The 131279-nt window shown below is 35.9% G+C and overlaps 8 protein-coding genes, 1 long non-coding RNA gene and 1 other non-coding gene across 15 annotated transcripts in view; 7 read left to right on the top strand and 3 right to left on the bottom strand.

The window, feature by feature from the left end:
• Positions 1 to 13550: 13550 nt before the first annotated feature.
• LOC140021308 (protein LNK2-like) lies at positions 13551 to 27915 on the bottom strand. Its single transcript, XM_072072074.1, has 8 exons — positions 27570 to 27915; positions 27300 to 27432; positions 22313 to 22631; positions 22069 to 22175; positions 15988 to 16366; positions 15748 to 15899; positions 14077 to 14455; positions 13551 to 13981 (listed from the first exon to the last, which is right to left on the bottom strand). Exons 1-7 carry the CDS (start codon positions 27913 to 27915, stop codon positions 14101 to 14103), a joined length of 1791 nt encoding a protein of 596 aa, XP_071928175.1. The 3' UTR covers positions 13551 to 13981; positions 14077 to 14100.
• Positions 27916 to 32887: 4972 nt separating this feature from the next.
• On the bottom strand, positions 32888 to 34628 carry LOC140021643 (uncharacterized). The gene is made up of 4 exons (XM_072072934.1): positions 33849 to 34628; positions 33563 to 33766; positions 33254 to 33439; positions 32888 to 33175 (listed from the first exon to the last, which is right to left on the bottom strand). The coding sequence occupies exons 1-4, from the start codon at positions 34626 to 34628 to the stop codon at positions 33056 to 33058; spliced, it is 1290 nt and encodes a 429-aa protein (XP_071929035.1). The 3' UTR covers positions 32888 to 33055.
• Positions 34629 to 34715: 87 nt separating this feature from the next.
• LOC140021642 (uncharacterized) lies at positions 34716 to 37130 on the bottom strand. Its single transcript, XM_072072933.1, has 2 exons — positions 37035 to 37130; positions 34716 to 36480 (listed from the first exon to the last, which is right to left on the bottom strand). Exons 1-2 carry the CDS (start codon positions 37036 to 37038, stop codon positions 35177 to 35179), a joined length of 1308 nt encoding a protein of 435 aa, XP_071929034.1. The 5' UTR covers positions 37039 to 37130; the 3' UTR covers positions 34716 to 35176.
• Positions 37131 to 44640: 7510 nt separating this feature from the next.
• Positions 44641 to 49050, top strand: LOC140003836 (putative disease resistance protein At1g50180). Its single transcript, XM_027244150.2, has 2 exons — positions 44641 to 45611; positions 46997 to 49050. The coding sequence occupies exons 1-2, from the start codon at positions 44729 to 44731 to the stop codon at positions 47566 to 47568; spliced, it is 1455 nt and encodes a 484-aa protein (XP_027099951.2). The 5' UTR covers positions 44641 to 44728; the 3' UTR covers positions 47569 to 49050.
• Positions 47656 to 61712, top strand: LOC113719109 (probable disease resistance RPP8-like protein 2). The gene is made up of 3 exons (XM_072072888.1): positions 47656 to 48797; positions 58276 to 58416; positions 59120 to 61712. The coding sequence occupies exons 1-2, from the start codon at positions 47656 to 47658 to the stop codon at positions 58334 to 58336; spliced, it is 1203 nt and encodes a 400-aa protein (XP_071928989.1). The 3' UTR covers positions 58337 to 58416; positions 59120 to 61712.
• On the top strand, positions 55079 to 55185 carry LOC113719740 (small nucleolar RNA R71). The gene has a single exon (XR_003454999.1). It is a non-coding gene; the product is annotated as a small nucleolar RNA R71 (small nucleolar RNA).
• A 15545-nt stretch (positions 61713 to 77257) lies between the features above and the next one.
• On the top strand, positions 77258 to 89605 carry LOC113719108 (putative disease resistance protein At1g50180). 4 transcript variants are annotated; one of them, XR_003454752.2, is made up of 4 exons: positions 77258 to 78430; positions 80003 to 81809; positions 84773 to 84908; positions 89266 to 89605. XR_003454752.2 is itself a non-coding variant. In XM_027244149.2 (3 exons), exons 1-3 carry the CDS (start codon positions 77362 to 77364, stop codon positions 84825 to 84827), a joined length of 2931 nt encoding a protein of 976 aa, XP_027099950.1. In that variant the 5' UTR covers positions 77258 to 77361; the 3' UTR covers positions 84828 to 85632. The 4 variants fall into 4 exon arrangements, 1 of the variants encoding a protein (XP_027099950.1); XR_003454751.2 differs by lacking the exon at positions 89266 to 89605 and adding an exon at positions 85582 to 86010 and having other exon boundaries at positions 84773 to 84903; XR_003454750.2 differs by lacking the exon at positions 89266 to 89605 and adding an exon at positions 85582 to 86010.
• An 8018-nt stretch (positions 89606 to 97623) lies between these two features.
• On the top strand, positions 97624 to 98406 carry LOC140021307 (uncharacterized). The gene has a single exon (XM_072072073.1). It carries the CDS (start codon positions 97624 to 97626, stop codon positions 98404 to 98406), a length of 783 nt encoding a protein of 260 aa, XP_071928174.1.
• Positions 98407 to 113598: 15192 nt separating this feature from the next.
• Positions 113599 to 120145, top strand: LOC113717589 (uncharacterized). Its single transcript, XR_003454434.2, has 2 exons — positions 113599 to 115179; positions 119876 to 120145. It is a non-coding gene; the product is annotated as an uncharacterized lncRNA (long non-coding RNA).
• Positions 120146 to 125968: 5823 nt separating this feature from the next.
• The window catches only part of LOC113719626 (putative disease resistance protein At1g50180), a 5992-nt gene continuing 681 nt past the window's right edge, over positions 125969 to 131279 (top strand). The window contains exons 1-3 of one of the 3 annotated variants that reach the window (XM_072071876.1): positions 125969 to 127378; positions 127882 to 129703; positions 131132 to 131279. The exon at positions 131132 to 131279 is cut by the window's right edge and continues 44 nt beyond it. In XM_072071876.1, coding sequence (XP_071927977.1) covers positions 126334 to 127378; positions 127882 to 129703; positions 131132 to 131177 — 2913 coding nt within the window. In that variant the 5' untranslated portion in view covers positions 125969 to 126333 and the 3' untranslated portion in view covers positions 131178 to 131279. The remainder of the gene's footprint in view (positions 127379 to 127881; positions 129704 to 131131) is intronic. The other 2 variants (XM_072071875.1, XM_072071874.1) reach the window with 2 other exon arrangements.

Here is a 131279-nt window from a genome sequence, read left to right as displayed (position 1 = left end):
AGGCTTGGAAGCATTTTCTAGGTTTTAAGTTGAACTTCCTTGATTATTTGCACCTCATATCATACTTGGGAAATGAATTTCATCTCTTAGTCTTATGCCCTCAGTTCCCATGAAAATGAACTAGAAAATTGAACAGTTTAGCTAGAATATTTTTTGAGGAATTTCACTAGCTTCATATTTGAAGTTTTGAACTTTTAGCTCCAATATTTATTATGAAAATACAAAATAATTGGATAATTTAAACTAATATTTTTTCAATGAGAAAACTTTTCAACTCCAAAGAAATTTGATTCAAAAAGCAATTCAAAGAAGAAAAAGGAAGTCAAAAGCTGTCGGACACTCACAATGATAATACCGGACGTCCGATAGACATGACAGGTATCGGACGATCATATCGGACGAAGAACGTCATCATCGGATGTCTAAAAGAATTGAAATGAGTTTCAAACTCTCTGTCCGTTTTCGGGTGCAAACATCGGAAGTATCAGATGTCCGATACTCTCAACGGCTAGTTGACTCTTCAACTACCTACTATTCTTTGGAAGTTTTAATGAAACACTTTCTTGGTCTCTCATAAATAGTGCATGGTCAGAAACTTCAAAACAACTTTTGCACACTGAGAATACAAAAGATCAAGAGTAGTTTTAGTGAAAAAATACTCTCCAATGAACATTTGTACTCTTTGTGGTATAAGATTCTTTGTAAGCTTTTCATTTGTGAGAAATACTTCAATAGTATAGTTTTGTGAGGTTATCTTGTAAAACATCCTAATTTAACCGAGTGAACCTTAGGGTAAGGAGGAAGTGAGCCTTCCTTTGTACACAAGATTGATTGTATTTCATCAACTTGAAGAAACTTGTTCTGTGAATTGATTTTCGAGTTCAAGAGGAGCTTGGTAGTCAATTGATTTGTAATTCTTCTCTTCTTATTTATTTATCATCTTGTGATCCTTAAATTGCATATCTCTTCTACTTTTCTCAAGTGATATTGCTCCTTTATTGATTGATTTATTGTATGATCACTTAGAAAAGAGGGTAAATTTCGTATTAAGTAAAAAGTGCCTATAACCTGATTAGTTTTTTTAATCAACCTAATTCACCCCCCTCTTAGGTTGTCTTCGAACCTAATAATTGGTATCAAAATTTGGTCTTTTAAAAATTAAGATCAAGTGGTTTAGGAGCAAAAATGCCAACTAACAATGCCATATTTTTTGAAGGACAATTTGTAACTATACCTCCAATGTTTAATGGATCAAATTATGTAAGTTGAAAAGAGAGAATGATTATTTTCTTGCAATCGATTGACATTGAATTATGGTTTATTATTAATAAAAGTCCATATGATGCCTTAATAGAAGATGAAAATATTCATAGATCTAGACTGAAAACAAGAAATGGATTGACTGCAGAGAATAAAGCTCATCTCACCTTAAATACAAAAGTTATGAATGTGTTATATAGTACTTTAGATTCAAATAAATCTCTTTGGCTCAAAGACTGTAAGTCGGTTAAAGAGATTTGAGACAAATTAAGAGAAATTCATGAAGGTAGTGAGAATGTTCGAGAATACAAGAAGTCTATCTTGGTTACTAAATATGAGTCGTTTAAGATAGAATTTCATGAAAATATTGATAAAATGTATTGTAGATTTAATGATTTTATTAAGGATTTAGAGGTTCTAGAAAAGAAATACTTGAATGTTTTGTCTAAGATTGGAAAAGTAAAGTGACTGCTATTGAAGAGATGAAAGATTTGAATTTAATGCCTATTGAATCTCTTATAAACTCTCTAATATCTTATGAGTTGAACCTTAAAATGTATAAGTTGAAGAAGATGCAAAAGTAAAAAGAAGTATTGCTCTAAAAGCATCTCAAGATGAAGATGATTGGATTTCATTGGGTAGTGAAGATATGGATATTGATGACAATAACCTAACTCTCATCACAAAAAGTTTCAAGAGAATGCTCAACAAAAGAAGATTCAGAAAAGGAGGATCTAGCAATTCGAATTCCAATCAATTCAACAATGCAAGAAATAAAGGAAAGCAAGAGACCAACAAAAAATAAGGTGACAAATGCTATGAATGCGGCCAACTTGAACGCTACATGAGTGAGTGTCCAATGAAGAAGAAAAAAGAAAAAAAAAACTGAAAGAAAATCAAGTTTCAACAACTTCCAATTCACATGGAATGAGTGCAACTCTGATAGTGAAATTGAAGAGGAAAAAGAATCTGTTCAAATGACTTTTATGGCCATTAAAGATAATGAGGTAACAACTTGTAACCCTCAACTTGAAAGTAATGATGAAACTGATGATGATCTTGAATCTTTCATTAAAAAATTGCATGATAGTTTGAAAAAATCTTATGCTAGAAACAAGGAATTAAAACACAAAATTATTTTTCTTTTTCAAGACAATGCACGTCTTTTTCAAGAAAATAAAAAGCTGAAAACTGAAAATGATTACTTGAAAAAAGTGAGATTGATCTACAAAATGAGTTTGATAGAAAAATAAGACTTTGTGAAATATTCAAAGAGGAACAAAGTGATTTGAAAAGAAGAATGGGCAATCTAAATAAGTTTCTCCAACATAAAAAAGAAAACTGTTTTCAAGGAAATGGATCAAAACCTCATCTTAGCACTCATGAAAAGAAGTTAAATTCAAGTGCAAATGAATTTGCTATTCATAAGAGAAGAGAAGTAAGATCTATTAAATCTTTTCATATAAATAACAATTTGATTATGTGTAGTTTTTATTGTCAAAAACGTCATATAAAAAGTTATTACTATTTGAGGAAGAGACATAAAATGCATGTGGATAGTTAGACATGATGCTAACTCTCAAGGACAAAAAAAATTAAAGACTACCAAATATTATTTCTTGGACTCTTATTATAGAAGAAACTATACATGTCACATTTGATGAAACTAATGATGATATTTTCAAGAGTTGTGAATATGATGATGTTAGTATTCAAGAAGGATTTAAGAAACTCACGATCCAAGATGAAAAAAGTACGAAAATTAATGAGAAGAAATATAGAAGTATGATTGGTAGCTTACTTTATTTAACCGCAAGTAGACCCGATATTCTGTTTGCTGTTTGCTTGTGTGCTCATTTTCAATTTTGCCCTAAGAATCTCATTTAAATGTTGTTAAAAGAATTTTTAGATAACCTTGAATTATGGTCTTTGGTATCCTAAATGTCATGAATTTGTCTTATGTGATTTTTTGGATACTAATTTTGGTAGGCGTAAGATAGATAGAAAGAGTACTAGTGGTACATGTCATTTTCTTGGTAATTGCTTGGTATCATGGTTTAGTAAGAAACAAAATGCTATCTTTTTATCTACGGTGAAAGCGAAATATGTAACCGCTGATGCATGTTGTATTCAATTGTTATGGATGAAACATACCTTGAATGACTTTGGACTAGTGTATGACTATGTGCCGATACATTGTGATAACACAAGTGCCATAAATTTGACAAAAAATCTCATTCAACACTCTAGGACAAAGCATAGACATAAAGTATCATTTCATTCGTGATCTTGTTCAAAAGGGTAAAATTTGTGTAAAATATGTTTGTTCGAAAGATCAAATTGCTGATATTCTTACAAAAGTTTTACTTTTGGATCAGTTTATATTTTTAAGGACAAAATTGAGAGTTTTAGAAAAGACTATCTAAAATTTTTTTCAGTCAACCTTTATCGGACGTCCGATAGTTGATGAACGGGCGTCCAACAGTGTTCTAAGCCAACAGTATTCTAAGCTATTTTCCAGAAAAAATTTTGCATCGGACGATAGTGTCGGATGATTCTCTTCATTCGGCCATCCGACACTTAGTGTATGATGCATTTTCAGTTTTTCTTTTGTAATATTTTTTGATTTTTTTAATGTTCCGTACTGTGTTTCCTTTGACGTTTTTGAATGTTACCATTAATGGATTTTTGTTGATATGAATATTGGCATCATTGATGTTCGCTGATATTTTCTGATATTATTTTTCTGTTGATATTGGCTGGTGATGGTTGCCATTGATTGATTTTCATGTTAGCTGATGATGTTACTTTTAATAGCAATTACTTTCTGATTTTACGATGACAAAAAGGAGAGAAATTACTGAATGATTTTGAATTAGTTATGGATACTATGTGGAAAGGGGAGTTTTTGATGATATTATATTGATTATGATGGAAATTACCTTGCCCATGGCTTTGCTCATGTTGGTAGTGAATGATTTTGAATTGGTTATGAATGCTATGTATAAGGGAGAGTTTTTGCTCAAATTTTTTCTAAAATATCATTCATTATTTTGTTATCATAAAAAAGGAGGAGAATGATGATCTTGATCCCAATTTTTTGATATTTACAAAATAATTGGATAATTCAAACTAATATTTTTTCAATCAGAAAGGTTTTCAACTCTGAAGAAATTTGATTCAAAAGGCAATTGAAAGAAGAAAAAGGAAGTCAAAAGCAATCGAATGCTCACAATGACAACACCGGACGTTCGATAGACAAAGCAGGTACCGAACAATCATATCGGACGAAGAACATCATCACCAGATGTCTGAAAGAATTGAAATGAGTTTTCAAACTCTCTGTCCGCTTTCGAACGCATGCATCGAAAGTATCGGATCCAACAACTAGTTGACTCTTCAGCTACCTACTATCCTTTGGAAGTTTTAATGAAACACTTTCTTGGTCTCTCATAAATAGTGCATGGTCAGAAACTTCAAAACAACTTTTGTACACTGAGAATACAAAAGATCAAGAGTAGTTTTAGTGAGAAAATACTCTCCAAGGAACATTTGTACTCTTTGTGGTGTAAGGTTCTTTGTAAGCTTTTCATTTGTGAGAAATACTTCAATAGTGTAGTTTTGTGAGGGTTATCCTGCGAAATTGTAAAATTTCCTAACTTAACCGAGTGAACTTTGGGGCAAGAAGGCAATGAGCATTCCTTTGTACACAAGATTGATTGTATTTCATCAACTTGAAGAAACTTGTTCTGTGAATTGATTTTCGAGTTCAAGAGGAGCTTGGTAGTCAATTGGTTTATAATTCTTCTCTTCTTATTTATTTATCATCTTGTGATCATTAAATTGCATATCTCTTCTACTTCTCTCAAGTGATATTGCTCCTTTATTGATTGATTCATTGTGTAATCATTTAGAAAAGATGGTAAATTTCGTATTGAGTAAAAAGTGCCTATAACCTGATTAGTTTTTTTAATCAATCTAATTCACCCCCCTCTTAGATTGTCTTCGAGCCTAACAATATTTGAACATCAAAAGGGAATTTTTAATAAGGGAAAAGAAAGAAAAATAAAAGTGAAATACTTTTTATGCACATGTAATTTCCATTTTTTGTGATAAGAAATAATTTGTCAAAATAATGTATACGTATGTTTATATATATATATTTAATATATATACATGTGTGTGTATGTATATGTGTAAGTGTATGTATAATATTGTTGCTATTCAATAACCTACTTCAGATACTTACTCAAATGTCTGCCTACTCTCACTAGAGGATCAAAACTCAAATTAAAACCATTAACACCTCCATAAATATCCCACTAAATGTTCATATATTTTTATTTGTTTGTCATTCTTAATAATTCCTGTTAATGATAAGAAATCTATTGATATTTTCTTATGAAAAATAAGAAATTAAAACAAATTTTTAGTAAAAATAATTCATATAATTTCAATTATTACATCTACATTTATGTCATAATTTTTTCACACTACAATGCTTTTCAATAGAAACTTATTATAATGCTTTGTTTAAAAGATATAACTATCAAAATATTATGTATCTAAGGGCATGAATGTCTTTTCAGACCTTTTAAACACAAAAAAAAAAAAAAACTTAACATTATTTCACTATTTGTTTGTAGGGAGTAATTTATGGCTTTAGATTACAAGAAGTAATCCACTACTTACCCCAGATTACAAGAGGCAACTAGTAATTAAGCCTTTTTTCCCAAAATTCAGCCACTTTAAATTTTTTTTCCACCCAAAATTAGATAATGTAAATGATCTTAAAAAAAAACATGAGGAGTAAGGAGAGATCAATTGATGCGCAATATAGCCGAGTGGGAAAGGGAAGACATCAGCATCAAGAGGCATATTGACAGTCTTTCGATCGATCCTCACAAAACTACTACTCTTCTAGGGTTCCTCTATAACACAAATTTGTAGCATTCAGGGTCAAGCCCCGAACCAGTGTTTTTAAATTCAGATTGGCAAGTGAACCGGCCAAGTTATCGGTTCCCAATTTTTTCGATTCAACCAGCTCAATCGACCGGTTCACCGTTCTTTTTTTAATTATGTTTAAATTAAAATTTTTAATAATGTGAAATTGTATATTAAAATAAAAAAATATCCTGAGAAAGTACCCATCATAAACATAAAAAGTAAATAAATAAACAAGAAAAAAAAACAAAAAAGTGAAACATTGCAAATAATACATGGATGATAAATCTAATGTATCATGGTCATGTGATGTATCTAGATCCAACCATCACCATGGTTACAATTAATGAGCAGCAATTCCAAGAAAAAAAGATAGAGAGAGAAAGAGAGAGGACTTGCATGCTATCTTGTACAAAAGAATATGTTAGAAATTGGAAACATGCTTAGAATTCCACTCCTTTGTTCTTGGCCACAAACCTTTCTTTAACATCTTCTTCAATCTCTTGAGCCATAGAGTTAATTCTCAAGCCAAACAAGAAGAACAACATTTGTTCTCAAGCCAAACTAACCCCTTGATGTTATTGTTACATGAGAAATGACACAACTTATATGTCAAACAAAATCAGCAGTTGAATCCCAAGTCACCCAATTAGTCATGAAAGCCAGAAAACTAGAAAAGGAACCTGAACAACTGTACATATTAGATTGCGAAATTAGTAGATGCAAACAACAAGAACAACATTTGGTTTCTATAGATCCATGGAGATTGCGAACTAGATGAAAGAGATCGAGAAACTATGTTCCTATAGAGCCATAGAGTTTGCAAATTTTGAAAGTACAAAGAGGTATTAGTAGTGAGAGAGAAAGGAGAAAAAGTTCACATGAGAATTAGAGAAGGGGAAGAGGGAGAGAATTAAAAGTGTTTGACGGTTATAGCAAAGTGAAATTAGGGTTATGACTTTATCTTCTTTTTTAATTTTACTTTACTTGTTATTAGTCATATAAAATTTGTATGTTTCCTAACAACAAGAAGACTTGTTGGTATAGCGGTCGCAACTCTTGGCTCCTACACATAAGGTCCCAACATCGAACCTCATTATCACCATTAAGAAGTTTCATTTTCTCATAAGGCTAAAAAATCGTTGGGTCATGGTTTGAACAATTTTTCACTATTCATAGCGATTTTTCATTACCTTCCGGCTTTTGTACAAAATCGGACAGGTGACATGGCCGGTTTGCCTGCAAAACAAAATGGAAAGAGTAAAATATTATCCTTGGCATCCCTACCTTGCCCCCTGCACCAAGAACCTCAGCCATATCTCGACGACTATTTCTATAAATATACGATTATATGAATATATGTAAGTGTCTGAACAAAGTTTGGTCTATGACTGCTGGGTCATGATTTGAACGGTCTTTTACGATTCGAGTGGATTTACCAGTTCATAGTAGTTATCCATTACCCTCAACTTTTGTACTAAATCGAACCGGTGACATGGTTGGTTCAGGGTTCAATCGATCGAACCAACTAGTCCAATCCGGTTCTGAAAACATTGCCCAGAAATCCAAAACAAAATAGAAAGAGTAAAATCTCATCCTTGGCATCCCCATCTTTCCCCCCTGCACCAAGAACCTCAGCAATATCTCAGCTACTATTTCTATAGATATATGAGTATATGAATATATGTATGTGTCTAAATAGAGTTTGGTTTATGATAGCCAAGAGGGACATGGAAGACATTAGCATCAAGAAGCATATCGGCAGCCTTCTGATCGATCCTCACAAAACTGCTACTTTGCTAGTGATTCCTCTATAACAAAACTTTGCAGCATTTAGGGTCAAGCCCAGAATTGCAAAACAAAATAGAAAGAGTAAAATCTCATCCTTGGCATCCCTATCTTGCCCCCTTGTCCCCTTGCACCAAGAACCTTAGCAACATCTTGTCTAAGATATACAAGTCTACGAATATATATATGTGTCGAAACAAAGTTTGGTTTATCTAGTTGGCTCAAGTTAGACTGACTATTTAAGAAGAAGAATGATACCCAAGAATCATGGGGGTAGTACATTTAAGAGTTCATACTCTAGAATTACGTTTCCTATGGTCAACTTTATTTTCCTTTTGTTCTATTCTTAGAATCAAAAAAAGAATTGGGTATCAATTGTGTTGCAAAGTCAATTATACATTTAAAGAAAACGATGCTTAACAGGCTAACAAAGAATCAAGAAATCAATTGGAAATCGAAATAGGCCTAAAGTTGACTTGGGAGTTGCAAGCAAGCAAACATATACCTATAAAAGAAGGAAAGAAAGAAAGAAATTCATGCATAGACAAAAAAATGCATCATTTTTCTAACCAGATCGCCATAAGCGTAGACAAAGCTAGAGAAGGGTGTCTGATTACCTTTTGGAAATCTTGGGCATTTTTATACTAACTCAACTCCCTCAAATATGAACTGGCCAAACAAGCAAACTTTAAAAGTCAATATAGGATAATTTTGGAAATCTCCCTTGAGGTTTATGACAATTTCACTCAATTCCTCTCAAATTTTGAAAATTACGCTAACCTCCCTTGGTACAATAATATAACTATAATGACTTGCACCTAATATATGATTCACAATATAATGCAAGGACTGCCTGTTCTCTCTTTCTTAATCTCGCTCTGTTCTCATCTATCTTTGGACTCATCTCTCTCTCCCTCTTTCCTCTTTCATTGCGAAGCTCCCTCTCAATTCCCTCTAACAATGCCTACCACTACTACCAAGCATTTCACAACTGATCCCTCTAACTATTTGCGTGTGTATATTTTTAATTCTTCTTGTCTTCCCTTTAAAATTAATTTGATTTTCCTATGGAAGTAGAGGTTCTCTAAATTTAAGATATTAATATTTTTGGAATTTGGTGGTAGGTTAGATTATGTTGTTTTGATATGATCTCCAGCATTGGATTTGAAGTTTGGGGTATGATTCATAGCAAATGGAATTTTGGTTTTTGGCAAAATGAATTTCCTAAAAATCTAAGTAGTCATACAGATGACTTTATTCTTGTAAACCTAATTAATTCCTTCCAAACCCAGGAAACTCCCTTGAGGATTTCCTTGATGGCTACAATATGGATCATGTACGAGAATTTGTGTAGAATGAAACCTTGGCATCCTAAGCTAAAGATTATGCAAACATGGGCAGCTGATTATAAGTTTGACCATTCCATGGGACCCATCAAATTTTGCTGAAGGAGTGAATGATTTTTTCAATGTCGAATGCAGTTTAACATGTGGGTTATGAGAAGCAATTTTTATAACTATGTTGACGGAATTGCTTGGATTGATAGTATTGTTGGTTTGGTGCAAATAGAGAAGAAGGTGATTGATAAAGTACCTTCTCTTGTTTTGTTATTGTACAAAAGGGGTAGTTTAGGATTTTTCAGAAAAAAATCTAGCATGTTGGGGCCTATATTGTTACATGAACAATAAAAACAAGAAAGGTAGGTGTAATTTATAAAACTTGAGGAGAGCTCTTTGTAATTGTTAAAAATCTCAGAGGAGGTTTCAAAAATTATTCTAGTCAATATTTACAAAAGTTAGAAGACCCCACAGAGCTAAAACATCATGAAGAAATATTTGGGTTAATTGCAAAAAACCACCCTCAACTATACCCCATTTGAACTATACTCCTTAAACTACTAATTACAACACTTAACTACCCAAAACTTTTAGTTTCTAGTAGATATTTCAAATAAAGTTGGAAAAGTATTTGAGTTCTAGACTTGCCCTAAACAAAAAATCGAAATGCCAAAGCATACCCAATCTTCTATGTGCCTTCTTCCACCTTCACAGCAGCAATCTCTTCCCCAATCTTTTTGGTTTCCTCCACACCTTGCTTACTAGCTTTGATTGCTTGGACCTTGCCTTCTCCAGCTATTCCTTCTGCCAACCCGAGCTCCAATGAAATATGCAAGACCAAACTCCTTAATTTGTGGCCCCTGTTACTCTTTCTTTTTTAATTATGCTTTTATCCACCACCAACTCCTTAATCACAAACATATAGGGAAGTGGCAAGCTGTTGGTAGATGATGTCGACAACCTATTGGAATCAATATTAGTGAAAGCAATTAATTTGGTGAGCTACTTACTCCGGATAAACTAGTACTTTTTTTGTTCCATTGAAACTGTCACACTTTCAATAGCTTCCCCCATCCCCTATTTTGTTCCATTGAAACTTTCACACTTTCTATTTCAATAGCCTCCCCCATCCCCTTTCAATCTATTTTGGATTGCTCAGTCTAGAGAAAATGAATATGAGTGAAAAACTAACAATTTTTTTAAATTCATGTAAATATCTATTTGATTTCACCTGAGCAGTACGAATAGCATGTAATATATCTCTATTTGATTTCGCCTGAAATCAAATAGATATATACATGGGTTTAACAAAAATTATTCGCACACATGATTAATGAGGGATGAAAACATTCATTTTGTGAAATGTGAGGGATTATGAATCGGATTATGTAAAATTTGATTTGATAATTTTGCCCTTAAAAAATGATCATGTGCAAGACACGTGGTGGATTTCGACTAAAAACTAGTCAGAAACCTAGATAGAGACCAAATTTGACCAAAATGAATTTGTAAGGGACGTAAAATTACACTTTTAAAAGTGAGGGACGAAAAAAGTCATTTTACAAAATGTGAGGGACGTTTTGAATGATTTTTCCAAATATAATCAAAGCTAGTTTAAGCTTTATTTCTAAGGTCCAAGGTGCACTTGCTAATGCATATAATAATAGTCCAAATCCTTAATTTAGAGGAATCTTCAATATACTATTCCACATGAGGGAGAATATAAATTGTAATAATAGCAACAAAACTATTGTTAATTATTTCTTGGGAAAATTTCAAAAACCTCACCTGAAGTTTCTAACAATTTCACTGGCCTTCCCTAAAGTTTACAAAATTGCACAAACCTCCCCGAAGTTAAGGTTTTGATAACAAAATTAGTCCAATTAGAAAAAGTAACATTAAAAAAGTACTTTAAGGAGAGAGATGAAACTTTGATTTCATAAATACCCTTTATGCAAGTACATAAGTTGTATTAGTAAAAGAATAAAAATAATTAGAAATTAGAAATAATTAATACACACATTTTACCACTCAAAAATTCACATTTAATAAATTAGACAACATAAATAAGCAATAAAACTACACTAATAATCACAAGATTCATCAAAACAAACTAGTCATCTCTTTTAGCAATGATGTTTGCCATGATTATTGTGATTTTGAATAGAAAAATTTTCAAGTTTTGCTTTTTTTTTCCCCTCCTTTCTCCGTTAGGTGTATCAATTGATATTATTTCGTAAATATATGTCATCATTCATCATTAAAGAAATTTTCAATAATTATTTTTGCTAATTAGTTACTAATAGTTAATTAGTGCTTTAATTACTTAATCGTTAGATATTAATAAAGGAGAATGGAGGTAAAAGAAAAGCAAAATGCGAAAATTTTTGCTATTCAAAATCACAAGAATCATACCAAATATCACATATCAAAAGAGATGACTAGTCTGTTTTGTTGAATTTTGTAATCATTAGTATACTTTTGTTGTTTATTTGTACTATCTAATTTATTAAATGTGAACTTTTTGAGTGATGAAATTTATGAATTAATTATTTTTAATTTTTAATTATTTTTATTCTTTTATTAATACAACTTATATACATGCATAAAGGGTATTTATAGAATAAAAGTTTCATCTTTCTCATTAAAGTACTTTTTAATGTAACTTTGTCTAATTGGATTGATTTTGTTATCAAAACCTTAACTTTAGGGGAGGTTTGTATAATTTCATAAACTTCAAAAAAGGCTAGTGAAATTATTAGAAATCTTAAGGGAGGTTTCTGAAATTATTCCTTATCTAATTGTTCCTAATCAATGTTCAAATCAATCGATCTTCAATTCATATTCAGTTCAGGTATGTTCAGTGAGCCTTAATTAGAATTCAATCTAACCATCCTTAAAATTGAGAAACCAAAACATAGTTAATCATATAGTTTCATAATATCTAATTGACAAAGTACATATGAAAAAAAGATTTACTTAAAAGGGTTAAAAAAAATTAACACAATCAAACAGAAGAAAATAAACGAGAAATGAACTAAACCAAAAACCAAAAAAAAAAAAGAGAAAAAAAAGGAAAGGGATAAGAATTATTACCAAAATTAGTGCAATGTTAACTTGCTAAGCGATGCTTGACTTCAATAAGAGGAATGAAGAAAATTGAAGATAGAAAGTATTAACTTTAGACCATCACAAGTTCACAACAGAAGTCTGCAAATGCAATTTCAATAAAAAGGAAGATAATACAAACTAGAATGGGACAAAAAGAAGGCGGCATGACAGAGAAAGGTTTCTAGTCTATGTACGTTGCCTTTTGAGTTCCTTACTTTAGTGTGGGACAAGCCATCCATTTTGGCATCAATTGAATTTTTTACCCCAAAATCTATTCTTTGTGGGGCTTCAAACAAGAATACCATCTATATAACATTTTTTAAAAGTTAAGTTGGGTCATTTGACCCACTTGGAGTTGGAGCCACATAACTCGGCTCCTAGTACAAACCAAAGATAGTTGTTGAATGTGATAGTTTGCATTTAACCCTTTCAGAATCATAAGCTATATATTTATGTAATTAATAGATTATTCGCAAAACTTGAATCTCGTTAGCCCTGCTCATTACTTCTCACCGGTTATGAGATTTTTTTTTGGAGTCCACACTTATCATTGTACAGAAGCTTTAACTTTGCTAATTAAAGAGAAAAAAAAAATAAAAGCTCTCTAGAAATAAAATACTTGGGATTTGCAATTGGCTTTAGCATGATGTGTTGTCACAAGTTCTAAGCTCTTACAAAATTGCAATTAAATGGAATGTTAACACTACAAATGAATGGAAATGATATTTGTGCGCACATAATGATTTATAGTTGAGTTATCAAAAGATAAATCATGGAAACAAAGATCCTGTTTAGATACAGATTTTATTTGTAAAAAAAAAAAAAATTTACTTACATCACAAATACATTTTTCAACTGCCATTTTATATTTTCAATTACTTTTTTATCTCACATACACACATAATAACAAAATTACAGTATTTTTTTCAAATAATCTTCTGTGATATGTTGCATCCTAGATCGAGATGGCTTGGGACATGACAAATTCACTCAAGGTTTTGAAAGGGTTATAAGAATATTATCTGCAATAAATAATAAGAATATTTTATCACCAGTAATAGACTAACGAAAACACTTCAAACGGAAAATCGACCTTAAACATACTTCCGCTGTGCAAGTTTTTTTCACGTCTTGCTCAATTAAAGTCCAAGATCGATGAGGAGATGAATTATCTTACAGATACAATTATGAGCAGCAAGAATCTACCAAGCTGGATAAATGAAGATGTAACTGACACGTCTAGCAAACAGATCACGCAGGTATAAATAAGTTGACACAAACAAGTTAATCTAGTCAAATGAGCAAATATGCGAAGCGGCCATATTTGTAGAAGTTTGGTAGCTTCAATCTACTTTCAGATCTCGCAACAGGACGTGTGACGACATCGATATTCTAGTCAACCAGAATATGAACTTCAGACATATGATATACTCCCTTTTGAAGGGAATATCGATTTTATGAACTTCCAGTGAGCGACTTCTTCCATGGTCATGGCTTTAGCATTGGACCATCCAAAACCATGACAGAGAGGTACCAGTTGGCTGACAATGAAAGAGTGGCTCATTACTAGTTAATCCATAATATACTAATAAAATGCAAATTAATACTGTTTGGAAGAGATAAAGGAAGGAATTACCCTTCTAAAGATTTACTTCAGTTCTCACTGGGAGGGCTCGACTTTCATTATTCCAGTTTCTGCAGCTCTGGCGGTTAATGTATTTTCAGAAGTTTCCAAAGCTTTTTCCAACTGATTCTCTTTACGAAACAGGCAAGGAACCTCTGATTCCTCATGGGATAGTATTTGCTTGTTCTCTAATCTTCGAGGCAAATTGTTAATTTGCAAGCTTATTGAGCTAGATGCTTGCCTGTCATAGTGGAGGAGCTTAGCTGATAAGTTTGGTTCAGGTGTCTCGACAATCTTTCCTGTGAGCTCTAAAGGCCTATGGAACAGCAGATGAGCCACAGTGCGGTCGATTGGGTTGGTTTCTGTCTCTGCTTCAGATGCCTTCAGAAACCTGTGACAAAATAGAATTGGAGAATGAATGTTTAACAATGCTCAACTCCACCATGAAAATCTACATTTGCTTCAAGTACGTTCCTGAATAAACATCACGATTTCTTTCTCTAAGCAAGAATAAACATCTTATCCAAATGCACTGACACAGTAAACAACAGTACAATCAGGACGCTCATGGGTACATGTACTGCCAACTGATAATTTCAATGCAGGATATCATTGCGTACATAACAAAACTAGAGATTTCAATCTTAATGATAATCTATTCAATGCACTAACGCGGGTAAGGTAATAATCTGAAAAAATCTGCATTGGTTGTTCATTCAATTTTTCACTCATGTTCCAATTAATAACTGATACAAATATTGAGGCAAATAATAAGAGAAGCAAAGGACAAATGTTTATTTCTTTGTAAAACTCACACAACTTATAACATGAAATTACTCTATTTATAGAGTTTAAACCAACTCCACTAACTATCCCACTAACTCCACTAACTATCCCAATAACTCCACTCACTCTACTAGCACCTCCACTAACTCCACTAGGTACTCCACTAATTAGGTAGCATAAACAAATATGATTAATTAACAACGGTAAATATTTCTAACAATAACAGGATGAAGAAAATTGTCAGAGATAAATATAGTTGAAAAAAACAAAATATGCAATTAAGCATCAGAAAAATCAGAGCATACTCTGCTAGTTGAGTTCCATGCTATCAATGCACGAGAAAAGTGAGAAATGTGAAATTGTTCCCAACTATGAAAGAACTCTTTCAGTAATTTGGTATACATGCTATCAACCAAGCACTCAAGGTAACGATGTCAATGGTTCTCATGTGTGATACTGAGAACATCTAAGCTTCTCTCTCTCTCTCTCTCTCTCTCTCTCTCTCTCGTTTTAACTTGTCTATGTCAAATTACACGAATGCAACAAATAATGTAAAGTTACAAAGTGAAACCTTAGATTTGAGTGATACTAATACACAGTTTTGGTGTTTGAAAGGAGTTGGGAAATTTTGGAGACTTCATGATTTCTAATTGAGCTTAGAAATACAGCACTTAAAAGCATGTATGTAGTACATCGATTGTTATATAGTTATTTGGAAAGCCGCTTTGCAACTTATTTCCAAGTTATCCAGTATCCACTAAAGCAATATAATTGATGCCTGTGAGTTAATAACTAAAACTGTGTGGTTCAACAACTTTTAGGATGAAATTATGATATCATTTCAGCAATACATATCATTCATCAATATTTAGCATGAATGGCAGTAGATTCTCTAACCTGTTATGAGTGTTAATTTCTTCTTTGCTGAGAACTTCATCTCTGTTGCTCTTATTGCTATTGCTTGTATCACTGGCATTCTGCCTTTGACCAGCACTCTGAGCTAGTCGAAACAGACTATCCCTAATGCAAAGTCTTATCCTCATGTCCAACTGCAAGGAAATTAAGCATAGACCATGCGCATTATTTAGCAAGTAAATACATCCACCAGGAAAGAAACGAAACTGCAGTTGCTCTAACCTTTGCTACAATATCCTGAAGTTGATATAGTATTGAATCCTGGACTGAGCAATCATCACACGGCGCACATGCTGTATTGGAATCATCTTGTTCTATGGGTGAATTTGGCTCAAGAGACGCAACTGTTGAAAGGTTTTCCTCTACTTCAATATTTTCCCCTTCCATAGCTGAATATTCTGTAGATGACATTTGATTGCCAAACTGCTGCTGTTGTTTCTGAATTGCAATCATTGCTCTCATTTGCTGTTGCCACAATTTCTCAATCTTCTCCTGAGGAGTCATTGTCAAAGACTCAACAGAAGGTTCAATAGAAGGATTCAAGTGCCCAGGAACCTCATAGCTGGAAATGGCGGGCTGCTGGCTAACTTCTCCAGAATGAAATTATGACAAAACAGGCATAGCAGCATACTGCTTTGCCATAGTACCATGAATGAAAGAAGTCAAAAGTGGCCTAGAGTGATGCTTGTAATGTGAAGACTGATCCTTGAAATTGTGTCTGCTGACTGAACACCAAAGACGAGCTAGATTGACCCATATTTGGTGCATATGGGGCATCGAATTGAAGAAACTGGTTTCCAGTTTGACTCCATCCTTGTAAATTCTGCAAATGCCTGCCTTCACTTTTTTCTGCTGATTTTTTCCAGCCTTTCAACTTCTTTTGTTTATTCCCCTGCATACAAGAAAACAACTAAAGCAACACTGATGTTCTAAAGTAAAGAAACCATTAAAAGCACATGAATAATGTACCAAAAAGGCATGATACTGAAACAACAGAACAGTTATTATATCTTCAGATTAGTATGAGATGATTTTTGTTTGTTCAGGTTCCCCTAGTCTTATTTGATGAACCTATATGACTTTCAGAATACCATTTTTGGTCTCCATATGACCTATTCGTCCTGTTAGGTAGTGTTAAGAGAATATAAGTATTCTTGTAGATAATAAATTAGTAAGGATATTTTTGTAAATAGTTTGTTAGATTTGTACTTCTATAAATACTAGTTGGTCACTCATAATATGGTGACTAGATGTTTTCCTCCCAAAATACTTGTTGTCATGGTATCAGAGCAAAAGTCCTAGGGTTAGGGTTAAACATCTAGCGAAAATATTGTTCCGCCGCACTGTTCATCGCGGCATTGTTCACGCAGGTACTGTTCATGGGCATTACTGTTCACGTGCATCGTTCACGCGGCACTGTTCATCTCGACTTTTGACCCTTTCTTTGGTTTAAAGTACTATTCGCTATGGCTGAAAGTTTATCAAAAAGTATCAGAAGTAAAGGAGGTCGTGAAGGTCGAGGCACCCGTGAGTGCACTCATTGTGGTCTGAAGAATCACAATCGTAATATTTGTTGGGATTTAGTTGGAAAACCTCCTCGGTTTGCTAATGCGGTTATCACTGACCAAACTGAATCAAGTTCTTCAGCACAAGGGTCCCAGAAGACTATTACCATATCCGAAGAAGATTATGTTAAATTCCTACAGTACCAAGTTACAAATCACGCATCTCTTTCCTTTGCTTCTTTAGCACAAAAAGGTAATGACTCATGGATTATTGACTCCAAAACTACTGATCATATATCAGGTAGCTCTAAAAATTTTTCTAATTTTCAAGAGTCTACTTCATTTCCTCATGTTACTTTGACTGATGGATCTACCACTAAAGTTAAAGGATTAGGCACTGTAGAAATTAACCCAACTCTTCCGCTGTCTTTTGTTCTTTATGTACCCAGTTTGCCCTTTAATCTAATGTTTGTTAGTAAGCTCACAAAATCTCTACAGTGTTCAGTTACTTTTTTTCTTGATTCTGTTGTCATTCAGGATTTGAAAACAAAGAGGACGATTGGTGGAGGGCATGAGCATAATGATTTTTATTTTTTCAACTCCAATGGTCCGATTGCGTGTCCTGCTACTGTTTCTCCTCTTGAAATTCACTGTTATTTGGGTCATCCGTCTCTACAAAATTTGAAAAAGTTGGTTTCTACTTTGAGTCAGTTGTCTTCATTAGAATGTGAGTCCTGTCAGTTAGGAAAATATCATCATGTTTCTTTTGCTCCTAGAGTCAATAAACGGGTTTCTGAACCCTTTTTGTTAGTTCATTCTGATGTTTGGAGTCCTAGTCGAGTCACGTCAAAGTTAGGTTTTAAATATTTTGTAATCTTTATTGATGATTTTTTCAGAATTACATGGATTTATTTAATGAAAGATCGTTCAGAACTATATTCCATTTTTTGTGCATTTGTTACAAAAATAAAGAATCAATTCGGTGTGCTTGTACGTATATTTCGCAGTGATAATGCGAAGGAATATTTTTCACTCTATTTAATAACTTTATGACTAAGTCTGGTATTATTTATCAGTTCTCTTGTCCTCACACTCCACAACAGAATGGAGTTGCTAAAAGAAAAATTGAATATTTAATCGAGATTGCTCGAACACTTTTGTTGCACATGATTGTGCCCAAATAATTTTGGAGTGATGCAGTTCTAACTGCATGTTATTTAATTAATCGCGTGCCATCTAATATTCTTGGAAATCAATTACCTCACTCCATTCTTTTTCCTCATGAACCTGTGTTTAAATTACCTCATCGTATTTTTGGATGTGTGTGTTTTATTCATCAGTTTGCTCCTGGGGTGGATAAATTAGATTCTCGTGCTATTAAGTGTATTTTCTTAGAATACGTATGAGAGCAAAAGGAGTACAGATGTTACAATCCAAGTTTAAATCAATCTTTTATTTGTGCTGATGTTACTTTCTTTGAATCCACTTCATATTTTATGAAACACGGTATGCCTTGTAAGTTAGACCAGTGTCCCTCTTTTTCCTCTCCTGTTTTACCAGTCACTTCTCCTTTATTACCTGAGTTATCTAGTCCACCAGATTCACTAGGTCGATTATCTCGTCCTAATTTTCAAGTTTATTCTCGTCGTTCCATGGTTGAGAAAGTTCCTGATATGCCACGCACTTCACCAATTAACTCTCAATCTTCAAATCCAGTTATGCCACGCCCTCCTCAGAGTTAGATTTTCCTATTGCTTTACGCGAAGGTAAGAGGCATTGCACTTCTCATCCTATTTCTAATTTTGTTACTTATTCTCGTCTCTCTATGTCATATTCTTTTTTTGTTACTTCCTTTGATTCTATCTCCATTCCTAAGTCTATTACCCATGCTCTTGATCATCTTGGTTGGAGATTAGCTATGCAAGAAGAGATGTCTGCTTTGGAGAAAAATGGTACTTGGGATCTAATCCCTCTTGCTTCTGGTAAGCCGGTTGTTGATTGTAAATGGGTGTACACTATAAAAGTGCAGCCTAATGGTTCTATTGATAGATTGAAGGCTCATCTTGTAGTTAAGGGATTTACTCAGGTGTATGAAATTGACTACTTAGAAACATTTTCTCCTGTTGTAAAGATTACCTCTGTTCGTCTTCTTATCTCTTTGGCAACAACTTATAATTGGCCATTGCATCAGTTAGATGTGAAAAATGCATTTCTGCATGGAGATTTGAAAGAAAAGATATATATGGAACAACCTCCTGGATTTGTTGTTTAGGGGGAGAATCCACGGTTGGTTTGTCGTTTGAAAAAATCCTTATATGGATTGAAACAGTCTCCGAGAACTTGGTTTGATTGATTTAGTAGTGTTGTCATGGAGTTTGGTCTGACAAGATGTGGAGTAAATCACTCTATATTTTATCGGCACTCTAATGTTGGTAAAATTTTATTAGTTGTTTATGTGGATGATATTGTGATTATAGGTGATGATGTTGTGGGGATCCAGAAACTTAAATTCAATTTGTGGGCAAACTTTCAGACAAAGAATTTAGGTCATCTACAGTATTTTCTGGGTATTGAGGTAGTTCGGTCTAAATATGAAATTTATTTATGTCAAAGGAAATATGCACTCGATATGCTGAGTGAAGTTGGGATATTAGGTTGCCGACCTGTGGATACTCCAATGGACCATTATGTGAAATTAGTAGGAGATCAAGGTGCATTACTAGGTGATCCTAGACAATATCGAAAATTTGTGGGTAAATTAAATTATCTCACTGTAACGAGACCTGACATTTCATTTGCAGTGAGTGTTGTGAGTCAATTTCTTGATACCCCTCGTACTAGTCATTGGAATGCTATTATACGGATTTTCAGGTATCTTAAGAGTGCTCCTGAAAAAGGGTTGCTGTATTAAAGTCATGGACACACTGATGTTGAAGGATATAGTGATGCAGATTGGGCTGGTTCTGCCTCAGATCGAAGATCGACCACAGGATATTGTGAGTTCGTTGGTGGTAATTTAGTGTCATGGAAGAGTAAGAAACAAACAGTTGTCTCCAGATCAAGTGCAGAATCAGAATACCGCACTATGGCTCACACTGTATGTGAGTTGGTTTGGTTGAAAAGCATGTTATTTGAAATTGGGTTTGAACATAAACAGCCTATGAATTTAGTGTGTGATAATCAGGCGGCTGTTCATATTGCTTCTAATTCAGTGTTTCATGAAAGGACAAAACATATTGAAGTTGATTATCATTTCATTCGAGAAAAATTGCTTGACGGAATTATTAAAACATCTCATGTACCGTATGTAGATCAATTGGCTGATTTGTTTACCAAGAGTTTAGGGGGTTTTAGGGTGAAATATATTTGTAACAAGTTGGGTGCTTATGATATATATGCTCCAACTTGAGGGGGAGTGTTAAAAGAATATAAGTATTCCTGTAGATAATAAATTAGTAAGGGTATTTTTGTAAATAGTTTGTTAGGTTTGTACTCCTATAAATACTAGTTGGTCACTCATAATATGATGACTAGATGTTTTCCTCCCAAAATACCTGTTGTCAGGTAGATAACTCTATTTACTTTAAGGTAGTAATTTCAGTCATTTTGTTAAATCCAAGTAGTAATTTGACGTGATATATGAACACCTAAGAAAAAGAGAATCTACTTTAAAAGAAATTCATAATTGAAGAAAACTTCAAATTTAAAAAGGCAACTTATCATGTGACTAAAATAATTTGAAAAAGACTATTCTAGATAATGGAAATAAGTTCTAGATTATGGTTACGCAGTAGCCTTAAAGTTGACACCGGTTCCATGGAATTATAGATCTAACATGTCACAGGAAATAGACACCTAATAACATGTCTACTTATCTTCAGTGAAAAAATTTCAGTTTCACACAACAGAAAATTTGTGGTTTACTTTTCAAAGAAAGCCAGGCTATAGTTGTGGGGGAATATTGAATCTTTAAGTGATGATAACGAGAAAAAGGGTTTGGTTAAAAATTTGACAGCTGTGTTTTCAATTCTAATCACTGGAGTCAAGCAATCAATGATAAAATATTTTACTAGGTCCTTTCTGTAGAATATATGAAAATTGCTATCTCTGAAACAATAGACCCACTAGCCATTTTCGCCTCAACAAAACAATCAAAAAAAGGGGATGAAAATCTGTAGCAGTAAAACAATCTGACCTAAAACGAAAACCATCCCATGTAGCTAGCAAATACTGTTAATATGGCCATGTTACTCAAATTTAAGAGAGCATAAATGAAAAAGTTCAAAGAAACTGTTACGCTAATCATGTTTTCTTTTCTACTGAATATTTCTTGCACCAATAGGTAGACCAATGACATGAAGACTGATTGTACATTCCAATTGTGTTTCTTTCTGAAGCATTATCTATAAGAATCTCTGTTTTCTTTTTGGACATAATTCTAATCTATATCTATTTTAAGCAAATCCGAACGGCAACTCATTTCCAGAGATTTAAGAAATGAAATGATAAGCAATTCCATTTCCAGGTACACCACAGAAGTAATTCTTGGTTGACAGCATTTATGGTGCTGCTGTTAACAAGAATGCACAAAGCTTCACTAATGGGGAATAGAAGCCAGCTAAAGTTCAGATAATCATTTCATGTCGATGTTCCTTTTGTGTGCCAAAAAAAATGATCATTCAAAAAAAAAAATTTCATTAAAATGTGGAAAGGAAAGGAACAAAGGTGGAGTAAATAGAAAGAAAGGGGTACCTTCCTAAGGATGGGAACCTCATACAAAATAGGAATTAAATTTCACCAGTAGGAAAAATATACCTTCACCATACACTCGTTAGTGACCGCAAAATTTCCTGAATCAAGCTGTAAGTTATATACTGGCTTACTTCCACTCATCTCAAAAGCTGCCTGCATTCCAAGACAAATAAATCAATTTGTTCCCAATGGCCATGTAGCAGAAATTACAATGATGCAGAAGAGAGTGGACAGAAGTCAGAGTAATGAGAGAGAAGAAAATTCATCTACATCTGGCATAGCTGTAGTACCTTCTCCTTCATTGAGATATTACTGCTACTTCTGGTGTATCCTATATTTCCTGCACAAGACTTCACATCCTGCGGGACATTGGATGTCAACAAGTTTATTTTCTCTTGTCCTGGAGTAAAGCACTGATTTTGATCTGACAGGTACTCTCCTTGAACATCAAATTGCTCTGACGTGCTCCTCAGTGAGCCTAGCCCCAGACGTGGAGAGTCACCTGACATGGGAATTGACTTCTCAGGGCTGCTGGTGACATCTTTGGAAGATGACCATAGCTCATCTGCATTAACGAGGCTTCCACGTCCAAATATCGGATCTTCATTGCTGCAAAATGTCACTTGTGAGGATATCAGGTCAGATGATTACTGTCACACAAAACTAATTAAGCAGTGTTATAGTCAGGCCTAGGTAAATTCAACATTGCTGACCATATTAGTAGCACAAAAATGATAAAATGTCGGACTGTGCTGCAACAGGAAATTCATTGTGCTCCTGTGTCAAGTCTTGACTTGGATAGAGTTCAACACTAGTTTAAAACAGCCCCTTCTCCTCTCATTTTTGCTTAAAGTCGGCAGATCAGGAGGGGCAAAGAAGCTGCTACATTGTTGAAAGAAAACTATAACACCAATACTACTTTGTTCACTTTGATCTTTTAATGATGGAGGGACATATATGGCAAATTCTGGACCGGAAAACACAACTTTTGGTAAGAGCACTTGAGGAATACTACCCCAAGTCGTATATAAGCATATCAGGAGTATGATGTCCTTTTTTTCTGTGAATTGCTTCATAAAGTATCCTGTGATGTTTAAACTTTATGCTCTATATTGGTGCTTCTAAGTTGAATTTATTAAAGAACCTCAGCACCAAGATGCATTTGCAAGAAGCGGACAAGCCCAAGATCTTTGTAAGCTTACTCATCAAAAGCCTTGGGAAGCTCGATGTGGGACTACTTTTATTTTCCTATATTTAACATGTGACTCAGGATTCGTGAAAGCCAATCAATAATTTGCCAAGCAAAAAGCGATTGGAATTAAATGCAACTCTCAGAACAAGATATTAGACCCTTATTCACGTAGGAGTGAATGAAGTCCAAGAAGTCTCGTGAGGCAGGAGTTAAGTCTTGAGGTATGATGAGTAAACAAAGACATTGAGTTCCAGAAGTCCTGGGGAGTAAAAGACCTCATATCATGCACTGATGAATTAAGATCAAAGGCACAGAGGTAATAGCATTAACAACAATTGAAGAATAAGAATAATAAAGAATCACATGATGGGGTATGGGTGAGAAAGAGAGAGAGAGAGAGAGATTGTCTATATACCACTACAAAAAGCACCTTAGTCACAGTTCATATCTGACATCCCCAACATGCAAAAATTCTGATGTTGTTAATATTCCAATACTCACCCTCAAAATGTTCAATAGCCACAATTTCCACCCAAGTAGGATTTCTGACTTGGGAAGATTTAGAATAACTTTCTCATAAAACTAGAATTCAATTTTCTGTTTTCATGTTTCACTAATATGTTTAGCATAAACAATTCATCCACCCTATATAAATCTATCTTTCAGTGTGTAAGACAATCAGAAAAGGAATTTAACAAATACCTACAGAAAGATGTGTATTGAGGAGGTCAAGAACTGACAATAGATAGTTGCAAAGGAGGGGTTGCAACCTTCAAGGTGCAGCTATCTCCCATCATATTCTGGATTAGATATCCTTGTTTAAATCTAATTCCTATCCAGATTGTCTATATAGTGACTGGATCCTTGTCCAAACTGGTTGGACACAGAGTCCAAGACAATGAAGAGAAAAAATCTTAATATGATAACAGACTGGTAAATCAAGCCTAAAGCCTGTACTGGATTTTCTACTTGAGCAATTCGCGAATGCCCACTCATGCGGATTCACATCTAACCAAGGAGAAACTAATCAACAGATGACAAAAGGGGCTAATTACCAAGTTTCTAAGATGCAATAGCATAGAAAGTAGCCGCTTTTGATTCATTGGGTCTAAATCAGGAGAAGCACTTGATATTAATTCAAGAGAAGAACAAAGGGGGGAAAAAAGGGAAATGGACGTTCAAAGTGTGGAAATACAAGAGGCTAGAAAAGGTAAAAACAGGCAACCAAGCCAACAAACTTTAAAACCCAAAACACTAGCACAAATGTTTCAGATAAGTTATGAGTTACAAAATCGTCAAAATTTGGGAAAAACAAGTCTTTTCCAAAAGGAGTGAATCCTTCATAACCTATCTCATTAATCATGCATGATCCACAATAAGTACCCTTGTCTTAAGCCAGTCAATCAACACCCCCAACCTATTTAATCAAGACACTCAGTATGTTACATCATGCCTGAAAATAGCATGCCTACTAGTTCTATGAGAGCTACTGTACATAGGTTCCTGCTTTTGTCCTCATTTACCAAATAGAAATTTTTGGTTGTACATGACTCAGAATCACACTCAGACATCCCAAAACCATTATGTTAGATGAGGGAGTATTTATGGAGTAAGAGTCCACAATAATACCTGAAAAGGATTATTCTATCCTTAATATTGAGTTTCTCTGCACTACTACATTATAAGACAAACAAATGAAGGCCATTGCTGTGATAAATTGCTGCACCCTGGCACATTTGAATCCAGCATTCACCTTACACACCAGAAGTTGTAGATGGTACTTATGCTCACACTTATATATGCAAAACAATACGATTTTTACAGCTTTAGACAGAAAGGTGTCCCACACCATATACAAAAATCTGGCAAGAAGAAGATTTGTGCATATCAGGAGATGCTTAAATAGGAAAAGCTTCTTAAAATCTAAACAAGTGAGAGAGGAAGCCAATAAGTTATGGCATATGCGTCTGAACATGATGAAGCTGAGTTTCTTGACTTGCTCTCATCATCAAACACTGTGTAAAACCCTTCTTGTAAAGTGATCAAGCTAGTACTAATCTTCTCAAGACTTGTGTATTAATCCATTTGGTGAAATAATCAATCTAGTAGTAATCTACTCTTTTTAGGATGACACTAATATGAATGTGTCCTCCTAGCAAAACATTTGACAGATTTATGAGGAGTTTCCAGAAACAGCAGTGCCACACGATGTGAATATTCAAGCATTATAGTTTATACGGGGATTTCAGAGCATGAAGAGTATTCAAGTCCTTGTACATTAGTTGATTTAGTTATATCACGAGAGAGTGGTGTGGGTATATTAGATTGCTCTCTTCTTATGCCTAAAGTGATCGAGTCTAGTTTCTTTTAGATATTTACCTTGTTTATCACCAATAAAAGAAGAAATTGCCATGTTTGATGAAAGATACATGCAAAATACCCTGGGCAGATTCACCTTCCCAGTTGATGACACAAATATGAACTTGCAAGAAGACTTTGAGCTTGAATTGTCATGTGTTGCTACTACTTTGAATTGTATTTAAGAATTTTATGGCATTTATAAGTGTGCAAAATTAGAGTCAGTGCTCATAGATTGTAATCATCTTCACATCACATGTAAGAAATTCCCCAGAAAAATTCTGCAACTACTGCAGTTGGAATTTGCTCAAGTACTGTTTCTGTCTAAAAGGATGAAATTGCCATCTAAAACTTCAATCTAGATTGACCTAAATCCACTGTTATGGTGTTCATGGAAAATGTGACAGGAAGAGGGAGAGAGAGCATTATGGTGTAATTAATTTAGTACTGCTTACAAAAGAGAATAAGTAATCAAGCTAGTACAAGCTTGGCTGGTCATTGGAGTTAATCAGAGAATAAGTATTTACACATAAAGTTTAATGTTGTAAGCAGGGAAGTATGATTTCAAGCCCTAGTTCAGGGAACAATACACAAAAGATGGGATTTCATAATTTTTTGCTGACACATCAATTCATTAATTTTATCCTCCCAGAGTCATTCTTTTTTCTCTTCATGACCTTCTGTCTTGTGATCATTTACTTTAGAGTCTGAAGAAGATGCAACATAATTATAATAGTTTTCTATTTTAGTTTCAATTATTAAAAAAAAAGAAGAAGCTGTACCACTGCAATAGCTCAACCAAATTAGTTATCCTCAGACGCTCTTCAAACCCATGACTGGCCTTCTTATAATTGACTGTGAATTTAATCTCATCGAAAACATCATCAGAACAAAATGGGGAAAGGAAGTGAGAAAAATGGGTATTAGAACTTCACGTGGTCATTAATTTGTTGCAGCATACTTGTAGGGAAATCAACAGAACAGAAAACAAAAACCATTGTTTCTCATGGTACATTTGACTCAGTATAAAGAGGATGGCAAAACTCCAATAAATTTATTCGAGGTTTGCATTGGCTTCTTAAGGTTCCACCATAATTTTGCTATTTTGACTTCAGGGACGGCCCATGTTGATAGCCAAATTTGTCAGAATTGTACATGAAAATCACATCTTCTAGCTAATTCTGAAACTGCAAAGAGTTGGATGATCATGTCCTGAACAAAATTATTCCTCCATACTCTGCTTTAAAGTTTTCAGTTTCCATTTCTAGGTGTGAGGAGTTCCAGCCTCAAGATGCTCACCTATGGTTTTAGATGTACATGGGATGTAGTTCCACCTTTGGCAAGAAGAGAAGACTTGAAACCCAATCGCATGTACTTTGTCCACTTTTTATCGATAGAGTTCATCTTTATAATTTATTGAAAATGTTTATGCAAAGTGATTGACCGGCTTAACCTCAAGGGTTAGCTGGTCTAGAACAATAGATGACATGAATTTTGAATTTAACGTTACAGCAAAAGTGTAATGTATGAGTAAATCTTATATACACTAACAGTGTATGCACTATCACCGTTGGATTCATGACATGTGTATAAATATTGAATTTCAAATTCAAATTTTACATAGTTGTCGTTCATCCAACGCTGACAGTGTATACATTGTCAGTATAGGAAAGATTAATCCTTAATTGTATGAATATAACCAAGAATGAGAGAGAATTTTGCATTACCTAAAGATCCTCTCAAGGTCCTCAAAGCTCCCAACACTAGCCCAACCATAATAAAAAAAATCGCCTTGCTCACTATCATCAAGAGGGCTCTGGAAAATTTCAGAAGCATTATCGAGAGGAGCAGCCTTGTCTTCTGGGGAAATTTTGTCAGTCAAAAAGTGAAACTTTATAATAACAACATACAAAGGGAAATTATCTCCATGAATAGATTATGCACTGCATCTTAAATCATGTTTGCAAATATCTGTTACATTATTGGATGTTCAGTACCCATAGTATCTTCATTAGCTTTTGCAGCACCCGGTAACGAGAGATCAGGCCATGAGTCCACACCAAATTCCATTGCAGGAAGATCTTCATTTGTGTCATATTGGGAACTGGATTGTAGTGTTAGTCCATGTAGATCACTTTGTGTAGCAGGTTTCTTCTGTTCAGCAGTTTTTACATCTACAGCCTCCTGATTCTTTTCTTTCTTAATACAATCTCCATACGAACCTAGAGGTTTTTCTTCATTTGCATCTCGATATAGAACAACAACATGATCCTCACATTCCCCAGCCTCACCCCATATAATATTTGACAGCTGAAATGCAACAGAAAATATGTGGAATCTCATGACTTAAGAGCAGAATGCGTAGAATAATAGAAACAGCATATCTTCACTACATTGTAAACCATTAAAGTGCATATACTAATTCATGACAACAAAGATATGCATAATTGCTCAATGATATAGATATATAGATAGAAAGATAGAGATATAGATTGATAGGTAGACACACACAGAAAAACCCACATCCACACCCCTAGAATTTAGCCTAAATTGACCTAGGGGGGACTGGTTCAAAGATTCTTCTTTCCAATAGACAACTTATTAGAGAAACCTTAACACCTAAAAATTACTAACACATGACAATATTAATAATCAAACTTTTTTTGTTTTCAATCATTAAAGAGTTAATTAATCACCCAGGCCATTTATCTTCCATATAAAATTTGTATTCAGTCCAGTGACCTTAAATCTTAGGTTTCCTTGTAGTCATGCCTTGTTCAACTGTTTTCTATCCTGATATGCAGCAACTTTTGTTTCAGACAAATAACTTCATCAATGAAATTAACTTCTTGAGTAATATGATCATCCTCATGAATCCCCTACCCCAAAAGAAGTCCATTCCTGAAGAATTAGGGACCTTCTGCCAAGACAAACTACTTCTTGCATGCTATAGTATGATGAGCAGAAATTTGAGACACATATTACAGCTATAATGGGAAGAAACCTTCACTTGTTAAGTTTGACGTCTAAACTTCTTCCTCCCAGGTTCATCACATAATATGCATGTGTCTTCATTCTGCAACATCTCTTTGTTTGGCAAATTTAAGCATTACTGGATAAGGTATGATGTCTTGCTCATGTGCCAACATAAATCATTCCTTCAAGGATACTGTCCATGCTTCATATACAGAGAAATTTTAACGATCCAGCTATGCTTCTAAGCAATTTGCTCTTAATCATGTAGTGCATCACTCATCGCCAGACTCTTGGATGCATGAGGTCAACCAATGTGGTGGAGTAGGTATTCTAAGCATCTAGAGCTCTTATATGAGGTATATCCAAGGATGAACAACTGCAGCTTTACTGCTCTACAAATTTAGGTGATTCAGAATCTATAAGCGGTCTTACAAATGGAGTCTAGGCTTCAGGAAATCGGTTAGGTTATCCTTAGAAAGCATATCCAAACAGTTGCTCTAAAAATCAGAAACCTGCGTTCATCATGTAGCAGCACGACACAGTTTATGCCCATATTAGTCCATGCAATAGATTGAAAACAGGTCTTGCTTATGATCATAAATAGGCTAATTCTCGAGGCTACTAAATGTTGAACAGCCACAATCTGAGGCATCTACAATCTCCTTACGACCTTGGATCCCTCAACTTCCATGGGGAACCACGGCAAACCCATCTCAACTCCTAAGCAAATTGTTTGCCAGTAAGACCAGCTCATCCAAGATTGCGATAAACTCTAAAGTTGGAATGGAAACGGTAAGTGGGACATGGAGAGGCAAACGTTATATGGCAATATATGTGAAAAAACTTCCATACCTTATGTAAATTTTGAAGGCAGTGAAGTCTAATTTTGTTAATGCTATGTACGAAATACTAATACTTTGAAGGCAAAATTATTGAAACTTTAAATTCTTGGGATGCAGCCCACCCCCCACCCTCATGCTTCCTCTGCATGTATGACACAAAGAAAGTGCAAAGACAATAGCAATTTCCACTTAAGGCTTCCTTTCAACACATAGCAATTCAAACATATCCAAGATCTGACACCAAAGAACATTAGGTAACCAAGGAGTAAAAATGACGTTGATCAAGTTTTGCTCCCTGCTTTGGAGTCTCCCAACTAGACTAGGTGCTTTACAGGAACTCCTGATTCAGCGCATTTGAGAAACCAAAATGCCTTAAGACAAGGGTGCATGTATGAATCAAACAGTTATGACACGCATTCCCATCATAACTAACATATGCAGGAGCGAAAAGGACTACATAATTCATTACATTACAGATCCTCTTTAGCAAACCACTTTTTTACTATTCTGCTATTTTCCAGAAATTAAGGAAATAAATTTAGCAGAAATCTGTGGCTGTCTGCCACAATTGTGTCCTCATTATATGCACAAAGAAGAAACTTTGCATCAATTTGTAGATGAGATAAGAAGAAAATTTCAAGCAGTAGGAAGAAGACAAAGAAACCATGGGACAGAAAACATCATACAAATGAAGTCGTCCTTCCAAGGTCCTATAGACTGCACAACAATAAGTATTTTTTGAGCTCCATGAAGTTTACATTTATAAGACTACCTAAGCACAAGAAGGCTTTCAATAGCTATGGTCCTATGGACATAAAGAAATAGATTAAGATACAGGAAAGCCTATCCAGCTTTTAGTCCACCAGCCAAACAAAAAAGATGGAAATTTCAAACTCTTCTAATCTAATAGTAATAGTTCACGTGCTTTGCACGTGATTATAATATCTTAAAATATATTATTTTTTAGATACTAAAAATTTTTTATGAAATTTTGATCATCAACATCGTAATATAGTATTTTTATGTTATTTATTTTTTTAAACTAGTTACTTTTAAAAATTTTATTAAATGAAAAGAAACAGAAAACATTCCAATGTAGTTGACATATCCCTTAGGATTGAATTTGAAATCATGAACGAAACACTTTTTGATTTATAACTTGAATTCTAAAATATCAAATATTGATAATATCATGTTTTACCAAAAGTATTATATATTCATGACTCTATTGCATATTAGCCACAATCATCAAAATTTTTTATAAACGAAGAATATAATTAAGTTAGAAAAATAAGCATACATGTAATTTGAATTCTTTGTATTATGTTAATTCTATTTTTGTCAATAATGGAGTATAAATGATCCACCACGCAAAGTTTTTTTGACTTGTACATTCTAACAATTGAAATTTTATAGATAGAGATAGGTGGAGTTTTTCTATTTTCCTTTTCTTTTATTCATGTTTTTAGCACAATCCAATGCGAAGCAAGAGCAACAAGTCTACTTTTTTCATATGAGGACAATCTTTTTTATTTTAATATTAGTTTTTTTTATGATCATGAAATTGGAATGAGAATTGCGGCTAATTAATAATTTTAATATTAATTTTTTGTATATTGCAGTGTTTTAGTTTTTAATTGCCAACTTTTAATCCATAACCGCTATCATTATTATTAATTATTGGAGTGCATTAAATCTGTATAATTACAATTCTCACCATAAATGAAATTTACTTAATTTTAGAGCTTTTCATTTCATAATCGCTTCCATTATTCACTAATATTGGAATACAATAAATATATGCAATCATTAGAAAAATAAGGGTATTTTGGATATCACCAAAAACAATTTGGATATCATTTTCATTTTATCATTTTATATTTACTCTTATTATAATCCTTATTTTATCATTGGATATGGTTTCTGACTTGATGGATGGATTTGGTTTGCTCAAACCAATACAAATGAAGCATTACTATATTATTGTCAATAACAATGTTTGTCTTCCCTTGGACATTAGCGATTTGGATGTTGTCTTTGGCATTATTTGAATTATATTCTAACTTTTTAATTCATTGGCTATTTACTTTATGTCATTTTATAAATAGTTTTCAATTTTATTTCAGTTTTTCTTGTTTTGATCAGTTGCTATTAATGATAATAGTGGTTTGTATGGTGCTATTTTAGATTTCTTTTTTCTAGTTTAATACTGCTATTTCAGTTAGGGTTAAATACCAAAAAACTCCCCGTGGTTTGGCTAATGTTCACTTTAACTCCCTATGTTTTGGAAACCTACAATCGGACTCCCCGTAGTTTCAACTAAAGTGAAATCTGACGGAAAACATCCACAATAACGGATTTTGAGTTGCACGCATGTCTGCTGAGAGTTTTGGTTGCATTACTTCTTCCACTTGGCAAAAATACCCCCGTGTGTTTATCAAAACCATTCTTCCTACCAAATCTGTTCTTCTCCAGACCATTTGACCCAAACTTGCAAGATTTCTGCTCATAGCATGCAATCGATTTGGGAAGAGAGGTAAAGAGTCTTGAAGTTGGCTCATCTTCAAGCCAAAATCGCAGGCATTCGAAGCAAAATTGCAGCCATCCGAAGCCATCCGAAGAATCGATATGAAGAAAAATTGGTGAGTTTGGGTCTGCTCATAGCATGCAATCGATTTGGGTCCACAATTAAGGAGTCTTGAAGTTGTTAATTTTGAGATGTCTTCAGGAATGTCTTCCTCAAGTTATAAAAGTGGGAATGGAAGTAGGGATTTGAGATATCAATATAGGCTATGTAATTGTGGAAGAAAATCTAAGATAAAAATTGTTGAATCAGAAAAACCAACCAAAGGCATGTTGTATTTCGTTTGTGAGAGAGATGAATGTGGCTTTTGATCTTGGTGTAATCCAACTAGCCGAGAGCAGCCAAGGTGGGAAGCTAGTGTTGGAAAACCAGCTGAGGAAGAGCGACCACGTATGGAAGCTAGCATGATGTCAAAATGGCAGAAAGTGGATGAGGAACTGAAGAGCTTGAAGTTACTCGTTTGTTGTTGTGTAATGGTGACTGTGTTTTCTTCACTCTTAGTGTTGATGTCCAAGATGTGAAATTGATATGTTAATCTTTTGTTTAGTTCTAGTAGTGACGTTGAATGGGGAAGGAAAAGTGTAGTGAAATTCCAATGATGATTCTGTGTTTTGCTTTGTAGAAATGAAAAAGAAAAGTTGCTTCATTGTCTTATTGAGATGGGGTATGTCTCTGTTTTGCCATAGAAGAGAAATGAAACTAAAACCTGTAGAAGAGAAATGAAATGGGATTGGATTGGATATTCCATCTATTCATTCACACAAGAAGGAAATTGCAATGCCTGTTGACCATTCAACAGCATGATAATAAACCGGAGGCATAATGCGATCTATCTTGCTTTTATATTCCATCCATTCATTCGCACAAAAAACAACCATTCAACAAGAAGGGAATTGATATGCCTGCAAAATGATAACCATCAACCATCTTTCCATTCATACAAAAATAGCCCTTACAAAAGTAGAACCAATCATTATCTATTAGGCAAATTCTGCAGTCATCCAAGTCCAATTCAATTCAGTCACCAAAAAATGCCAGTTTGGGCATATTTGCAGTCATATGAATTACACACACATACAATTTAGGAAAATGGATTTGTTCTTGATCTCCTGGCCCTTATTTTATGCAGCACATCAGCAACTGTTGGAGGTTTAACTCTCCCACCAACAACATTTTTAACAGGTCCTCCAGCTGTAGCAGACTGTTCAATGAAATGGAAGTATGTTAGTAACAGGACATAAGTTTAAATCTATTATGTACTAAGATTCATGAATGATACCTGAGAAGCTGCAATTTTTCTAATGATAACCCTATTGACACTAGACATTGTTGGTTGAGTATATGCTTTTCTCTTTGGAACTTTTGATTTAGATGGAATGGGATTATCAACTGGTTCTGAAGTGCAACCAGCATAGTGGTTAGCTCCCTGTGGCTCTGAAGTCTGACCAGCAGGCTCTTGATTTGCCTATGACATCAAAACAAATAAGTTATCAACTGGCTGTAAAAGAGCCTAAGCCATGTATAAGAAGATTGTAACATAACAGGACATATGTTTCAAGTATTATGTACTAAGAATTATGAATGATACCTGAGAAGCAGCAAATTTTCTAGTGATAACCCTGTTGACACTAGATATTGTTGGTTGAGTATATGCTCTTCTCTTTGGAACCTTTGATTTAGATGGATTGGGATTATCAACTGGCTTTTCTTGAGGGGCTGGTTCTGAAGTGTGCCCAGCAGAGTGGTTGGCTCCATATGGCTCTGAACTCTCACCAGCAAGCTCTTGATTTGCCTATGACATCAAAACAAATAAGTTATCAGCTGCTAGTAATAAAGATAAAGAAGAGCCTAAGCCATGCATAAGAAGATTGTACCTTGTTAATTTTGGAATTTGGATGAATTGAATTCTTGCAACTTCTTGAATTGTGTCCAGGCTTGAAACATTTCTTACAATGCACAGTAAGTCCCTTTCTTGTGGATATTTGTCCCTTCTTTGGTTCATCAGGTGCTCTCCTCCGCACCTTCTTTGGCCTTCCAGGCATCTTTCTTATCAATGGAGGATTAATTGGCTCTTCATTGGCCTTCTCCCAATACCTTGCACTTGGTACAGGCATAATTACATGCCTGTATGTCTTTACATATACCTCTTTGCTGTAGCATTTGTGGACAAAATCAATAATTGGCCTTTTACGTGCTTGTATTGCTGCACATGCATGTACACATGGATAACCTGTTAATTGAAATAACCCACATGTACAAGTCCAATCCTGTAGGTCTACAACTACGGTTTTGTTAATACCACAATCAACTTCATATATCCAGCCATTAGCCCATATAGCAACACATGTCCTACTCAATCTTACATTATTTTCAATCTTCTCATGGATGTTTGGACATATTTTACCTTGAAATTTTTCCATCCCAGTCCTCTTTATCTGGAATCGTTGCATTAGTCTTCTTCTGATCCATTCAAACATCCCAACCACAGCCAACTCCCTTGCTGGAAGAATGTAATTGTTAAATGACTCATTTAAATTGTTAACCAATATGTCACACTTACTTCTTCCACTGAAGTGTGATCTGGCCCACATAGTTGGTGGAAATTTTGAAAGCCATGCTGATGCTTGTGAGTCAACTTTTTCCATGTCTTTCATTGCCACATGCTAGTCTGTGCTAGTCTGCCTCATTTCCAGTACTTGCACATGCCCAAAACATGTCCTTCAGCTCTTTTCCTTTAAATATTTGGCTGAAGTTTTGATACATATGTCTTACGCAGAACCTATGCTCAGAGTCAGGAAAAAGCTCTCTAAGAGCTTGAACAAGTCCTTTTTGTCGATCTGAAATAGATGTCCAGGGTGTGTTGTCCATCCCCAATCCTAAATCATCCAGTAAAACATGTAGGAACCACCTCCATGAGTCATACCTTTCAACTTCAACAGTAGCTAGTGCTATTGGGATCATATTATCATTACCATCTCTTCCTAAGGCAGATAATAACTGGCCTCCAAATGCACTCTTTAAAAAGCACCCATCTAAACCAATAATTGGTCTACATCCCTCAAGAAATCCCTGCTTGCAAGCATGAAGACAGAAGTACATTCTTTCAAATGTACCAGTAGATGCTGCATCAGGTTTGTCAACTTGAATCTTCACTGTGCTACCAGGATTATACTTCAGGATCGTGGCTGCATAATGCCACAGATTATGATACTGCTCCATGTCTAATCCCTGTATATCTTCTAGCTCTTGCCTTTCTTTTCGCTCTATACAGCTTAGATGGAGTGACATTGACCATCAAATCCCTTTTAACCTCATTCTGAAAACCAATTAAGTTACACTTAGGATCATCCCTAATCTTAAATTGATATCTTTGGCCAAGATATCTTGATGTAACATGTTTGTTGTTGTACTCTCTACCACAACAATGCTCACCCTTCAAAGTCTTGATCTGGAAGGTACTAGTCCCTTGAACTTTTGATGCATGGATCCTCCATGAACAACCCCTCTCACACACAGCTGTAATTCGGTAGGAATCATTTCTGACCCACTTTGTTTCATATCCCTCTCTTATATTCCATTCCAACAAAGCCAGCCTGAATAATCTAAAATTTTTGAACTTGTGGCCTATTTTTAGTTCAAAAACAAGCTTCTTAAACTCAACTTCTGGATCAAAATCTAGATATTCTTCAACATTCTCACCATCAGAACCAGTCCTCTCAAGCACCTCATCTGGGATTACAGGTTCATTCCAATTGTGATCTAATCCAACTTCACTGTTCAGTCCTTCAAAGTCTTCTTTAGGCTGTTGTTGTTTCTGCTTTCCACTGTCTTGCAAGTGTGACCATGCAGAATAGTACTTGGCTAGTCTTTCCCTCTCCTCAATAGTAGGCTGATCTCTTGCAGCCAGTTTCTTTGGACTTTTCAGATCACCCTTCAGAGCAAACACATGCAACTTTGGCTTCGCAGCCTCTTTCTCAGATGGTTTCACAACAAAAATATCTTCATCCTCTATGCTCTCAAGCCCCTCATCTAACCAATCAGGTTTATCCACTTTGTCCGCATGCTCAGAGTCTGCTTTATCTGTAGTTTCTTCACATACGTGGCTAGCATTTGCACCCTCTTTTTGCAACATACTGGCCCCATCACAATGCTCGGGAGGCTCTTCAAATGCCTGGTCCCCACTTACACTATATATCACCCTTATAGGAAGATGCAAATGCGCGTCATTCATCAACTTAATATCATCATTCCCTGCAATTGGCAGTAATCCAGTTTCCATGTCCAAATCCGATACACACCACCAAAAAGTGACCCTAGTTGCATCCTTCTCAATTAGCTTGAACATTCTACACAGTCCAACTATGGACAGCTCACTTGGATCTCTATCCTTCCATATGGCTAGCTTGTAGTCTCCTACATAGGCTGTGTTGGGCTCACTTCTAAAAATTCCTCCAAAGTACATGTGTATCTCGACCATTTCTTTTTCTTTTTCTTGTGTGTTGTCTTCTGATAACCAGACAAGTGCAAATTTTTTTTTATTGTTATACACATATATAAAGTAAGTTGATTGTACTTTATGTAATAATTTATGTTGACAACTACTACTCACAAGAATCTGGCCCCATCTAGACATTTAGGAATTGCCAACAATAACAACAATTTCTCCATAGCTATAATTTAACAACAATCTGGCCCCATGACGGTGATATATTTAATTATTTCTTTCCAACAACTCGAATGGCACCAGACAGCAAGAATTTATCAACCTTTTTCTAATGGCTTTATCATAAAAGTCATATACATCTAGATCTAGACATGCGGATTCAACTATTTATTCACAACAAAATCCAGATTATTCAAACAAACTAAGATATATAAGAAATTGGAAACATCAATCGTAACAATCACAGTCCATCTAAGTCTATAAATAATCATTTCAATACATAGTAGCATACAAATCAAGGTGTTTAATCAAGGTGTTTATGAACATTATTATCCAGATTATTTTCCCAAACAAAGAGCTCGTAAAAATAGGATGGATTCAAAGCTTAGAACCTTACCCATCCTGCTACGGGTCTTCTCCCAAGCCTTCGATATGATACAGTTGATGTCTTGTTGTCCTGTGCTTGCAATTGACGTCCTATTCTGCTAGAAATCTTCACTAATCGTTCAGAAATTTTTCAATCTAGGGTTCCTTTTTGTCGCCCCCTTTTCTCTCGCTCTCTCCGCCTCTTTTTTTCCAATTCACAATTGCACGAAAGCTTCGAAGGGATGGACTTATAGAGGGGCAATTTTGACATTTTTTCATTCAGCCGTTAATTGTGGATGTTTTCTGTCAGATTTCACTTTAGTTGAAACTACGGGGAGTCAGATTGTAGGTTTCCAAAACATAGGGAGTTAAAGTGAACATTAGCCAAATCACATGGAGTTTTTTGGTATTTAACCCTTTCAGTTATAAAGGTGTCATCATATTTTGTATATTGAAATTTCATTGGGTGCAATATGAAAAATTCTTCATATTGGTAAAAGTGCATAATTGTAAAATTTACTTGTGATATTTGTGTGAAGATATACAGGTGAATAAGGGTTTTCTTGTTATTGTATGTTTCTCCATTTCTAGAGATTATCAATTTTTTGAAATTGAATTTTTTTAATAATCTCAACTAATGACTAATGAGAAATTTTTCATGCTTCAATTAAGAAATTTTGATACGTATAATAATAGGAGATGGAGTCCAAGGGTAGGCAAATAGTTTTTAATGCGGAATTTTTAATTATAATTACCAATACCATTAAAATGGAATCAATTGGAGTGTTTTATTTCTTTTAATTAGTGCCACATTAAAATGCAATAATTCTAATTAAAAGACATGAGGGTAATTTAGGAATAACAAAAACTAAGATAAAAAAGTGCTTACATTTGCACTACCCAATACCAACATTCATACTTTTCATTGTATATATGTTTCTCCATTTCTAGAGAGTATCTATTTTTTGAAATTGAATTTTTTTAATAATCTCAACTAATGACTAATGAGAAATTTTTCATGCTTCAATTAAGAAATTTTGATACGTATAATAATAGGAGATGGAGTCCAAGGGTAGGTAAATAGTTTTTAATGAGGAATTTTTAATTATAATTACCAATACCATTAAAATGTAATCAATTGGAGTGTTTTATTTCTTTTAATTAGTGCCATATTAAAATGCAATAATTCTAATTAAAAGACATGAGGGTAATTTAGGAATAACAAAAACTAAGATAAAAAAGTGCTTACACTTGCACTACCCAATACCAACATTCATACTTTTTATATAGTAATGATAATGATAATGATTATTGTCAATAACAATGTTTGTCTTTCCCTGGACATCAGCGATTTGGATGTTGTCTTTGGTATTATTTGAATTGTATTCTAGTTTTTTAATTCATTTGCTATTTACTTTATGTCATTTTATAAATAATTTTCAGTTTTATTTCAGTTTTTCTTGTTTTGATCAGTTGCTATTAATGATAATAGTGGTTTGTATGGTGCTATTTTAGATTTTTTTTTCTAGTTTAATACTGCTATTTCAGTTATAAAGGTGTCATCATATTTTGTATATTGAAATTTCATTGGGTGCAACATGAAAAATTCTTCATATTGGTAAAAGTGCATAATTGTAATATTTACTTGTGATATTTGTGTGAAGATATACAAATGAATAAGGGTTTTCTTGTCATTGTATGTTTCTCCATTTCTAGAGAGTATCTATTTTTTGAAATTGATTTTTTTTAATAATCTCAACTAATGACTAATGAGAAATTTTTCATGCTTCAATTAAGGAATTTTGATACGTATAATAATAGGAGACGGAGTCCAAGGTAGGTAAATAGTTTTTAATGAGGAATTTTTAATTATAATTACCAATACCATTAAAATGTAATCAATTGGAGTCTTTTATTTCTTTTAATTAGTGCCACATTAAAATGCAATAATTTTAATTAAAAGAAATGAGGGTAATTTAGGAATAACAAAAACTAAGATAAAAAAGTGCTTACACTTGCACTACCCAATACCAACATTCATACTTTTTATATAGTAATGATAATGATAATGATCTAGAGATGGAAGTATTATCTAAAATAATAGATGTGCAACACATTAGTCCAAATACTTGTATAAACATCAATTTCCAAATCATTTGTTTTCAATCAAGTCCCAAAATTAATCTGAAACAGTTTCTGTGTTGCTACATTAGCATAACCCTCACAAAAGGAAAACATCAAGGAAAATGCCTGTCCTTTTCCTTCTTTTGCGCAAGGTGCATATTAGCTAAGAGTCCATAACTTTGTAGTTATTGGTACCTTGATGCATATTAAAGACGTACTTCTGAGGTTTCTCTAGCAATTTTATGTTGTAAATGGGTGTGAACTATTTAAGCTTTTCCTTTATCTCTTTATCCTCTGTAGTTCAGGCAATTAGACTTTGGTAGAATCTGTGTTTTCTCACAAGAATAGGATGGTTAAGAAAGATCAAACTCATTCAAATTGCTTGAAGATGGATATGGGATTCCGACAAATTTGAGGCTACTGTGTTCAGTGATTTAGCTCTGTGGTTTTTTAGCCCTAAATCTGGATGTCTTGCTGCAAATCCAATTTTCAAAACCATTTACCCATAGATTAAATTAGATGGAATAGGCGCGATGTTATGGTAGTTTGATTACCAATTTGAAATGGGAAAAAAATGAATAACCAAAATACAATGACGACTATATGAAAGTCAACCAAAATGAAATTCACGTTGCCAAAAAGAGAATGCATTGTACCTTAATGATTAATCAATAAATAATACCAAAAAAAGTTTGCTTAGGGATCAAATTACTTTCATGAGTGCCTCAAGAATCCATATAGAAATTAACTTCGACGGTTGTGGAACCATTGGCCTAATGTCTTTCAGGCAAATAAGCATGTTTGAATGACTTTTTTTTTTAAGTTTTTGTAAAAAATTATATTGTAATGATTTGATGTATATGAGGGTGAAAAGGTGATTAAAAAATAGATTCATGGAAAACATACAAATTTTTTTGATAAAAATTGCAATACAAATGAACTTTAAATTTTACTTAGACATGAACTATCCTTTCTAGAAAACTTGTACTTGGCAAGGGGCTCGAGCTGGGAAGTATGTACTTAACACCAGCTGGATTTGGATTTAGATGATGGATTAAAATCCAAGAACCAATTTAGGTGGACTAATCGGAAAAACAATTAGGGATATTATGATTAGCTTTACAAAACACAACAACTATGAAAGTAAAGTATAAATAGGATGAGAAAATGCCCTATTTTTTATTTTAATTCTTTTCTTTCCCTTCATTTGATATACTTCACAACAATAATATCTCACAAAATAATCTTTCAATTTTCTCTTGCAAACAATACCGTTCTTGTAATTTTCATCTGTTATTGTGAAACTTTTTAGCTGTTAATTGTTAAATATTTTACAATTTTTAAGATATACAAAGAGCTAGAATTGATTGTAGATTTTAGTTTTAATTTGAATTTTTTTTCAATTTTTGCATTGGACTAGCAATAATGCAAGATGATGTTTATACGCAAAGCCAAAGAAATTTTCTTTTGTTTGTTCCCATCTTGTAGAGGGGGAATAGAATAAAGCAAAAGTTGTTTATATGCAAAGCCAAAGAAATTTTCTTTTGCTTGTTCCCTTTTTGTAGAGGGAGAATTTTATTGTAGAGTTGGAATCAAAAAAGCAAAAGTTGTCTCTCTTCGCGGATAGCATCTCCTTCTCTTAAAGATTTTTAAAAAAGCAAAAGTTGTCTCTCTACGCGGATAGCATCTCCTTCTTCTTCTTAAGATAAAGCAGTTTCCGTTGGTAGAGGAGGAATAAAAAAAAGAAAAAGAAAAGGCAAAAGTAGATAATACGTCCTTGTCTTCACATAAATCAGTTTCCATTGGCAGAGGGGAATTAGAAATCTTCACATAAATCAGTTTCCATTGGTAGAGGGGGAATTAGAAAAAGTAAAAGTTGTCTTCAGAATCAGGGAATAAAAAAAAGCAATAGTTGTCTCTCTATAGAAGAGCCTTTAGAATTTCCAATTATTAGTTTGTTTAGGATTAGCAAGTTCGTGACTTTCCTTTTTTTATTGTGCACAACTTTCCTTTGCTGTCTAATTTCTAGCATCTTTGGGAGTCCATCAAATCTATTATTTTCAATCCTTAATTGTGTGAAAAAAAGGGAAATTTTCAGTTTATTTTCATTACAATCCCCCTTTACAGTACGAAAACTCCTCTATTATTGCTACACATTTGTATTTCTTTTGGTCAAATCTTGATTCAAGGACGAATCACTTTCAAGAGGAGGGAAATGATACAAGCAATGGGACCATCACTAGTTCATGCCAAGATGCTTGAGAGCTTTTTCAATCCAATCCATGATGTTCAAGACCCTATTGGAATGCATGAAGTCGTGGAGGGGATGGAGCGCTAGCTATCTGATCTTCATGTTTTTAGTTTCTTTTGTTTTGTTTAATTTTTCTTGTTTGGTTGGTTAAGCAGTCATTACTATGAATAAATATGGCCAGCTATGTGAGCTATTTGAGCCATTCAAAAGTAGTTAGGGAAATAAGGACTCAATCCTTATCCAAATTGGATTAGTCTTAGTGGTTTTGCTTTTAGTTATAAATAGGCATTTTCTATTCCATTGTAAGGCAATTATGAGGTGAATAAAAATTGAGAGTTTTTTTTTCTTTCTTGTTCCTTAGGAACTTCTTTTGATACAAAGTGAGTTATGTCTCCTTTGTTCAAGTTTGGCTTATTAATTCAAGACCACGTTGAATTGTGGCGTCATTCTACCTTGCTAATCAATCTCGAGCGGTTCTTGATTATTTAGAATCCATCCAATTTGTCAATAACGTGATCAAGATAAATCCTTCAGCTATCTATGCAATTTGTTTCTTCTCAAGCGGTCCTTGGAGAATCGAGTTCACATCATATTATAATATTATTTCAGAAATTAATTCAACTAACTGAGCAAAACGTACAGCAATGCACCCGGAAATCTTTGCCAAATTCTGTGCATAAAAGTGAATCGATATAATCAAAACACTACTACTGCACACAACCTCTCATTGTCTTGTTTGATTTTAACACTTGGAACAAGCACTTCTTTCTTTATTTAACATGGCTTCCCTTTTGTTCAAAGTTATTAAGACGTTGTTTGGATTGCAGTTTTCTAACGAAAATTTTATATATATTTTTTTGAACAAATTTCTATCATCATTTTTTTAATCTCATATATATCAAATTGGTATAGTATATTTTCTTCACCTTGGCAAATAAAAGATTAGAAAAAGAAAGTAGAGTCTGCTTTATTTTTTCCACACCATGGCAAATAAAAAATTAGAAAAGCAATAAAATTTGAAATTAAATCAGTTTGGGTATATTTTGCAGAACAAGATTATTTGGAAAATAGACTCAAAAAAGTATTATTGGAGATAAATTTTGGAATTGAATCACTTTGGGAATAGTTTTGGAAAAGAGTATTATTTTGGGAAAAAAAAACTTAGTTAGTTGTTATTGCTATATTCTCGTGTTTTGGTCTGAAAACGTTTTTGAATAGATATCATATTGTTATAAAACTTTATCCAACTTCGGATTTGATTTTAAAGCAAGACAAACTAGTCATTATCTTGGCCACTATGCCATGAGGCATTGATTTAGCGATTAGAGTTTAAAACTGTGAGTGCAAGAGATCCTGAGTTGAGTGTCATTATATTTGAAATTTTGATTTCTTCTTCCATTAGTTGTAAATTTATTTATATTATTATTTAGTTGTGTGTTACTCTATCATTATATGTTCCTTAATTTTTGTTAAAGCAAACAAAAAAAAAAGGAGCCAATAGGACAAACTATCAAGCCTCTCTTCTAAAGACCAAGGAAGGAAGAGATACTTCCATTGGTAAACTCCGAAAAACTTCACCGCTAAACTCTGTAAAACTTCTTACAATCTCATGGAATCACATTTATCAGTTGCAACTTTTTCCAACAAGCTGTCTATAAAAACAGTTGAGAGGAAGGAAAATTATTTGTGCCGGGGATCATTTTTTCAGTTAATTATTTTAGCTTACAAATATGAAAAATGATTTAGCTGAAAAATAAGCCTTAAATAGATAATTACTTTAATGATTTTATGAAACTATTAAAGTTAAAGTAACTAAAGTAAATATTCTTTATTTAAATGTGAGACCATCAATTGACAAAACCATTTACCCATAAATTAAGTTAGGTGGAATAGGCGCGATGTTATGGTAGTTTGATTGCCAATTTGAAATGGGAAAAAAAAATGAATAACCAAAATACAATGACGACTATATGAAAGTCAAGCGACCTTAATTCACGTTGCCAAAAAGAGAAAGCATTGGACCTTAATGATTAATCAATAAATAATAACCAAAAAAAATTTGCTTAGGGATCAAATTATATTCATGAGTGCCTCAAGAATCCCTATAGAAATTAACTTCCACCGCCGTGGAACCATTGGCCAAGTACTGTTCTACAGGCGAATTAGCGTGTTTGAATTACTATTTTTTTTTGAAGTTTTTATAAAAAATTATATTGTAACGATTTGATATATATAAGAGTAAAAAAGTGATTAAAAAATATAGTCATAGAAAATATAAAAATTTTTTGAAGAAAAATTGCAATCCAAATGAACTTTAAATTTTACTTGGACATGAACTATCCTTTCTAAAAAACTTGAACTTGGCAAGGAGCTCGAGCTGGGGAGCATGTGCCTAACAACAGCTGGATTCGGATTCAGATGATGGATTAAAATCTAAGACCCAATTTAGGTGGACTAATCAGAAAAACAATTAGGGTCTTTATGTATTATGATTAACTTTACAAAACACAGCGATTATGAAAGTAAAGTATAAATAGGATAAGAAAATGACCTCATTTTTTATTTTTTTAATTCTTTTCTTTCCCTGCATTTGATATATTTCACAACAATAAGATCTCACAAAATAATCTTTCAATTTTCTCTAGCATCATTTAGCAATACTGTTCTTGTAATTTTCATATATTATCGCGAAACTTTTAGCTGTTAATTGTTAAATATTTTACAATTTTGAAGATATACAAAGAGCTAGAATTGATTGTAGATTTTAGTTTTAATTTCATTTTTTTATTTTTGCATTGGACTAGCAATAATGCAAGATGATGTTTATACGCAAAGCCAAAGAATTTTTCTTTTGTTTGTTCCCTTATTGCGGAGGGGGAGTAGAATAAAGCAAGTTGTTCATATGCAAAGCCAAAGAATTTTTCTTTTGTTTGTTACCTTATTGCGGAGCGGGATTTTTCTTTTGCTTTTTCCCTTCTCGTAGACGGGGAATTTTTTTTGTAGAGGTGGAATTAAAAAAGAAAAAGTTGTCTCTCTTTGGTAGAGGAGGAATAAAATAAAGCAAAAGTAGATAACATGTCCTTGTCTTCACATAAATCAGTTTCCGTTTGTAGAGGGGGAATTAGAAAAAGTAAAAGTTGTCGTCTTCAGAATCAGGGAATAAAAAAAAAGGGGCAAAAGTGACATGTCTCTCTATGCTATGCTGATAACATGTCCATGTCTTCACATAAATCAGTTTCGAATAACTGCCATCAGCAGAAAACACTCAAACAACACCAATCCTGTTAAACCATCATTTTGTGCTAGTGAATTCCATCCATTACAGAAAATATACATCAATCTCATCCAAAATGGCAGAAAGCCTATCCTCAAGTGATTTGGTTGAAGACTATGCTTTGAGGGTTTCAATTTCAAGCAACAAAGGCTTTACACGTGCTCTAAAGAGGACTGCTTGTATTGCCAGAGAAGGGTATGCCCTTCATGATTTGGGTTTAAAGATTCAAAGTCTCAGAACTAGGATCTCTAATCTCACCAAAAATTTTGGCCGGTATGTAAATTTAATTGCCAGAACGGAGGAAGGAGAGTGGAGTGCTCCATCCAGGCAGCAACCATTAGGGCAGACTTACCCCTTTGTAGCTGAGGAGGATGTGGTTGGACTGCGTAATGATGTTGAGGGGCTGGTTGAACATTTGCTGAAAGAGGGTGAAAGTACAGAGCGCAAAATAAGTGTGGCTTCGATTGTCGGCATGGGAGGTATAGGCAAAACCACTCTTGCTAGAAAGGTATATCACCATGAGAAATTGAAGCAGTATATTAAAGGTTTTGCGTGGGTTTGTGTATCACAACAATGGCAACCAAAAGCTCTCTTGCGAGGCATTCTACTCAACCTTACTCCTGAGCTCACTCCTGAAAACAGAAAACAGATAATGAAGAGCGAACGAGATGAGCTAGCAAAGCTACTTCAAGAGCACTTGGGAGCTAGGAGATGTTTGATAGTCCTCGACGACATCTGGACAACAGATGCTTGGGATAGGCTAAAAGATGCAATCCCAGTTTCGGAGCATGGAACCAAAATTTTGCTCACAACTCGTATTAGAGACGTGGCGGTACAAGTTGATCCAGATGGTTATTGCCATGAACTGCGTCTTTTGAAACCGGAAGAAAGTTGGGAGTTGCTACGAAAGAAATCGGAGTTGTTACGCGTGAAATCATTGAGGGAGAGAAGAGGTGAAGGTAAAATTTTTCTCCTTTATTCACATTAAATTCATTTTATGTAAAAGGCCGCCGATAGACAATTGAAATACTACAATGGAAATATAACTACCATTTACCTAAACAGCTTGATCTTTTTTTTTTTTTTAATTTTCAGATTCATACAATCCAGTAGATTTGAAAAAGAGAAAAACTAACATGTCTATTAGTGTCATGGTTGAAATGAACAGTTGCGGCCGTCACCATTTTGCATCAGCGCAGCAAAATCGTCACTGTGTCAGTGAGACGCACATTTAATATTAGACAAATATGTAATTCTTCTTAAAATTCATTCTCTATTTTTTCCAAATAAATGAATGTTTTAAATTTGCGATAAAATACATGTATATTTTTATTAGTTTTAAAAAATAAGAAGTAAAGATTATGTGTTTTTGTATTTTTCTATTTTTCACCCTTATTGCTAACTATAAGATTTAAATTGATGTTTCACCAATCATTATGTGTTTCAAATCACAGTAAATATTGGGTAAATATATTTTTAGTGTGCTACATATTTGTATGTCTATCCAAAATGGTCAGAAGAGCTCATAAGGAATTTTAAACATTTAAAGATCAGAACACAATATTTAAGAAGTTTTGGATTTCAAAGTGAAAAATGGAATTACCTACGAATTTTTAGTAAGAAGCTTTAATAATCACAATAACTACGACCACTTACTGGCAATAAAGGATAGATCTGTCAAAGTCAAAGTTTCAATGGATCTTGCTCCCCGACTTCTGACCCAGTCTTGTCGGTTTCATGCTCCACCACAGCCATAACCCAATTCCTTCTTCCCAAGTCTTTCTTGGTTTCTGTTTCCGCTCAACTTTCCTCTCCCCGGTTTCTTTATTTACCTATCTCATGCTTTTTATTTTTCTTTACATTTGTTATTGTATTTTCTTAATTCGTGTTGATGGATTTTCAATGTTCTTGACGTGTTATTTTCTGATTTTCGTTGCCTCTTCATGGATTTTAGAATACCGGAAAGCTTGTTGTGTCGTTGGATCCGAGTTGAAGCTGGATGACTCAGATGGTTGTGGCAATTTTTTGAGTCTCCAGGTTGACTCGGTCTGAGTTGACCGAGTCTGAACGAGTCACTAGCAATTCATGCGTCTCCAATGAATAGGAGACCCATCTCGGAATGGGGAGCTCCATCTTAATGATGACTCATCTGACTTGGATGAGTCTTTCAATCGTGCTTAGGATAGTCTTTTTCCGCGACTATTGATAGGTCTCAAGTCTTTGGATCGGGAGACTTATCGGTTACTATCAAGTTTTTCGTATAGTTGTTGAATGATAACATGATGCTTATGAACGATAGATGCGTCGTTGTTGATATTAATTCAATTTGTTTAATGCTACACAGGTTGTGAAGATTTCGGCAAGATGGAAGTGTTAGGGAAGGAAATGTTGAAATATTGTGGGAATCTTCCATTGGCCGTGGTGGTTTTGGGTGGAATTCTTAGAACTAAACCCTGGGAGGAATGGAATGAAGTGCATAAGAATATCAAATCTTATTTGGATAAAGGAGGAAAAATTGGAAAAGAAGGAGAGGTGCCAAGGATTTTAGCTTACAGTTACTATGACCTCCCTTGGCAACTAAAATCATGCTTCCTTTACTTGGGTAAATTCAAGGAGGATTATGACATTGGAGTAGTGAGTTTATATCAGATGTGGATAGGAGAAGGTATGATATTTGATAATGATAGAAGAGAGAATGAAACGATGTTGGAAGTTGCAGAGCGTTACTTGGAAGACTTAGCAAACAGATGCATGGTTGAGATTAAAGTACATGAGGAGGGGAAGCGTGCGGTGACAAGGTTGAAGTCATGTCAGCTTCATGATCTTATGAGAGATCTGTGCTTAGCCAAGGCAAAAGAGGAGAATTTGTATAAACTGGTCGATCGCAGTCCTTCACCTCCTGCAGATGAAGCGTAGTATGGTTTAGTCTTTCGTTTGCTTCCAAAGGATATCTCTCAATACAACTTTCCGCCAAAAGAACAAACTAAGCATCTTCGCTCATTCATGTGTGATACATTGGTAGACTATTCTCAAGTCAAGAATTTGAAGATGCTCAGGGTTTTGGCCTCCCAAAGTTGTTATCCCAAATTACCTCTGGGATATGTCGGTAAGCTTATCCATTTGAGATGTTTGAGATTGAGAGGTCAGAGTATAAACTTACCATATTCCTTGGGCAATTTAAAGTACTTGGAAACTCTCGATTTATCTGATAGTGATGTTGGTAAAATACCGAACGTGCTATGGAAATTGAAACGTTTGAAATATCTTTATCTTCCGGACCTGCAAGAGAGATGGGAACCTTTGAAATATCCTGATTTTCTGGACCTGCAAGAGAGATTGGAACGTTTGAAATATCTTTGTCTTCGGAACCTCTGGTGGCCCCCTCAGTGTTGTAAGCTACGGTTGAGCGAGCAGTTGGAGATACTTGAATCATTCGATAACGTATTTTGCTATCCAAAAGATTTATGCAAAATGTTGAATCTCAGATCTTTCAAAGCAAACGTGTATAAAAATCTCGAGGACCTGGAACACATCATCAATCATATATCAAACTTGGACTGCTTGTGCATCAGCTCACTTACAATCAATGACTTTGATTTTGGCAGCAACAGGGGTTTGGATGTTCTTTCAAGGGTGTTGTTTAGTAGGAAAATTCATGAATTAGTGATCGACGATGGTATATGCAAGAAGTTACCGGATTACCAATCCCATATGTTTCCTGACCCTGCAGGACTTACTCAATTAAAGCTGCGTTATACTAGAATTAAGGAAGACCCAATGGGAACACTCGAGAAGCTTCCTAACTTAAGAATACTGGAAGTTGGGTCATTTTCTTTTCTGGGCCAAAAAATGACCTGCCATTCAGGGGGATTTCCCGAACTAAAACATCTCAGGCTTGATTATTTGATTTACTTGAAGCGGTGGGTGGTGAAAGAAGGGGCCATGCCTAAGCTCTCAAGTTTATGGATTGGGGAGTGTGAAGAATTGGAAATGATTCCAGATGGGTTGAGATATGTAACCACCCTAAAAGAGGTATCTCTTGTGGACATGCCTGAAGAATTCAACAATAGAATTAGGGGGGTGAATGGTCAACAAGGAGAAGATTATGATAAAATAAGGAAGGTGGCTTCAGTTAAAATCCTCAGGTACTCTTTATCTCCTTTTACTTTTTTCTCCTCCAATTTTTCTCTTTTTAATATTCAATTTATGGTTCTTGAAATTCCCTTTTTCTTAGCATCTAGTTCCAATCTCAATTTTGATAATCTTCACCAACATCATTCATTATTTTCTTTTGTCTTTTTAATGACTATTGTGCCTTTTTTAAATCTTTTTTCCTCTTTGGACGAACGGGATCATAGTACTTGCTCTGTGAGATTCTTTTTAGTGTTAGCTTCCAAATATTTATTTTGTTTATCTGAAACATCATCTAATGTAATTCCTGTTCCGTGACTGATTACGGAATTTGGTGGTGAGGAAGTAAGTTTATATTTGAAAGCATTGCCTTCCATATTGTAAGGTGAAATCAAAATATTTTCCTTATTTCCTCGTCTTTGGAAATGGGTTGACATACTCTCTCATAAATTAAATTTAATAGATCAGTATGTGTTACCATCATACCATGTACTCATAAAAAAAAATACCTAATAACTATTTAAACTATTTGTGCTTCCCATGTAATTAATTGTTTTAGATTACCATCTTTATTTAATCAAATATCTTGGATTAAACTTAAAATCTGTTTAGGATTTGGTGATAAAGAATCGTCGTGTTGCCTTCAAGTCTTATTGATATCAAAACCAACAATCAGAGCATGTGTTAGTTCAATCAAATACTATTTACTTTAATTCGTAGTACAAAATGATATAAAATACTGTTTGTTGAGTGATGATGCAATTTGATTCCATTCTCAGTTATTAGAATTGTTTGCCATGCAAGTGGTGCCTGTGGAGGATTGGTGACAGGTGCCGAACCTGTGCAATAATAAATACTAAAAAGTCCTAATTACCACCACAGTTAATTATAGAACAAATCCAAGTACTGGAGCAGGGACCCTAGGTGTGCAATGGGTTACTTGATTCACCCTGTTCCCGAAGAGTTTGCTTGATCCGATATACCAGATTTGTCTATAAAAATATTAATTTTGCATACAATGGCAAGTAGGGTCGATTCCACAGGGAGCGGGTAGGAAATTATTTCTTTCCAAATCAATAGAATGGGGGATTTTTAATGGGAGGTAAATGAAAAATAAGAATAACAATAAAGCAAACTAAATTCAAAACTAATTCACAAAGCACAAGTTACTAAAAGTAGCAATTAATAAAATTCTACCCAAAGGATCAACTGCTCAGGCACGGTCCAATTAAATGATCATCGATGCAAAGATATTTCACCCATTCATCACTAGGTTGGTTATAGTTATCAATAAGCTCTGACAACCAGTTCTTTCTTACCTTTTCGACAGTCAAGGTACGACCATTGACTGCTTCCCTAACCAGATAACAACCCTAGGTACGACCGTAGGAATTTAATTACCCAATTGCATTAAAGCTAGAAGAACCCAACCCTAACCAATAAACACGCTAAGAGGGTTTATTTAAGTTAGATCTTGCGTTTCCCCATCATAAAACCAATTATGGTGGTTGCCACGAGATGTTAACTAAATGAACAATTACGGATTCTATTTAATTAACGTGGCAGTAGACTATTAAATTAAATCAAATACCCGGCCGTTGATATTCAATTAATAAAATACCCATGAACAATTAATTCAGGAAACGCACGAATAGTAATAAATTGGGAGAAATAATGAAGATTCGATTAGATCTCACAGATATTATGGACCGCGCCTTCGCGTCAACCTTTGGGTAGAGGAGAAAATTAGCCGCTCCTCATCGTGTCAATCCCGCGTGATTTAATTGAAGTCATTCAATTATTCGCCGAAGAATTGGGGAATGGGAATTAATTGCAGTAACAACAGAGAAGGCCCTGCCTTCGTCTTCGTTTTGGAGCCACCAGTGTACGAAGCAAAAGGCTAACCGAAATTGTCTAGAGCAAGCGTAAAAATCAAAAGGAAAATAGCCGTCTGGCCTATTCTAATTGCTACCGAAGAGAAGAAAGAAAAAGGGAAAAAGCGTCTGACAGATCTAGGAAAAGAAAACTAAAGCTAAGGTATTGATGCCTCTGAATCTCCCTTTTTATTCTTTATATAGCCGCCGTCAGGAGCTTCTCAAACGTGACCCAATTGATTGAAAACAAAAGCAAAGCTAGCCTTTTGGAGTTTTTATCCCATGCTTCTCGCGGTTCACGTGGACCGGAGTCCGGCTTTCGGTAATGTCTACCTTTTAAGGCGTGACCGCGCCCTGAAATGAGAAGTCTTCTGGAAATTCACCTTAAGATATCATTTTTAATGCTAACCACCTACAATTCACACAAATATCAAATATGAGTGAAATTCCCTTTCTTAGCACCATGAATAGCCAAAATTAGAACAAGATGACAATGCAAAATGTGCCAAATAACTGCTCTATCAAATCCCCCCACACCTAAACAATGCTTGCCCTCAAGCATTTCGGAGCTCAGAAGTGCAACCGAAAGAGCAAAGGTCATGCAATAAGCTATACTAACACAAGCACCTTTGATCCCTGACAGTGTCGCCAAAATGAGAACACACCGGACAGGTTGTAATTCAAAGAAAATATATGAATACTAGGAACGCTCAAATCAACATCACAGAATGGCATTACCATAGGCTTGCACATTTATCATATCTCCACCACTCAAAAGTGAACTAAATACACAAATCAAAGGGACTTTCATAAGGTTGTAATGGGGTTTAGGTAAAAGGCGGGATAAGAAGGTAAAAATAGGGTGTAGTGTGTCAAGAGAATGTCCGATATCAACCACATAACCACAACGTTTCATCAGAGAAATTTCACGAGCAAGGCATTTTCATTTGCCATTTTCACTGTGCAAGTGTCGAAACTCTTCCCCTTTTCTCTTTTTTTTTTTTTTTTTTTTTTAACAAGCAGTTCGCAAGGCATGGGCACGCCTTGTAGGCCGGAGTCTTCTGCTCACGAGTTTTTTTTTTCTTTTTTTTTTTTTTATGGAGCATATGTCTTGCAAGGCGTGGGCACGCCTTGCAGGCTGGAGTCTTCTGACCACCAGTTCATTGCCGACTTTTTCCCCCCCCCCCCCCTTTTTTTTTTTTTTTTTCATCTCAGATGCACAGAGCACCATACAACTTCTATTCCGACAACACTTGCCACCTTAGATTCATTTGCCTTGCACAAATAATGAAATTCAGACATCTCTTGACGACACAAGGTTAAACAAGAAAGTCTAAAAAGGTCATGGGTTATCAAACACAGCTAATCAAACAATAGCGAAGGATAAAAGCTCAAATAGATTCACTACAGGAAGACAAGATGAAGGCATGGTTTGTAGAAAGTTGAAGAAGATTAAATCCTAAATGCCCTTATCATTTCAAATGCATCCAGTTCAACAAAATGTGGTCTCGACATGTATAAAATAGCAAGTTCTAGAATACCGATACCATGTGTGATACCCACTCAATCAAACAAAAATAGAGCAAACAAGAATAATGTGCTCATGCATGGCTCAAAAGCTCCCAAAAGCTCCCAAAAGTGGGTCAAGTCCAGTATATCCAACATTCAACAATACTGTCAAGGCAAAATGAAATGCATATCTAGTATATCTAACCACATGCCCATGCACCTTGATTGAGTTATTCATCATAGCAAAGAACTCAACTAACTACACTTTTTTCCTTTCTTTTTTTTTTCTTCATTTTCCGCCTCTTTTTTTTTCATTTTTTTTTGTGTTTCTCTTTTTTTTTTTTTTTAAAAGCAAAGCAAAAGGAGATAATAATGGAAGCCATCCCCCCACACCTAATACCTACATTGTCCTCAATGTAGAAAAGATGAATGAAGTATAAGGAGAAAAGGCGAGAAACTTCCCTGACCACCGATAGGGTGCAGTGAGACACTAAGGTGGATGAGGGTGAGGTGGCTGGAATCCAATGTGAGCAAAGAAAGCTGTCTGATGAGAGAGATAGTGACGGTGGGGAAAGCAGCGACGTGCGATGGATGGCGCGAGGAGGAGAGAGAGAGTTTCTAGCGGCGGTTGACAAAGAGGAAACCTTGGACAAAGATAAAACAAAGAAAATTGAAAAGTAGACGCTGAGACAATGGAAATTGATAAGACCATACAAGACAAGAAAAGAGAAAAGTAGAAAGTGGGATTAGAGAGGATCCTGGTCAATCTTTGACTGTCGTTGGCGCAAAGGTTGGAAGGCGTGGGCACGCCTTGCAAGTTATAGTCTTCTGACCGTCAATTCCAAAACTTCATTCCTTAGACATGACCACCTAGCGTAGGCATGTCTAACTGCCAGCTTCCTGTCACAAAACAACAATCCACTAAATGACACTAACACTTAACAAAAATTTCAAAAACATAAGAAAACTAAAAACAAAAGAAGTCTTGGGTTGCCTCCCAAGCAGCGCCTTTTTTTAATGTCTTTGGCTAGACATAACACCACTCTTTAGTCTGGATGTAATTGAATTTTTCTTATAATTGGCGGCCCTCCTCCGGGATCCATGTGGCCATTGAGTGCAACCTTTTTCCTAAATTTTCTCTCCATTTTCACCTCATGAATTGCTTTCATCCTATAGGACTTGTTCGCAGCAACCTTGAATTTACCCCTACAAGCAAACTTAGAGAATTCTTGCACAGAGAGATCAGTGGTATACATAGCAAACACAGAATGAGAGTTAACAGGATATTTCATTGTATCAAAAATATTAAAATGGACTATTTCTCCATCAAATTCCATCGTGAGAGTACCCTTACTAACATCAATTTTAGTCTGGGCAGTACTAAAAAATGGTCTTCCTAATATAATGGGTGATGGATTTGGGGCACTTCTATCATCCATGTAAAGCACATAAAAATCAGAAGGAAAAATTAATCCATCTACTTGCACTAAAACATCCTCAACTATCCCATCCGGATAAGCACATGTACGATCAGCCAATTGAATTATTATCCCCGTTTCTTTTAAGGGTCCTAAATTTAGGAAATCATAGATTGACTTAGGTATCACATTAATAGAAGCTCCTAAATCTATCATGGCATTTTTGATACTAGAATGGCCAATCTTACAGGGGATAGTAAACATACCTGGATCCCTGCATTTGGGTGGGAGTTTCCTTTGAAGTACAACTGATACATTCTCTCCTACCATCACTCTTTCATCACCCCTTAACTTTCTTTTGTTAGCGCACAAGTCTTTCAAGAACTTTGCGTACTTGGGTACCTGCTTGATCGCGTCCAATAGGGGGATGTTTACTTGAATTTTACGGAAGACATCCAGATTTCTTTTTCCTTTTCTGCCCTCTTTGTCTTTTCCAACCTGCAAGGAAAAGGAGCTAGATTAGATTTAATAGGGATCGAAGGAATAGATGTTACCTTAGACTCTTCGCGAATGCGCCCTTCCTCTTCAATTCCCTTTTCTATCTGCTCTTCACTTTTGCTTTTCGAAATCGTCAACTTAGATCCCTCCACCTCCTTGCCACTCCTTAATGTCATGGCACTTACATTTCTGGGGTTTACCTCAGGTTGCGATGGCAATTTCCCATAGACGTGGGACTCCAGGCGATTAATGGCAGTTGCCATTTGACTCATGCGAGTCTCCATATCTTTCATGCTTGCTTTGGTGTCCTGTTGAAACTGAGTAGTGCTCGCGACCAAGGACCTAGTCTCTTGCTGGAGTTGAGCAGTGGTCGTGACTAGGGTTCTAGTCTCCTGCTGGAGCTGAGTGGTAGTCGTGACCAAACTCTTGACAATTTCCTCCAAAGAACTTCCTGAATTGGAGAACGAGGGTTGGGACTTCTGTTGCCAAGGTTGCTGAAATCCTGGTGGACGATTGGGGAATGCATTTTGTGGCCTATTACCATAGCTGAAATTGGGGTGATCTCTCCAACCAGGGTTATACGTGTTGGAGTATGGGTCGTACGGTCTTTGAGGCGCGGGCACGCCTCCAGCCATGTTCACTTGTTCAGCCCAATCCTCTTGCAACATATGGCATGAGTCAGTGGGGTGGCCCACATTTGTGCAGATTCCACAGGCCTTTGCTTGATGCATGTTTTCCACGGCTAATTGTCGTACAAAAGATGTCAGCTCCGATATCTGCTGCTGAATGGACGACGTCTCTACCTCGTTGACCCTACGGGTAGGATTACTCTCACGGAAGCCAAACTGTTGAGAATTTTCTGCCATCGACTCAATGAGTAGCCATGCTTCCCTTGGTGTTTTGTTCGCTAATGCTCCCCCACTTGCTGCATCAATGATACTCCTGTCGGACGTCTGTAGTCCCTCATAGAAGTATTGGATCAATAGTTGTTCACTAATTTGATGCTGTGGGCATCTAGTGCACAACTTATTGAACCTTTCCCAATAATCATATAGGGACTCCCCGGGATACTGCTTAATGCTACATATTTCTTTTCTTAGACTTGCAGCCCGGGATGCAGGGAAGAATTTTTCCAAAAATTTCTTCTTAAGTTGGGCCCATGTTGTAATACTACCTGCGGGTAGGTAGTATAACCAATCTTTCGCTGCATCCTTGAGGGAAAAAGGGAAGGCTCTCAGTCTAATTTGCTCTTCAGTGACCCCAGGAGATTTCATACTAGAGCAAACCATCTCGAATTCCTTGACGTGTTTGTGAGGTTCTTCGCCAGAGAGACCATGGAAAGAAGGTAAGAGATGAATCAGTCCCGACTTCAGTTCAAAAGCAGTATTCTCAGCCAAAGTGGGGAATGTGATGCATAAGGGCTGGTGAGTCAGCTCCAGAGCAGCCAGCTCCCTTAATGTTTGGGTGTTGGCCATGCTTACTTCGTCTTCCACTGACTCGTTTGCAGCAAATAAGTGCCCTCCTTTTTGTCTCTTGGTCTCTTGCCTCCGCCTACGCGCTGCCTTTTCAACCTCAGGATCGTATACCAATTCACCTGTGCGAGAAGAACGGAGCATAAACAAGCAAAAATACCAAGAAGAATAAAATAAAATAAAAACGGAATTTGAAAAGAAACAAGTAATCCAAATGCCTGCTCCCCGACAACGGCGCCAAAAATTGACAGGTGCCGAACCTGTGCAATAATAAATACTAAAAAGTCCTAATTACCACCACAGTTAATTATAGAACAAATCCAAGTACTAGAGCAGGGATCTTAGGTGTGCAATGGGTTACTTGATTCACCCTATTCCCGAAGAGTTTGCTTGATCCGATATACCAGATTTGTCTATAAAAATATTAATTTTGCATACAATGGCAAGTAGGGTCGATTCCACAGGGAGCGGGTAGGAAATTATTTCTTTCCAAATCAATAGAATGGGGGATTTTTAATGGGAGGTAAATGAAAAATAAGAATAACAATAAAGCAAACTAAATTCAAAACTAATTCACAAAGCACAAGTTACTAAAAGTAGCAATTAATAAAATTCTACCCAAAGGATCAACTGCTCAGGCACGGTCCAATTAAATGATCATCGATGCAAAGATATTTCACCCATTCATCACTAGGTTGGTTATAGTTATCAATAAGCTCTGACAACCAGTTCTTTCTTACCTTTTCGACAGTCAAGGTACGACCATTGACTGCTTCCCTAACCAGATAACAACCCTAGGTACGACCGTAGGAATTTAATTACCCAATTGCATTAAAGCTAGAAGAATCCAACCCTAACCAATAAACACGCTAAGAGGGTTTATTTAAGTTAGATCTTGCGTTTCCCCATCATAAAACCAATTATGGTGGTTGCCACGAGGTGTTAATTAAATGAACAATTACGGATTCTATTTAATTAACGTGGCAGTAGACTATTAAATTAAATCAAATACCCGGCCGTTGATATTCAATTAATAAAATACCCATGAACAATTAATTCAGGAAACGCACGAATAGTAATAAATTGGGAGAAATAATGAAGATTCGATTAGATCTCACAGATATTATGGACCGCGCCTTCGCGTCAACCTTTGGGTAGAGGAGAAAATTAGCCGCTCCTCATCGTGTCAATCCCGCGTGATTTAATTGAAGTCATTCAATTATTCGCCGAAGAATTGGGGAATGGGAATTAATTGCAGTAACAACAGAGAAGGCCCTGCCTTCGTCTTCGTTTTGGAGCCACCAGTGTACGAAGCAAAAGGCTAACCGAAATTGTCCAGAGCAAGCGTAAAAATCAAAAGGAAAATAGCCGTCTGGCCTATTCTAATTGCTACCGAAGAGAAGAAAGAAAAAGGGAAAAAGCGTCTGACAGATCTGGGAAAAGAAAACTAAAGCTAAGGTATTGATGCCTCTGAATCTCCCTTTTTATTCTTTATATAGCCGCCGTCAGGAGCTTCTCAAACGTGACCCAATTGATTGAAAACAAAAGCAAAGCTAGCCTTTTGGAGTTTTTATCCCATGCTTCTCGCGGTTCACGTGGACCGGAGTCTGGCTTTCGGTAATGTCTACCTTTTAAGGCATGACCACGCCTTGAAATGAGAAGTCTTCTGGAAATTCACCTCAAGATATCATTTTTAATGCTAACCACCTACAATTCACACAAATATCAAATATGAGTGAAATTCCCTTTCCTAGCACCATGAATAGCCAAAATTAGAATAAGATGACAATGCAAAATGTGCCAAATAACTGCTCTATCAATTGGGGGAACAAAATGTTGGTGGAAATTTTTCTTTTTGAGATTTTTTTGGTCTGGGTTTAGTAACTTTTCTTTTTTTTCCCGCAATGTTATCAATTTTTTTCTTAAAGATGAATGAATTTACCATAGATATTTATAGAAAAATTTTAAGATCGTTATTTTTTTTACTAATTGGACAGAACCATATATATATATATATATAAAGGATTGTTAAATATAAGATGCCAAAGAATTACAATTGAATAGAATGAAATATATAAGTTAAGTAGGAAAAGATGCAAGACAATTTTTTTTAATGGTTATAAATTTATAAGCTTAGTTGGCAGACTTTACATTTGTTTGATTTGCTTGTCCTGTTTATATTTGTTTATCATCTTTTTTTCCTTTTTTATTTTTAAATTACAAACCATGCAATCCATATATTTGCCGTGGAGTCAGATTTGTTTTGCTGTTTAGCTGCTTTTGCCTTAAATATTATCTGATATATATCAAATTTAATTACAACATCTAATTTTGTCATAAATAAATTAAATTTAATGACAATAGAGCTTATTATCCCATAATGTGTTAATTTTTTGGTGAGGACTTGTGTTATTGTCATTAATAAAACACGTATTTTTGTCATAACATGAATTTTTTGCCTATGACAACACACTTTTGTTGTCATTCCCCTGTTTCGTGAAAAAATAGATCCACTTCCAAAAGGTGAAGAAATTTTGTAAGATTTAATAGCAGATTTAGCTCAATTCTGTGGCTATTTATCTGTTGTTCTTCTGTTTAATTTTTTTCCCGTCTTTCTCACAGTTTTCACTTCTGTATCAGCTTTTTGAAGAAATTTTGTAAGATTTAATTGTAGATTTCAATTTTGTGGTTGTTTCCTTTCATTTTCGTGTCGTTATGCAGAGATCTTGAAGATATGATGGGTTATCAAGTAGAAATTGTTCGTCCAAGCAACCCTGTTTGACCAAACCCTGGGTCTTGTCTTAAGAAAATTCTACACTGAATCTCCTGACTTTCCTTGATCTCATCCGATTCAAATGTGAGGTAATTAAACTTACTTAATCTCTTTTCTTTTTTCCTGCAATTTTTAATTTATATGGAAATTTTAATGCATAGAGGGATATTATTTGAAAAACTTGGAGTAATTGATTTGTAACATGGATGCTTATGGTGTTTGCACATTTTTTTTAAAAAAATTTAATGTGATTTGAAGTGGAATTATAGAGTTCTGGTTTCAAAATTCAATCTGTGATGTCTTTTGATTCACAAATATGTGATTTTCGTCCACTTTTCTAGGTTCTGATATTAAAGTTTGTTCATTTTTGTGGTTTTTTTTTTGTGTGTAAAAGCTGGCACTATGTTAGTCTATACAATTACTAACATTTATATGAAACTTTTCTCTTTCTAATTGTCCCAAAAAAGGTACAAGGCAGAGTATTGTATTCTTAATAAAGCTTATTATACATACAAATTAATCTTATGATGAATGATTGAGTGTGGTTTCCTATATTGTTAAAGCTCGGTGTATTGCAATTTTATCTTATGATGACTGATTAAAGCTCGGTTAGACACGAAAGAAAGTTAATTAAAACTCGAAAACATTTGTTTAACTATTAAGGTTTGTTGCAAGAAATTCTGAGCCTCAGGTTTCTTAAGAAAACAAAATTATACTTGCCTCTATTACCAATTTTCTGTATTGAAAACCCTTGCCTAAAGTCTTGCACCATCTTTCATTTGCATGTTGCAGCTGCTGTTATGGGACTCCAAATGATCTGAAACTAGTAGGACAAGATTGCAAGTGGTTAGATCTTAGGGAAAGATACGAATTTGTTATTTGATCCTTCACTTTAGTGTTTGATTAACAAGGAGATAATGTGTGATCATTTTTAGCTTTTGGTTTGGTTAGTCTCACTTTGTTTAGCTGCTCAAACTTTTCTTGTGCTCACAAGCTGTTGGCATAGAGCTAGATTCGGAGCAAGATTCGGCAATGTAGTTGGGAGGAGGCCATCTATGTTCTTGTGTTCTTAAGACTAGCAGAAATATACTGTGCTTGCGCACGGTGAAGAATGGATGTAATGCCCACAATGAGCATTATAGTGTATGAATTTAATAAAGTACCAGAATTGATATTTGCAGTATGATGTGTATAAATTATGTGGTGTAGGGGAGATAATTATAAAGATGGAAAAGAGGATAAACTAAAGTTGGACAAGAACTAAACTTGGAAAAGGCAACGATAGTGGATTTAGCTGGACACAATTTAAATGCAACATGAGCTGCATGTTTGCCTGGACACTGAAGCACTTTTGACAGTGGCAAAGCAAGTTGCATTTCCTGTGAGTGAAAACGAGCTAAGCATTCATAAAAAGGTAAGAAGAAAGAGAGAAGTTGTAGTTATAAGGAATAAGTAATATGAATGTGGATGAAGAAGGGAAAGCAGGCAGATAAATTGCAGGAGTTGGTTTAAAAGACCAAAGTAGAAGGGAAAAAGATGAAGTTTAACAGGTTCATTCGAGCAGAAAAGCTGCAGTTGTAGTTAACAGATTCATAAGATGAAGTTGTAGTGCAAAGGCAGTGATCAGGAAAGTAAATTAAAACCCAAAGATGAAAAGCAAAAGCTAAGGTCTACCTTGCTGACCATTAGAAGGAATGGAATTTGCAAGAACAGAAGAGGAAGCATGCCTTTCACTCTCCAATGAAGCGTTCGCAGAGCTGAACAAGTGCGGTAGTTGAGCACCGCCCAAAACGTTGTTTAACTGAACGTGAAAAGAATGTGAAGCTCTACATCCTAAGTCATCACTGACCAGAAGATCAGCATTTTGAGTAGAACTAGGGTGCACAGAAGCATCAGCAATACTAATGGTTGTTCCTACAGGATCTAACGGAGTTTTTTGAGTGTTATCTGGACGCCTTCTCTTAGAAGTGCCTGGTGTTGACACACAATCAGAGGTAGAAGGGGGCATATTCTGTTTCTTTGCAGCATTAGCCTCCCTTCAACCGCGCAAAAGATCATCCTTTTGATCTTGTGGCATTTGAACGTAACGACGCGCGCTAGTTGCCCTTTGACAGCGCAAAAGTTCTTCCTTTCTTTCTGGGGGCATCTCTGCATAACGTTTCCGGCGTTTTGCATTTCTATCCATGATATGGTATGATACGAGACTTGCGAGAGAGCTACATAAACGGGGCACAGGTATTGCCGACCGCAAAATAGGCACATTAGACAGGAAGTAAACGCAGAAGAAGATAACGTGGCAAACACAGAAAAATGGAGAACAAAGTAGCTAATAATTGTTGCCTGATAAAAGGAGAAGAACGGAGTTCAATGGAGCAGTAAACATTGTTGACCTTGGTCGATCAATCCTTGGTTTTGATGATTAACAAACCAAAATGTAGATTTGGTCTAATGTTTTTATGTGAGAAATTTGTTAGAATCAGGTTCAATGGTGTCAAGGAAAGAAAACCAACCAAATGAAGAAGCAAAATCAGGTCACTCATGTCGGACGGCCAAAAGGAAACTATCGGACGTCCGAAAGGATGAAGAACATCAAGAAGGAAACTCTGTCGGACGCTCGTGAGGAAGCATCGGACGTCCGGAAGGATCGGACGCACGCCTCGGACGCACATCGATCGCATCGGACGTCCGAGAAATTTCGCAAAGATTTGATGACTCTCTGCCTACGTTCGGACGCAGGGTTCGGACGTCCGACAGGTGGTTCGGACGTCTGACAGGCACCTGTCGGACGTCCGACAGGCCAACGGCTAGTTTTGACAGCAATTAATATTTGACCGTTGGAGAGTCTTTTGGAGCCATTTCTCACCTTCTATAAAAACCCCAAAGCACAAGAAGACTAGAGACTTTTGCCAACACAAAATACAAGCTTACAAGTGAGATTTTTGAGTAGAAAGATTCTTTGTTGGTTGTATAAGGGGTTGGGGAAGTTGGGTTGTGAGGTTGCTCAAGTGAAGGTTACTCTCTTGGAGTAGTAAAACCTTGGTGAAGGTGAACCAATCACTTGGAGTGGTAAAACCTTGGTGAAGGTTGCCTCATTTGTATAAAATAGTTCTTAATTGGGTGAGTGATCTTTCAAGTGTAGGTTGTTGAGGGTTAACTAGAATAGTTGTAAAACTCCTTGGCTCAACCAAAGAGTATTTGGGGTGAGGAAGGAGTGAGCCTTCACTTGTACATCTTGGTTAGCATCGCCATCAATTGAAGAGGCTATTGGTTTGATATTTGGTTTGCATTTCTTATCTTTTCTCTTTAATTAAGTTTTCTTTATTGTGATTAAATTTGATATATCTTTGTGCATCATTGTGAATTTGTTTGTACTCATTGGGTTGCACCGGGCTCTTACAAACATAACGGCTCAATGACAATAAACAATATTAAGTACCTTTTGCTGAAGCAAGGAAAATAAGTAGCAATTTGTAGCAAGCAGAAGCTAGAGGAAATCAACAGGGCCACGAAAAATAGCAATAAATGACAGAATGACAGAAAGCTACAAAGTGTACAAACAATAATAGCATGAAAATGAAAGTGCACAAGAAAGTATACGAAACATATAGAACAGAGGCAACGCTTCTAAAAGGAGAAGAACAGAGATCAATGGATCAGTAAACATAACGGCTAAAGCACAATAAAAAAGGTTAAGCACCTCTTTTGCTGAAGCAGGAAAATAAGTAGCGACTCGCAGCAAGCAGAACCTGGAGGAAATAAAGAGGGCCATGAAAAAAGCAAAAAATGCCAGAAAGCTACAAAGTGCAGAAACAACAATAGCATGGAAACGAAGACGATCAAGACAGCATATGAAACATATACAACAGAGGCAATGTTTCAGCGGGAAAGCCGGCAAAAAAAAGGCTCTAGCCGGCAAAAAAAGGCTCTAGCACAATAAAAAAAAGGTTAAGTACCTTTTTTGCTAAAGCAGGAAAATAAGTAGCAACTCGTAGCAAGCAGAACATGGAGGAAATCAAGAGGGCCATGGAAAAAGCAAAAAACGTCAGAAAGCCACAAAGTGCAGAAACAATAATAGTATGAAAACGAAGATGATCAAGACAGCATATGAAACATATACAACAGAGGCAATGTTTCAGCAGGGAAGCCGACAAAAAAATGAACTGAGGCAACAAAAAAACTGGGTAGAAGTGACAGTAAAAAGTGGAGCTAAAACAATAAGAGACAACAACGGAATGAAAATGAAAACGATAGAACAAACAGAAGCGTAAAGCAACAAAAAAATGGAAGATGAATAATAATGGCATAGTCAAGTAGAATAAAGCAGTAAGCATGATTATTAATGGTCTGTTTTACAAAGAGTATTACAAGAATAGGAATAGTGAAATTGGAACAGCACTTACTATCGATGTAATAGCAAACAGCAAGAAAACAGCAATAACACTGATCGAAGAAAGACGCACAAGGAAACAGAGCAAAGCAAAAGCTCGAGGAAGAAGAAGTGGAAGTAATGCACAAAATGAAGCAAAAGAATAAGGAAAGAAGGCTGAAATGTAAGGGAAAAGAATTCAAATGATTACCGGGATTCTCCTGCAGGCATGAGAACCCGGGAAAGCATGTCTAGAGACGTGCAAATCTTGCATGGAGACGCCAAAAACTAATGGATTGCAGGCTGCGTATGCTCAGCGAGAGGTGGCTCCGCCGACCAATAGGAGAAACGGGCAAGGCATCTGCTTATATTAGCTCGATTATTAATGGTCTGTTTTAATTATACGAATGTATCATTAGTATTAGACTTATAATAATAAGTACCATTATTATTATGATTAATAATATTGTCATTACAATATAGATAAGATATTATACTAATCTGTCATTAGTATTAGCCCTATAATAATAAGTGCTATTGTTACCATGATTAATAATATTTTCATTACAATATAGGTAAGATACATCATATAAGAAAAATTACAAAGAAGATTGGAAAACGAAAATAAAACGAAGAAAATTATTATGCAAAAGGGAAAAAAGATAGTCAGACAATAATAAGAATAGAATAAATAATATTAAATATGGGATAAAGGAAAAAATATATTTTAAAAAACTAAATATGTATTTTAAAGGAGGAAAGGGAAAAAAACAGCATAGGTACAAAATAAAAAAAGCAAATACTGAAAAGTGAACTAATAAAGCAAATACTGAATAGTGAAATAATATATAAAAAAGAATTTATAACTAACATATAAAATATAGACTAAATAGAAAACAGGTATATAGTACATAAAATAATATAATATAAAAACAAAGAAGGATAGGGGAAAAAACAGAATGGGTATATAAAAAAGAAGCAAATAATGGATAATGAAAAATGACGGTGGATGATGACGGAGGATGACAGTGCATGATGAAGGAGGAGCAAAAAGGCATCAGCCCACTTAGGACCAGCAACGGGATTTGCACGGCCATGTGATTTGCACATGAGCAGAGGACGAAAGACCATCAACAATTGAAGTGGCATTCCCACTTTATATAAAGTACTCTATATACGATACTTCCAAAGTTAAAGAGAGGGCTAAATTAATAAGGAAACTTTCCCAATTTCCATGATTTAGACTGTGGCGACCCCACTTCCCCCTAAGGCGAACCAAAGGGTTGGCGGGCCGTCTGCCCAACTCTCGCCAGGACTCACGCAAGCATTCTAACCTAAAACCTTCCGACGATTAACCCAAGCTATTACAATTAAGATTCTTCCGAAAGTAAATAGATTTCTATCAACACATTAGCTTCAAAGATAACAGCATATAACTTAGCCAGTCGACGGTTCTTAAATACTTCCAGCGACGCTCGCAATAGATCAGGACATACTATCCTAATACAAACATACAAATTGAGTACTAGAATTAGAGATCACACTTTTCCAGCTTCAAGTGGCAATCCAAAATGAAAAGTACAATGCTTAGCTTAGAATTCATTACAGACCGAAAATTACATTCAAATTGTTCAAGTACAACCATAGGAAATATAAGCTGCCCAAAAACTTTCAAACTTCCCATCCTGTAAGGAAAACAAATAAACATGGGGTTAGCTAAAGCTCAGTGGTGCCCCAAAACATGCAGTCACGCAATTCAAACAGCGGGTATTAACTTAAACAAGTTAAATAATTACGAAAGAGTATAACAACACAAGGTAGGATACAGGGGCTCTCAGGAGCCATTTTCCTCGCTTGATCACCATTCATCGTAGTTGACCCTCCGTCAACTCTCACTACTTATAGTCCATGTAGATCCACTTATTTTAATCCTAACCCGTCACCGTTCATACCTCTGCTTCGGGCCCAAACTTCGCCTACCGACGCAGTATACTCGAGATATACCCATATAAAATTAGTCGAGGGATTCACCCACCGACGTTATGGTAGTTGATTCAAGAGTCGAGGGATTCACCCAACGACGCAACTACATTTAGATTCACGGATTCATTAGTTATGGTAGTTGATTCAAGAGTCGAGGGATTCACCCAACGACGCAACTACATTTAGATTCACGGATTCATTAGAAAATGTTTCACACACGTCACCACTCGAACGGCTAGTGCGATAAAGTACACACTGCTCACTTCGATGGATCAGAAACCATTTGTTTCATTTTTGACAATTATCACATAGCGAGTTGATAAAGCGCTTAACAACATAAGCATAAAACAAGCAAGGACACTCACCAAGAGTGGGGTTCAGATATCAATTTGAGAATCGAATTCCGCGTCCTCGGAAAATTCTAGAATATCAAATATTGAAATTATAAGTTTTTCAGCTTATATAAATCGAGGTTTAATATAATACTAGTTTACTTCCTTTAGAAAAATTAGGAGTCTACATAGGTTGAAACTTGACAAACTTAGAAGAAATGTTTCTTATAGTTTTTCCGTAAGATACTCTTCCTTATAAAGGGTAACTAGTATCCTTTACTTAAAATAAGTCGACAAACCTCTAAACAATAATGTTAGAAAGTTACTTTGAACATTTCCCTAAAGTTACGGCTTTTGCAAAAATTAACCTTAAAAACTATTTTTCCTAAAATAGGGTTTCTTGCCGAGCAAGTCTCCCAAGCTTTTCACTAAAATTGGTAAAGCTCGTATTTTGGAACTTTTCCTATAGTCAATAATCCAAGTGCAAAGCTTAAGGAAAGAAAAGAATTAAAATAAGACTTAGAGTTTCCAAAAACTATTTAACTTATTTATTATAGCTATCAAGGCTAATTTGAGCTAAAGGAATTTATCGAGTTGGAAAGTTTTAGGCAAAAACCCTAGATATGGAGTTTTATAATATAATACTAGCTGGAAAATATTTTTGATAAATTTTGATCACAGCTACTCGAGTTCGCAAGGTCGAAACGACTTCCACAGCTCCGACTCCGTTTTGAAATCATATTATGGATCAAAATATGACAAAAATTCACATAGCAAATTGCTAGGGTTTCGTCAATCATTAGCCCTAGATTTCAACAAGTGCATCTCTGAATAAAATAAAATGATCAACCAAGGCTTCATCAATCATTAGCACTTGGTTTCAGCAAACCCATCAAAAACAAATAAAAACAAAAGTAAAGCCCCAAGACATTTCAGCAATTAACTTCCATCATCCAGTAATACTTTATAAAATCATTCCAATGGCCAAGGCTTCATCAGTCATTAGCCTTTGACATCATCATTCACTACCAACCACAATTTAATCAAGAATATATGCACTTCAATCGGATTTTCCTACACCAAGATATATGCATTTTGCCTAGACTGGTCAGAAGTTCCGAAAATCTGGAAGCTCTTGATCACATGTGGAAAAGCTCCTTTTTCTCTTTTTAAAACCGCAAGGCTTTTAGTCTAACCATCCATACGACTCTAGTAGAATTTTAGCACCACATTTTCTAGACAATTTCAACCATTATGAATTCAAAGATAGTTTCACAATCAAGCTGGAATTTTTAACTCAAACTTTGGCGATCACAAGGAAAATTTCCAGCAGTTGTATATCCATGTTTCTGGTTAAATCTTTCAAGATATCAAATGACTCATTGCTAAATAGCTTTCACAGATTACATGTAAATTTTGTCATGCATTTCGAGTTCCTAACACCCCAAGGAAAAATTCCAGGAACCACTTAAAAAAATTTCCAAGTTCAAGTTCACAGCGTTTCACAAAGAAATTCCAGCAATAACAATGGTTCTAAAACAGAATTTTCTTTGGTTAAAACAGAATTTTTGGTGCTCTATTAGGACATGCAAACACGTAGTTAGCTAGTAAAGGTTTCCAAATTCAAACTACAATTACACACATCTAACACAAATCCAGAAATTATATCAACTAAACTCGGATGTTCGTTCATGTACCAATTTTTCTGCTTTCATTTTATTTTCTTGATTAGCCGAGCTACTTGACCCTATGCAAGCTTTAATTAACATGTTGTTAACTAGTTAATCGTATAAATCAACTCATATCATCACCATAAGACAGATTGAGAATTAAATATCAAATTTAAGGTTTCGGGAATTTTCAGCTCATAAGAATTCCAATTCACAAAACCAGAATTTTTTCCAAGTTCCTAGTTTCATTATCCAATCGTGTAACTCAACATGCAGGCCCTTAAGCATTTTGTCTTCACTTGGATAGTTAGGATTATAACCACAGCTTGTCATAATTAAGCAAATTAAGCAAATCATTTCTTAATTAGTCTCGGCAGAAGATTTTCATCAAACCAGAATTTCTTAGGTTCCTTAATTCATCAATCAACTTCATAGAATTAACATGCAGGGTCCTTGACATCATAAACATTAAGTTCCACTCGGCTAATTACACTTGAGTGCTCAGGTTATCACAAGAAAACAGAATTTCCGTTGCATTTCCAAACCATTCTCTCGGCAGAATCATTCTCAACAAAACAGAATTTTCTAAGCTCCTTAGTTCATCATCCGATATTTTCTTCAGTTAAAGCCTTTTATTTTGCCCTTAATTCTCACATGCACAATTGCTGAGTTAATTAGCTAACATCCAGACCAGAAAATCAGCTCGGCAGCAGCAAAACACATTCATAATTCCAGAACTTGGTGAGACTACACTCGGATGAGTTTGCATGTGAAAAGTTCTGTTTCATTTTTATTTCCAAAGTAATCCAGGCTAATTAAATTCATGCATGACCCTAATCATAATAATCATCCAAGATTCGATTAGTTAATCACCAATGCATGCTCAAATCATTTCCGGAAAACACATTAGAGCTGCAATTCCGACTCAGCTACTCGGCAGGGACATTTAACCAAAACAGAAATTTTTCTAATAGCTTGAATTCATCATCCGATTGTACCACAATACATGCATGACTTTATCATCTTGTTTTCAGGTGATTAAACACAAATTCAACCTCTGATCATCCCACAATTTACATGCTCAGCACACGGCAGAACTATTTACTCTTCCAAACCAGATTCTGGTAGCTTAATATCAATTCATCATCTAGCTAATTACATCATCCGAACTTAAAGTCCTCTCATGCAAGTCCAGAGCTTGCTTATATTACCACTGGTTATCCATTTTATAGTCCAGAAATTTACCTCACTAGGTGCTCACTCACTCGGCAGAACGCTGAAGTCTATCCCTTTCTCTCGGCTCTTCTCCTCAAGCACGGGTAAGTTGGTTCTGGTTGGGTTGTAGTGGGTGCAGCTGGTGATGGTGGAAGCTGGATAACTACCGGCTGAGCTTGGAGAATGCAGAGGAAAGTCTGCTCACGGTTCCTCCTCCTCTCCTCCCTCTTCGATGCTTGCAGACAGAACCAGAAATGGAATCGCAACTCTCAGCTTCCTTCCTCACTCTCGGCTTTATGGAGCAGCTCGACCTCTCCCTCACTCTCGGTCGATGATAACAATGTAATGGTGGAGTGTGGCCTGAGGTGAAAGGTTGCAGAAGCTATCGAGTGGAGGTAGAGTGTTGGTAAGGATTGAGTGCGCAGATGGTGAAGAAGGGCATTGGCCGGATGAAGAGGTGCATGATCATTGTGTTCCGGGGAAGTGTTTGGCGTTGCGGAAAATGGTTATGGCCGTGGGTGATTTTTGTGAAATTGTGAGGGGTATTCTAGTCTTTTCACTTCTCCTCCTACTATTCACTTAAGTCCTTAGTTCTAACTTAGCTCCAAAAATTATCCCCAAGTGTGATTTGAACGCCTAATGATTCGCTAATCTTGCAAGGCTTTGATTATCGAAATCCTTACGTCCTAAGTTTACTTAGGGTACTTATGTCGTTTTTGTCTAAGATTTATCGATTACAATTTAACATTAAGGTTCCTATTAACACTTAACATTCTTGCTATATTAGATAAACTATTAAAATCAAGTTTGCCCTTAATATATAAATTTAACATTCTTAATATTTGTTTACCCATTTATATCAACATTTATTAATTTAATCATTATTAACGCTTAAGGTTAGCTATCGGAGTTCAAAGAGGTCTAATTGTTAAATCAATGAAATAATTTACCTTTGAAATATGAATTTAATGAAACAAAACTAGAAATTTAATAGCTTAGCACAATTCTTTTATTTTGCATATAAAATCTATTGGTTTTGGTCTTAACGTGAAAATTCTTGCTAGTATTTAACGTTATTCACTAATTAGGATTAATTATTGGAATTCAAGAAATTTTATATAATTAATCCACTCAGGTAGCATTAATTTCAACATAAAGAAAACTAAGTATTTTAGCATTTTGTTTTAAGGTGATAAATTATTCTAACACCGGATGTATTAATTTAGTCTAGCAAAATCAAGGGAATTCATAACTTAGGAAAATTATATTGTTTGTCACATGGAAGGTGTTTTTACGAACTTATTTGGAAATGAGGGACAGTAATGCTAGTAGTTACTAAGGAATAAAAGGAATGCAAATGAAATATGCACTGGTTTATATATATACATTTTTCAGGGTTCTCGTTCATAAGCTGATTCCAACATTTTTACTTCAAATAACATTTGTTAGCCTTCTAGTATTTTATTCTTGCAAAAGTTCAATTATCAAAATTTTAATGTTCTAAATGTAATTGTAAAGGATTTCCGCTAACACTTAATATTATTAACGCCTAGACTTGGTTATCAGATCTCAAAGAATTAACCTCAAGGCATTAAAATAATTTACCCCAAAAAGTGTTAATTTATAATGGCAGGAATCAAATAATTTTTAATATTTTGCACACTTAAACTGTTTGTAACATAAAACTATTTTTACGTACTTAATTAGAATCACATAAAGAGAAATATGAAGTTTATTAACAGTTTAAAAATGCAGGTGCAATGCATCTATTTTATATTATGTATTTATATATATATCTGTAGGCATATTTTCGAGGTTCTCACATCCTCCCCTCCTTAAAATGAATTTTGTCCTCAAAATTCTTACTTTCTAAAGAGATAGATCGGGGTATATATATATATATATATATATATTTATAAATTCAATTGGGCACTAAATTTAACCATTTATTTGTTATAATATTTCTAATGGCAAAGTAGTTAAAATAAAGGATATTCGTAGCATACATACATTTCGTAGCATACATATGATTCATAGCGAAAAATTACACTTCCAAAAGTGCTAGTCTAGTTTAGGGTAACTATAACCTCTATTCCTCGAGTGAGGTCAAACCCTCTTGATTTGTAAAACGTTCACTACTAAGACCCCGTTCAAGGTCATTAACACGAATTACTTCCATCTGGCACCTGATCGCTCTGTAGCGGACTTAGTTGTCTGCTGAGTACTTCCTCTTTTTAAATGCTCTAGGGCATTCCGAAATCTTGTGCTTGGTACTACCGCACCTCAAGCACTTTCCTCCCTTTTTCCAGCATTCCTTCTCGATATGACCAGCTTTCCTACAATACCCACAATTTGCTCGAAAAGTGGCGGCCTGGCTATTTCGTGAGTTTTCTTTATTTTCCTTCTCCAATTCTACATTTTGGCGTAGTAGCTCAATTTTCTCTGCATATTCTTGTTTCCATCGTCCTTCCCAGTAGTCAGCCAATTTCCTTTGAAATTCTACCTCATTTCGGAGAATGTCCATTTCCCTACGCATGTCTTCCAAAGTTGTCATCTTACTAGTTGGCTTAAGTCAAATAGCTAGCCTGCCAGACAAACCATAGGATCAAATAAGCAACTACTCATACTGAAAACTTGAGCCGTAATACTCTTTCATCCTTTTACTGATGGTTACTCCAAAAATATAAACCTTACTACTTTCTGCCTAATCCAGCGAGTTCTTAAGTGTTACCGAGATTACCATCGTTAATCACTATCACGACGGAATAAGGAAGCCTTATCCCAAAGAAAATTTTCATGTCTTAGTGCACTATTCAATACTTACCTTCAAAGTTGTTTGAAACAAGAGTCGTACTTCTTATTCTCACTAGGGCCTTATTATATTCCTTCGATTCAATCTTACTATTTTGAGATCAGATTCCCCAATGAAACCTAGGTAGACGAATTTCAAGAGTCACTCCAATTTCGCAACTCTTTTGGTTCCTAGGTTAGTTGATTGGCCTAAAGCTTTGGTACTCCACCAACCGTTCTAAGGTATCAGTCATATGGTCAATAGGGGTAACTACGTGAGTGGGTTCCTTCTAAATTCCCATTGATGGCACCTTTGTCGAAGTCTGTCTACCATTAGCTCTTGCAACAATTATAACATCATTAAAGGCTCAACTTTCAAAATTTTACGTACCTTTCGTGACTAATAACAGGATATTAAATACACATTTGGAAAAATTGTGGTCTATATACATATATAAATAAAATGGTTATTCGAATGGAGGACGAGAAGAAAAGAAATTGGTTCTGATCTTGATAGTCAAAAGTTCACACTTTTAATCGTAAAGATTTCCGGGTATCCTTTCCATATTTTATCTTCCATTTCCACATCACTTCGTCTAATCATTCATGTTTGCCACGAAACCTTAACTAAAGGAATTTGGTCTTAGTGTTTTTCCCGTAATTTAAGTGTCGAATCGACTGCTTCCCAAAGTATATAAAAGTTCAACTACTTGAATTTACAATTTATCTTCGCGTCATACTTAATTAGAAATTTCACCCAAGGTAGCATTATCACTCTGACATTATCGCTCCCTAGACTCTATATTTCTCACTACGAGTTGATTTAGAATAAGTAATAACCAATTATGCATACATACGATTGCGGTAACAAGTCTTACAATTCTAGAGACTTGTCCAAATTGATGAATCTCAGTTCCTTTAGAGGAACAGTGTATCACAATCTTGAGGATCTCAAACAAATCGCCACATTAAATATTGTCACGCCCTAAATTTGGGTCCTTGTATCGGATTTGCAAAGTGGCACGCTGTATCTATGAGAATTTACTCTCATAAATACAAGGCATCTCAAAATAACGCTGTATCATTCACTATTGTATGATAGAAACGAAGGCCCATATGCTTTATTTATTTATTTTTTAAAGTAAGAGTCAAAAGAGTATGAATGTTGCATAAACAAAATAAGAGTTATTTGACGAAAAAAAAAGTAAGAGTTAAAGCGTCCAAAGAGCATCAAATGTAGCATCAATATTGGACAAAATATTCCACAAAATGCTCAATTAATTGCTAAAAACCTGGCAGAACAAGCATGGGATTTTATCAATTTTTGCTCTAATAATCATTTTCTCTCATGTAATAACACGTAAGAATCTCCCACAACATCCAATAAGAATGGGACAAAATCGAAAAAAAAATGTCAAGCAACAAAGCATTAAAAAACCATAGCGTTTGTAAGAAATCACCAAAAAACCAATAGAAGACGACGCTTCAATTATTCATTAAGCCTTCTGCTCTTTTAAATAGTGGAGATTTTTCTCAGGAACAGAGAGAAATTTGGACTGGGATTGGGACTAAAATATTTCACTAAATCTAAAGAAGAAAGGAAAAAATATGCAATGCAAAGAAATCTGAATACATAGGGATTCGGTGTGTAATGGCACCAAAATATTTCACTAAATTTAAACAAAAAAGGAAAAAATCTAAAATGCAGAAAAATGTGAGTAAAATCTATGAAATGATTTTTTTTTTTTAAATCATGCCCTTTCTATTCAACTGGAGCTTAGCATATCCAATACAAAAGAGTTAATGTATTTGTGAGGAATAAAGAGAAATTCGAAGCATAATTAACACTAAAATGTTTAACTAAATTCAAAGGAAAAAAAAGGAAAACACTCGAAATCTATAGAAATCTGGAGTAAAATCTATGAGAAGCTGTTTTTTTTTTTTTAATCATGTCATGTCCATTCAATTGGAGCTTACCATATCCAATACAAAATATATCATTATTATTATACTATTAAAATTAAGTAATAAATAAATAATGTACACAAACAATAATAGTGGATTTGTCTAGAAAGCATTAAATAAGTTTCTAATCAAGAGATCCTTTATTTTTCTTTTAATATCAATAGAAAATATGCTGAATAAAATTTACAAATTTGGAAAAAAATCGTGCTGGGATTTTGTGGTGACATTGTGGTTGGTCAAACAATAAATTAAATTTGAACAAAGAAGGGAAGGAGAAAAGCTAGGGATGTAAAAGGAATTTTGAAGCAGGATTCTTGTTACCATTTTTTTTTTATCACATCATAGCCATTCAAACATTAAACTAATTTGAATAAAGAAGAAAAAGAGGGAAATCAAAGATGGAAACAAATTTGGAGTAAATTTTATTTTAGAAATTTTCACCAAACTATGTCTATATTTATTTTAGAATCTTTTATCAGAATTGTTTATATTAATACAGAATTGTCTCGGACCATATTTATATTATTAATATATAAACTAATGTAGAGAAACAAATAACAAAAAATACCCTCACTTTCTTTGCCTGCCACCAAAATATGCACACTCGTCCTTTGCCATCATCATATTTTTTAAAATTTTTCAAAACACACGACCAAATTGTTGGGAGAGCTATGGGAGCCGAACCACCAACTAAAGAAACAAAAATACAAAGAACACAATAAGACCAAATTGCCCTTAGACTTAACAAGAAATCACAATCCAGCCGGCAGAACGCCTGGGAGGGACGACGCGGCACTGTTCCTTGGGCTTGGGCCCTTTTAAAAGATCGGACCAAGGAAAGAAGAAATGCTCCTATGGTTTTCTATGCATTCTCTAACTCACTGATTCACATTTTTTTCGTTTGGTAGATAAAGGGATAGAAATTAATTAATAGCTTAAGCGTTTGCCCGATTCACTGGCAAACTGCAAACTAAGGCTAAACTCCGAAAAACTTTTTACAAATGTCATGGAATGACATTTATCACTTGCAGCTTTTTCCAACAGGCTGTCTAAAACAAAAGTTGCAAAAAAAATGTTGTGGGAAAGGAAAATTAGTCGTGGCGGGGATCATTTTTTAAATTAATTATTTTAGCTTACAAATATGAAAATTTTATTTTGCTGAAAAATAAGCCTTAATTAGATAATTAATTTAATGATATTACTAAACTATTAAGGTAAAAGTAACTAAACTTTTTTCAAATATGAGACCATCGATTGACAAAACCATTTGCGAATGGATTAAACTAGATGGAATGGGTGGGATGTTATGGTAGTCTGATTACCAATTTGAAATTGAAAAAAAAAAAATCAATGACCAAAGTATAATGGCGAGTATATGAATGTCAAGCAATCTTAATTCATGTTTGCAAAAAGAGAGCACACATTGGACATTCATGAGTAAACAATAAATAATAACAAAAAAAAAATTGCTCAAGGTTCGAATTAGTTTCGTGAGTGCCCCAGAATCCATATAGAAATTAACTCGGACAGCTATAAAGTCATTGCCCGAGTGTCTTTCAGACAAATAAACTTTTTCTTGAAGTGATTGACGAAGAGGAAGGATAATCAAACTTTATATATTTTTTTTAAAAAAACCCCAAAAAATAGTATTTCTAACTAATATTGGTATTGAACTCCGAAATGAACTTTAATTTTACTTGGACTTGAAGTATCCTTTCTAGAAAACTTGGACTTGGCAAGGACTCTTCGAGCTGGGGAATATGCATCTAACAACAGCAGGCTTGGGGCTCAAATGATGGAGTAAAATCCAAGCCATGATTTAGGTTGACTAATTGGGAAATCAATTAAGGTCTTCATGTACCATGATTAACTTTACAAAACACAGCGACCACGCAAGTAAAGTACTAAATAGGATAAGAAAATGACTTCATTTTTTATTTTCTAATTCTTTTCTCTCCCTTCATATGATACATTTCATTACAATAGTAGTATTTCACAAAATAATCTTTCAATTTTTGAGTAGGTATTGTGTCCCGTCATCACCACGCAGTAGGTATTGTGTCCCTTTCTTCTATTGTGGAGCTGATGGTGATTGTATTGAGTAGATATCATATTGTCATCAAACTTCATCCAACTTTGGATATGATTTTGAAGCAAGATAAATTATTTTAATCCTTTGGTCCTTCAATGACCAAAAGCCAAAAAGAGAACGCGTTGGACATTAACGATTAAGCAATAAATAATAACTAAGGGTGGCAACTTTACAAAACTCAATTTTTTAATAGGATGAAAAAATGACCTCAGTTTTTATTTTCTAATTCTTTTCTTTCCATTTATTAGATATATTTCACCATACTAGTATTTCACAAAATAATCTTTCAATTTTCTCTCTTGCTAGTGTGTTTGGATATATGGATCAAATTATTTGCTTATATCACAATCATAATTTTTAATACATTTTTTTATTTCATATACATAACATCATAAAATGTATTATAGTAATTATTTTAAATAATCTGCTATTCGAACACATATTTGATTATACATTTTAGTTTTAATCTGACTTTTCTTTTTATTTTTTCTAGCAATAATGCTCGTCAACCGAACCAAATTTACTCTGGTCTAGTAGGCCAGCACCGTACCACTTTGATTTATTTTATTGTGGTCTGGTGCACTCTGAAAATGCACGGTAATAAACTAATAATGCATCGTGTGGGAATGGATGGAACTAGAGGTGACAATTCCCGATACGACCTGAAAACACGACACGAACCTAACACGAAATTAATGGGTTTGGATTGAGATTTCGTGGGTTCGGGTCAGAATCGGGTCGAACCCGATGGACCCGAATCGGGTCGAATTTGGGTCAATCCGTGGGTGACCTGATATAACCCGATAACCTGTTTACAAATTAAAAATAATTTAATAAACATACAAATTATTTTATCTAACTAAACTAAATTATTCTTTTTTTCCAAAGGCATTAATCACTTAATCCTAAATGAATTTATTTAACTTGTGTGAAGTTGAAAGTATTATATTTGGACAAATAGTGAATTATATTATGTTTTACTTTTATACTATTTTAATTTATTTTATATTTGGTTTGAGATAAAACACTTTTACGGTGTTTTAATTTATTTTAGATTTGGTTTGGGATTATTTATTTAAAATTTTATTACTTGATTATGTAATTAGTCTTGTATGAAATTGGTTTTATTAGAAATTATAGTGGTAAATTAATAAATTAAAATTAAGTTTCGGGTCATTTCGGGTCGATCCGCCAACCCGAAATTTTCGAGTTCGTGTCAGGTATTCTGACCCGTTTCGGGTTGGCGAGTCAGGTTCGGGTCAGTGGATTTTCTGTTATACCTGGGGTCTCAACCCGACTCGCCAACCCGAAACGGACCCGATTGCCACCCCTAGGTGGAACTATCTGGTTAGCACCGTGTGGGGCCCAACAATAACAATGCACCCGTGGAAATTTCAAAGGGACAATTTCAGAAACCTCCTTGAGGTATCCGACAATTTCACTCCACTTGGTAAACAAATTTCACTCCCTTGAGGTATCCAGACACTTACCTCCCTTTTGCATAGTAAAATACCTATAATGCACTTCACTCGATAAACAATTTTAAATTTAAGGCACTAATTTACAAAACCCAAAAAAAACTATTTTTCTATCTCATGTCTATTTTCGCTCTTTTCTTTTTAGTTAATATAAAGTCTTTTTATTATATTTTAATTTTGTGGATATTAGCAAATTGAAATTACAAAATAAATAGAGGGAACAGATTATGTATCAAACTAGAAGAAAATGAAAAGACTCGCAGTGACAAAGAAATAAATAATAAAATTGATAATTGAAATAGAAAAAACTAAAAATATGGAATTTGTCATATTTTCTTTGTCGTCAAGAAAAGATTTTACAAAATGTCAATAATTACATAAGGTTTTTTTCATTGGATTAGAAATTTTTTATTATAATTTTATTGTGGAGGTAGAATTTATTCTTTACTTTTGAGATAATATTATTTTTAAGGCCATAGAATAGTTGTAATGGCAGTTCTAGGTCAGATTAGCTTGTATTCAAAATATATTTAAGCATTGATATTTAATTTTGGATATAAAAATTAGTTATCAATGGGGTTTGTGTATGTGTGTGTGTGTGTGTGTGTTTTTTTTTTTTTTTTTGCATGGCAAGTATTGATACTGTGTATGTAATTTAGGATCTTTTGGATGGCTATTTAATTTTACAACTTACGCTTGGATGGTTGTCCGGAATTAGACTTGTTGATTTGTGCAAAGTGTAGGAGAAAATGATTGAGAATACTATATTTTGCTTTCCTAGTTCTGTACAAAAGGATCTTTTAGGATTTTTGTAGGAAAATCTATCTTACTAGACCTATATTATTACTAAATAGTAAAAGTAGGGGAGGCATATATAATTTTTAAAACTTGAGGAGAGCTATCTATAATTGTCAAAAATCTTAGGGGAGGTTTGTGAAATTATCCCAATTTCAAAAGGCTCTGTACGCGGAGAAATTCAGTACCATACAAAATAAAAGTTTTCACACTTCATCGTCAAGATACGTGAAGGTCTTCTAATATTTGTCAGTATCTGAGTCAAGATAAATTGCTCCCTTTGCTATCTAATCATCTTTTGCTAGTGAATTCCATCCATTGCAGAGTCAAACCATAATCTCATCCAAAATGGCAGAAAGCCTATCCTCAATCCTATCCTCTGCAGTGCAGAATATAGGTAAATTAATTATTGAAGAAGGAAAGTTTCTACAAGGCGTTGGCGAGCAAGTCAGACTCCTTCATGACGATCTCAAACGGATACAAAGGTTCTTAAGATATGTAGACACGAAACAGACTGCAAGGGACAGTATACAACAGTGGGTTCCGGAGTTTAGAGCTGTCGCTTATGAAGCAAGTGATTTGGTTGAAGATTATGCTTTGAGGGTTTCAATTTCAAGAAACGGAGGCTTTACAAGTACGCTAAAGAGGATTGCTTGCATCGCCACAGAAGGTTATGCCCGTCACAATTTGGGTGTGGAGATTCAAAGCCTCAGAACTTGGATCTCTAATCTCACCAAAAATTTTGGCGAATATGGGCATGTGATGACCAGAATGGAGGAAGGAGAGTCGAGTGATACATCCAGGCAGCAACAATTAAGGCACACTTACTCCTTTGTGGCCGACGAGGATGTGGTTGAACTGCCTAATGATGTTCAGGTGCTAGTTAAATATTTGCTGAATGAGGTGGCAGAGCACAAAATAAGTGTGGCTTCGATTTACGGCATGGGTGGTATAGGGAAAACGACTCTTGCTAGAAAGGTATATCACCATGAAAGATTGAAGCATTATTTTAAAGGTTTTGCTTGGGTTTGTGTGTCACAACAATGGCAACCAAATGATCTCTTGCAAGGCATTCTACTCAAGCTTATTCCTGAACAAAGAAATGTGATTGTGACGAGCAAAGAAGATGAGCTAGCAAGGCTGCTTCAACAGCACTTGCGAGCTAGGAGATGTTTGGTAGTCCTCGATGACCTTTGGTCAATGGAAGCTTGGGATTGTCTAAAAGACGCAATCCCAGTTTCGGAGCATGGATCCAAAATTTTGCTCACAACTCGTAATAGAGATGTGGCAGCACATGTTGGTCCAAATGGTTATCACCATGAACTGCGTTTTTTGACCCCGGATGAAAGTTGGGAGTTGCTAAGAAAGAAATCGGAGTTGTTACGCATGAAATCATTGAGGGAGAGAAGTGGTGAAGGTAAAATTTTTCTCCTTTATTCACATTAACTTCATTTTATGTAAAAGGCTGCCGATAGACAATTGAAATACTACAACGGAAATATGACTGCCATTTACCTAAACAGCTTGATCTTTTTTTTTTGTTTTTTTTTAAATGTTCAGATTCATACAATCCAGTGGATTTAAAAAATCAAAAAACTAACATGTCTCTTAGTGTCATGGTTCAAAAATCAAAGCAATGGTTGCGGCGGTCTATGTTTGGACTAAGAAGATTTGAAATAAAAAAATTTAATTCACAAATTTCAATCACCTTTTTATCTTCTCAATCACCTTTTTATCTCACATACATTACATCACAAAAAGTACTACAGTAATTATCTCAAATAAATCTTCCAAATAAACTCCTATCCAAACAAACATGCATTTCCCATCAGCGCAGCAAAATCGTCACTGTTTTAGACAAATATGTAATTCTTATTAAAATTCATTCTCTATTCTTTCCAAACAAATGAATGTTTTAAATTTGCGATAAAATAATTTCTATTTTTCACCCTTATTGCTAACTATAAGATTTTAAATTGATGTGTCACTAATCATTTTGTGTTTCAGATTACAGTAAATATTGGGTAAATATATTTTTAGTGTGCTACATATTTATATGTATGTCTATCCAAAATTGTCAGAAGAGCTCATAAGGAATTTTAAACATTTAAAGAACAGAACACAATAATATTTAAGAAGTTTTGGATTTCAAAGTGAAATGGCACACTAAAAAGAAACATGGAATTACCTACGAATTTTTAGTAAGAAGCTTTAGAACTTCTTACCAAAATGAACGGGGGTATGTTTGATAATCACAATATCTACGACCACTTACTGGCAATAAAGGATATATCTGTCGAAGTCAAAGTTTTAATGGGTCTTGCTCCCCGACTTCAGACCCAGTCTTCTTGGTTTCATGCTCCACCACAGCCATAACCCAATTCCTTCTTCCCAAGTCCAAACTTTCCTGGTTTCTTTTTCCTCTCAACTTTCCTCTCCCCGGTTTCTTTATTTACCTATCTCATGCTTTTTATTTTTCTTTACATCTGTTATTGTATTTTCATAATTAGTGTTGATGGATTTTCAATGTTCTTGACGTGTTATTTTCTGATTTTCATTGCCTCTTCATGGATTTTAGAATACTAGAAACTTGGATCCGAGTTGAAGTTGGATGACTCCGATGGTTGTGGCAATTTTTTGAGTCTCCGGGTCGACTCGGTCTGAGTTGACCGAGTCTAAACGAGACACTGGCAATTCATGCGTCTCCAATGAATAGGAGACCCATCTCAGAATGGGGAGCTCCATCTTAATGATGACTCATCTGAGTTGGGGCCCATTCCAGTGACGCTCAAACTTGGATGAGTCTTTGAACAGTGCTTAGGATAGCCTTTTTCCAAGATTATTGATAGGTCTCAAGTCTTTGGATTGGGAGACTTGCCGATTAACAGACTATCAAAGTTTTTGTATAGTTGTTAAATGATAACATGATGCTTATGGATGATATATGCGTCGAAGTTGATATTAATTCAGTTTGTTTAATGCTACACAGGTTGTGAAGATTTGGGCAAGATGGAAGAGTTAGGAAAGAAAATGTTGAATAACTGTAGGGGTCTTCCATTGGCTGTGGTGGTTTTGGGTGGAATTCTTAGAACTAAAAAAACCTTCAGGGAATGGAATGAAGTGCATAAGAATATCAAATCTTATCTGGATAAGGGAGAAAAAATTGGAAAAGAAGGAGAGGTGCCCAAGGTTTTAGCTTACAGTTATTATGACCTCCCTTGGCAACTAAAACCATGCTTCCTTTACTTGGGTAAATTCAGGGAAGATTCCGACATTAGAGTAGAGAGTTTATATCAGATGTGGATAGGAGAAGGTATGATATTTGAGAATGATAAAAGGGAACAAGAAACGATGATGGATGTTGCAGAGCGTTACTTGAAAGAATTAGCAATAAGATGCATGGTTGAAATTAAAGCATATGAGAAGGGGAAGCCTGCAATAACACAGTTGGAGTCATGTCGGCTTCATGATCTTATGAGAGATCTATGCTTAGCCAAGGCAAAAGAGGAGAATTTGTATAAGCTGGTCGATCGAAGTCCTTCACGAGATTCTTCTCCCACAACTGAAGCACAGTATGGTTTAGTCCTTCGTTTGCTTCCAGAGGATATCTCTCAATACAACTTTCTGCCAAAAGAACAAACTAAGCATCTGCGCTCATTCTTGTGTGATTCGTTGGTAGGTAAATGGGACTATTCTAATCCAGGGGTGAGAATAATGTCCCAAGTCAAGAATTTGAAGATGCTCAGAGTTTTGGCAATTTTATCCTTCGATATGGCCTCCCAAAGTAGTTATCTCAAATCACCTTTGGGATATGTCGGTAAGTTTATTCATTTGAGATGTTTGAGATTGAGAGGTCATAGTATAAACTTGCCATATTCCTTGGGCAATTTAAAGTACTTGGAAACTCTTGATTTATCTGATAGTGATAATTCCTGTAGAATACCGAATGTCCTATGGAAATTGAAATATTTGAGATATCTTTATCTTCCGAACTGGCGGTTGGGCCCTCGGCTTAAGTGGGGCCCTCAGCCTAAGCTGCGGTTGAGCAAGCAGCTGGAGATACTTGAATCAGTCGATAACAGATTTTGCTATCCTGAAGATGTATGCAAATTGTGGAATCTCAGATCTTTCAAAGCAATAGTGTATGAAAATCTTGAGGACCTGGAACACATCATGAATCATATATCAAACCTGGACTGCTTGCGCGTCAGCTCACTTATAATCAGAAGATGTAATTTTGGATGTTCGAATGACAGCAACGGGAGTTTGGATGTTCTTTCAAGGGTGTTGTTTAGTAGGAATATTCATGAATTGGAGATCAGGAATAGTTTATGCAAGAAGTTGCCAGATTACCAATCCCAGACGGTTCCTCACCCTGCAGGACTTACTCAATTAAGCCTGAGTTATAGCAGAATTGAGGAAGACCCAATGGCAACACTCGAGAAGCTTCCTAAGCTAAGAATACTGGATCTTGGGTCAGATTCTTTTCGAGGCCAAGAAATGATCTGCCACTCAATTGGATTTCCCCAACTAACACATCTCGGGCTTTGTGATCTGGATAACCTGAAGCAGTGGAAGGTGGAAGGAGGGGCCATGCCTAAGCTGTTAGATTTATGGATTGGGCCCTGTAAACAATTGGAAATGATTCCAGATGGGTTGAGATATGTAACCACCCTAAAAGAGGTGTGTCTTTCGCAAATGCCTGAAGAATTCAACAACAGAGTTAGGATAGAGAATGGTCAACAAGGACAAGATTATGATAAAATAAGCCACGTGTCTTCAGTTAAAATCTACAGGTACTCTTTTTCTCCTTTTACTTTTTCTCCTCCAATTTTTCTCTTTTTAATATTCAATTTACAGTTCTTGGAATTCCCTTTTCCTTAGCATCCAATTCCAATCTCAATTTTGATAAGCTTCACCAACATCATTCAATATTTTCTTTTGTCTTTTTAATGACTATTGTGTTTTTTTTAATCTTTTTTTCCTCTTCGGAAGAAACGGGCCGGGATCATAGTACTTGCTCTGTGAGATTCTTTTTAGTTTTAGCTTCCAAATATTTATTTTTGTTTATCTGAAGCATCATCTAATGTAATTCCTGTTCCATGACTGATTAAGGAATTTGGTGATGAGGAAGTAAGTTTATATTTGAAAGCATTGCCTTCTATATTGTATATTAAATTCCTTGTCTTTGGAAATGGGTTGACATACTCTCTCATAAATTAAATTTAATAGCTCAGTATGTGTACTCATCAACAAATAGCGTTGCATGGAGTAAAAAATGCCTAATAACTATTTAAACTATTTGTGCTTCCCATGTATTGTTTTAAATTACCATCCCTATTTAATCAAATATCTTGGATTAAACTTAAATTTTGTTTAGCACTCGGTGACAAAGAAGCATCATGTTGCCTTCAAGTCTTATTGATATCAAAACCAACAATAAGAACTTGTGTTAAGAACAATGATGCGCTTTGATTCCATTCTCAGTTACTAGAATTGTTTCCCGGTGCAAGTGGTGCCCGTGGAAGACTGGGAGGACAAAATGATGGTGGAAATTTATTTTTCTTTTTTGAGATTTTTTTGGTTTGGGTTTAGTAACTTTTCCTTTTTTGCAGCAATGTTATCAATTTTTTTCTTAAAGATGAATGAATTTACTATCGATATTTATAGAAAAATTTTAAGATCATTATTTTTTATTACTAATTGGACAGAACCATATACATACATACATACATACATATATATATATATATATATATATATATATATATATATATATATATATATATATACATGAAGGATTGTTAAATATAAGATGCCAAAGAGTTACAATTGAATAGAATGAAATATATAAGTTAAGTAGGAAAAGATGCAAGACAATTTTTTTATTGGTTATAAATTTATAAGTTTAGTTGGCAGACTTTACATTTGTTTGCTTTGCTTGTCCTGTTTATATTTGTTTATCATCTTGTTTCCTTTTTTTTTTTAATTACAAATAGGAATCCGTATCAAGTTCAGCTTGCAACTTCAACTAGATCGCCCCAATATATAATATTGTTTGCACGAAAAAAATCCTTAATTTCATAAGCAACTCCCGAATTTCCGTTTAAAGTATCACTTTCGCCAAATTTTTTAAGTTTAAAGGACCAAATTAGTTTGCCATAGTACTAAGCGACCATATTGGTCAAAAACTTAAAAGATAAGAGGACAAAATTGGTCATTTATTTGTAGTTTTAACAGTGCATGCATGTGCAATTCAAGTGACTTCTTCGTTAATTATTTTTTCTTCTTAGGGTCTGTTTGGTTGGAAGTAAAATGTTTTCCTTGGGAAAATATTTTCTGTGGAAGTAATTTTCCATGAAAATCATTTCCCTTTCATCATTTTCAGGTGTTTGGTTAGCTTATTAAAAATATTTTCTTACTTCATTTTTCTGGTGTTTGTTTAACTTTTGAAATATTTTCACTTTTATCTCTATCTTTACTTTCTACACATTATAACTACATACTTCTTCCCATGCAAAATAAGAAAATTTATCTCATTGTTTAACTTTAAAAAATCTTGGAGAAATGTATATATGAATAAAAAATATCTCCTTAAGCAATAAACAAATTGTTGGTCATTTAGTGTCAAATATCAATCACATGCAATGCTTATTGTGACATATATCTTGCACTCTCGCTGCTAAAAGTTTCTCTAGAAAAGAATGTCCCTATTATACATAATTAATTACTAACATAAGATGAGCATGATGAGGTTTTTTTTTTTATTTTGAATATACTAGGGGGATGGTTGGGTGGTACGGGGGAGGGAGTGTAAGGAAGAGGTTTTGGGTTCGAATCTTCCTGTTTACACTAAAAAAGAAGAAGAACATACTACAAGATATTTTCAGTAAGTTTGGAACATACTACAGGCGGGATGCATGCATTTCGGAAAACAACTTCAGTAAGTTTGGAAGGGAAGTTGTTTTCCATAAGATGAGTGAAAATATTTTACATAGGAAAATGTTTTCAGTAACTTTTGTGCAACCAAACACGGGAAATTAGGAAAATATTTTCCTGGAAAATATTTTCACCCAAAACAAACGGACCCTTAATCTTCTGTCAAAAATTCTAAATTGCAACTTCATATCAAGATAAGAGACTATATTAGTACGTAGTAATAAATGAGGAATCATTTAGCCATGACTCCAAAGATATGTGATAAAATAGTAAATTTTTTGTAGTTGTTTTTTGGGAATTTGCCGTGGAGTCAGATTTGTTTTGCTGTTTAGCTGCTTTTGCCTTAAATACTATCTGATATACATCAAATTTATATGACAACACCTCGTGACAACATCGAATTTTGTCATGAATAAATTAAATTTAATGACAATAGTGCTTATTATCCCATAATGTTAATTTTTTGGTGAGGACTTGTGTTATTGTCATTAATAAAACACATATTTTTGTTATGAGAAAAATCACTAAAATATTGTCATAACATGAATTTTTTGTCTATGACAACAACTTTTGTTGTCATTCCCCTGTTTTATGAAAAAATAGATCCACTTCCAAAAGGTGAAGAAATTTTGTAAGATTTAATAGCAGATTTAGCTCAATTTTGTGGCTATTTATCTGTTGTCCTTCTGTTTAATCTTTTTCCCGTCTTTCTCACAGTTTTCACTTCTGTATCAGCTTTTTGAAGAAATTTTGTAAGATTTAATTGTATATTGAGCTCAATTTTGTGGTTGTTTCCCTTCATTTTCGTGTCGTTGTGCAGAGGGGTTGAACGAACACTATTCGTAGAAACTGTTTGTCCAAGCAACCCTGTTTGACCAAAACCTTGGGTCTTGTCTTGAGAAAATTCTACACTGAATCTCCTTGCTTTCCCTGATCTCATCCGACTCAAATGTGAGGTAATTAAACTTACTTAATCTCTTTTCTTTTTTCCTCCAATTTTTAATTTATATGGAAATTTTAATGCATAGAGGGATATTATTTGAAAAACTTGGAATAATTGATTTGTAACATGGATGCTTACAGTGTTTTCACATTTTTTTTTCTAAATTTAATGTGATTTGAAGTGGAATTATAGAATTCTGCTTTCAAAATTCAATCTGTGATGTCTTTTGATTCACAAATATGTCTTTTGGTTCTAAAATTAAAGTTCGTTCATTTTTGTGATTTTTTTTTGGTGTAAAAGCTGGCGCTATGTTAGTCTGTAACTCTTTATTAACATTTATATGAAAATTTTCTCTGCTAATTCTCCCGAAAAAGGTACAAAGGCAGAGTATTGTATTCTTAATAAAGCTTGTTATACATACAAATTAATCTTATGATGAAAGATTAAGTTTGTTTCTTATATTGTTAAAGCTCGGCGTATTGCAATTTTATCTTATGATGACTGATTAAGTCCTTTTTCTAGTTTCATTCCACATGGTTAGACACCAAAGAAAGTTAATTAAAACTCCGAAACATGTGTTAAACTATTAAGCTTCATTGCAGGAAATTCTGAGCCTCTATTACCAATTTTCTGTATTGAAAACTCTTGCCTAAGGTCTTGCACCATCTTTCATTTGCATGTTTCAGCTACTGTGTCGTAAGTTTCTTTGCACATAGCAGCTGTTATGGGACTCCAAATGATCTGAAACCAGCATGACAAGGGCCAACAAGATTGCAAGTTGGTTAGGTCTTGTTGTGTAGCTAGCATTTGTATGTACTGCGAGCATCTTTACTTAGCTATTAGGGAAAGATACCAATCTGTTATATTATCCTTCACTTTTAGTGGAAGCACCAATAAAAATGTGTCAATTTAAAAATGTGTCACTTTTGGTTAGTCTCACTTTGTTTAGCTGCTCGAACTTTTCTTGTGCTCACAAGCTGTTGGCATAGAGCTAGATTCAGCAATGTAGTTGGGAGGAGGCCATCTATGTTCTTGTGTTCTTAAGAAGAGAGGGCTAAATTAATAAGGAAACTTTCCCAATTTCAATGATTTAGACACCACCACATTATTCTCTACTTTTTTAAGAAACATTACCATAACCAATCTAAAGTATTTACTTTTCCTACTAAGATCCATCATTCTCCCAAAACAGAGCAATTCTACCACTACCCAATGCAGGTTTCTTGATTCCATCCCTTCTTCTATAATTCACAGCTTTTTACTCGTACTGAATTTGAAATCTATCAATAATTTTCAATAAAGGACAATAAACAGCTACATACATGTAGACAAATCAAATCAAATCAGTTTTTTTTTTGGGTGCCTTTTTCTTGTATCAACAAATGACTTTCGTTCCTCGTTTTTCATTTTGCTTAAATTTTGTTTATTTCTTTAAACTTCCTATGCAGTTAGAATTTTTCTTTGAATTTAATTCTTTTCTCTTTTTTTTTTTATTTAAATCTTCCTAGTACCTTTTTTTTTTATTATTTAAAGCTTCCATCTCTCTCTGTTCTACATATCAATAACACTTTCTACATCCCTTACCATCCTCCTCTTTCGGCCTTCCCGCTTGATTTAACTAATAGTCAATGTTTCAGAAAAAAACCCAACTTGGGACATTTGAGATATCTTTCATCTCCTGATCTCTTTCTCTAGCCCTAAGCTTTGGTAGATGGGTTGGCCAAGCAGTTGGAGATACTTGACTCATTCGATAACAGGTCTTACAATTCTAGAGACTTATCCAAATTGATGAATCTCAATTCTTTTAGAGGAACAGTGTATCACAATCTTGAGGATCTCAAACAAATCGCCAACTTAAATCTTGTCACGCCCTAAATTCGGGTCCCTAGATCGGATTTGCAAAGTGGTACGTTGTATCTATGAGACTTTACTCCCATAAATACAAGGCATCATGATCTTAACTTACAAAATTTGACTAAAGTTTAAATCTTACAGATATCAATGAAATACATATACTTCACTAAATTGCATCTACAAAATGCATTATTTTAACTTCCTAAAATTTAAACATTTATCTATTTACCTCTCTCACTTATCTTCTAAATGTACATGAGCTGAGTTTCTTGAACTACAAGAAAAAAAATAAAAAGATGTGGGTTGAGCGATGAATGCCCAATAGATAGTACTTGCTCCCCTATCGAATCATGTAGCTATATACATATTATATACATTTGTAAATTCGGTCATACCATATCACATGCATACATCAATTAAAAATATTTGTCATCCCATTTCATATATTACATAAACATATTTCATTGAAGGTGAGTGGCATGCACATAAGTGGTCTCGATCCGACGTGATATTTAATCCCACAGGTTCTAATGGTATTCACCCCTGAACATGCCATAGAAACACATAACATGACATGATTGTATTCATTGAACATACTTGCAAATCATAAAACATATCAATCATGTCATCTCATTTCATAAATATGTCTCACAAAACAAGTACATGCAATATTCGGTTTCTGAGTAGTTAGCCTAAAGATTGAACCCCTTTTAAGAGGGCGATCAAAAGGTGTTGCGATTACCCCTTAATTACATAACATAACATAAGTCAATCGGTTAGACTCTATACTAGCTCTCATGACTAACATAACATAACATGTTAGGATTATAGTCCCTACCGTCTATTTTAGACCATTTAGAGCTTTCCGTAACATAAAATTATTTCACAATTCATATGCACATTTTTTTCATTTCATGAAAATATATCACTCATTTCATAAAACATTGCATAGCAAAATATTTCAAATAGGCATATATGATCCATTTTACATATATCAAAATAAAGCATTTAATTGAGGAAATTCATATTTAACATTTCAAAAAACCCAGAGGGGTAAGTACCACTTACCTTAAACTATTCTCTTGAGGAGATTCTTAGCGCGCCCTTAAACAGTTAAACTTACTTCAAAGTTCATGAATGTCCAATGTGTGTTCTCTTTTTTCCAACATGAATTAAGGTTGCTTGACTTTCATATACTCGCCATTATACTTTGGTCATTGATTTTTTTTTAATTTCAAATTGGTAATCAGACTACCGTAACATCCCATCCATTCCATCTAATTTAATCCATTCGCAAATGGCTTTGTCAATCGATAGTCTCATATTTAAAAAGCTTAGTTACTTTTCCCTTAATAGTTTAGTAACATCATTAAATTAATTATCTAATTTAGGCTTATTTTTCGGCAAAATAAAATTTTCATATTTGTAAGCTAAAATAATTAACTTAAAAAATGATCCCCACCAGAATAATGATTAAACAATGAATAATAACAAAGAAAAATTGCTCAAGGTTCGAATTAGTTTCGTGAGTGCCCCCAGAATCCATACAGAAATTAACTCTGACAGTTATGGAATCATCATCCGAGTGTCTTTTAGGCAAATAAACTTTTTCTTGAAGTGATTGATGAAGTGGAAGGATAATCAAACTTTATACATTTTTTACAAACATATTTTTTAATCACCTTTTTACCTCATATACATTAAATTGCTATAGTATATTTTTCTTAAAAAACTCCAAAAAATAGTAATTCTAACGAATATTGGTATTGACCTCCCAAATGAACTTTAATTTTACTTGGACTTGAAGTATCCTTTCTAGAAAACTTGGACATGGCAAGGACTCTTCGAGCTGGGGAACATCCATCTAAAAACAGCAGGCTTGGGGCTCAAATGATGGAGTAAAATCCAAACCATGATTTAGGTAGACTAATTGGGAAATCAATTAGGGTCTTCATGTACCATGATTAACTTTACAAAACACAGCGACCACGCAAGTAAAGTATAAATAGGATGAGAAAAAGACTTCATTTTTTATTTTCTAATTCTTTTCTTTCCCTTCATATCATGACAATAATACTTCACAAAATAATCTTTCAACTTTCTCTCACATCATTTAGCAACACTGTTTTTTGTAATTTTCATCTATTACCGTCAAGCTTCTTAGTTTTTAATAGTTAAATATTTTACAATATTTAAGATATAGAAAGAGCTATACTTGATTATAGATTTTAGTTTTAATCTGACCTTTTTTCTTTTTTGGCATTGGACTAGCGACAATGTGAGATGATGTTTATATGCAAAGCCAAAGAACTTTTCTTTTATTTGTTCCCTTTTTGTAGAGGGGGCCAAAGAAAAAGAAGCAAAAGTTGTCTCTCTTTACCGATAAAATCGACAGTTTCTTGTCTTTAGATAAATCAGTTTCCGAACTTCATTTGTAAAGTAAAAATTAAGATTGCACTTAATTAGGTTTTCTTCTCAATATGTTTATCTTTGAAAAGATTTTGTGACGCTATTAGGATCATTGGAGTGCCAAGTATAAAAGAAAAGGAGACACGGCCTCAACTCGGAAGACAAAATTTGTCATCACCACACAAAATTGGAAGATATTTGTGTCCCTTCCTTCTATTGTTGAGTGTGGACAGCTATTGTGGAGCTGATAGTAATTGTTGAGTGTGGACAGTTTTGTGTCCCCTTCTTCTACTATAGAGCTGATAGTCATTGTTGATTGTGCCTTTGTCCCCTTCATCTAGTCTGATTTATTCTGGTCAGGCGCATCGTAATAATGCACGGTGTAGGGACGTAACAACCTGGCCAGTACCGTGTGGATAATGCATTGGATTAAATTCAGTAGGTTAAAGTGAATATTTTTGCTTACCGTGGACAGAGCGAATAAGAGAAAGCCAATAGTGCTTAGTGGGGGCCGGTAGTGAGTGACCGCCGAAAGATATACCGTAAACTGGTGAAAGCCGGTTGCTTGTGGGATTGAAAAAAAAAAAGGGTTCGCCAATTGATTACACACCCGTGAAAGCCGATTGCCTGTGGTACTTTTGTTAATTAGTTAATTATGCGCCCTCTTATTTTTGAATATGAACTTTAATTATATTAGTAATTAGCCAATTGAAATTAATTACTAAATAACTAATACCATAAAAAATCACTATATCATAAATATCCTTCACAAAAACTAATTTTCATGAATGATATTATTACAAATGACCAATAAAAACTCTATAAATTAATATTTGCTAAATTAATAATCTCTATTAAATATAATTTTTTGATCCTGACTTGGGTAAATTAGCTAATTTAATAATTTTGATAAAATAATAAAATAATAAATTTTTTGAAAATCTTATATAACCCTTTGGTCCTATTCATATCATAAATTAATAATTCACTAAAATTATATATTATATTTTCCTAAAATATGTGTGTATTGTAGTTTGTTATTGCTTAAAATTTAAATCTACCGGTCTCGTCCCTTATTTTTCTTATTGCATCTAAAAGTTTTGGATTTGAATTCTCATGTTACAATAAGAAATGATGAAGTGTTATTGATGCTTTGAGGGTCCGTTTGTTTCGGGTGAAAATGTTTTCCAGGAAAATATTTTCTTAATTTCCCGTGTTTGGTTGCACAAAAGTTACTGAAAACATTTTCCTATGTAAAATATTTTCACTCATCTTATGGAAAACAACTTCCCTTCCAAATTTACTGAAGTTGTTTTCCGAAATGCATGGATCCTGCCTGTAGTATGTTCCAAACTTATTGAAAACATTTTGTAGTATGTTTTTTTTTTTATAGTGTAAACAGGAGGATTCGAATCCAAGACTTCTTTCTTACACTCCCTCCCCCGTACCACCCAACCCTCCCCCTAGTATATTCAAAATAAAAAAAAAACCTCATCCTACTCATTCTATGCTAGTAATTAATTATGTATAATAGGAACATTCTTTTCTAGAGAAACTTTCAGCAGTGAGAGTGCAAGATATATGTCACAATAAGCGTTGCATGTGATTGATATTTGACACTAAATGGCCAGCAATTTGTTTATTGTTTAAGGAGATATTTTTTATTCATATATACATTTCTCCAAGATTTTTTAAAGTTAAACAATGAGATAAATTTTCTTATTTTGCATGGGAAGAAGTATGTAGTTATAATGTGTAGAAAGTAAAGATAGAGATAAAAGTGAAAATATTTCAAAAGTTAAACAAACACCAGAAAAATGAAGTAAGAAAATATTTTCAATAAACTAACCAAACACCTGAAAATGATGAAAAGGAAATGATTTTCATGGAAAATTACTTCCACGGAAAATATTTTCCCAAGGAAAATATTTTACTTCCAACCAAACAGACCCTGAGTGTTTCTTTTTGCATAACAGGCTCCAAAACTATAGTATCATCCTCAGTTTCATCATTAGCATGATTTTTAGTGATGCCAATAATAAATTTTTCTAATATTGGGATTTCTGAACTTGTATCATTTTCACCCAAATAATCCAATAGGTAACATTCATTTTTATTATGGTAGCTAATATCATTGATTATCATCTTAAGTTCATAAATATCTTAGATTTTTAGTCTCCTTTTATAAATAGAATGCTTTATATTTTCATAAAATAAAATAAAACTTTTGCTGATTAAATGGGCATTTCTTTGAATTGTAAGTACACTTGAGAACTTAATACATTATTAATTTATCAATTAATTAGTACCTCTTTAAATTAATAAATTTATCAATATGGTCTCAAATTTATTGATTTGTAGAGGTTTTACACTAATTTCAATTGCTTGCATACGCCTATAATGTGTCTTGTACACTAGTATAATATTAAATTAAAAAATACTAGAACAAATTGAGAGAGTGAAGAAAATTTAGAAGAAAAAGAAATAGGAAAAAGGGAAAAATGTAAAAGCTATACCTATATTTTTTAAGTTACCTAACATTTTATGGGTTCAACAAAAATCCATTATCATTAACTAATGATAATGATAGTGAATAATGAACTTTTACTAAACAGTTAGTGTTAGTTATTTGGTTCAGTAATAGAGTTGGCCACCATAAGAGAAATTGGAGGAATTTTCCACAATCATACGCATAGAAATTGAATATTATTAAAACTGGAAAATGATGGCCATTGGATTCATGTTTTGAGAAAAGGAATTTGGTGTTTGTGTCTTATTGTCTCTCGGATCTTTATGTTCTTCCAATTGAGCATTTATTAATCCAATCTAATGTATATTCATACGTGCACTTAAGTCCTTTAGAAAGTCCCACGTTCCTCTCCTGTGTAATTCACCTACCGTTGCCTACCGGTTGCCTCAACCTATGTGGACCCATAAGCCTTTGACAATGGTCCCAGGCAATTTTTCCGGGATGTTTGCGTGTAATTTGCACGAAGAAGTACATGGTGACGTATTGATATTATTGTTTGTTCAGTGGTGTTTAGATTGTAATTTTCTATCGAAATATTTTATATATTTTTTATAAATATATTTTTAATTATTTTTTCTTGTATCAAATTGTTTTTTTTCAGAAACTGAAATAAACACACACATTCTATAATTAGACTAAACACACCGGAATTAACAATTAAACCGGCCCAAGAAGAGCAATCTAAGCGAGACCCACAAGAAACACCCATCCAACCAATTGGTTCTTGTATCAAATTGTTACGGTATATTTTTTTATAAAAAAATTTAAAAACAGCGATTCAAAACGGGATTTTAACTTCTAACTTTGCAGTTTCACGTTTGAACAACTGGGCCCTATCTTTCATGCAAAGCAGTGAAGCTTATAGATACAAATGTTATTTTAGGTGAAAGATACACATAAATATGGGACCTCATTTACTAAATCAATTGGTGAATTTAAATTAGATAAGATGAAATCCTGTATACACTTTATATAAAAGAGAATGACAAAAAAAAAAAAAAAAGATCGAGATGGGTTATAGTAATTGCTTGTCGGAGATAGCGTGGAGCCACCAGCAAGGCGGCTTTGAGTTTGATGAGCTTGGGAAGATCTGTCCAGCCAAAGTGGGTTCGGATAACGCAACTCAATCCAAGACCCGATTTAGGGGAACCAACCGCAACGACAATTACTAAAAGATTTTCAGAATTTTTACAATATATACATCCAAACACAAGTGATTGTTGTTTTGAGTTTTAATATTATATTTTTATTATTAGTATTATTTTCTGGAGTTGGAAATTTGAAAGGGACCAAACACTAGGCTTGGCCTAGCAATAATGTCAATGATCTTTTCGCTTTTCTCCCTTCCCTGTTTGCAGAAAAAAGCCAACAAATTAGGTATCTCTACGATTTAAACTTCTCATGTTTTTGAAAAAATTCTACGGTAGACTTAAGATAGAAGAGCTGCCGCTCTAGCCAAAAATTTCCATGATGTTCTATTGGGACTAAAAGCTGCCAAACAAGAAAAGAATGACTTAAATTCTTAATACTTTCAGCTAAAAAACAATCTGGTTTTGGATTAATTACTGGCTAATTAACTAGGTAATAAATTCTATTATCATTAAAAAAAAGGGTTTTAGTGAAAAACTGAGGGTTGAATTTTGATAAGATTTGACCCCTTTTTGCCCAACTATGGTCCCTATCCTATAAGTATAGTTGGGTGGCATATAAAGCTCCATGAATTGAACAATCAAAATTGTTCCAACCCATGAAAAAAGTGAAACCGTTCCCTAAGCAACTAGTGACGTTAAGGGTATTATTTTCGACTGCAAGATGTGAACAATGGAGGAGCCAGGACCCTAAATTAGAGAGCGCAATATGTGACTGTCATGTTTCGACATAATTAATAACACTGTTTGATACACATTTTTGTTACATGTATCATTAAATCTAATTTTGTGACTTTAGTTTAGCAAAAAGACCATTCTACTTATTTGAGTTGAGAACATAAAAAATTTAGAAAAATATTTCTTATTAGCCTTAACATACATTTTCCAACATTTTTGTCATCTCAAATAGTTCACATAAAAAAATTGCTATAGTCAAGTAAAATTTTCAAATAACTTTCAATGCAAATGGATCAATGGTTATATAACTTAAAGTAGATCCAAGAGTCCAACAAAAGATAATTATTATGATATCTTAATAGCTTAGGGGGCAATGCAACTATAAACAGTAATTTTACAAAATTTGGGGGAGGAGGGAGGGCAAAATTTATCTTCTCAATTTTCCTAAGGCTGTCGTGATTTTTACCAAAGTTAAGGGGTGTAATTACCCACCTTGAACTGTATATGGCTTCGTTGGGTGTGAAAGCCTGGAGTAGCAGAACAAATATTCTCCCTCTGGATTACCTATTTACCTTTATCTAAAATTTTTTAAACTCATAAATTCATCCAATTGTGTCATTATTTTTCTCTTGATCTCTAGATTAACGTACTAAAAATGGTATTCTTTTTGTGAATACCTTGGCGTTCAATTTTCTCGAAACATTTGAAGAATGAAAAATGAATCAAAATTGTAATAAAATTTGTAAGTATCAATCAGAGGGTGAAACTATTCTAGAAGATGTACAGGATTGTAGTGAATATGATTACAGCATTGCAACTATTCTAGAAGATGTACAGGATCTTAGAACAGGCTTTGACAGGTGTTCTTTTGTGTTTATTCCTAGAACAGAAAACGAAATCAGCCATGCACTAGCTCATTTTGCAGTTAAACTGGTGCATAATATTGAATGGGAACATGACTTCCCAATATGGCTGATTGAGTTAGGGAAGAAGGAAATGAGGGTAGTATCCCCTTTTGTAATTAATCCTAGTGTTAACATTAATGAAATATGTTGTCGTTTGTGGAAAAAAAATCAGAGGGTGAAACTTAGTCAATTTCACATGAAATTTTATATATAACTAATACAACTAATAAAATAGACTATGAATGGTGTTGATTTTTGAAATAATTTTTATATTAATATTATTGGAGTATATTGAAGAGAAATTCTCTCCAACACTAAGAGCACATGTTAATTCCATCAAGGCTATTTAGTTTTTTTTTTTGAGCTAACACTATTTAGTTTTATTCTTAGTACAACATTACATATATTTGTCAATATCAAACACTTGAGTAGACTCTGTCTACGTAGATTTAGCAGTTCAAAATTTGTCACACCATCTCATTAACTCAAGTATTGAAGATGTGGCAAAATTTGGATTACCAGATCTACGAGTTTAATTAGGTCTATCCAAAATTTTGTCTCTATCAAGTGGTTTTATACTCCTTTTTTTGTCTTTTGAAAAAAGAGTGGCATCAGCCCCTTATTTTATTAGCCCACAAGTAAAAAGTACACCGAGCTCATGAAACGCCAAAGGGCTTACAAAACTTCACTGTCGGAGAAAGGAAAAAATCTAACTATATGCTTTTAAAAGCGCTAATGTGCGGAAACGAACGGAGGTCCATTCCAAAAGTAGCATGAACACTTCGCAAGAGATCTCCGAAAGAACCGAAAAATGCATCCTTTCAAAACCTCAAAGAACGTGTTCGAGCCCCGAGTAGCTCGGGCTCGGCCAGTTCTTCCTTAAGGCTGCCGACCCTGGTTCAAGCTCCGGGATAACGTGTTCGGGAGGAAAGACCTCTCCTCTAGGGTCACACGGGATTAGTCGGACCAAAAGCCCAGAGACCCTTGTGCAGAGGCCCCGTCCTGGGCCTAGACACGTGGCAGCCCGGGAACGGCCGAGCTGGCCTTGGGCCCCAGGCCCCTGACAACCGTCCTGGGGCACATCACCACTAGGGCTCCGAGAGGCTCCGGGAAACAATCCCGCAGAGGGCGGGGAGAATCCCCCTCAGCGCGGGATTGAGATTAACTCGGGCAAGTCCCGAAACGTATAGAGGTCGGACTCACAAGCAGGTATAAATGGTAACGCACACCAATTGCACAAGGTACGCTCACTATTGGCCAATTACTCCCGACTGCTTTACTTCCCGTGAACTTCACTCACCGGAAAACTAACTTGACCGTCGGAGTGCCCTCGGGGATCACCTCGGGGCTCCCCAGTTAGTCTCCCTAGAGACCACTTTCTGTTTGTTTTGCAGGGTCGGACACGTTCTTCCCATCAGCACGCCTAGCTCATCAGGTCAGCTCGGTCCGGGGAAGCTCAGCGCTTCTTCAGTTGGCGCCGTCAGTGGGAACGAAAGGTAAGTGCAGTTGTGTTGATGGCGAGAACTCGTTCTAAGCGAACCATGGAAACCACCGATCCCGGGGCTGGCGAAAGATCCCAGCGAAAGGAGACCGAGGCGGCTCGGGGCGCCGGAGGCTCAGCCTTCTCAGGAGAACGAAGACAGCAGATCCTCCAATTCGTGACAGAGAACCTCCCCATGCTGGAGGATATGATCCGGCAGGCGAAGGAGGGAGGCGAAGCCGGGGGCGCGCAGACCTCCAAGGCGAGGGGGAAGGAGAAGGAATCAACTCCCGACCCCACGGAGGGTGAGTCACGGGACTAGCCCCCCAGACGGAAACGGCCACGGATTCCCCCTCGCCCATGGGCCTCGGTGGTCGGGGATAGCGAGAGGTACTCCCGCGAACGGTCTGCGGGGAGTAGAACGAGAAACCCCTCACCACGGAAGCCTGCGCGGGGCGAGCCTGAGCGCTCCCTCGCCGCTCTGTCAAAAGCCGATCGCGCGACCTTCCCCAGTGGAAGCCTGTTCGAGACGATCTCGAGCAGATCTTGCGGCCACAGTTGTACGAGGACAACTACACCACCTCGTCTTTTACCCGGGAGATAGAGGACTACCCACTACCGCGGAGGTTTAAGATCCCGAACATTGAACTGTATGACGCTTCGACCGATCCGGAGGACCACCTCTCGGTCTTCCTGACGCACATGCGTCTGCAAACAGCCGCGGATGAAATCCGCTGCAAGACCTTTCCCATGTTCCTAAAGAGGCAGGCTCGGCTCTAGTTCCAGGCCCTGGCGCCGAGGTCCATCCGAAGTTTTTCCGAACTGGCTAGGCAGTTCGTCGCCCATTTCGTCTCTTCGAAAACTTATTCGAAGAACGCGACTCACCTGATGGCGATCAGGCAGAAGCCGGACGAGTCCCTGAGGAATTTCATGACTCGCTTCAACATGGAGAGCTTGCAGATCAGGGACAAGGATGAAAAGGTGATCATGGCCGCCTTCATGAACGGGTTCAGGGCAGAGAAGCTCTTCTACAAGCTGTCCGAGAAGCCTCCCGGAGACCTGGGGGAACTCTTGACCAGGGCGCATGCGGCAGCTAATGCAGAGGAGGCGGCCCGCCTGAAGAGAGAGTCAGATCGGGAGTTCGGAGATCGGAGAGGACGGGGAAATCCCCCCGAGAATAAGGATATCCCGGCCAAGAAAAACGTTTTTTATCGACTCTCAAAGGAGAAAGCTCCTGCTCAGCCGCCACTTCCGGAGAAAGGCTACACCCCCCTGACTCGGCCTAGGGCCCAGATCCTAGCCGTCATGGAGGCGTAAGGTCTAGGGGAACGGTCGCCCAGGATGGGGACCCCCCGGAACAAAAGGAATCAGGACCGGTACTGTGCCTTTCACCGTGACGTCGGGCACGACACGGAGAGATACTGGGCCCTGCGAAAGGAAATCGAGGATCTGATTCAGCGCGGCTTCCTGGGACGATTCGTGCGGCAAGGTCGACCGGGTCAAGAACCAGGACGCACCTACCGCGGAGACAGGGGCGAGATCCAGCGTCGCGACCGCCCTGAACGGCGTGACGTCTTTCGGGGCAACTCACCCGACCAGGACACCTAAAACTTGGCAGGGGCGATAAACACCATCGCTGGGGGTCCCACGGGGGGGACAGCCATACAACTCGGAAAAACAGGCGACCTCCCCCCAAGGGAGATGATTCCCTGAAACGCCTGCGCATGGATGGGGAAATCACCTTCGGACCAAGGGACGCGGTTTCCCTGGCATCCGGAAACCACGAGGCCATTGTAATAGACGTCGTCACCAAGAACTATCGGGTGAAAAAGGTGTACGTCGACCAAGAAAGTGCGGTGGACATCCTGTTTTACCGGGTGTTCAAAGAGCTCGGTCTGGAGGACGGACAGTTGACCCCGGTTTGGACACCCCTGGTGGGCTTCACTGGACCGCCTATCAACCCGGAGGGAATGATCACCCTGATGGTCACGGTAGGGCAGGTGCCCAAATGCCGAACCATCCCTGTCAATTTCGTGGTGGTTAAACAACCATCCCCGTACAATGTGTTCTTAGGTCGGCCCGCCTTGAATGCCCTCCGGGCTATTCCCTCTTCGCTCCACCTCAGCGTCAAATTCCCCACCCCGGGAGGAATAACCGAGGTGCACGGCGATCCGGAAGTGGCCAGGGCTTGCTACTTGGCCATACTCCGAGGACAGGAGAAGGTGGTCGCCCACACGACCAGCCTGGAGCCCTACACCCTGGGGGAGGAGGCCCGGCAGTTGGGCACCCTGGACGAGGTTGAGGAGTTCCTCTTGCGAGAGGACAGGCCTGACCAGGTCCTCCGCATCGGCGCGTCGTTACCTCCGGAGGAAAAAGAGGGTCTGAAGGCTCTGCTAAGGGAGTACTCTCGGGTCTTCGCATGGACGGTTGAGGACATGTTTGGGATTCCGACTGACCTGGCCGTCCACCACCTCAATTTAGATCCCCGCTTCCAGCCGGTGAAGTAGAAGAAGAGGAGTTTTGCCCCAGAGAGGAACGAGGTGATCAGGAAGGAGGTCGGCAAGCTGCTGAAATCCAAAATCATCCTAGAGGTACACTACCCGACCTGGTTAGCCAATCCCGTCCTGGTTAAAAAGGAGGACCAGACCTGGAGGATATGCGTGGATTTTACAGACCTCAATAACGCCTGTCCGAAGGACTGCTTCCCCTTGCCAAGGATCGACAGGTTAGTAGATTCTACTGTGGATTTTGACGTTCTGTGTTTCTTGGATGCCTTCAAGGGGTACCATCAGATAGAGATGACCGAGAAAGATCGGGAGAAGACCTCCTTCATCACGGAGGAAGGAACTTACTGCTACCGGACCATGCCGTTCGGGCTAAAGAATGCTGGAACTACCTACCAGCGCCTGGTCAACAAATTGTTCCAAAATCAGATCGGCAGGAGCATGGAGGTCTACATGGATGACATGATTGTCAAAAATCGAACTGATCAACGGCTCATCCCCGACTTGAGGGAGATCTTAGACATCCTATGGGAGAGCCGAATACGACTGAACCCGAAGAAATGTACTCTCGAGGTTAGGTCGGGAAAGTTCCTGGGCTTCCTGATCTCCCGAGAGGAGATCCGGGCCAACCCTGATAAATTACAGGCCATCATGGACATGGCTCCTCCGGAGAGCATCAAGGAGGTCCAACGGTTCACGGGAAGGATGGCTGCCTTGAATAGATTCCTCTCGCGCTCCGCGGTAAGGGGGCTACCTTTCTTCCAAATTCTGAAAGCACCTAAGAACTTTCAATGGACTGAGAAATGCCATAAAGCTTTCACCGACCTAAAGGCATACCTGACTGAGTTGCCTGTTCTGATCACCCCGGAGTAGGGAGAAATCCTGTTCCTATACTTGTCTGCCTGTAACGAGGCCGTTAGCGAGGTTTTGGTGCGGGAGGACAGAGGGGCTCAAAGGCCAATATACTACGTCAGCCGTGCTCTACAAGGGTCGGAAACGCGGTATACGCCGGCAAAAAAATTGGTCCTTGCCTTGGTGCACGCCGCTCGGAAGCTCTGACCTTATTTCCAAACCCACAGCATTGTTGTCATGACGGATCAACCCTTACGCCAGATACTCACAAAACCCGAGGTCTCGGGCAGAATGATCAAATGGGCCGTCGAACTGGCCGAGCACGACATCGGCTATCAGCCTCGCACTGCTATCAAAGCTCAAGCTTTGGCAGACTTCCTGGCCGAGGGAGCAAGTTTGTCCATGATTGGGCCAAGCTCTTCGCCCACGGAGGTACGGCCGGAAGAGCCGTGGGTACTATTCGTAGACGGAGTCTCGAGTAAAGAAGGGAGCGGTGCCGGCTTGCTGCTCACTTAACCCACCGGGGAAGAGCTGACCTACGCACTCAAATTCGACTTTCCGGCATCCAATAATGAGGCTGAGTACGAGGCCCTATTGATAGGATTGCAGATAGCATACCAGATGAGTATAACCGCGATCAAAGTCCGGAGAGAATCTCAACTCGTAGTCCAACAAGTTCGCGGTGAGTACGAAACCAAGGAGGAGGTCATCAAGAAATACCTGGCTAAGGTACGAGAGGCAATAGCTCTGTTCGATACTTTTGAAATCGAGCGGGTGCCGAGATCTCAGAACAAGCGTGCGGACGCCCTGTCGAAACTAGCGTTCTCCTCGTTTGCCCACCTGAGTAAGGAAGTCTTGGTAGAGGTAGTCAAGCAGAAGAGCATTGACCAGGTCCAGGTCTTGGCCATAGACAGCTCGGCCACCTGGATGACTCCCCTCGTGAACTTTTTCAGCTCGGGTGTCCTTCCCGGGGACAAAACCGAAGCTCGCCGACTCCAACTCAGAGCTGCAAGATACGCCTACGCCGGGGGGATCCTCTACAGGAGGTCTTATCTGTCCCCCTGACTAAAGTGCATGACTCCTGAGGAAGGCGACTATGTCCTCTGAGAAGTTCATTAAGGCTTATGCGCAGCACATGTGGGATCTCGGGTGTTGGCCAAAAAATGCCTGCTTCTAGGCTACTACTGGCCCTCAGTGTTTCAAGATGTCGCAGCACTAGTTCAGCAATGCCGAGTTTGTCAGGTACACGCCCCGCTGCGCCACCAGCCAACCCAGGAGATGGTCCCTATCCATAGTTCTTGGTCTTTTGCCCAATGGGGAATAGACTTCCTGGGGCCCTTCTCCCGGGTCCCCGGGAGATACGAACACCTTGTGGTGGCCATCGACTACTTCACAAAGTGAATGGAAGCGGAACCTCTGGCTACTATCTCTGGAAAAGCAGTTCATAAATTCTTCTGGAAAACATAATCTGCCGCTTTGGGATCCCGCATGTCTTGATATCTGACAATGGGCGACAGTTCGCTGAGAACCCCTTCAGGAGCTGGTGTACCGAGCTCGGGATCAGTCAACATTTCACATCGGTCGGTCACCCCCAGGCCAACGGCTAGGTGGAGAATGTTAACCGGACCATTCTGCAAGGACTAAAGACTAGGTTGGAACTGTCCCGGTCTAACTGGCTAGATGAATTTTCTAGTGTCCTCTGGGCCTACCGCACTACGCCGAGGACGGCCACCCATGAGACCCCGTTCTCCCTAACCTATGGGGCAGAAGCGGTGGTACCAGCGGAGATCGGCCTCCCATCACCTCGGACACAGAACTTCGTTGCGACAACCAATGAAGAGGTGTTGAGGTATAACTTGGACATGCTAGAAGCCAAACGCGAGGAAGCGGCGATACGGATGGCTAAGTACAAAGGTCAACTCGCCCGCTACCATAACGCGAAGGTGAGAAAAATATAGTACCAGCGGGGAGACCTCGTCCTAAGGAAGAATTCAGTTAGTCGAGCCCACAGTTCCAACAAGTTTGATCCGAATTGGGAGGGGCCGTACAAAGTCCTCGAAGCAAGCCGAGCTGGTTACTGCAGGCTTGCTAAATTAGATGGAGTGGAAACACCCCGCATTTGGCACTTCTCGAACTTGCGATTGTTCGTAGGTCAGAATTCGTGTACAAGTTCGTCATTGAATAAATGTCAGGCTTTTAACCTTCCTTTTACCAACACCGTTTTGTTTTAAAGTTTAGGTCCTACACTAGCACACTCAGACAATGTTAAGTGTCCTAGTGGGGGGCTGGATGGATGGTAATGGTAAGGGATGGAGTGCCTGGAATGCCTTTAAAGTTTGAGAATGGATGCTCGACCCAAGAGGTCGGCATGGCTTAAAACTTTAAAGTCTGGTGTTCGGCCCCAGAGGCCGGCACGTCATAAGCTATTTTGATGCAGTTTGTTAAAATTGGGGAGTTCGACGCTCTACCCAGGAGGTCGGCGTGGCTGCCTTGGAAGTATGACGCTCGACCCAGGAGGTCGGCAAGCCGTGACTTACTTGGAAGCAATTTGTTAAAGTCTGGGAGCTTGACGCTCGACCCAGGAGGTCGGCATGGCTGCCTTGAGGGTTTGATGCTCGACCCAAGAGGTCTGTACGCCGGAAATTAATGCAGTTTGAGGACCTGACGCTCAACCCAGGAGGTCGGCGTGGCTTAAAACTTTAAAGTCTGGTGTTCGGCTCAGGAGGTCGGCACATCATGAGTTAATTTGATATAGTTTGTTAAAGTCTGGGAGCTGACGCTAGACCCTGGAGGTCGGCATGGCTGCCTTTAAAATGTGGTGCTCGACTCAGGAGGTCGGCACCTCGTGAATTAATTCGATGTAGCGTGTTGATGCCCTGGTTTGTGGGCCTTGACAATTTAGTTGTTTAGAGTTTGACGGATGCTCGACCCATGAGGCCGGCACGTTGCCCGGGTGGATCTATTTGGTGCTCGGACCGAGAGGTCGACATACGGCTTTGATTGCTAGAGTTCGACGCAAGCAAAAATTGAAAGTCAGAATCATGCAGTTTTCATTGAATGCTATTTCATATATACATTCAAAACCTATCTATTACAAAGCCTATCGAAATATAAGAAAAAAAAAAAGAGAAAAGCCTAGCTAAAGCCCAGCCTAGCCCACTGGCTCCTTCCCGGGAGCCCTGCCGGGAGTGTCACCCTCCTCCAAGGGAACCTCCGCCAACTCAGCTCCGACGTCGGTCCGGCCCACCAGGTCCTTCAGGGCATGCTCCTTGCAGTACCCGTCGAAAAACCAGTTCAGTTTCTCCTCAGCTGCGGGATTGTAGTTCTTGAAGTCAGCCAAGTTGAAGTTGGGCAGATTGAGGCCCATCACCTGATCCAGGGCTCGCGTGAAGCCGACCTGAAGGATGGGCTGGTTGAGGAGGGCAACGTCTTCGGCAAACTGTTCGGAGGAGATGAACTCCCGAACAACCTTCTTGCGCTCCCGGCTGACGGTGCCGAAGAGCTCAATGGCATGGTCCGCCCTCAGCTTCTCCACGCCCGTCCTCTTCTGATCCAGCTCTGACCTGGTGATGGCGAGCTGGACCTGAGCTGTTTCAAGCTCCTTCTCGGTCTCGCTCAATTTGGCCTTAAGAGAATCCATCTCCTTAAGGGCTTGGGCAAGCCTCTGCTCTGTCTCCCGATTCAGCTTCTGCAGTTTCTCTAAGTCGGGAGATAGCTCGGAGAAGCGGGTCACCAAGGCAGCTCCAACGGCATTGGCCTGAGGTGAAAGAAAAAAAGGTTAGCACAGCGTGGTTTGACCGAAAAGTGGAGGTACAACTGGCCTAGGGGGTAAGGAACTTACTTGAGTTTGGGCGGTGAAATACATATCCTGGAGCTCGAACGGGTTGGCGAGCTCCATCCACCTCCTGTCGCGCGGAAGGACCGAACCCGTCACCAGCTCACGAGCCACCTCTGGGAATTGGGCTCGGTCGTTGATGGACAGCCCCTAAGAGGGACAGAAGCGGCGGGGGTCGTGCATGGAGGGGCCTGGCCCGACTTCAGGGGGGCGACGTGGCGGAAGTGCCACAAACTGGGGGGCGGCATCTCCCGCGCGTGCTCCTCCGCGGAGACGACCCCCAAGTGGACCGAACCCGCATGAGGGGCTCCCCCCGACGTCAGCAGGAGAGGGGGCTGTGTTGGGGTGGGTGCGAGCCTCTTCTCAGGCTGGGGGGCTTCGTCCCCTCGACCCCTCTTCTGCCGGACCGCCTTCTTTTTGCTGGTGACATGTTTAGAGGGGGACGAGGAGTGCGGTGCTTCATTCTGGGGGCCCGAGCTACCCCCAGTAGTCGGAGAGGCCTTCTTGGCGGCCTCCGGCTGCGGAGTCGGGGCAACCGGCTCGGAGGGCGTGCCCAGCAGTTTGGAAAGCCTCCTCACTGCAACAAACACCACCAGGTAAGCACAAACAGGTTGGCAAAAAAGAAAAAAAAGGAGGACAACAGGTCACAGGGGCACAGAGGCGGCATTACAGTCGTCGTAGTTGAGGAGGGAGGTCTCCACTCCTCCAGGGGACCCGGACAACGTCCCCATCAGCCCCGCCGCGGATATCTGCTTAGTGGAGAACCTGGCCGCGTAGAGCTTCACCGTGGAGCTCACCAGCTGGTTGAAGGCCTCGGCGTCCAGGTCCTCCGGGTAGGGGTCGGAGACGACCTCCCCGGTTTTCCACACATTAGGAGGAAAATGTGCGGATTTAACAAAGAAGAAATCCTCCTTCCAGTTCTTTATGGAAGAGGGGACCCCAAAGAGAAGATCTTGGGTGCCCTTCCCACCCCGACCTTTGTTGGCAATTCGGCGGGAGAAGTAGTACCACCCAGGAAGGGAGAGCTTGAGGGTGTAGGAAGTTCGGAAGAGAGAAAGGGAGTAAGGGATGGAGCAGATCTGACAGTAGATCAGGAATCCGATAATGATCCTAATAGAGTTGGGGTGGATTTGGGTCATCCTGAGCCCCCAGTAGCTCAGGATCTCGGCCAGGGCTGAAGGAATTGGAAGGCGGAGCCCTGCGACCAGCTGCTCCCTATAGATGGCTACAAAACCTGAAGGAGGTCGGCTAGCTCGGTCGTTGGGCCCGACAGCCCTCGGCTCAAAGGCCGGAGGAATAGAAAAAGACCCGGCCAACTTGGCCACTGTCTCGGGTGAGAGAGTGACTTTTTGCTGATCGGGATGACCATAGTCAAATCCAGGATCATCCCCCTGCTCGGAAGCAGGGGTCCCCTCAGAGGAGTCCCTGTCCTCACCAGCCCCTCCCTGAGCTCCGCCGGGGGAGTCATGGGGGGATTTGGGGAAAGGGACGGAGGTGGCCTGTTGCTCGATGAAGACGTCGAGCTCGGCCGCCTCCTCCAGGACTCGGACAGAAGGAGAGTTGGCAGATGGAGAGCTCATGATGACTATGGGCTCGAGCAGGTCGGGATTAGAGGCGGAAGAAGAAGAAAGAGGAGGAGGTGAAGATGAAGATGAAGGCGAAGATGAAGATAAAGAAGAAATGAGAATCCTACGGGCTCTACGGTGGATCGGAATCTGAGATACGGTGGAAATAACGTCGGAACGATCCGACACAAAAAGCAGAATATGGTAAAGGGAAAAAAGAGAGTGAAGAAGGAAGGAAAAAGACTTACTGGTAAGTGGGGTGGAAAAAGGATGAAAGAGTCGCCGGAATCTGGGCACGGAGAGCCGGAAGTCTTGCCACTGGAATTTCAGAAAATGAGAAAATGTACGAAGAAGAGAAAATGGCAAATAAAGTCGGATGGAATTTGGCAGCTCCTATTTATAGGGGGAAATGGGGGGAAACGATTTGCTTGAATTTGAACCGCCCATGTGAACGCATTTAAGAGCGGTACGGAGACCGAAGAGACGCGACAACTGAAAGGACGCAGGCGCAGCTTTTTCAGTGACAGCACTATACCGGAGGTGACCACGGCAGAGCAGTATGACGTTGGGCCCCCACGTGGCAAGGGCGTAGATTAGGTCTGCCTGGAAGCCCTACCTAATTTAGGGGGTAGTGCAGAGGCCCCGTCCTGAGCCTAGACACGTGACAGCCCAGGAACGGCCGAGTTGGGCTTGGGCCCCAGGCCCCTGACAACCATCCTGAGGCACATCACCACTAGGGCTCCGAGAGGCTCCGAAAAACAATCTCGCAGAGGGCGGGGAGAATCCCTCTCAGCGCGGGATTGAGGTTAACCCGGGCAGGTTCCGAAACGTACGGAGGTCGGACTCACAAGCAGGTATAAATGGTATCGCACACCAATTGCACAAGGTATGCTCACTATTGGCCAATTACTCCCGACTGCTTTACTTCCCGTGAACTTCACTCACCGGAAAACTAACTTGACCACCTCGGGGACCACCTCGGGGCTCCCCTGTTAGTCTCCCTAGAGACCACTTTCTATTTGTTTTGCAGGGTCGGACACGTTCTTCCCATCAGCACGCCAGCTCGTCAGGTCAGCTCGGTCCGGGGAAGCTCAGCGCTTCTTCACCCTGCATAGGGAAAAGGAAAAAAAAAAAAGAAAGACCTTAAAGATGCAAGAGCATCAGTTACTGAATCCGATTCCCTAAATACATGACAAAGATCAACCTGTAAATCGCCAAGGTTCTCAATGTATTAAACAAGGACCACTTTACGGACCATCTCCACAAAGCAGGTGAATCAAAACTGAAGAGTCAGTTTCTGCAAGAAAAGAGCGATAACGCTGATTCCATTCTCACTTACATTATATACTCTGATTCCATTCTCACTTACGTTATATCAAGTGGCTATCTATTCTTGAATTTTGTGAGGCTGCATAATTTGGGCAAAACAAACATGGGGTTGGTTTGGAAAAAAAATTTTCAAATATTATTCTACTTGTATTATACACATAATTTTCAATCACCTTTTATCTCATACGTATCATATCATAAAAAATACTGAGTATTTAGTTAAATAATTTTTACAAATAATCTCCTATCCAAATGCACCCATAGATGCTCGTTGGTGAAGTACATCCTCAAACCTTTTTATATGCGTATTATGTCCTTTTTAAAATCTTACTTTGTTCTCTTCTTTTCTTTTTATTTTACGTCGTTTTGTTTTTTTCCTTCAGGCTTTTTACTTGTGACTATTAATATAAACTTAATGTTCATACTTGTTTTGCACAAAGGGAACGCTATTGAAAGACTATCCACCAGAAATACAGAGAGATGCCATGATGGATTAATTGGGATGCTGAAGTAGTTGATGAACCCTCACATTCAGGACAGTGGCGGATTTAAGGTGGGGGCACTGGGGCACGGGCTCTCACTGCCCCTCTTAAATTCCTATAATACTTATACAATTTTAATATAATTTCAAGTGTGTCTCCAGAATTTTTTTAGAAAGGATATGAAAGAATTACGTGATTTTTTAAGTTAGTTCATAAACTAAAATTCTAAAAAGATACGTGGGGCACAAATTCCATTTGAAATAAGCTAAAAAAAAGCCTTTTCATTTTTAACTAGTAAGTACCAATCATATCATTCACTTTCTTTGAGCCCCACTCCCCAATTTCCCTGCCTTCCTCTGGTCCCCCATTTTTCATCCACAACTGAGAGCCACCACCTTCCACAACCAAGTAGCTAGTTACTCTTTCTCTTGATCAATTCATCCAATCATATCATTCACTTTCTTTGTCTCCACTTCTCAATTTTCCTTCCCTCCACTGGTCCCCCATTTTTCCTCCATAACCGAGAGTCATTCTTACTTCCACAACCAAATTAGTCATCAAAATATAAAAACTCGTAGTGAATTAGTTTATTTTTGAAATAAAATCATTATTACATTAATAATTTTGAATTTGTCTTTTTATGTTTTTCATGGAATATATGCATCATTTGTATTTGTTGGTGAATTTTTTTTTTTTTGCTTAAAAAAACTAGAAAATGAGTAAGTAAAAAATTTTAGTGTTACTTTTGCCCCCACTAAGAATTTTTTCTTGCTCCGCCCCTGATTCAGGACAATCCTCCCTTTTGTTGCCTAATTAAAGCTAATGTTATAATGATTGTTGTAATTTGCGGGATTGTTTGGTTTCAATGGAATTTCTTTTGCTTCTTCTTGTCTGGTTTGATTTTTGATTTGTGTCATTTTGCATGTAATATCTTACTTCATGCTGCAATTGTTGTTGTAGCATAATAAATTGGCAGATTTTGTTTTTCATCCTCCTGCCATTTCTCAAATTACTGGCCGAGACAAAGATTCTCCTGAATTGTCTTGTCTTGGCCGAATACCTGGACATCAAGGGTGATGGAAACAAAAAGAGAGAAACATAACTGGCTTGTAAGACAAAATTTCCAGCCCTGCTTTAATATAAGGGTAAATTATTTTTTACTTTGTTGTGGTTTGATGTTTTATCACATAACCCCCCTATACTTTAAAAACCTATATATAAACTTTTCATAAAATTTTTTATTCCTTAATTATAATTGTTCCCTTCCTTTAATTGTTAATTATGCTTCTCTTACATGCATTTAAATTGTAAATTTTGAGTGTTTTGAGTTTATTTATATTTTTAACATAATAATATGAATTTAGTACTTTTCAATAAAATTGGTGTCGTGATCCTTTGTTGATTTTGAGTATACATAGGGCAACCTTACCTCATTTAATCACCACTTTGAAAGGGATGTACCCCTACTATCCTTTAAATTCTAATTACATGAGCTTATGTGTTCTTATGTGCTTACATGTGCTTCTATGTTTTCTTTTATTTATTTATTTTAAATTTCTTTTCAATTTTTATGTGTGTTTAATTTAAATTTTGTAATTATTTAGAGGGTATTTAAGTACGTCAAGATGTAATAGATAGGTAATATTTTTGCAAAAATTTGTAATTAGATAGACCAATGTCATAGATAGGATAGATAGATTTATTTTATTATATTTTTTCTATTTTAGATTGTAGTTAGGTCCTCTATTGTAATAGATACATTTTGTGTATCCATTTAACTTATGTGCTTATGTGTTTTACATTCTTTTTTAGGATTTTACGTTTAAATATTATGTTTATGTGTTATGTGTTCTATGTACTCTTATGTGTTTACTTGCTTTAATTTATATTTTATTTGTTTTATTATGCATTGTGAATGCATAATGTCATCATATTAGTTCAACGCTAGTTGTATTTTTCCTTCTGTTTTCTTACTAGTCCAAAACTAGTGAGAATTTATAGAAATGAGTTAGTCCAACGCTAGACCTTTAGGTTATCCACGCATTAGATTCATCTTTTGTGTATCATTCATTGAATTTTCACGCTTTTTTAGGTAACTTTCCTTATTTGTATGATATTTCATCTTATATTGTCTCTTTATCCCTATATGTATGACTCACATCATTTAAATTTGCATTTCATTTAAAAAATTAGAAAATAAGTCAGTTCATTTGCTTGTTTAATTTAGAAGAATCATCCTTTGAACATGAAAAATGGGTGATTATAACTCTTTAACTTAAATATCCCATTAACCCCTTTGTAAGAAAGAAAATTGTGTCACTAGTTTTTTTATCTTCCGTATCCATTATGTTGCATTCTAATCTTTTTGGTCATGTATACTTCTATATATACATTATAAATTCTATTTCTTTTGAATCTCATTTTTGCATACTCATAACCCCTTCAAAAAATTATTTTAGACTTCGCAATTAATGCGATTGGTACTAATTAAATCTTGAATGGACATTTTGCCCCTTTCAATATCTTCCTTAAGTTTAGGTTTGCATCTATATAGGAAATATCCAAACGTGATAATTTTAAGGGTTTGATTAAAAAAATTTTGACTAAGTCTCGCAACTAGTTTAGACTAGATTGAAAGGGCGCCTTAGGTTTGAACCGATCAAATCTTTGTCTTCCCTTTCTTTAACCGTGACTCCTGAGCTTATTTTATTTCATTTTCAAAGATTTGGAGTTGTCAAAAAAGAGTTTTATTTTATTTTATTTTTGATTAAAATAAATATTTTTGAATGACTTGGTACACTTAAACTCGATACCAAGTGATGACTCCCTTTTTTCTAAAAATTCTTTTAGACTAAATTTTGGGACTAAACTATTATATTTTTAAAGTCCCATTCTAGACATTTTTCACTTATATTTTTTAAAAAGATGAAAAACACATATTTTGCAAGAATTTTTTTATCTCGAAAAATGAGGCGCGACACATTGCCCTTTAATGATCAGACAAATTATTTAACTAAGAGGTTGTCATATGTTCCAGCATTATTGCAATTTTTAATGAAATAGACTACATGTTGCTATAGTTTTTTTTTTCATCCAATTGTAGAAATTTATACGGTTGATATCCAACAAGCATCACAAAGTTGTCAATCATTGCAATATAAGATTTAGAATAAGTGAAACTTGACCTCGACCATTCTTTTTATTGACTTCGATAACATCTTCAACAAACTCCTTTAGTTGTTACATCAAAATTGTTCCTTCAGCGGTAACGTATATTTCTTTCATTTTATCTTTGCCTTTGGATGAGGAAATCTCATGTTCTTGTTGTTCCTTGGAATTCATGTGAATTCTTTCAGGAGCGCAATCTTTTGGTTGAGAAGTTGAGCGATAAACGCATCTTGGTCTTTGATGTGCTTCATCATCGTTTCCATCATTTTGGACATGTTCATGACTTGCTCTTCCAAACTTGCAATATTTGTCATCATAGTAGGCATTGCAGAGAAAGCAGAAGATGTTGCAGAATCTTCAACAAGGAGTTTTGATTGAACAATTTCATGAGAAGATGGCGATCCAGTACTTGATAGGTCATCTTTATGCTTAGAAAGTTTGGATCCGGATCCAAACTCAAGCATGGCAAGGGTCTTCTCAATTGAGACAGGAACATCCATGGACCCCAGTGCAGGAGAAGATAGATCATTGGTGATATTGAACTAAAGATTGGGCTTAATTTGGATGGAACCTCCATACTATTTTGGGGGAAAGCTATTGTCATACTCCTTGTCACAGGTCTAACAACACGAGTAATTGCAACAGTGTGTACAACCTCATTAGTAGATTTGGCATCAACAGCCTTAGAACGAACAGCCATGGATTTGTTATTCTTTGGAGGTATTGATTGATATAAGCAATTGAATATGCAGAGAGAAGAGATGAAAAGCAGAGATGGTCCCATTAGGCGTGCTAGAAATTTGTTCGCGATAAAATTCAAGTCTACAAGAAAATTACAAGACAAGAAAAATGTACAACAAATATGAAATATATAAATTTTTAGAAAATATGTGGGTTACAATTTTTGAAAATTTCTCTAATTTGTAGAGAGTTTCCTTCGATTCTTCCTGTTAAACATTAATCCAAAGGCTAAGTAGCTTGTTCTTGGATCGACCATCGATTCCTTCAAATCTTGATATAGAAGATTTGAAAAACTTGATGAGTTTGAGTATTTGAAGATTCAAGTCTTGTTATGAGGAAGACTTAAAGAACTTGAAGATGTAGAGCCTTCACAGTCTAGGAGTTTTAAGAATATATGAGAGTATGAGATATATGGTGTGTGAGCTTTGGTGGAGAGAACCCCTATTTATAGTTGTAGAATAGGGTAGACGTGTATGCCATTTTACTTATCTTGTAAGACATGCAGTCATATAAGAACTGTTCCACTTTAAATATCACCTCTTCATTTTATATTTATTAATAAAGAGATAATATTAATCAATATTTTCCTGATTGTCGAAACTTGTAAGGATATATGACATGGCACAATTTAATTGGACGAACCATTGCAGCATATAAAACATATACATGGATTAAACAACTCGAAATATTATTTCTTTAGTTAAGAGATAATTATTTAGATATTTATCCATAATTTGTCAAGTCACATAGACATGTGACATGGCATCATTTGATTAACAGAGACATCTCAACAATTTTAATTGGTCGGGACACCTCAACTTGACATGTGGAGAGACATGATTGACTACCGAATAGCCAAATTTCTAAGTGTGCATGACATGTGACAATATCTGATTGGATAAAAATAAGCCACAGAAATAATTTATAGGCCAATGATAATTTTTAGAGTTAATTAAAATTCCATTGTGTACAATATGCTCTGATGGATAATTCTATTTTAGGTTTTGATTTGGTTGGCAAACTATTTTAGGGCTTTACTTCTGGTTTAGAAAGTATGTGAAGGAATCGCATCACGTAGAGGTAAGCTCCTATTTCTTGAAATATAAGCAGATTTGGCCAACTAACTTTTGTTGTGATTGATTCTTATATTTTCATAAATAAAAAAAAAAAGAAACATTGGGGTTCTATGTGACCAGACCTTTATAAGCATGATTTTACCTTTCCCTTTTCTTTTTAGCTATATTTTTCCAATAGCTGCTTCATTTAGGTTAAGTTTAGTTCTACCGTTTGTTTTGTATATTTGTAGGTCATGGTGTGGGACTATCACTTGTTTATTTCCTGCTTGATTTAAAGCATTTTGATATTTTCCTAAAGTTTAACATTTTTAATGCAATGATTTTCTGCAATACAATTTCTTCTGCATCTACCTAGAATAATGGTGGAAATGGCTCATCTGACACTAGATTGAACTGGTTGATGCACGAGTTGTTGTGGAGAGATTTCTTTAGGTAACTAAACCAATCTCCAAGCTTTGTATGCATTATCTGAAGTTTTCTAGGGTGATATATTGGTAAACTTGTATAGTTACTTGCTTCACTTTGAGTGTGCATCTGTAGATTGTGCAATGTCTATTGCCCTCTGCCCGATTTCTCATCAAAAAATACACAATTCTGCAAATAGCACAATGCTACTCCAGCGACAGCTTGTACAGGTGCTGTTGATTGAAGCTAAACCATGTTGACAATTCATTAGAAACATATATATAACCATAGGAAGGTTATTTTTGTGGCTATATGATTTTTTCGGCTACATCACTGCTGATTCTACAAGAATTTCTCACTACAACAAAAAAAACCTTTCCCGACATACCTATAAGGACACTTGCTTATATATGTCCTTATAACACTTCTATCATGACACATCAGCCCAACAATCCATTCTCCAACTATTTTTATTTTATTTAAAAATACTATGTCCCTTTAGAATACCTATTATGGCAGTTGACTCTATGTGAGATATCTCAAAGGATTTGAAAAAAGAAAAAATAATAAAAAATGATGTCGTTCCTTTTTTTGGCACAATTTTTAGGCATCTAAAACTTTTTCCCTTCTCAAAATTATGGAACATCCGTCTCCATTATATTATCGATCAGAACTCCTCCTTCTCACCAAAACCTCTCTCTCTCATTAGAACCTTGCACCTCTCTCATCAAAACCCCTCTTCTCTAACTCTTTACATCTCTCAATCGAGCCTTTCTTTTGAGTTTTTTTTCTGTTGAAGTGCATTGCAGCTGCCATTGCTCTCTTTGTTTGTTCATTGAAGGTATGTAATTGCTTATTAGACTATGTGATTGTTCATTCATTGAATACACCTACTAGTCTTTGATTTTTTCTTTTTTGTGTGATTATATAAGATATTTTAGCCATCTTTGAAACCATTTATGAATTGTATCAACAATGGTTCCTGTTTTTGGACTTTAAATTGCTCTATTATGTTGAATTAAGATGATTAAGCTTCAAAATTGGCCATAAATTAAGAATATGTATAGTTAATCTATTTAACCCTTCGATAGTTGAGTTCCACTTATTCATTTTTAGGTATGCAGTACCTATCAATTACCAAACTCTATTTTGTTTCTTCCCCACCTGGAGCTCAAACTCCCTGCCAAAACAAAAACCAACACAGAGGTTGGTTCCTTACCCATTCAAATAGGAGGGCCTCTGATGCCTGTAAAGCATAGTCCAGTGAATGGTAGTTGTTTGTTGAGGGTAAACATGCCGGGTGTTGGCCAAGATGGTCTGGAGGTCCATCTTGAGAAAAATACTGTATTCTTTGAAGGGTAAAGGAGAAGCAGAACACAAATCTATAGATGTCTTGACTTGCAAGTGAATTTAAGCTGTCTTTTAGTTAAAATTACCAAATGATGCATTAGAAAAAAGTAGTACCTAGGGGTGAGCAGATTCGGTTCGTACCGAATTCATAACCGATTTCAAATTCAATTCGGTAATTTGAAATCGGGTATTTGGTAATTCGGTACCAATTCGGTACATACCGAATTCACCGAATTCTAATATGGTATAAAATAGGTAATGAGATTATGAATTTGGTAATAACCGATTTCGAATTCAAAATTCGGTAATTGAAATCGGGTACCGCATTACCGCATTCGAATACCAAATTGATATATAAAATTATATAATATATAGACAAATGCTATTTAGTATTAGTATATACTACTAATACTTTATTATATTATATAGGTAAATGCTATTAATAATAATTAGTATATGGTATTATCATCATATCATGTACTTATAATACTAATAATATATAATAATGTACAATATATTTATATTATTTTAGTATTTATTAATTGTTATATGACTACAATAATGCATAGTAATACATTACAATATAAGATAACTATAATAGTTATTATTTTATACATGAGTAACATACTAACATGACTAGAATTAGATAATAATTAATACATATATGTATAATACTAAATATTAAACAATAAACATAATTAGTAATTAGAATTTAGATATTGGTAATTTGATACATCATTCATGTTTGAATTATTGAATATTTGAATGCGTAATCTATAACTTGCAAGTATTAGTGTACTCTAAATTTACATTATATATTCACTAATCTTAAGGTTTTAAGTATAGATAAGACAACTAAGCAGTGTAAGTGAATGTATATGAATTGCAAATCAATGTATTAGTGTATTGACTTTCACAATAACATATGTAAGTAAATAAGTTTAATTTTGATTTGAAATAAATTATAAGTTTGTAACTAACATAACTTATCACTAATCATTGTAATTTGTAAGTTTGTAACTAATATTACTTATTATTAATCATTGTAAATTATAAATTCATAAATTATTACTAATCATTGTACAGTCTAAGGTTTATTCTAGTTTAAATTAATCACTTTTTATGTGTTCCTTAAATCATAGACTAAGGATTGTAGGTATAAGTGATCAAATAAGTTAAAATTCATATTATCTATTTACTAATCTTAAGGCTTTAAGTATAGACAAAATAACTAAGCTGTGTAAGTGAATGCATGTGAGTTGCAAATCAAGTAAATAAGTTTTATTTTGATTTGAAATAAATTATAAGTTTGTAACTAATGTAACTTATCACTAATCATTGATTCATTGTAATTTATAAGTTTGTAACTAATATTACTTATTATTAATCATTGTAAATTATAAATTCATTGTAACTACTAACTAAATTAGTTTAAATTAATCACTTTTTATGTGTTTCTTAAATCATAGACCAAGGATTTTAGGTATAAGTGATCAAATAAATGCCAATTAAACCACAAAATGATTTGAACATAAGTAATGTGTTCAATTATGAATAAATTTGGGGATCAAATCAGTAATAATTTTTAAATCATTGAGGAGCATAATGAATGTATTATAATTTAGGAGCCCCAATTTATAAATTAAAAATTACAAAATCACTTCATTTGGGAAGAGTCGGATTTCATCTTCAGCTGATGACAAGTGAGAAAACAACCATTGCAAATTTGCAATATTGCATGGTGCCGTGACTGCCGTCACCTAGGGCTTTCACAGCACTAACACTCCCAAGTCCCAATTCCCAAATCGAAGCTGCTCTCCGCCTCTCCGGCCTCCGCCAGTCCGCCGCGCTCTACGCCTCCTGTCGGCTGTGTCCTGCCGTGCTGGTTCATCGCTGCCGAGTGTCGAAGACGAAGCACCAAGATCTCACTGGTTCATCGCTGGTTCATCACTGCTCATCTCTGGCTCGCTTAGGTAAGTGCTCCTCTGTTTTTGGCTCTGTGTATCTGGCATTAAAATGGGCCAAGATCGACTAGGAAATTTGTTATCCTGAATTGATAAGGGGACGAAATCTGAGCTTCGAATTGCAAACTCTAACTGTTGTAGTAGTTTAGATTAGGTGTGATATAACATAAGCTTTGTATTTTATACACAAGAAAGCTCTCTCCAGTTGTGCAGCCTTTAAAAGTTAAGGCCTTGGGGAAAAATTCCACCTTTTACCCGTTAGAAAAATTAAAAAGGAAAAAACTTGCTAAAATGAAAATTTTACCTCCTTGTCCGTGGAGATTCTCAATCTCTGGTGCACATCTAGTGAAAGTACGGCTCCAGAAGTTGTACCTAGGATTCTGGATATGAATTTTCTGCAATGTGTAAAAGAAGAAACATCTATGTATAAATAAGCAGAAAGGTCACCTTAATAAGCTCAATAAAAGTAATCAGCTCCTGAATAAGTAATGGAAAGCATTGGAGCAAGTCTAGAACATATCGAAGAGAGCAATTTAGCTTTTATAACTACAAACCAGTAGAAGGCCTACATATGTCTAGCTTCTTTACATATTTTCAGTCTAATATTTGTAGCTTTCTCATGGCTTGCGGGGGTTGGTAGTTGCTGAACTATAAAGATTGGTTTTATATATTCTCTTAATTTGCTTCAGGGTTTTTTTTTACATAATAGATGAATTCGGTTGGACCGAATTCATTACCGTTTTCGAATTTGAAATCGGGTACCGCATGAATTCGGTAATGCCCAATTTGAAATTGAAAACGGTTTAGATTTCTATAGGTGCAATAACCGAAAAAACCGAATTCAGCGCACCGATTTACCGCATTTGCACCGAATGCTCACCCCTAGTAGTACCCTAAGTGTGGTTTAGAATGGTACAAATTTTATAGTTTTTCGACAAGTGTATAGCAAGTAACATCAATTCCACAAGGCACTAGCAAGAGCTAAAGTAATCAACGTCAGCTATGCATGCCTTTATTATTTTGATCATAAATTGGTGTAGAAATGTCCAAATTGGATGTCATTAGTTGCACATGAAAGCTAAGGATGGCAATAGGGACAGGTGGCCGTAGGCACCCGCCCCGCGAGGGGCTAATGAGGCAGGAGGTGGGGCGGCGGCAGGGGAAATTATTTCCCCCCGCTTAGAAGAAGGGCGAGGGACGGCGGAGTGTACCCCCGCCACACCACCCGCTTTAAAAAAATAAATATATAAAATATATATATGTATATAATTATATATATAATATATAATTTAATTAGTTACAAACTTATGATAATGATATTATTAGTTCTATGTATTATATAATGTATATTAGTATATGTAATATAATTGATATTATCAATTATGCTAATAATTATATATATGTACTAATAAAAATTATTAATTTATTATACGAAATTTACTAATACATTTATACTAAATCATCAATTACACTTAATACAACAACATTTTTTTCTCAAAATAAAAAGCACAAGCACAATAATAAATTAGTGATTGTATTTGTGCCAAAAGTGAAAACTTGACTACTTTAGTTGTATTTGTTTCATCATGTTGGATTGTATACAAATAACTTTTGTTTGATTGTTTTTATAAGTTTCAATTGTGAAATTACAATGAATAATAATTTAGTGATGTATTGATATTTTAATACTTGATTATTTGCTAAAATTTAACTATAATAAAATTATATAACAAATATTTATTAGCCCCACGGGGACACCCGCGAGAGAAGCGGGGCAGGGCGAGGATGGGGCGGGGGGAGCGGGGGATGGGGCCGGGGTGGGGGTGGGGGGAATTTGTAGGCAGCAAGACAGGGGACGGGGGAGGGGTCCCCCGCCCCAACCCCACCCTATTGCCATCCTTAATGAAAGCTGATACAATGATCTTTCAAATGGTATAAGAATCATGTTTTGATTCATTTTCTATTTATTCCAATAAATATGTAGATTGGGTAAAAAATTAAACTCTGCATATTTGAGAACCGTAGATGTCCTAAATTACATGCGAATTTAAGGTGGCTTGTTGTTAAAATCACCAAATGATGCATTTTAGAAAAAGCAGTACCATGAATTAGTTTAGGATGGTACAAATTTTATTGTATTTTGATGAATGTATGGTGTGTAACAAATTTTATTTTATTTTCATGAATGTATGTTGTGTATTATGTTTGATTTTGATTAAGTGTTTTAAAATAACTTCTATGGGGATTTTAAATCTTTTAAATACTAATATGTGATTCTCATTGTCATGTTATTTAAACCTTGTTGGAACACATTTGTATATAGTACAGGTATGCATAAGAGTTGGATGGATTTCCTAAGAAAAAGTGAAAAGTACGAGATAGGACTTAAAATGTTTCTAGAATTTGCATTTTCTAAATCAAGCTGTGATGGAATGATTTTGTGTCCTTGCGAAAAATTGTGGAATGGGTGTTTGTATGACTAAAATGCAAGCATATGATCATTTGAAGATGGTAGGATTTATCAAGGGTTATAATAATTGAATAGCACATGGAGAACTTTCAAACTACAATGTAGCCACATCTAATTCTAAAAATACTTCACTTGGGGTTCCAAATGAGACTAATGACATGCGAGACTTAGTGCATGATGTATTTGGGATACCACTTAGAACAAATGAAGTGAATGGAACAGGGCACATTCCTATTTTAGAGGCAAAAAAATTTTACAGATTAATTGATGACTCTTAAAAGGAATTGTACAATGGTTGCCAAACTTTCTCGAAGTTGGCCATTATTATTCGTTTGCTTCACCTAAAATGTCTTGGTAAGTTGAGGAACAAGATTTTTAATATGCTTCTTGATCTACTGAGATAAACATTTCCTGAGGTCATGAATAATTTGCCTTTTTCTTACTATGAGGTTGAGAAATTGATGAACGAATTAGGGCTGGGTTATGAAAAGATCGATGTTTGTCCTAATGATTGTACTCTTTATTGGGGGTAGTGCTGAAAAAAGAACTTCATGCGAAACATGTAAAGAGCTTGGGTAGGTTGTCTCAGAAAATGATCCAACTGGTGAAAAAAGAAAAATTCCTCATAAAGTGTTGAGGCATTTTCCCATAAAAGCTAGGTTGCAAAGACTCTTTATATCTTCTAAAATTGCATCTCATATGAGATAGCATGAAGAAAAACATACAAAAGATTGTTATATGAGACATCCAACTGATTCTCTAACTTGGCAGACTTTTGACCATCTACACCTAGAATTTGCCAAGGATTGTCGAAATGTTAGACTGGGATTGGCATCTGACGGGTTTAATCCATTCAAGAATATGAATACTTCATACAGTATTTGGCCTGCAGTTTTAATACCATATAACTTACCTCTATCGATGTTTATGAAGCAACCATACTTCATGCTGTCTTTGTTAATACCTAGACCATTCTTTCTTGAAAACAATATTGATGTTTATCTGTAGCCTCTGATTAAAGAATTGATAAAATTGTGGAATACTAGCATTCAAACTTATGATGCATCAAAAACAGATAGCTGTTGAGCAAAAAACTTATAGGGAGACATCCCTAGTCGCAGCACGTGCCACTGCACAGCTGTTGAGCAAAAGTGAACATTATCAAGAATGGAGGAAAGACTTCAACGACAAGATGAGGAAATTGCCAATTTGAAGAAACTAGTTTTAGTGCAACATGGAGGTTGCAGCACACCAAATAGCTCGAGATATCCTTTGTCATCATCTAACAATATTTCAAACCATAGCCCAGTGCGATCTCTTTAAGTATCTAGAACTACTAAACTTTTAGGTGGTGAATCTAAAATTAGGCTAACAAAGAGGAAAACATGAAAAATAAATGAAAATTACAGAAAGTTAATTTCAGTAGCTGAATTATTGAAAAAAATGGATGCCTCTTTTTCAGTCTTACAATATTTCTTTTAGAATTTTTCCTTTTTTACTCTTTAGTTTTTCAAGTAGACATGGTCAAAAATTGAGCATGACTTTGATTCTTCTATTTATTGACTCTTTTAATAGGTAGGGAATATGGTTTCACTCAAAAGTTTGTTTCATCAAACAAAAATTGTGACAAAGGGATATTTACATAGTATGAATCCGTTGGATGAAGTCAGGGGACAACTCTTAGACCAAATTGGTATGAGATAAATGTACAAATTGTTGTGAATCCAAATGAGCAATTGATTAGACCATACGATTTGCAACAAACAATTCAAGATGCACTTGGAGCACCAATTGCTTGACTTCATGATTTGTTACTATGTCTAAATAATACTCTTAGGTGTTTACTTTATGGTATTTTATTGCTATATGTCACTTCATTGTAACGAATTATCTGAACTTTATGTTGAGATCAAGTTAAATGAGATTTTTGTAGGCAATTTGTTGTGGTACATATGATTTGTTTGGGCTGATTATTAATGAATAATAGTCTATATTAATTTGTAGATTGTGGGAGGGGGGAGGGGGATGAATTTCCTATATTTGTAGTAATTTGGTATTTCATTCTTGAGGATTGCAAGTTTCACAGTTTCATTTCGACAAAGTGTTGCTTATTTGGTTCTGCTGGTTGCAATATCCTCAAGCTGCGCAACATCTATTGCTACAGTTCTGCCTATTGCTAAAACTATACTACTTTTTATTGGGTCTATTTCTTATACCAATTATCTTGGTGCACAGGTGGTAGCAACTAAAGATTGATAGTGATGTCTATCACTTTCTTGGCGATCAATAAAGCCCCTCATTTGGTTGGAAGCTTCGAAGCTTGTACAAGTTCTTTCAACTTTTGCAACCTGAAGAATCTTTTGTTTTAATTTTATGCTAGTGGCAGCATTGTTTGCTATTGTTATAGAACTTTGAACAACTTTTCTGATTAATTTGCTATGCTAGTATTGATTATGACTTTTATTCTAAGAAATGGTATTGGAGCAATTGGATTTGCTTTTAAAATACTAGATCATTTTATAATTTCATAATTTTTTCTTCATATATAGCTGATTGCAAATTGTATAACAGGGAGTACTAGTAGGTTGTTTCATCCTTTAAAAAAAATAAAATCTCTTGGCAGGTTAAAGTGTCGGCATAGTTGAATGTGCAAAGACCAGAGCTATGTCTATTGAGATATTAGGCTGTCATCTAAAGCCTTTTTTATGGCATATCTAAATGTCCTTAAAAGTTATATGACAAGGCATCTTAAAGTGCCTTCATAGAAAATTAAATTTCTAACGTTCTGGAGCCATCCTGACATTAGGGATGGGCAAGAAAAGCGCCTTTTTTTGGCAATTGCACTGCCTTATTAAATGACTTTTTCTTATACTTTTAAATGCCATAGAACTATCTCCACATTAGAAGGGATGACACTTGCCCGAACCTGAGAAAAGGTAAAGTGTCAGTTTTATCTATACTGACAATTTCAAATGTCTTTAAAGGCCTTTTCCGTTGTTGTGTCTACAGAGCATTTGGTTTTGGTGCTGGACTTGGTTCTCCGGTTGTCAAGTTCCATTTTCAGAAAGTATAAATGTTTTCATTTTGGAAATTTGTAAGTTTATTCTCCAGCTTGTAAAACAAGTACTTGTAGTCTAGTTATTCCTGTGTAATGTTTTCATGTTTATTAGAAAATAGGGTGGACAGGAGAATATTAGCTGTACACTTTTCATTTCTCCCGAACTATTTTGGCTCACCTGGAGCTTTATGGTTCTCAAGGCTTCCGTGAATTGAAGGTTTTGAACTATTGCATTAATCATTTTAATCAAGTGACATCTTATCCCTTTTTCTTTTTTTGGAATAATGTTTTATGGTGACACACTGAACGTAATACAATTTCAAGAGTGGAGCTAAAGTTTGACTTAAGGAGTCATGATTATGACAAAAAGAGAATTTATTTTGCTCTCAAATTTGAATCTGATGATACAGCATTGATTTTGTCAGTTGTAATTTAGGATTTGATACTAATTGGAATCAAGCCACATCTTGGCGAGGCAACTGAGATGGCAGTTTGGGGTGTATTATCCCCAGCAGCAACCAAGTTTGCAGCCATGCGGTTGCTTTTCTTTTTTGCCCGACTTTTGTAGATAAATTTCATCCTTGCTTTTGATTGTCAAAATTCATTTTTTTCCTATTTTGTTAATTTCAGTGTAGCTAAATGTGTTCTTCTGAACTTTTAATACAAATTTAACCTCATTTTTAAATATGATTAGGACATGTAATGATCCTTTCGATATTACTATAATGATTAATTTTTTTTGTATTCTCTGGACATTTAATGCATTCGTTTTTCAGTTTTTTTTTTCTCTTCTTATTTTATGACTGATGACATGGCAAATTTATAGGAGATTATTAGGCATCAACACCAGTAAGCTTGAACCGTAAAATCCATAAATATTCAAATTACCAAGAAGCCATACATAATCCTAAAGTGGAAGAGAGCTTCTTGCTGATTTTCCTCGCAGTTTCGTATCATTTCTAAAGAACTCTTGCTTTGCACTTGGGAAAAAGTAACCCTCTCCTATACATCAGATTAGTTTTGGCCGCTTCATCATTGGATTATAGTTGATTTTGATCTAATTATGTTTATATCTTGACAAAAAAGTAAGTGTGATGATAATGAACCTGAAGGTTGAAAATTCTTTGGTGTACAAATCTGTAATTGATGACATGTAGCTCAACTTTGCCTTCGGTTCCTTTGCTTTCATGTAAAAAAAATAATATTCTAAGTAGGAGATGAATAAATGTAATTCCTAGAAACTGGAATCTTCATTGTAAATGTGTTATTCTTTTTAAATGGAATCTTTATAAATTTAAGGATATTTTGTAATTTCATTTAAGAAGTAAGATTCTACTTTGCTTCTTTATTCTTACTCTCATTGATTGAACATTTGCAGATGCAATTAGTATAGGATCTTTCGATTTTCATTGGAGAGATGCCACAGCTAGAAAGGAACAATTTACGCACTTAATTTTTTCCACATCTTGCCACTAAACGTATGAATAATTCCCAAGGCATGCTTTGTTTACCACTTGAAATGTCAATGATGCAAGCAATCCACAAAAGTTTTTTAGTTATACCACAAAATCATAGAACTTAATAAAATTTTTTACAAAAATCTTTAATATCAGATTTCTTTTCAGCTAAAACTTTAATCCTCTAGTCTAAAAAATGTTGTTTAAAAAATTTTTAAACATAAAAAGTAAAAAGAACAGCAAATAATGACAGTAGTTAGGTCAATATTTTAGTTAATTAAACTAAAAAATAATGTTCATATCTAATATTGTTAGAATCAACATTTCTTCAATTTTAATGGGTCGGCATGAGTTGTGCTAAGCATCTTATTACATACATCTACATGTGAACTATCTTTAATCACTTACAATTTAGATGCTCTGAATTATCTTTTCTACGCAATAGGATGGGCTTTAGCTGTAATATTGGATTTTAGATGAATAATTATTTAGTCTGATGAGAATTTTGAACCTTTTCAAATGTGTAATTTATTTTTAATTTATCATAAGGATTTGGATACAATTGTGCCCAAGTATAAAAATGAGAGTGCCCAAATTTATCATAAGGATTTGGATAGAGTATTATTTGAAATAATTACTATAGCATTTTTTGTGATGCGGTGTATGTGAGATAAAAAATAGTTAGGAATATAAAAAGATGGATTAAAACATGTGTTTATGATACAAGTGAAATATTATGTGAAATAATTCAACAATTCAAACACAGACAATAAATTCAACAGTGTGTTTGGATTGCGTTTCACATAATATTTCACTTGTGTGTTTGGATTACTGAATTATTTCATATAATATTTCACTTGCATTAGAAACATATTTTTCAATCCATCTTTTTTATGTTTTTAATTATTTTTTATCTCACATACATTATATAATAAAAATATTATAATAATTATTTTAAATAATATTTCAAATAACACTCTATTCAAACACCTAAATAATATTTCCAATGGCCTTGTTTGGCAGATAAATTTTTTGTCAAGTTTATCTACTACAAGTTTTTTAAAAACTTTAGCTACAATAACCTCAAAAAAGTTTCAAAATTTTTAAATTATACACTTCAAAATATTAAAAAAAATAATTTCAAAAAATTTTTTAAAAAACTTTTATAGTAAATTACAACAGTAAAATTTTAGACAAACACCCAAAAAACTCGCTTATCTAGCATGCCTTTTCCTGTGTGCTTTCCTTTTGAAATGTCTACGAGGACGAGGTGCGTTATTATTGTTGGGCCCCACATCAGCTCGTTCCGTCCCCATGCGGTGCATTATTACGGTAATAATGCAACTTTTTCTTATAGACAGCCTGGTGGAAAAGCTTGCAAGTCGCAACTGATATGTGTGATTCCATGACATCTGTTAGAAATCTTTTGGAGTTTCATCAGTGAGTTAGAGAGCGCGTAGAAACCAATACAAGCATGTCTTCCTTTCTTGGTCTTTAGAAACGAAGCTTGATGGTTTGTGCATTTTTGTTTTAGCTCTAACAAGCTATTTATATAATGATCGGAGTAACACACAACTAAATAATATTAATATAAATAAACATACAAATAATGGAAAAAAAATTAGAAATTCACATATATTGACACTTTAATCTAGGATCTCATGTAGCTGCATCTTTAATTCTAATCACTAAATCAAAATCTCATGACATAGTGGTCAAGATTAGTATGTAGCTTTGCAGTGAAGGACCAAAAGGATTAAAGTAATTTATCTTATTCCAAAATCAAATCCAAAGTTGGATGAAGTTTTATGACAACATGATATCTACTCAAAGAATATTTCGAGACAAAAACGTGAGAATACAGCAATAACAACTAATTAAGCAAAATGTACAGTAATGCACTGCAAAATTCAATGCATAAAAGCGAATTGACATGATCAAAACACTACTAATTCAATTAGGCAAATGGAGAATTGACATGGAAGTAATAAAGAGTGTGTTTGGTTTTGCACTTTATCTATATTTTATTTATCCATACTAATTTACTTGCATTATTAATACATTTTTTAATTATTTTCTTATTTTACATACATTACATCAAAAAAACGTTATAGTAATTTTTTAAAATCCATCAAGTTGCTTGAACATTAGTACTATTGCACGTTGCCTCTCCATCGTCTTGTTTGGTTTTAACGCTTAGAACAACTACTTTTTTTTTTATTTAACATGGCTTCCCTTTTGTTCAAAGTTATTGACATTGTTTGGATTGTAGTTTACCCAATAAAACTTTTTTCGTTTCCTAACTACACTTTTTATCATTTTTCTGCCTCACATACGTCATATCGGTACAGTATATTTTTCTATCAAAATTCCTAAAAATGACAATACAAATGAAACAACTTTTGATTGATTGAGATCAAATTACACACTTTTGAGGCCCTTAAACCCAAAAGCCGCACATGATTTATTAGGTCTTTCATCCTACAACATGGCTCTATATACCATACTATATAAGAGTTGATCTTTTGAGGCCCTTAAACCCAAAAGCTTCACAACGAATTTTCATACATATGTATATTTGTCTTCGGATGATGGTCCCTCGAAAAAAATTCCAGCTTTGTGATCAACAGACAAAATATTACATGCACGATAAGTTTAGTATGTGCATTAAATTTCTTGCAAATGATTGTTTGTATGGTGAGACAGGACTAGGCCCCACCTTTAGTTGTGTCAAAAGTCTATATGAACTTACATCTAATCATAAGCAGATAAATGAAGGCGACACATTTAGTCCTAGTCCTTGCTTGAGGTTACATCGAAAATGACGAGAGTGGAAAGACCAAAAACTATTCAACTGTACTCAAAATTTTTCAACCACTTGGAATTCCATGGTATGGTCGAATTACTAGTATCTTGTGAATTCTGATCAATTTTTGGTACCAATTGGAAACTCTTGACTCGATCCCCCAATCCCTGAACCAACCTGTCGAATTTCTGGTTTGGCTGAAGCAAAGGATGCCTCAATTTTCTTCCCTCTTGTTTCTCTGGTATCCCGAGGGGTATCATATTTGCTTTTGGATGATGGCTTCTTTGGAAAACAGTAGGATCGTCGAACCACGCAACTCTTCACTGCATATCTTCAAATCTTGTGTATCAAAGCTTCAGAGTACTTCTCACGGTAACTGGGCTTCTTAAGGCCTTGTGTTGGATTGTATTTTTTTGAATTTTTTATAAAAAATCACTGTAATCATTTGATGTATGTGAAAAAAAAAATAATAAGAAAATGTGATTACGAAAAATGACGCAATTTTTCGATAGAAAATGACTGTCCGAAAAACTCCAAAAACTCCAAAAAATGCTAACTCACTGATTCATCGCTCTACAGGTGCATAGTTATGTTTTGATCAATATATTCCTATCGTTTCAAAAAAAAAAAACTGATTCATCGCTATAAAACTCCAAAAAAACTTTTTCAGATGTCCAAAAAACTTTTTCACTGTCCAAAAAACTCCAAAAATGCTCACTCACTGATTCATCGCTATGAAACTCCAAAAAACATTTTCAGATGTCATGGAATCACAAATATCAGTTGCAACTTTTTCCATCAGGCCGTCCAAAAAGAAAAGTTGCGGGGAAGGAAAAGTTGCATTATTACCGTAATAATGCACCGCGTGGGGACGGAACGAGCTGGGCTAACAATAATAATGCACCGCGTGGAAATTTCAAAAGGCTTTTGTACATGGAGAAATTCAATAGCATACATACAAGGAGTAAAATTTTTCACACTTCGGAGACAAGATATGACATTTGTCAATATTTGAGTCAACCAGTCAAGATAAATCGCTCCCTTTGCTGTGTAAGAGTAAAACCATCTCATCTTTTGCTAGTGAATTCCATCCATTGCAGAGTAAAACCATAATCTCATCCCAAATGGCAGAGAGCCTATCCTCAACCCTATCCTCTGCAGTAAAATTTCAAAAGGCTTTTGTACATGGAGAAATTCAATAGCATACAAGGACTAAAATTTTTCACACTTCGGAGACAAGGTATGACATTTGTCAATATTTGAGTCAACCAGTCAAGATAAATCGCCCCCTTTGCTATGTAAGAGTAAAACCATCTCATCTTTTGCTAGTGAATTCCATCCATTGCAGAGTAAAACCATAATCTCATCCCAAATGGCAGAGAGCCTATCCTCAACCCTATCCTCTGCAGTGCAGATTATAGGTAAACTGGTTATTGAAGAAGTAAAGTTTCTACAAGGCGTTAGCGAGAGAGTCAGACTCCTTCATGACGATCTCAAAGGGATACAAAGGTTCTTAAGATATGCAGATACGAAACAGACTGCAAGGGACAGTATACAACAGTGGGTTCCGGAGTTTAGAGCTGTCGCTTATGAAGCAATTGATTTGGTTGAAGATTATGTTTTGAGGGTTTCAATTTCAAGCAACGGAGGCTGTTGTACTCTAAAGAGGATTGCTTGCATGGCCACGGAAGGTTATGCCCGTCACAATTTGGGTGTGGAGATTCAAAGTCTCAGAAATAGGATCTCTAATCTCACCAAAAATTTTGGCGAGTATGGGCATGTAATGACCAGAACGGAGGAAGGAGAGTCGAGTGCTCCATCCAGACTGCAACAATTAAGGCGGACTCGCTCCTCTGTGGCCGACAAGGATGTGGTTGAACTGCCTGATGATGTTCAGGTGCTGGTTAAATATTTGCTGAATGAGGTGGCAGAGCACAAAATAAGCGTGGCTTCGATTTTCGGCATGGGTGGTATAGGCAAAACAACTCTTGCTAGAAAGGTGTATCACCATGGAAGATTGAAGGATTATTTTGAAGGTTTTGCTTGGGTTTGTGTGTCACAACAATGGCAACCAAACGATCTCTTGCAAGGCATTCTACTCAAGCTTACACCTGAACAGAGCAATCAGATAATGACGAGCAAACAAGATGGGCTAGAAAGGCTGCTTCAACATCACTTGCAAGATAATAAATGTTTGATAGTCCTCGACGACCTTTGGTCAACGGAAGCTTGGGATTGTCTAAAAGACGTAATCCCAGTTTCGGAGGATGGATCCAAAATTTTGCTCACAACTCGTAATGAAGACGTCGCAGCATATGTTGGTCCAAATGGTTATCACCACAAACTGCGTTGTTTGACCGAGGAAGAAAGTTGGGAGTTGCTACGAAAGAAATCATTGTGGGAGAGTAATGGTGCAGGTAAACATTTTCTCCTTTATTCACGTTAAATTCATTTCACGTACAAGGATATGTGTATCTGTGTGTGTGTGAGAGAGACTGATAGTCCTACAATTTCATCTGCATGACGAAAAATTTTAAGTACATTTTTGACTTGCTAACCAAGACATATAACATGTTTCGTATATATCGGTGCCAATTTTTATTATAGCCTTTCTGAAATTTTTAACAATTGAAATACTACAATGGAAACATAATTCCTTTTGTATTGTCACCATTTACTTAAACAACTTGATCTTTTTTTCAGATTCATATAGACCAATAGAGTAAACAAAAAAAACTAAAAATGCGTCTTAAGATAGCCTTTTACCAAGACTATTGATAGGTCTCAAATCTTTGGATTGGGAAACTTATCGGTTAACAGACTATCAAGTTTTTCGTATAGTTGTTGAATGATACATGATGCTTATGAATGATAGATGCGTGGTAGTTGATATTAACTCAGTTTGTGTAATGCTACACAGGTTGTGAAGATTTGGGCAAGATGGAAGAGTTAGGAAAGAAAATGTTGAATAACTGTAGAGGTCTTCCACTGGCTTTGGTGGTTTTGGGTGGAATTCTTAGAACTAAAAAAACCCTCAAGGAATGGAAGGAAGTGCATGAGAATATCAAATCCTATCTGGCTAGGGGAGAAAAAATTGGAAAAGAAGGAGAGGTGCCAAAGATTTTAGCTTACAGTTATTATGACCTCCCTTGGCAACTAAAACCATGCTTCCTTTACTTGGGTAAATTCAGGGAAGATTCCGACATTAGAGCGGAGAGTTTATATCAAATGTGGATGGGAGAAGGTATGATATTTGAGAATGATAGAAGGGAGCAAGAAACGATGATGGATGTTGCAGAGCGTTACTTGAAAGAATTAGCAATAAGATGCATGGTTGAAATTAAAGCATATGAGGAGGGGAAGCATGCAGTAACAAAGTTGGAGTCATGTCGTCTTCATGATCTTATGAGAGATCTATGCTTAGACAAGGCAAAAGAGGAGAATTTGTATAAGCTGGTTGATCGAAGTCCTTCACAAGATTCTCCTCCTACAACTGAAGCACAGTTTGGTTTAGTCCTTCGTTTGCTTCCAGAGGATATCTCTCAATACAAGTTTCCGCCAAAAGAACAAACTAAGCATCTTTGCTCATTCCTGTGTGATCCGTTGGCAGGCAAAGGGCAATTACCTATTCCAGGGGTGAGAATAATGTCCCAAGTCAAGAATTTGAAGATGCTCAGGGTTTTGGCAATGTTATCCTTCAACATGGCCTCCCAAAGTTGTTATCTCAAATCACCTCTGGGATATGTCAGCAAGCTTATCCATTTGAGATGTTTGAGATTGAGAGGTCAGAGTATAAACTTGCCATATTCCTTGGGCAATTTAAAGTACTTGGAAACTCTCGATTTATCTGGTAGTGATAATTCTTGTAGAATACCAAACGTCCTATGGAAATTGGAACGTTTTAGATATCTTTATCTTCCGAACTGGTGGTTGGGCCCTCAGCATAAGTGGGGCCCTCAGCCTAAGCTGCAGTTGAGCAAGCAGCTGGAGATACTTGAATCATTCGATAACAGATTTTGCTATCCTAAAGATGTATGCAAATTATCGAATCTCAGATCTTTCAAAGCAAATGTGTATAAAAATCTCGAGGACCTGGAACGCATCATCAATCATATATCAAACTTGGACTGCTTGCGCATCAGCTCACTTATAATCAGAAGTTGTAATTTTGGCAAAACCAACTCCAACAATTCGAATGACAGCAACGGGAGTTTGGATGTTCTTTCAAGGGTGTTGTTTAGTAGGAATATTCATGAATTAGAGATCAGGAATAGTTTATGCAAGAAGTTGCCAGATTACCAATCCCAAACGGTTCCTCACCCTGCAGGACTTACTCAATTAAGCCTGAGTTATAGCGGAATTGAGGAAGACCCAATGGCAACACTTGAGAAGCTTCCTAAGCTAAGAATACTGGAACTTGGGCCAAAATCTTTTCTGGGCCAAGAAATGAGCTGCCACTCGATGGGATTTCCCCAACTAAAAGATCTCGTGCTTTTTGGTTTGGGAAACTTAATGCAGTGGAAAGTGGATGAGGGGGCCATGCCTAAGCTCTCAGGTTTACGGATTGAGGTCTGTACAACGTTGGAAATGATTCCAGATGGGCTGAGATGTTTGACCACGCTAGAAGAGGTCTCTCTAGCGGGCATGCCTGAGGAATTCAACAATAGAGTTAGGATCGAGAATGGTCAACAAGGAGAAGATTATGATAAAATAAGTCACGTGCCTTCAGTTAAAATCTACAGGTACTCTTTTTCTCCTTTTACATTTTTCTCTTTTTAATATTCAATTTACGGTTCTTGGAATTCCCTTTTTCTTAGCATCTAGTTCCAATCTCAATTTTGATAAGTTTCACCAACATCATTCAATATTTTCTTTTGTCTTTTTAATGACTATTGTGTATTTTTTAATTTTTTTTCCTCTTCGGAAGAAAAGGGATTATAGTACTTGTTCGGTGAGATTCTTTTTAGTTTTATCTTGCAAATATTTATTTTTGTTTATTTGAAACATCATCTAATCTTGTTCTGTGGCTGATTAAGGAATTTGGTGATGAGGAAGTAAGTTTATTTGAAAGCATTGCCTTCCATGTGAAATCAAAATATTTTCCTTATTTCCTCATCTTTGGAAATGGGTTGACATATTCTCTCATAAATTAAATTAAATAGATCAGTATGTGTTACCGTCATATAATGTACTCGTAAAAAAAAAAACGTTGCATGGCTTAAAAAATGCCTAATAACTATTTAAACTATTTGTGCTTCCCATTAATTGTTTTAGATTAGCATCTTTATTTAATCAAATATCTTGGATTAAACTTAAAATCTGTTTAGGATTTGGTGATCAAGAATCGTCATGTTGCCTTCAAGTCTTATTGATATCAAAACCAACAATCAGAGCTTGGTGGAAAATTTTGGGAGGACAAAATGTTGGTGGAAAAATTTTTTTTGAGGTTTTTTTGGTTTGGGTTTAGTAACTTTTCTTTTTTTTTTTCCAGCAACGATATCAATTTTTTTCTTAAAGATGAATGAATTTACTAGATATTTATAGAAAAATTTTAAGATCATTATTTTTTATTACTAATTGAATAAATTTTACGATCATATATATATATATATATATATATAAAGGATTGTTAAATATAAGATGCCAAAGAATTACAATTGAATATAATGAAATATATAAGTTAAGTAGGAAAAGATGCAAGACAATTTTTTTTATTGGTTATAAATTTATAAGTTTAGTTGGCAGACTTTACATTTGTTTGATTTGCTTGTCCTGTTTATATTTGTTTATCATCTTGTTTCCTTTTTATTTTTAAATTACAAACCATGCAATCCATATATTTGCTGTGGAGTCAGATTTGTTTTGCTGTTTAGCTTCTCTTGCCTTAAATATTATCTGATATATATCAAATTTAATTACAACATCTAATTTTGTCATAAATAAATTAAATTTAATGACAATAGAGCTTATTATCGCAACAACATCTAATTTTGTCATAAATAAATTAACATTTTTGTTACAAGAAAAATCACTAAAATATTGTCATAACACTCTTTTGTTGTCATTCCCCTGTTTTATGAAAAAATAGATCCACGGCAAATGGTGAAGAAATTTTGTGGCTAATTTATCTGTAGTCCTTCTGTTTAACCTTTTGCCCGTCTTTCTCGCAGTTTTCACTTCCGTATCAGCTTTTTGAAGAAAATTTGTAAGATTTAATTTTAGATTGAGCTCAATTTTGTGGTTGTTTCCCTTCATTTTCGTGTCGTTGTGCAGAAGGGTTAAAGGAGTAATAGGTTATCAAGTAGAAACTGTTTGTCC

The sequence above is a fragment of the Coffea arabica genome, chromosome 11e (assembly GCF_036785885.1).
Source record: "Coffea arabica cultivar ET-39 chromosome 11e, Coffea Arabica ET-39 HiFi, whole genome shotgun sequence".
Classification (NCBI taxonomy): domain Eukaryota; kingdom Viridiplantae; phylum Streptophyta; class Magnoliopsida; order Gentianales; family Rubiaceae; genus Coffea; species Coffea arabica.
The sequence above is the reverse complement of the archived record's forward strand: the minus strand, read 5'-3'. Positions and strand labels throughout refer to the sequence as shown.

Bases quoted from the DNA above. Each gene is read 5' to 3' on its own strand.
- LOC140003836 (XM_027244150.2), top strand. From the start codon at position 44,729: ATGGCAGAAAGCCTATCCTCAAGTGATTTGGTTGAAGACTATGCTTTG. The intron at 45,612-46,996 runs GTAAAATTTTTC...AATGCTACACAG, and splicing joins GAGGGAGAGAAGAGGTGAAG to GTTGTGAAGATTTCGGCAAG.
- LOC140021308 (XM_072072074.1), bottom strand. From the start codon at position 27,915: ATGAGATTCCACATATTTTCTGTTGCATTTCAGCTGTCAAATATTATA. The intron at 22,176-22,312 runs GTACTACAGCTA...CTTGGAATGCAG, and splicing joins ATATCTCAATGAAGGAGAAG to GCAGCTTTTGAGATGAGTGG. The intron at 16,367-22,068 runs GTGAAATTTAAT...TTTGTCATAATT, and splicing joins AAGGTATATTTTTCCTACTG to TCATTCTGGAGAAGTTAGCC.
- LOC113719109 (XM_072072888.1), top strand. From the start codon at position 47,656: ATGTGTGATACATTGGTAGACTATTCTCAAGTCAAGAATTTGAAGATG. The intron at 48,798-58,275 runs GTACTCTTTATC...GTCGTTATGCAG, and splicing joins GCTTCAGTTAAAATCCTCAG to AGATCTTGAAGATATGATGG.
- LOC140021643 (XM_072072934.1), bottom strand. From the start codon at position 34,628: ATGAAAGACATGGAAAAAGTTGACTCACAAGCATCAGCATGGCTTTCA. The intron at 33,767-33,848 runs GTACAATCTTCT...TTGATGTCATAG, and splicing joins CAAATTCCAAAATTAACAAG to GCAAATCAAGAGCTTGCTGG. The intron at 33,176-33,253 runs GTATCATTCATG...TTCATTGAACAG, and splicing joins GAAAAATTGCAGCTTCTCAG to TCTGCTACAGCTGGAGGACC.
- LOC140021307 (XM_072072073.1), top strand. From the start codon at position 97,624: ATGGATGGGGAAATCACCTTCGGACCAAGGGACGCGGTTTCCCTGGCA.
- LOC113719108 (XM_027244149.2), top strand. From the start codon at position 77,362: ATGGCAGAAAGCCTATCCTCAATCCTATCCTCTGCAGTGCAGAATATA. The intron at 78,431-80,002 runs GTAAAATTTTTC...AATGCTACACAG, and splicing joins GAGGGAGAGAAGTGGTGAAG to GTTGTGAAGATTTGGGCAAG. The intron at 81,810-84,772 runs GTACTCTTTTTC...GTCGTTGTGCAG, and splicing joins TCTTCAGTTAAAATCTACAG to AGGGGTTGAACGAACACTAT.